Source organism: Tauraco erythrolophus, chromosome 6, assembly GCF_009769465.1.
Source record: "Tauraco erythrolophus isolate bTauEry1 chromosome 6, bTauEry1.pri, whole genome shotgun sequence".
Classification (NCBI taxonomy): Eukaryota; Metazoa; Chordata; class Aves; order Musophagiformes; family Musophagidae; genus Tauraco; species Tauraco erythrolophus.
Window position 1 is genome coordinate 70,539,993 of NC_141470.1, and position 139,628 is coordinate 70,679,620.

General features: G+C 55.2%; 4 protein-coding genes across 7 annotated transcripts; 1 reads left to right on the forward strand and 3 right to left on the reverse strand.

Annotated features, from left to right (window-relative positions):
- The first annotated feature begins 3,433 nt into the window (after positions 1–3,433).
- On the forward strand, positions 3,434–16,412 carry NID2 (nidogen 2). The gene is made up of 21 exons (XM_086613640.1): positions 3,434–3,622; positions 4,274–4,582; positions 7,311–7,543; positions 7,802–8,232; positions 8,797–8,946; positions 9,024–9,269; positions 9,539–9,739; positions 9,907–10,125; positions 10,477–10,620; positions 10,900–11,028; positions 11,120–11,263; positions 11,366–11,485; positions 11,574–11,816; positions 12,460–12,696; positions 12,876–13,097; positions 13,245–13,414; positions 14,029–14,158; positions 14,343–14,514; positions 15,047–15,204; positions 15,429–15,552; positions 16,262–16,412. Exons 1-21 carry the CDS (start codon positions 3,434–3,436, stop codon positions 16,410–16,412), a joined length of 4,122 nt encoding a protein of 1,373 aa, XP_086469766.1.
- Positions 16,413–17,249: 837 nt separating this feature from the next.
- RTRAF (RNA transcription, translation and transport factor) lies at positions 17,250–32,788 on the reverse strand. Of its 2 annotated transcripts, none has more exons than XM_086613689.1 (8): positions 32,694–32,788; positions 30,689–30,813; positions 28,825–28,924; positions 27,542–27,628; positions 25,725–25,813; positions 22,904–22,972; positions 19,308–19,356; positions 17,250–17,697 (listed from the first exon to the last, which is right to left on the reverse strand). In XM_086613689.1, exons 1-8 carry the CDS (start codon positions 32,752–32,754, stop codon positions 17,543–17,545), a joined length of 735 nt encoding a protein of 244 aa, XP_086469815.1. In that variant the 5' UTR covers positions 32,755–32,788; the 3' UTR covers positions 17,250–17,542. The 2 variants fall into 2 exon arrangements, with proteins under 2 accessions (XP_086469815.1, XP_086469816.1); XM_086613690.1 differs by lacking the exon at positions 32,694–32,788 and adding an exon at positions 31,822–32,036.
- Positions 32,789–38,900: 6,112 nt separating this feature from the next.
- Positions 38,901–39,941, reverse strand: GNG2 (G protein subunit gamma 2). Its single transcript, XM_009978217.2, has 2 exons — positions 39,855–39,941; positions 38,901–39,043 (listed from the first exon to the last, which is right to left on the reverse strand). The coding sequence occupies exons 1-2, from the start codon at positions 39,939–39,941 to the stop codon at positions 38,915–38,917; spliced, it is 216 nt and encodes a 71-aa protein (XP_009976519.1). The 3' UTR covers positions 38,901–38,914.
- A 28,867-nt stretch (positions 39,942–68,808) lies between these two features.
- FRMD6 (FERM domain containing 6) lies at positions 68,809–80,271 on the reverse strand. Of its 3 annotated transcripts, none has more exons than XM_086613386.1 (13): positions 80,173–80,271; positions 79,247–79,337; positions 78,904–78,983; positions 78,098–78,174; positions 77,242–77,428; positions 76,181–76,336; positions 74,392–74,457; positions 74,240–74,308; positions 73,519–73,693; positions 71,205–71,540; positions 70,834–70,959; positions 69,224–69,315; positions 68,809–69,093 (listed from the first exon to the last, which is right to left on the reverse strand). In XM_086613386.1, the coding sequence occupies exons 1-13, from the start codon at positions 80,269–80,271 to the stop codon at positions 68,809–68,811; spliced, it is 1,839 nt and encodes a 612-aa protein (XP_086469512.1). The 3 variants fall into 3 exon arrangements, with proteins under 3 accessions (XP_086469512.1, XP_086469511.1, XP_086469510.1); XM_086613385.1 differs by having other exon boundaries at positions 78,868–78,983; XM_086613384.1 differs by having other exon boundaries at positions 78,841–78,983.
- Between the last annotated feature and the right edge of the window lie 59,357 nt (positions 80,272–139,628).

Genomic DNA, 139,628 nt, shown 5'->3' on the forward strand with positions numbered 1-139,628 from the left:
GGCAAGGGGACAGCTAACAGGGTCTCTCATTCTTCTCCCTGGTTTCACAGACCCTCAGAGATCCCACTGTCAGATTTGGCTGAAATCAGCCAACAGATCCCAGTTATTAAGGATGGAGGGGAAATCCCATAGACATCTCTTTTTCTTAGGACATGAGGCCGAAGAACTTGTGCGTGCCAATTCAGGGAGCCGAGATGTGCGCAGCCCCTGCCCTGCGAGAGCCTGTTCCCACCAGAGCCAGAAGGATGTTTAGGGCACTGATTTGTTGCCCTTCCTGCCAAATAGCTCGACCTCGAGCAGGGCTGCTTTCCGATAACCAGGAGGAGAAATGCTCCGAGGGCATTATTACGGTGACCTACTAACCCACCTGGCAACGGGACGCGCTGACCGAGCCGGCCGATCCAGCCCCACACCACCCTGCTCCTGCATGAAACCCCAAAGCGCCGAACGGCTCCGGTGCATCCTACGAGCTCTTGCTTTCTGCTGCAGCCCCCAGCCCCACTCCGATCACTGGGAATCAAGTTTCCTTTCCTGGCCGCCCCGAGAGAGATGCACATTTCCTGCTGCTTCCCTTATCTCTGCTGACTGCAGCGGCTCAGCGATCCTGGGGAAGAGGCTGTCGGGATTTCCTGCCTGAAACAGCCATGGCGCCAGGGATTTGCCTGCCCTTCCTCCTCCTCGCTGGGAGCCCAGGGCGAAGGCAAGCCTTCAGCGGGGCAGGGGGTTGTGATCCCCCCCCAGGAGCCATGGGACAGGAGGGTGTTAGCCAGGCAGCAAGTGGTTTGTCCTTGTTTTCCAGGTTTAGCTAATGTCCCTGGTGGCGGAGGCTTCTGGGTCTGCCTGGATCCCTCCCCAGCCCTGTCCCGCAGAGCATCCTCCTCCTCCTCCAACTCCAGCACATCTGTTTCTGCACAAAACACCACCGAGTAAATGCCTATTGATTGTTTTTATGCCCAAGCTATGAGAAAAACTAACACCCCCCACCCCAGCCAAAGGCTCTGCTGAGGCACATGGAAGCGATTACAGGGATCAGTCCCTGCGGGCATCTCCTTGCCTGGCACATGGTGTGGGCGAGCATAGTCTGTGCCCGTCCCCATCCATATTCCTGTCCCCATCCTCATCCCCATCTTCATCCTCATCTCTGTTCCTATTCCTGTCCCCTTCCCTATACCCACTCCTGTCCCCATCCCAATCCCCTCCCCACCTCCACCCTTGTCTCCATCCCCATCCTCATTCTCATCCCTGTCCCCATCCCCACCCCTATCCCAATCCCCATCCTCACAGCTGGTGAGACTCCCAGCCGCTCCCACAGGGATGCCCACACCAGCAGGACTCAGCTTCTGGTGCCAGGACACAACTCCAGCTCTTCCCAACTGCTGCGTTTTGAAATGACTGGTGCCAGTTTTGCCAAGAGGATGGTAAAAAGCGTTTTTTATCCCCTTAAAGGTTGTGCACAAATCCTGGCAGCTGCCCCTTCCACATGGCAGAGGGTCCTCAGGGCCCGCAGAGCCTTTTTTTTTCCCCAGGCACGGGGCAGTGCTGGCTGGATCCAGCACGGAGAACTTGTGGGGTGAGCGGCTCCTCCCTTGAAAACCCAATTTAGTCCTTAAAAAAATATGTTAGAAGATTAAGTGTCTTAATGAGTTGCCTCAGGACAGCAGCTTGCAAATCATCCACTCCCGAAAATTGCCCCCCTGCAAGACATTTTGTAACTGTAATGTTCCTGTCCCACTGGGGCCGGCTGGGTTTGTATTTCTAATAGCCCATCCCCCTTCCCTTTCCCACCCCCTCTACCCATCGCCACCTCCCAGATGGCACCAAATGCCACTGTACCCCACGGGATGGCCAACCCAGCTGGGGGCTCACTGGGTGTGAGGGGCTGCCAGCCCCTCACCAGTGCCTGATTTCCCCATGGAGCCCTGGGGGTGTCTAAACTTTAAAGAAAAACCACTTTTTTTTGGCACAGGGAACTCCTCGAAGGCTGCGGATTGTGTCCAGCTGGCCTGAACCCCGCTCAGAGCCCTAATGGTTTTCCGTGGCCAGGCGAGGCGTCCCCTTTCCAAGGGCAGGAGCTGACCAGCCAACTGCAGCTGAGGGAGGTTGGAGCCTGTCCAGATGCAGCCCCCGCCGTCACGCTCGCCAGGACAACTTGTCCCCAGACCCGACACGGGTGGGAGCTGCTTTCCAGGATGTCGAGGCTATGGAAGCTCACACGCTGCCCGGGATGGAAGGGACAGGGTTCACAGGGACAAATCCTCATCATGGCAACAGGAACGGGGCAGAAAGGATCCAGCTGCTTCCCCTGCAAGAATTCCTGCCAGGAATGCCACAAATGTGTCTGATTTATTTCTCTCACCAGCCTATGGGGTTTGACACTTCTCTCCTTGTTATCTGGCATTCCTCAGGCATGTATACATTTTGGGACAGATGTGATACTAACGCTGGCCTGGAGCCAGGGAAGTGGGAAGCCCTCTCCGAAAATGGAGCCTGGATTTCCAGGAGCACCCGGTGAGCCCAGCTCCCTGGATTTGGAAGTCTCCATTCCTCCATCACTGTGGGTCCCCCAACCCAAAGCCAGGGAACCCCCCGAGCTCCCCATCCTCGAAGCCTTTCCCCCCCCCCCCAAGACCCCTCTGGATGGAGGTGGCAGAAGATGGATCTGAGAAAGGATCAACAGTGGCAACCCCGTGCCTGGGCTGCCGTTTGTGCGTGGGGACCCCACCGTGGGGACCCCACCGTGCTCCGCTCGCTGACCACTTGCTGGTTGAGCCACATGACATATTTTTGGCCGGGTGGCTGTTCCAGCTTCCCACCCCCCCTTCCCATTCCATCCTCCCCATTCCTGGTCCCCTGTGGATAAGGGCTCACGTTCCTGCCCGGCTCAAGGGAGCGGGAGTCGAGGGGAGCGGGTGGGGAGCGGCCGGGGCCTCTCGCCCACGCCCCAACCCCGGCTGGCTGCGGGCCCGGCTCCGGGGGCGTTGCAGCGAGGGGGGGTGGGAGGGGTGGGTGCGGGGCCCCGGGAAGCGGCGGGGCACGAAGGGGAGCGGGGGATGTCCGCTCTGCCCCCCCGCAGCAGCCCCGACGCTCCGGCCCCCCCGCGATGCCACCGTGGTACCCAGCCCGGGGGGGCGAGGGGGGGAGGGAGGGGCGGGTTTCATCCCGGGGTGGATTTTGGGGTGAGAGCCGATTGGTCAGCGCAGGGGTCGGGGGATCCAATAGCGGCGCGGCCTGGACCCGCCCCGCCAGCGGCGCGCCCCGTCCCGCCCCGCCGGCTCCGGTTCCCTCCGCCGGGCCGGGGTCGGGGCCGTCCCGTCGGGTCCGCTCCGCTCCGCTCCGCTCCTGCGCTCCGCTCCGCGCTCCCGGCTCCGCTTGTCCCCGCCGGGTCCGGGCGGCACCGTCGAGGGGAGGAAGGGTCCCGCGGGGCGGCGGCGGGATGCGGGCGGCGGCGGCGGTGCTGGCGGCGGTGCTGGCGGTGGGGGCAGCCCTGCCCCGCCGGGGGCTGCTGCCGCACGGCCCGGCCCGCGGCGATGCCCGGCTGCGGCCCGGCGACGACGAGAGCTCGCCCGGGGTGCCGCTGCGCCGAGCCCTGCGCCTCTACGGCCGCGCCGCCCGCCGCCTCTACGTGAGTCCCGGCTGGCCCCGGCCCTCCTCCCCTCAGGCCCCCCTCTTCCTCTCCATCATCTCCCTCTGTCCCTCCATCTTCCCATCCCTCCACCCTTCTGTCCGTCCCTCCTCGTCTCTCCATCTTCCCACCCTCCTCCTCTCCATCCCTCTGTCCCACCATCCCTCCCTCCTTCTGTCCTCCCTTCTCCCCATCTTTCCGTCCCTCCTCTCACTCACCTCCCGTCTCCCCAGCCACTCCCCTCGACGCCCATCTCCCCTCACCCCTTCTCCCCACCTCAGCCCTTCCGTCCGTGTCTTGGCTGCCTCCACCACCACCGCACGTGTCTTTTCTCCATCCGTTTTCCCCCTCCACCCCGCTCCTGCTGTCTCCTGCCCGGTGTCTCCGGCTGCGGAGGAACAAGAGGGCTTTCTCCTTTGCAGCTGTTCCCTCGCCAGCAGCGGCTGCAGCTGGGACGGCCCCTGAGCTGCAGCTCTCTGGGGGATGGAGAAGCCCGAGGTCTTTGTTTTCTCTCTGGCCGGATGAGGCCACGCGGTCTCAGGACTCTCAGCCCTGTGCCTGACTCCAGCAGGAAGGGGGGGACATGGCGGGGGAACCGGTGGTTGAGGCACCTCTGCAGCTCCTGAGCACCCTGCGCCGCTCTCCCTGCAGGTGGGGACCAACGGGGTCATCTCCACCCAGGATTTCCCCAGGGAGACCCAGTACGTGGATGACGATTTCCCCACAGACTTCCCTGTCATCGCTCCCTTCCTGGCCGACCTCGACACCTCCGGTGACAGAGGGAACATCTACTACCGGCAAGACGACTCTCCAAATGTGCTGGACCAGGCTGCGGGCTACGTCCAGGCTGGGTTCCCCCGTACCGCCGGCTCCTTCATGCCCACCAACGTGTTCATCACCACCTGGGAGGATGTGGGTGCCTACCAGGAGCTCTCACAGGACACCGAGCCCTCCAAGAAGGTGAGGCCGATGGGCCGAGGTTGGATGCCCATCCTACATGTTGTGGGAGGATGAGTCTTCCTTGTGTTGCACCCAGAACGCTCGGTCTCTTCTTTCTGGGCAGCTGGATGGTGGGTCCAGCCTTGGATGAGCGTTGGGGGTGATGTGGAGCTTCTCTGCTCAGAGCTATCGCGTTGGTGGGTCTGTTGGCTTTGCTGATGGGCAGAAGTTTAGAGGTTGCCTTCAACTCCATGGTTGGAGGTGCTCAGACTTTTCCCTGCTTTGCAGGCAACCTTTACAGTGCCGGTGGCTCCGGATTAGCAGGGAAGAGTTGGGCTGAGGGAAGCTGGGGGGAGCCATGGTCCAGGTCACCCATTGAACTCCAGACCTTTTGCCGGTGGCTTAGGGCTGATGCTTCCTTCTGCTCGCACACCGGCTGATGCTGCTGGCAAGGAACTGTCTTCGCAGTTCCCACCATGGGTTGATTTTGTGTCTGGAAAACAAGCTTGTAGGTGGTCCACTGCGTCAGGGAGGTGACCTATGCTCTCCACCCACGGGCTGATAAGGCTCCTGCATTGGGTGGACCTCCAGCACTGCCTGTCCCTGAAAACCCTGGATCTGCTGCTGGGGCACGAGCTGTCACGTTAGGCTGATGACGTGCCGAGGAGGTGACGGTGACGCTCTGCCAGCAGGATGGGCTTCTTGAAACGAGCTGAATATGAAGAGCTGGAAGAGGAAGACTCTCGTGATGAGCACCCAGAGTCGTGCGATGAGTGATGGGCACCCACTGCAGCGGCGTTGGCTGATCCCAAAGCCCATCAGCAGCCACTGGGTCCCCCTGGGCCACTGAGAGCCATCCCCGCCGGCCGTCCCCCCGCTCCGGGGCCCTTCGGAAGCGGGTTGCTGAGAGGGAAGCCAAGCAGGGGGAAGGAACGGAGGTTTGGAAGGCAACAACGCGCATTTTTTCCTCTAATTTAAAACTTGGGAAAGCAGCTGAAGAGATGCCATCAGGGGCCTCGCAGCGACCTCGCAGCCATCAAAACCACGGCCTCCTCTTCTCTCCCCAACTGTTTTGGGTTTTTTTTGGTGTTTTTATTTTTCCTCTCGAAGAAGTTGGAGCAGGTTTTAAACTGGCCGTGCTGGAAAACGAGCAGCTTCAGGGAACGTTTCATTCAAGACGTGCCGAAACGCAGCGTGTGCCCGAGCTGTGCTGAACTCCTCCCGTTAGCCAAAACTGCTGGGAAAAAAAACCCCAAACACCACTTTTTTTTTTCTTGCCGAACATGCCATGGGTTGAAACGCCACCCTCGCGCTGCTCGGAACAAGGATTTACCTTTCGGAGCCTTTACCCTCCGCTTTCGGAAAATCACGGCTCATCCTTTCTGAGCCTCGAAAGGAGAAATTGGGGTGAAAGTGGGGGGGTTAGAGGCAGAGCCCTGTCCCCTCCAGCTCCTTGGGGACACGCTCCGAGTCCCTGCAGTGACACTTTCCAGGGCTGTGGGGTGGGACAAGAGCTAACCTCGCTTCTGCGGGAGCGAAAAATTGCCCTTTGGGCTGGAATTTGCCCTTTGCAGCTCTTTACTGGGAGCAGCCGGGCACGAACTGGGCGCTGACCCCCCCCCCCCTCGCTCTGTGCCCTGCGTCCCGCACATGGGGGTCACCCACTCGCCGCCCACCCCCAGGCACAAGGAGTCCTGCAGCTGCCACTGCAATTCGGCTGCGTGGGGGGAGGAATCCGACCCCGCGGCGAGGGGGTTATTCTCCCCCCCCCCCCCGATTTTTTGGCCGCCTTCGCACGGGGTCTCTGAATGCCCGAGTGTGCCACGCGCACAACAAGGCTCTTTATATCCTGCTGGGAAGCCCTGCCATGCCCTGAGGGCCTTTCACCCCAAAACTGGGGACAGGCAGGGCTGGGGGGTTGGCACGGAGGGATCCCCCACCTCTCCTGCCCACTGCTCCGGGGGTGAAACTGGGAATGTGATAATTTTTCCTTCGCTTGGGTGCCATTCCTTTCTTGCTGCTGCTGCATGTTTATATTTATTTTTTTGGATGGTAGGACCTGTGCAGGGGGGAAAGTTGGCACAAGCGTTGCTTTCTCTGCATTCACGGTGATACGTGTGTGCGTGTGGATTCTCCGCTGGCTCGTAAAGCTTGTGCTGACTCTGCAGCTGGCCTGTTCGTGGGTTTTTGCTGCGGTCCCACTCGACAGCGCAGCCTCACTGAGGGCTGGCACGGCCCCAAGGCTCACAGGGCTGGCACAGCAGGCAGCCAGCACACCCATAGCGGGACGTACGGGCGTGGGGACGGCTCCCGGCAGCACGTGCGTGTTTTTTCCTGAGGAAACCAAGCTAAAATTGCTCTCAGGGGGAAGCAGGGACTGCAGGTTTTCCTCTGGTGCTGATGATGCACGGTCCAGGGCTGGCACCTCCCTGCATGGCAGCGCCAAGGGATGCCCCTGTACCGATGCAGCTGAGAGGGGGTGACCTGGCGGTGTCGTGGGCACCCACGGAGGATGCTGAGCATCTTTGCAGCACGTTGCGCTGGGGTTTGGCCATGCACAAGCGGCCCCTGCTCCTGCTCTTCCCAGAGATGTCTGCAGGCTGGTGGAGAGCTCATTTGGGGTGCTTACATCCACCGTGGGGTGCGTGGGGAGGCAACCATTGTGTCCCTGGTCCCCTTCCCTGTCTCAGCCCTCCGCTGGGGTCCTGCCCACCCATGATGCCCATCTGTCCCGCTCTCCCCTCGGCAGCTCAACACCTTCCAGGCGGTCATAGCCTACGATGACGAGGACACCTATGCCATCTTCCTCTACCCCGACGGCGGCCTCCAGTTCTTGGGGACGCGGCCCAAGGAGTCCTACAACGTCCAGCTGGAGCTGCCGGCCAGGGTGGGCTTCAGCTGGGGGGATGGCGATGACCCGAAGAGGGATGGGCTCTTCCACAGCCTGGCCAGCAGCGAGCAGGCGCTGCGGCACCTGGAGCGGTGCGTGGGGCTGGGGGCGGGCATGCTGGGCGGGCAGGGGGACTGGGGCCACCTTCTCCCAGTCCCTGGAGCCTTTTAAAGGCTGGAAGAAGGAGGGGAGCAAGGAGGGGGTGATGGGCTGCATCGGGGGGGGCTCAACCTTACGTGCACAGAAGCTTTTTGGGATTTGTGGGTCTGTGTTTGAGGTTCCGGGAGGGACTGGTACCTTTGGGGTGGGTTTCCCAGTTTGTCTGTGATGGATGTGCGTGTGTCCTGCAGGGAGAGCAACGCAGGGGTACCTGGCGTGTGGGTCTTCCATGTGGGCAGTGCTGCCCCCCTGGAGCACGTGGAGCCGGGGGGTGGCGGGGGAGCCGATCCTGGCGTACCACACAGCCCCGAGCATCGTGCCGCCGGTGCCGCCGACTATGCCCACGTGCTCTACCGCCACGCCGACCACGCATCCACGGAGCTGCCGGCGCAGCACGGCTCGAAGGCCACGTCACCTCATCCTGACCACGCACCCCGTGCCCCTGCGCTGCTGGGTGTCGGCCCCGAGGGGCTGCCCGCGTCCCCAGCACAGGACCGGAGCCGCCAGCGGCACCCCGATGGGGACGGTGGCAGCTGGCAGAGCTACGCTGCCAACCCCTCTTCCTACAGCTCCGGGCATCACGGTGTCGGCGTGGAGGAAGACGTGCATTTTAACCCGGATGGTGAGTGGCTGCAGCCCCTCCGGTGAGCAGACAGGGACGTTTCGTGGCGGGTGGCTGCCCAAAAAAAGGTCACTTCGTTGCAAGCTCATCTCTTCCCAAGCAGCCGGGGCTGGAGCTAATGTGGGCTGGCATCGCTCCTGCGAAGCCGCTGCTTTTCCAGCTCCTTCTCCCAGCCAAACCCTGGTGCCAAGGGGCTGCCAGAGCCATACGTCCCTGCCTGCCGGGTTTGCTCTGCCCCATGTTGCAAAGGAGGGGGACTCGGGGGACAGGCTGGGGAACTGCTGTGGCACGTGCCCAGGGCAGCAGAGCCCCGGCCCCAGCAGGCTGCGTCCCAAAAATACACAGGAACGTGATCCTCTGTCAGATCTGCCTGAAATGAGGCAACAGGTTTGGAACCCTCAGCCTCCCACGTCCATCTCAGGCAGCTTTCGTGGGAACCACCACTGCCAGCTGTCCCGGCTCCTAAGGGTGTTTTTAGGATTGGGGGGGGCAGGATGCCAATCCCTCCTTCCAACAAAGGGTGGATTTGTCACCGTGTCCCCAACCCTCTCCCCTTGGCCCCAGTATTCACCTACAGCGCGGCCGGCAAGGAGACGTGCGCCCAGCACCACGGGCGCTGCTCCCCGCACTCCTTCTGCACCGACTACGCCACCGGCTTCTGCTGCCACTGCCGGGCCAACTACTACGGCAACGGGCGGCAGTGCCTGCCCGAAGGTACGTGGGGTGGGCGGCGGGGACGGGCACCTCGTGCCTGGGCAGTCGCTGCCAGGGGTCCCCGTCTCCCCACCCAGGGGCCGTGCATCGCCTCAACGGGAAGGTGAGCGGGAGCCTGACGGTGGGACGGGCGTCCGTCCGCTTCCAGGACGTCGACCTGCACGCCTACATCGTGGGCAGCGACGGCCGAGCCTACGTGGCCATCAGCGGGGTACCCCAGCCCGCTGCCCGCGCCCTCCTGCCCCTCCTGCCCGTCGGCGGGCTCTTCGCCTGGCTCTTCGCCCTGGAGGAGCCCGGCTCCGAGAATGGCTTCAGCATCACCGGTGAGCGGGGATGCGGGATGTACCGCCTGGACCCGTTGCTGCGAGGGACGCGGCTCCTGGTGGGGTGGCCCAGCTCAGCTGCGGGGTGACGTGTGGCTCGGGGCCGGTGATGAGGGGTGCGGGTCGGGGTCCTCCGCTTGCCTGCCCAGGTTCAGCCGCTGCCACCTCCCTGCTGCGAGCCCTCCGGGTGTGCAGATGGAAGGGCGCTTTGGGGACACATCCCTAGAAATCCCACAACCTAATGCTGCCTGTTCCCGTTTCCTGCGCAGGTGCTGAATTCACCCAGAGCCTGGAGGTGACCTTCTACCCCGGGGAGCAGACGGTCCACGTCACTCAGACGGCCGAGGGCCTGGGACCGGACAACTACTTAAGCCTTAAGACCCACATCCAGGGCCAGGTGCCGTTTCTCCCGGAGAACGTCACCGTCCACATCGCTCCCTACAAGGAGCTCTACCACTACTCCAGCTCAGGTAGGAGACCGTGCTGGAGTTTGCTTTCTCACATGCCATCCCCGTGTGCCCCGCTCAGAGCAACCCAAAACCACCCCACCGCCCTTCCCGACATTGAAGTGTTGATGCCAAAGTCGCTTCTCCCCCATCCTGGATGTTTTTTTTTTGTTTTTCTTGCTGTCCCGCAGCTGTGACGTCCTCTGCCCAGCGGGAATACGTCGTGGCCGCGGGCACTGCCAACCAGACCCTGTCCTACCGCCTGCTCCAGAACATCACCTTTGCCGCCTGCCCGCATGCCCACCTGCCCACCCGCCAGCAGCTGAGTGTGCCACGCGCCTTCGCCCTCTACGACGGCCAGGAGCACGTCCTGCGCTATGCCCTCGCCGCCCGCATTGGCTCAGCACCAGGTGAGCTCCCGTGCCCACCCCAGGGTGTCCATCCCGGGATGCCAGTCCCCACCGGGGGGATGCTGCTGTCTCCTGCCTGCTCCCAAAGCTGCAGTGTGCTTGCTTGGCCCCAAAATAGCCAGAAGAGAGCGTTGTGGGTTTTTTTTTTTTTCCTAGCAGCTTGGGTTGAAGTGTTCTTGGCATGGCGGGGGGCACTGGGTGGCACAGCCGTGGGTCCCTGCATGGGACGAGGGTGCTGCCGTGCAGTGGGGTTGCCTATGTCAGATATAAGAGGGAATGGTTGTTCCCTGTGCCCCATTTCTCCCAGGCCTTCCCCCCCTGCCCTCCATTAACACACCCTGGTGCCCACAGACGATGCCGAGAATCCGCTGGTGCACCCGTGCCATGACAGCACGCACACGTGCGAGGCGACGGCGCGCTGCCAGCCCGGCGCAGGGATGGAGTACACGTGCGAGTGCACGGCCGGGTACCGCAGAGACGGACGGGGCTGCCAAGGTGAGCAGGGGCTGCGGGTGGGGGGCAGCTGGTGTTTGGGGTGCTGGGACATGCACCACGGGTGCAGGTGCTCTCAGAGCTGCACCAAGGACAGGAGTGAATCATGGGGGGAAACTGAGGCAGGGGGCTTGGGGCACCGGAAAGGGGCTCCAGGAGCGTTGCGGGGTCGGAGGACGTGACAGATGTGGGACGGGCAGCCTGGGGCAGGACATCCCCTCCCAGGCCAGGAGCAAACAGACCCCGAAAATGGGGGTGTCCGGTGTCTCCCCATTCCTCTAGAAGTGGACGAGTGTGCAGAGGGCCTGAGTCAGTGCGGCCCCTTCACCATCTGCCTGAACGAGCCGGGCAGCTACCGGTGTGAGTGCCGCAGCGGGTACCAGCCAGCGGAGGATGGGCAGGCGTGTGTGCGTAAGTGCCAGCCCCGCGGTTCGGGGTCCCCCACACCCCTGTACCCCACGGGGCTTGCCCCGGCCACCCACTCACCCCCCTGTCCCCGCAGCGCTGGCGCCGGCGAGCGACCCCTGCGAGGACGGCAGCCACCCCTGCGCGCCCGCGGACCGGGCACGCTGCCTGCCCCGTGCTGGTGGCCACCCTGCCTGCGAGTGCCTGCCCGGCTACACCGGCGACGGCATCGACTGCTCTGGTACGGGGGGCACGGGTGGGATCGCGGGGTGGCTGCTGGGGTGGCACCACACAGCCATCAGGGTGCCCTGCCCGGCTTGATCCCTGTCCTCCCCGTGTGCAGATGTGGATGAGTGCGCCGAAAACCCGTGTCACCCGGCTGCCACCTGCTACAACACGCTGGGCTCCTTCTCCTGCCAGTGCCAGCCCGGCTACGAGGGCGATGGCTTCCAGTGCACACACGGTAAGGTGCCCGCCTTGCCCCAGTGCCGGCACTGCTCGGAGCGGCTTCCCTTGTCCTCACGCTGCCGGTTTTTCGGTTCTCCTGGCAGCAGAAGGGAGCACGCAGCGGCTGACCCCCTGCCAGCATGAGCAGCTCTACCCACGGGAGGTGCCACCAGGACCCTCGCCCGTGGATGATGGGCATGTGCCCCAGTGTGATGAGGAGGGTCGGTACCGGCCCCTGCAGTGCCACAGCAGCACTGGGTACTGCTGGTGCGTGGACGCCGCGGGGCAGGAGATCGCCGGCACGCGGACGGCGCCAGGCAGCACGCCGCCTCGCTGCGGAAGCCCAGGTCAGTGCCACCCCGCAGCGCTCGAGGGGATGCGGGGACACGGTTGGGTCCTTTGGCGTCTCCCCATTGGCATCCCAATGGGATCGGCGGGCACCTGGCTGTTGGGGCAAAGCATCTCCCAGCGCCGCAGCACTGGAGGTGCCCTGGCTGGCTGCATCAGTTGTGCGGGGTGGCAGAGGGTGATGAGGGTGCTGGAGCAGGCAGAGCCCTGTCTGTTCCTGCCCATCCCACATGGCTGCAGCACTTTGGCCCTGGCCACCAGCAGAGTGGGGACATGGGGGCTGTGGTGGGCAGAGGGGACCCTCTGCCCAACTGCCCAGCTGAAGGCTTCACTGCGACAGCCTGGGTGCAGGGTGCTGCCAAGTGGGTGGTTGGGCACCTTGGCGGGGGCGGGTCCTGGATCTTTAGAGGACCCTGGTCCATGGGCTTATAGTGCCAGTGGCCATTGGGGCACCTCCTGGGTCATCTTGCGATGGAGGGGACAGCCGTGGGGTGTTGGAGGGGGAAGCTGAGTGGTGCCAGCAGAGCATCGCCCAGCACCCACAGCCCTGGGTGAAGCAGGGCCAAACTCAGGTGCCAGGTGGGTCCAGGGGAGCTGCGTGGCACCCCCTGAGCCTGGGGCGGGGGCGTTTGCTGCCAGCAGAATCCGTCCAGCAGCTGACCCCCTGCCAACACGAGCGGCTGTACCCGCGGGAGGTGCCACCGGGACCCTCGCCCGTGGGTGACGGGCACGTGCCCCAGTGTGACGAGGAGGGTCAGTACCGGCCTCTGCAGTGCCATGGCAGCACCGGGTACTGCTGGTGTGTGGACGCCACGGGGCAGGAGATCGCCGGCACGCGGACGGTGCCGGGCAGCACACCGCCACGCTGTGGGAGCCCAGGTCAGTGCCCGGGGGGGTCCAGGGGCTGCCATCCCCTCCCTGCAGCACCCCAGCACCCTTAGCACGGAGGGGCACCCAGCAAGGAGAGGGGACGCAGGGCTCTGGCAAAGCCCTGAGTCCCCCCAACCTTGCACGTGGGGTCCGTGCCAGAGGGGTGACTGTCACCCTCCCCGTGCCAGCGCCCACGGAGCGGCCCCGCAGCATGTGCGAGCGCTGGCGGCAGAGCCTGCTGGAGCACTACGGCGGCAGCCCCCGCCACGACCAGTACGTGCCACAGTGCGACGCCGGGGGGGACTTCACCCCGTTGCAGTGCCACGGGGACAGCGGGTACTGCTGGTGCGTGGACCAGAGCGGCAGGGAGATCCAGGGCACGCGCTCGGAGCCTGGCACCACCCCGCCGTGTAAGAGCTCAGCACCCCAAGCGTGACCCCCCCATCACCTAGCACAGCACGGGTGCCTGGTGCTGCATCCCGCTCGGGTGCGGAGCCGAGGTGCCGATGCTCCCCGAGCCACCTCTCTCCCTGTCCCCCACCCCGTTTATGTGCCAGGTCTCCCCAGCGTCGCACCGCCCAGCGTCCGGCCCTCGCCCCGGCCCGACGTGTCCCCGCCGGCCACGGGGACCTTCCTGCTCTACGCTCAGGGACAGCAGATCGGTTACCTCCCGCTCAACGGCACGCGGCTGCAGAAGGAGGCGGCGAAAACCCTGCTCTCCCTGCATGTACGGTATCGCCAGCGCCGGGCTCGGGGTGCAGGAATTAGGGACAGGTCGATGCTCCCTGGTCCACTCTTTGTCTGAGCTAGGATGGTTTGAGGGGGGGGGCATCTCTTGAAAGTTGATGTTGGCTTGTGCAGACTTGCTTTTTGCCTTCCTCGGACTCCTCTTGGAGCGTGGCCATGTGCATCTCCAGCCAGGCCAGACCGAGGGAGAGGAACGCCAAAAGCTGGGCCACGACCCTGCCTGCACCCCGGGGAACTCAAACACCATGCCAAGTATTCCCTTTCTCCATCCTGAAGGTCATTCCTCGGGCTGGCTTCACTGCTGGAGAAGTCTCTCCTTGAGCCGAAGGGTTTCAAACCCATCTGGACGTGGGTGTGTGCCGGTGACAGCTGGCCTGAAAAGCCTGTGCTGCAGGATTCAGCTGGGGTTGTGCAGTAGGAGCCCGTTGGTGTTGGGTTTTGCCAGGGAAAAGGGATTTGAGCGTCATTCTCCATTGCTGCATCTTGCGGAGTGCCCCAGGCAGCTCCCAGTGCCGGCTGGTGGGATCAGGATGCTCAGTGAGCCTCCTGGCCGTGGGCAGGATTTCACCCCGTGTCCCTCTCCAACCCTGGCAGGGCTCCATCGTGGTGGGGATCGACTACGACTGCCGGGAGAAGACAATCTATTGGACCGATGTGGCTGGCCGGACCATAAGCCGGGCAAGTCTGGAGGCAGGCGCTGAGCCAGAGACCGTCATCAACTCAGGTGCGCTCCCACCACCAGTGACATCTGCCCAAAGCCACATCAGCGGGTCCACGCCACTCCATGCCCAGGGCTGTCCTGCTTTGGGGTCCTCCATCCACCCTCCCATCCCTGGGCTTTGCGTCGAGGCACCGGGGTCCTGGAGCAGCATGTCCCCAGCTGCTGAGCACATCTGTCCCTCCGGCAGGGCTCATCAGCCCCGAGGGGCTGGCGGTGGACCACCTGCGCAGAGCCATGTTCTGGACCGACAGTGGCCTGGATAAGATCGAGCGAGCCCGGCTGGACGGCTCCGAGCGGCAGGTGCTCTTCGACACGGAGCTCGTCAACCCCCGCGCCATCGCGGTGGACCCCGTCCGAGGGTGAGCAGCCGCGTTCCCGGAGGGATTTGCACGCAGGGCTGTGTGAGTTGGGCACAGGTGGTGGTGCCAGAGCACCATCCTGACCCTGGGAGCAGCTCTCCTACGTCGCACATGCCGTAGGAGGGATTGGCTCTGTTCTCCACCGCCTCTTTTATTTAATAATTCAGGATTTGGCTAAACCTGCGGTTTCAGTGTCGGGATGTGCGTTATTTTTAAAAGCTTTGAAACACGCCTGGCGGTGGAAAACACTCGCTGTGCCTCCGGGGTGCTGTTGTGATACAAAATGTGCTACTCCTAAGACTCGCCCTCGTCTAGGAGCTGCAGTTTGGGTCGTAAACATGTTTGACATCATTCCCGGTTTCTTTTAGAGATTTTTTTCAAATCAAATGAAGATTTATTTCAGGCACCCTTGAGAAGGAAACCAGGCCTCTCTCCTGACAAGAGCCAGTAGTGAAGAGAAAGCCAATAATCTCCCGCCACTCCTCACTGCTGTGTGTCCCATTTGCTCATTGTATCATAATTGTTTCCCAAGCAACCTTTACTGGACGGACTGGAACCGCGAAGCGCCGAAAATCGAAACTTCCACCGTCAACGGAGCCAACAGGAGGGTCCTGGTGAACACGGACATCGGCTTGCCCAACGGCCTGACGTTTGACCCCTTCTCCAAGCTGCTCTGTTGGGCAGACGCAGGTGAGTTCACCAAGGACAGAGCAGATGCCAAGATGAGGGGAAAACCAGCTATATCCATCTACATCCCATCCTCTCTGCCCCTTCCGCTGTCCTGCCCCCAAGGACGTGGTGTGCTGGGGGACTCACAGCACAAGCCGCTTCTACAGCTGCTTCAAAAATTGGCAAAAAGGCCACGTTTGGTGAGGTTATTTTTGCAGCTTGCTGACTGGCTGGTGTTTAAACAGGAACGAAGCACCTGGAGTGCACGTTGCCCGACGGCACGGGCCGGCGCATCATACAGAACAACCTCAACTACCCCTTCAGCGTCGTTAGTTACGCCAACCACTTCTACCACACCGACTGGCGGCGGTAAGGAAAGAGCAGAGCCTTTGACTCCGCTGCTCACTGCTGGAGGGAGTCGTCCTGAGGAGCAGCTTGGAGCCAAAGGGGGAAAACCAAATGCTGTCCCCAGCCTGGCATCTCACCGGAGCGCTGGCACCGCACCGGAGCGCTCTCTTAGGTCTCCCACAGTGCCACGTTCAGCAACACCCGCTTGTAAATCTCAGTGCACAGTTGTTTAGACACAGCCCCAGCTTCCTGGGAGGGAGAGAAATAGATAGATACATAGAAATTTTGGGGTTTTTTTAAATAAAACTTGGCACAAGTTTCTGAATCTGGAGTAAATCAAGGGAAAGATTCTGTCCTCGGTCGTTCCCTCTCCCCCACCACCCCAGGCCCTCAGCATCGGGGACTCGCCTCTCTTCCCACTCCAGCTGGAAGCTCTCAGAACTTCCATCGAATCTTAGCAGAGTACAACAAACACTTAAGCTCTTGCCACCCTTGGAGGAGACTCTCCGGGAGACAATCTCTCCTTGGAAGGCTGTCTCTGTGGCTCTGCATCACCAGAAAGAAAGGCACTGACTGAGCTGGACGTGCACTGTACCGGGCAGGTTTCTTTCCACTTGTTCTGCAGGTGTTCAGCCTAAACTTTTTAGCTGTCTCTCTTAAATACGTGTAGTTGGGGGTGCAAAACGAGTTTCGTAGCTGAGTAAAGCACTTCTCTCCCTTTTATCACCAGGGACGGTGTGATAGCCATCAATAAAGAAACCGGCTCCTTTATCGATGAGTATCTTCCAGAGCAGCGATCACATCTCTATGGAATAACTGCAGTTTATCCCTACTGCCCTGGAGGTAAACCCCAAAATGTCTACCCCCTCCTGATTGTCTGATGGCTGCCGTGTGCTTGTCACACTCAGGAGACTCCCTTCTTTCTGCAGCGAGGAAATAGTAACTGCTATTTCGAGAAACAACTCTCTTTGCACCCAGAAGAACTTCAGACCCAGAAAACTGTCACTGCACACAACTACAGGGGAAACCCCTTAACCAAAGCCAACAGTGACCTACTTCCCTGCAAAAGATTAGCAAGTATTTTTTGAAGTTATACCTCAAGTCTTTACTACTGTATTTTTTTTAAAAAAAGTGAAAAAACATTGATATATTACAAAAAAAAGAATGGTCCTGTGAATCTTAGGCCGTTACTCTTAACTCTTGCTTATGCAAGCAAATTTAAAGTGTAGCTTTCTTATTAAAATGTTTTATTTTATTGGAAGAAGAATGGATTAATTTTTAATAGTTTCGACAATCTGACCAACAGGTCCTTTTATCAAAAAAAAAAAGTGTCTATGGGGAGCTTTGGATGCAGTATCTTGCTGGGTTTAAGTAATCCACAGCTCTGAAGGCAGAGACTGTGCGTGCTCCAACAGTGTGCAGAACAGTTACGCGATACGGCAAAGGCAGGGAAGTTTTTCCAGAAGACAATTCCCTATTTTCACCACTGCTTCGATGCATGTCTTTTAGTATTTATATTAGAAGAATATGCTAGGAGTGACCCGTTCATGCTTGTCAGTTCTTCTAAGTGCCTTCATAGACCTACCCCCGTGTAGACCCACACATGTTCAGAAATACCATTTATGTTGTACCGCTTCACTTTTTCTAGGTTACTTCAATAATTGAATAAAATGGTTGTTTTAAGTTTCCATCTGGATTTAGTATTTAAATATTTCAGTGTTCACATGGCAGGACGTCAGCAAAAGAGGAATCTCTCAACACAAAGCCAAACACAATGAAAAAGAAAGAGTCGTATTTGTCAACTCGGAGCTAATCGGAACAACTTGTCTGTTTTCTCCGACTTCATTTATTTAAAGAAAAATGATAATCCATTAGAAGTCAGAATTCAATTTCCTGTTTTCTTTCAAAACAGTAAAATAATACCCTTTCAAACCACATGCCGGAGTTGTGCAGAGCTGTACGTTGCTCCTAAGTGTACTAAGTGCACAAGAGACTAAAAGCTTTTATCCGTTCATCTCCCGACTTTCCCCAGTCTGTGGTCCGTCTTGGGATCAGCAATAATCGCCTGAACTGCTACAATCGCTTCGTTGATTTTCGTTTGCAGCTCTCTGAGCTCCTCTATATGCAGCAGTCGGAGAATCTGGGCAGCTTCGTTGAGAACAGCATCTGGGAGAGTTGCAGAAAGAGAGGTCACACGGCACGTTTTCAAGCGACACAAAGGTCTTCTGAAAGGCTTAAGCCAAGTTAATGCTCCTCGTTCCTGCTCGTGGTTTGCACACTCAAAATAGGAAACTACTTCCCCCGCTGCTCGAGAGGGACAGGGTGCTCTGCAAAACACCTCACTTGGCTTCCTGCAGCCCTCCTCCCAGTAAATCATTTTTTAAAAAGTTATTGATGACACTAAACTGGGAGGAGTGGCTGACACACCTGGAGGCTGTGCTGCCATTCAGAGACCTGGGCAGGCTGGACAGTTGGGTGGGGAGAAGTTTAATGAAATACAACAAGGGCAAGTGTAGAGTCTTGCACCTGGGTAAGAACAACCCCGTGTACCAGTACGAGCTGGGGACTGAACTGTTGGGGAGCAGCACAGGGGAAAGGGACCTGGAGGTCCTGGTGGACAGCAGGATGACCATGAGCCAGCAATGTGCCCTTGTGGCCAAGGCGGCCAATGGCATCCTGGGGTGTATTAGAAGGGGTGTGGTGAGTAGGTCGAGAAAGGTTCTCCTCCCCCTCTACTCTGCCCTGGTGAGGCCGCATCTGGAATATTGTGTCCAGTTCTGGGCCCCTCAGTTCAAGAGGGACAGGGAACTACTTGAGAGAGTCCAGCGCAGGGCCACAAAGATGATGAAGGGAGTGGAGCGTCTCCCTTATGAGGAAAGGCTGAGGGAGCTGGGTCTCTTTAGCTTGGAGAGGAGGCTGAGAGGGGACCTCATTAATGTTCATAAATATGGAAAGGGTGACTGTCATGAGGATGGAGCCAGGCTCTTCTCACTGGCATCCAATGATAGGACAAGGGGAAATGGAGATAAGCTGGAACATAGGAGGTTCTGCTTAAACATGAGGAAGAACTTCTTCCCAGTTAAGGGTAACAGAACACTGGAACAGGCTGCTCAGAGAGGTTGTGGAGTCTCCTTCTCTGGAGATGTTCCAAACCCGCCTGGACACATTCTTGTGTGATGTGATCTAGGTGGTCCTGCTCTGGCAGGGGGATTGGACTAGATGATCCTTTGAGGTCCTTTCCAATCCCTGACATTCTGTGATTCTGTAATCCGCAGCCAGGGCGGGTCAGCACGGAGCACTCCGAGTAGTAATTTAGGTGCACACGGGGCAAAAGCGAAGCCAGACTAGTGGTGTCCCAGGTCACCTGGCTATTCCTGACAAAATAATCTATCGGGTCACGCCAACTCGTGCTGCCTCCGATGAGATTTGAGGTAAATCATGCAGCTAAAACACGTGGAAGAAGCACAGCTGTCCTCTGCTGGTGGAAGGCAGGTTTACAGGACAGTTCCTGCCGCCTGCAAACGTGGCTGCCATTAAAAACTTATTTAAACATGACTCCGAAACAACATCTTCCACAGCTAAGATTAATGCTGTTCTGTTCCAAAACAAAACGCTCAGGAGTGCTCGTAAATAACGAGCTGGGAGGGAGCAATTCTTTCCACTAGAGGCTTTGTTACTGTACGCATTAGCTACGTGTTTGACAGTAACACGCCTTGTCAAAGGCAAACATCACTGTTTAAAAGTAACATTTTTAAAATGACAAAAGAACTGCTTACCTCCTGTGTCAAAACCAAGAATGTGCTTTTCTAAAGCAACAGGCAAACCCTTTGGGAGGAAAAAAAAAAGAAAAAGCTTGTTCAGATAGAATTAGAAATGTCATTTTGCATGTTTGGAAAATAAAATCGAGTACTACAGCAGGTAACTCTGGAGGAGAGGACACGACAGAGTTTTGCTCATATAAGATGTGTGACAACTTTGAAAAGTCATCACGCTTGACTACACACAAGTGTCTGTGTGTCCCGAAACGTCAAAGCCAGAGTATTAATAAAGAAAAATCTTTGTGCTTAATAATGTCCCTGCTTGTCAAGCGAACCCCATTGGATACACACCGCTCACGTCCGAGCCTTAAAAGGCTACAACAGTCCTGCAAGAGAACACCCCAGCCAGCAGCATCGCCACCCAGGCGAGCAAAAAGCGTGCACAAACCAGGCTGTCTCAGAAACCACTGCCTTTAAACAGCTGCCAGTTCTCAAAGTCCTGGCTGATGGGAAGGAAGAGCTGCACAAATTCTCTGCAAACAAGGCAGTTTCTCAAGCACTGAACTTGCAGCCTCCATCGACGCCCCCAGAAGCGTTTTCTCAAGTGTTAAGCTTAGGAATAAAGTGAAACGTTCGGTTTTCTAAACACTCGCTCTACTAAAACAGTGCAAGGAATTATTAACAGTCATTTATAAGCTTTGCTCTCTTCCCTTTACCCTCTCCAGCTGCAGGAGAGGCGTGCTAAACAGTCATTTGCCATGTTTCCACATACTCATAAAACAGATTTAAACGATGCAAATCTTGAATTTGCTTTTACTATCTCTGCAACTTTTTTCAACATTTGCCTTGCATGACAAAAGCACTCGAGTCCAATACCATTAGTTTCTACAATGAGGTTATAAAACTTCCAGTGAGGATTTCTTCTAAAGGCTTTTATACACATGCAAAAAGACTCTGAGTTTATCAAAACAACACAAAATAAATACAAAATGCTGACTGAAACTAACTCTAATAACCCGTTTTCAAGAAGTGGTTCTTTTCCATGGACTTTACAGTAAAACAGATGTTCAACGGCCATCTTAAAAATGCATCAGCATTGTTAAAATTTAAACAGCTTCTTGTTAAGGACGCCACTTTGAACAGATTCTAGCAATACCAGACTTCATATACACCCTTTTTAAGCAATCAGGTTTATACTTACGGCTACAAAGACCTCACTGTCACCCTTGTGCGTTTTCAGAGCTACACAAGCAGCAAACCACTGATTCAGCTGGTTCTTTGCAGATGGATTCCCCAGGGCCACTGCAGGCACCTTCAGAGGGTCTTTTGAGACACCCTGGTAGCAAAGCATTACTTCCCCTGCCTTCCTCCCACCACTCCGTACGTGAGCTGCCTTCTGGCTGGTGGAAGCTGCCTTTGACAGGCCTTTCCCAAGCGCCAGAGCCCGCAGCAGCGGTCTCATGGCAGGCTCTGCCTTGTAGTTGTAGCAGCAGTGGGTGGCTGCACAACAGGCACACACTCATTTATTTGCACAGCAGCATCAAACAGGGAGAGAAGTGATGAGCACCTTTAAATCTGTTACCGTTACTTCATTTCTCAGCCTCATTCTCTAAAAATTCCATTTAAAACCGCTGCACAAAACGCCTGCAACAGGTCTGACCACAGCAGCCATCTCCCCTGTAACTGGAAGTAAAACTGGATTACCTGGGAGTGGGAAGAAAAAACGTTTCCAGATTTCAGAGTAGGGGGAAAACGTACTTTGTTGCACTTTTTAACATGCCCCATGTACAGCCATTGGAAGCATCCGTAAAAGGATGACTGATCCTACCTAGGATACCCATCAGGCAAGGAAAGCCCAGGACAGCCTACGGGTTTGTTGGTATAAATCTGAATTTCATCTAGACACTGAGTACACTGAATTGCCAGTCATTCAAAATGTAATAATAATAATAATGATAATAGTACTAAAGTGTCATGTTCTACCTCGAAAGCTGCCCAGCTATCCCCTCTGCTTTTAAGATATTTTCTTCATTCATCTGGTATATTATGATGTTGGTGATTGCTGCTGGCACAAATAAAGCTGTTTTCCTGCCTCCAAACCTCTGCCTTTTCTCCACCTCACTTGAAATTCAGCATTCCTAATGACAGACATCACATTCAGTGACACAGTGACATCTCAACCTAAGACCTGACGATGCTTTGAGGACCTAGCAAACCTGAACAATTCTTTCTCATGAAAAAAAAAATTCACCATGCTTCAAAGAGGCTAGCTCTGCCAAACTCACAGCAAATCCTATCTGGACCCCTGCGTGGCAGCTGTGCAGCTATGCAAATGACAATTAAAAGCAGCTTTTTATTAATATTAGTTATAGAACCTAAAATGACTACAGCAGCCTCAGCTGCTTTCCTATTTTCCTGCTCTTTAACGGTTTTATGGATATAGAAGCCCAAAGCTTTGATTTATTGTTCCAGCGCCTCTGGCAACTACTGCACTGCAACTCAGAGCACCTGCAACTGCCACTTAGTGACCACCACAAGCAGTGTTATGGCAATAAAGGATCAACTGCTCTGAGCAGCTGCCAGAAAAGATGAAGGGACTTGTGCTCTTTGACTGGATCCAGTCTCTCTAGCAAGGGCGTGTAGCCATAGGACAAGGGGCAATGACTTTACACTGAAAGAGGGAAGATTTAGATTGGATATAAGGAAGAAATTTTTCACTCAGAGGGTGGTGAGGCACTGGAACAGGTTGCCCAGAGAAGCTGTGGATGCCCTATCCCTGGAAGTGTTCGAGGCCAGGTTGGATGAGGCTTTGGGCAACTTGGTCTAGTGGAAGGTGTCCCTGCCCACAGCAGGGGGGTTGGAACTAGATGATCTTTGAGGTCCCTTCCAACCCAAACCATTCTGTGATTCTATGATTCTATAACACTTCTGAACATACACCTGCAAGGCAAGAGAGGCTGCTTTCCCCAGCTGTGCCCAAGACCCAGTGCCAGCAGCTGCTGCGCCAAAGGCTGGAGAGAAGAGCTGGAGAACTGGGATGTTTAAGAAACGACAATCTGAAACACCACAGTCATCCCCTGGAACATCTTACAGACATCTTGTGGTTAGAAAAGAATTCTGCAAAATCTGAGGTTTCAGTGCAGAAGTTTCCTTCACCGTTTCTTTTTGGGGAAAGGGGAGAGGGAAGATGTCCAACATTCCATCCCTCAAACGTGCACGAGGTGTATGTCCGAAGCAGAACACTCCATACAAGGAACGTTTCAACCTGTTTATGCAGCTGATGCTGCCGATTCCAAGGAAAAGCCAGGTCATACGTTCCTTCTCATTTACTGTCAGGCCTGTTGCACTGAACCCTCCAGCAAACACAAAGACAGGAGAACGCCTATGTACATGACATATCATACAGGTATATATTTGTATTCAATAGAAAGAGTTTTTTATACTCTCCACAATCCTCCAGGTCTTTTAGAATCAGGATGGTGAAGACAAAGCAAGCTTCCACCCCCCTCCTAAGTGAAGTATTGGAACAGCAGGGTTTTGACTGAGATGGCAGACGTTTACGCCCACCTTCTTGACTCCATATGGAATAACGAACACCAGACGGAGATACAAACCTCCTTGGACTGACTGGCCTTCGCTATGGCATCCTGCGTCAAGCGCTCCTGAACCAAAATGCGAATTGCCTGGGAAAAACATGGAAAGGCGAGAGTAATTAATTAATGCGTGTCTCCGCGCGTCTCCCGGCAATTCCAAGGGAAAGGGAGCCAGCATTATAACCCAGCGTAACCTCAAACCCACAAGACTTCTTGGAAAACTTTTTCAGACCTTAAACCTTTTTGAATAGCAGCATTCTTTGCAGGTACTGCCTTACACAGGTGTAATCTCTAGGGCTGTGGGAAGGCAGCTTAATCAGAAGGGACAAGGACATTACGCTGTTAATTTCAGCCACCACTAGGCAAAGTGCTAAGAACAGTCGAGAAGGCTTGCCATTTCCAGAACGAGCCGATCCCAAAGCAGCAGGAGCATTTTTATTTTTCTGAGATCACACACCTGTAATGCTGCAGCAATACAACTTCTTCAGGACGGAAATCCTGCTACCGGCACCTTTTAGTAGGTGTTGAACCATCTTCCACACGCAGAGAAACCTGAAGCAAGGCTACCCACCAGATTTTTAAAAGACTGAGAGCAGAAAGTTATTATTTTTAGACAGGAACAAGAACAGCCTTGATTTTAACAATCCTGCTGCTCATCTGTTTTTACTGGCTCCAGTACATAGCATGAAACCGTATCGGAGCTATCAGCTACTGATACCTCCAGCTGTAAATGCCTCTAAAAATAACAGAAGGAATATCACGCAGCCAGGCTTCCACCAGAAAGAACTGGGTTTTTCAAACATATTCCTCAGACTTTCCCTGACGAGTAGCCAAATGCGACAGAAGCAGTCTTACTGCTTCATGTTTCTCCCCTAGGATTTCTCCTGGGTTTGGACATGATGAAAGTTGAGAGGCAATACTAGAAAGTTGCCACTGAATACTTCTAGAAATCTTTCTGACTGAAGGGAGCAGCCCAGACAAAAGTGATTTGATGAGGACTTCAAATTCCAGCACGAAACCAGACCTTGTGTAAGAGAATTTTGAGTGCCTTTTGCATCAGAAAAAGGACACCCAACTGTGTTACGCGGATGCTTTCTGATCCACTTGCCAGATTTAAATTAATAAAACAGGACTCCAAATATGTCTGCTCTCTCTGACCAAGGTCTGGCCAGACGTCTGTGGCACACTTGCATCCCTTGGCCTTCCCTAAGCATCCATTCCAGCGTGTCCAAGCCTGAATAGGGATCGTAACTTCTCTGCAGTGCACTGCAACCCTGCTTATTGCGGTGTGGAGTGAAAGAGTTTCACTGGCACGTTCCAGCACCACGAAACCCTGAGCATTGCTGGCCTTCACGTAGCACCAACTGCCCCTGCAGGAATCTGTTCTCAGTGGAACCCAAAGCAAGAAAATTCGGGCTGGTGGTTTTGTCTAACCACTTCGGTCTGAAAAAAGTGAGACTAGACATGCGGAAACAGCGACAAACGTAAATACATTTATGCACAAAACACGTTCTGCTTTCTTTTTGAGCTGCTAGTATCAAATTAGATGAATCCAGATAAAGTTTTTTAGCCTCAAGACAATCCTGTAAGACAACCTGAAGGAACTCGAAGGAACTCTGTCTAATAAGGGCTGAGCTCATGCTGCAGATCCTCAACATTGCCATTCACAGGGTCTCTCCCTCCCCCCCCAGTATCCCTTTTCACTGTTTTTTCTGGAGTTTGAGGTTGGTTTTTTTTTTTTTGTAGGGTGTGATATACAAGATCTCCACTGCTCTTTAAAGATCAGTGAAAAGTTCAAAGTCTGTTTTGGTAAGGCAAAGGAGGACACCATACTGCAGAGAATGAGAAAGTGGTTGATGGGACAACTGCAGGCTGTCATTTCCTTAAGAAACCACACGAGCAGGATAACACTGTTTAAACACACCTGTCATACACTTACACACACTACATAAACTCCAGTACCCACAGCATTCAGTGTCTCCAAAATAAATTTAGCAAATATTGCCACTTCTGTAAAGAATGGATCAACTTTTTTTTTTTTTTTTTTTTTTTTTTCCCCTCAGTGAAATGAGTTTATTTTGGTGCCAAACAAAACTAAGCTTATTTCCACATTATGACACGATCGGGTAGGAACTCAGGATAGCTACAGTCTCAGTAAATATAGCACTTTAAAAACACAGTACAGATTTGACCTGAAATTTACAGATCACTACAGAGTTCCACCACTAAGTCACAAATTTTCTCAAAGTCATAAAAAAAGATGCTTTAGAAAATTAATTAGCCTATTTACTGCATTTAAAAGCCATGATTGGTTGTCAAGGCTAAATTAAACTGACTTTACTAATGACAAGGAGTAAACAGTTCATGGGAGCAAAAGGAGGAGGAAGTAGCTTTGAACTGTGGCTCCTTCCCAGGCTGTTTGTTTTAAAACATCCTTCGCATCACTTAGCTTCTATGTTTTCAAGTTTCTCTTAACTTCTAGTACTGGAATACAATCTTCTTCCTTGGGTGTGTTCCTCAGCATTTCTGAGGTTCATTAAAAACACAAAGCAGTACTTCAGCTAACCTAGAGCACTTCAGATTCTGAACAGTCCTCAGTGTTGGAATTCCAGGAACTCAGCTACAGCTGAACTGTTTACCCAGATAATTATCCCTGCATTAATTGCCATGATTTATGTTCTGTGTTCTCATCTGCTTGAAAAGGCACACCCAGGACGAGTTTTACTTTCTGTTTTGCATGTATAAAGTCATAGTTATCAGTAACTCTGCACCACAAGCTACTACACACATACCAGCCACTGGGGAAAAGGAAGAAAGGAGGTCTGAAAACTGTGAAACTCACCTTAAGCATTACCAAGTAATCATCATGTCGCTGGATTTGAAGCAGATTAGCTAAAGCCATCACTCCAGCCTTGAAATCAGGATTATTCACTGTAAAAATAATGATCATCATCATTAAAAATATATGCTAGTTCAACTGGCTCCAAAAAGACAGAACTGGCTTCCTGACTCCACGGTATCGGACTGCTCTCAAGGATGGGCAAGGCCATGGATACACAGCAACACACAACTACTTAGTCTGGCTACAAGGCAATCAGAAGTGTGAGCCAGGCTTCACAACCAGGTTGCAGAACACCATCCAAGCAGAAGCAGCATTGTTTTCAACGCCAAATGCACTGTGTGTGTCCTACTGCGTGAAAAACCTGGGTTAAGTCTGGAAAAACGAAGCCAATTACATGAAGGTATGCTCTTTTCTAACAATTTCTATCACTGCAGAGCAGAACTGTGCCTGCTGGGTGAGGGCAGGACCAATTCCTAGCTGTCTTTTTGTAGAAGGAGCAATGAGAGAAGACTTGGAGTATTTAGGGCTAATTTCAGTCGCTGTTTTCCACCGCTCCCAGTTATTGTGAATGTGCCCAGCAGTCAAAAAAATTACAATGATTATGAGAGGTACAGCTGGGGAAGACCGAGCCAATATGTAATATGTGACAGTATTGAAGTAAACCATCTGCCATCATGTTTCCTTAGCTTTGGGGTTTTTTTAAGATAAGTTAGAGTCTGCAGTCAAAAGGTATTTTGCTATTTCACCCTAAGCCACAGTAGGATTCATGTTTTACAGAGCTCTCTGCAAAGCTGTTGAGGTAAATACCCCTCAGCTGCTTCCTCACTGCCTGTAAGAGCCCTCCCAACTTACTAACACCTGATCAAGTCTCTGTGCACCTCCTTCTGCTGGGTAAAGATTCTCCCCCCTCTGCCCTTCCCCTTTTTCCCAACAGGAATGACTCTGCAACAGCACACATCCAGGAACCTGCTGGAGCGGGTCCAGAGGAGGCCACGAAGATGATCCGAGGGCTGGAGCACCTCTGCTATGGAGATAGGCTGAGAAGAGTTGGGGCTGTTCAGCCTGGAGAAGAGAAGGCTCCAGGGTGATCTCACTGCAGCCTTCCAGTACCTAAAGGGGGCCTACAGGAAAGCTGGAGAGGGACTTTTTGCAAGGGCATGTAGTGACAGGACAAGGGGCAATGGATTTAAACTGAAAGAGGGCAGATTTCCAATAGATCTAAGGAAGAAATTTTTCACTCTGAGGGTGGTGAGGCACTGGACCAGGTTGCCCAGAGAAGCTGTGGCTGCCCCATCCCTGCAAGTGTTCAAGGCCAGGTTGGATGAGGCTTTGGGCAACCTGGTGTAGTGGAAGGTGGTGAGGCACTGGACCAGGTTGCCCAGAGAAGCTGTGGCTGCCCCATCCCTGCAAGTGTTCAAGGCCAGGTTGGATGAGGCTTTGGGCAACCTGGTGTAGTGGAAGGTGTCCCTGCCCATGGCAGGGGGGTTGGAACTGGATGATCTTTGAGGTCCCTTCCAACCCAAACCATTCTAGGATTCTATAACCTGGGAGTCACATGGAGAAGTGCCTCCTTGCTTTAGCAGGAATACAGGCAAGTGCAAATGACTCAAAGTAACTCTCAAAACACTTTTCACAGAGAGGAAGTTTGGGCCAGCAGTAAAAGAATATATAAACCCTGCGTTCCTAATGCTTTAGATGGGGCTTTAAAAAGTTATCTGTGTCAGCGTGATAACAACTTAAAACCTGAAGAACACCACACAGGCCATGGAACACACTCACATGTGATGCATCCACACAGTACGTTGTTGCACACTTACCATCCAAGTTAATCAGCGGTTCTGCATTTTTTACTGTATTGTCAGTATTTTTAGCACCGTCGGGGGTAGAATCCTTATACTTATCCGCTGTTAAATTAAGAAGCAAACACAAACACCATTAGAGCTAATGACAAACAGTTTAGAGCCAAGCTGTAGTTTGCAATAGCTGTATTTTTGGAATGTAGTAATTGCCCAAGAGCTTTCTGGGCTTATATGCTGATGTTTTGGAGCTCCCTACTAAGGTCCCCAAAGTCTGCCCTTCTAGTGAGCAACCCTAGCAGCTCCCATCTGCAGAGAGCTTATGTGCTATTCCAGGGCAGCACCAGAGCATGCTCCACACTTATGTAGGGCATTATGCTCTTGATTCAGGCTCTTCCTCCAGTCTTCATCCCAGACGGCTGAAAGAGCTGCACCTTACCGTTCTACTACTTTAAAAATCCACCAGTTCATTGGCCCTTTGCCTCCATCAGCAGCACATGTAGGGCTCAAGAACTACAGATCGAAGTTGGTTCTGATCAGCGAGGAAAACATTTCCAGTGAAGGCTTTGCTGCAGCATTCGTCTACAACCAGGGGTTTCTCAAGCCTTTTGAGGATGGAACCTTCTGGCTCCTCCATTTTCACGTACCCCTGAGTCACAGGCAGCTCACTTTCACCATCAAGAGGGACTGAGAACCATCTCTACAGATTCCAAGTATTTATATCCCATCTTTGTCTTGGGCAGAGCTCAGCCCTGAAGGAATTAAAGGTAATGGAAACCAGTACTTTGGCTATGACTATGTTTGCCACCAGTAATTACATTTGTATCTGCACTCTTGCTGTAAAGAAATGAAACTGCTGCTGACTGGTGAGATTTAACTCAACTTTTTCATAACCTTGCCCTAGTTCCCAAGGGTTGAGTATCTACTGCCCGTAAAACAAGGGTCTAAGAATAACTTACTGGAATAAATGTAGCACTAAAGAAAATGCATTTAATACACTTTAGAGTAAGTTCTCACACAGGCAATCCCACAGGGAGAAGGATATAAATATATACAACGGGGTTTGCTATAACCAGAAATAAAGTAATAAATGCCAGTATGGTACTGCACTGTCCCACAGGAGCTGAAAAGAAGCAGTTCACATCTGAATATGGTGCAAAACCAAGCAGATGAAATGGTATTTATATTTTTTAAGAAAACAATATGTACTTTTGACATGGTCTTAAATTGAAGAATACTTCATAAATTAAACAGAAAAGCACACTTCCCTGCCATTTTGAAATATTAACTAAATTCACTCATACCATTGTCTCCATACTCGAGCCTCACTGCTAAGCCGAGGAGCCAATCCACTGTTTCTTGTCGTTCTTGTATTTTGAAAGGACAGTTTACGTCTTTCATGTACTGAGGAACAGAAAGAGGAGAAAACAAATAGGTGTTATTGACCTGCATGAATCAGGTAGGAGCACAGAACTGTTTTGTAAACAGTCACTTTCCCACAGACCTCAGCTGGTGGAAGATAGTTATTAACAAGAAGCATCACAGTGGTATGTTCTGCTGTGGCATCTGATCCATCCGAGGCATTTTAGGACGCTCCAATCCACAGCTACCTTGAGGCTGCTGTTTTGTAAGGGCACCTGCTTTTTAATGAATGCTTTTCATAGAATCCCGGAATGGTTTGGGGTGGAAGGGACCTTCAAAGATCATCTAGTTCCAACCCCCCTGCCATGGGCAGGGACACCTTCCACTAGACCAGGTTGCTCAAAGCCTCATCCAACCTGGCCTTGAACACTTCCAGGGATGGGGCAGCCACAATTTGTGTTATTAATCGCCAGACTGCAACCAGAGAAACCACGGATACCCCTTTCTTTGCCAGATACCCCTTTCTTTGCCCTCTGTTCACTTAACACAATAAGTGGAAGCAACAGAAATGGGAAGGACAGAGAACAAATTGCAGCCTAAACTTCCAATCTAAAGCAGGAAGGAGGAATGATGCCAATTAAGGCTTTCACAACACCGCCTTTAAACCACCTGGGCTAAAATCAGAGGACTCTGAGGAACAGCAGAAGTAATTTTCCCTTTCTTAAGGATTGTGTACAACAGGAGAGGACAAAACATAGCTAAGATATCAGATATGATCTTCTGAAGCCAGAACACAGGACCCAGCCCAACCTGCTGCCAAAGCCCAGGACACAGTGACATTCTGCTGTGCCCCTTGGCTGGAGAGAGAGAGAGGAGACGTGCCACACGGCCTCTACACCTGCAGCACCAGCACAAGAGGGAAAGGCCACCAGGGACTGGAGAGCATGAGCAGGCAGGGCTCCCCTGGCAGGCACACAGAGAAGGACAGCCTGGCCAAGCCAAGAAAGACACCACTGATACCACAACAGTACCAGCAGCCAGTAATCCTAACATCACGTACATTTGTGTACGTGGTATTAGAACGCTTTAGGCTCCCAGCTGCAAAGCATGAGCACTGCAACTCCAGCCCTCCAGGGCAGTGAGCAAGGCAAGTGGTTCCAGGGGGTGCAAGGGAAGGGAGACAAATGAGCATTGAGCACTATGGAGCAGCATTTTCAGCTCTGCACAGGGCTGTCTGGAGAGAAAGGAAACGGGAATCAAGAGGGAAAGCTCAACAGCCCCGTGGTGACTCTAAACGCTCAAGCACACACATGAGATCACTCACAGAGCAATGGCTGCTTGCCACACTGCGTGCCAGCAGTGGAAAACCATCCATCTGAAACAACAAGAGGTGTGCAGACGAGCTGCAGCAGCTCCATTCCACACTCCTGCAAAGCCTGTGAGCGCGTTGGCCTAATCCGTTTGCCTTTTGTAAGTAAGAACCACTAAGGTAGAAAAAAACTGCTTATTTGTAGTTAATTTTCTTTCTGCATCAAGAGCTGAATCAAATCAGGCAAAACCAGATTAGGACAGATACCACCTATCACAAAAACACAGCTGAGTGAAAATTATGTACAAAAAGTTCTACCATCTTAATAACTCCTACAGTTTGGCCTCAATGATACATTTAAATTCCTAGAAACGTAAAAGTTCAGAGACAGGACAAACATTTGAAGCCATTTACATTCAAGAACTACAGCAGCTATTAATCGTCCTTGACACAAGACATATTCATAATTTAAAATTGTGTTTCAAACAACAAAATACCTTTTCAAATGATTTGGGCCAGTCATCACTGTGTATGTTTCTTAAATTCCCTCGGTCTTCAATCTTGTAATGTCTGATTTTCTGGTCTTCGAGCCAAACAATAAAATTTCTGAATTCTGTTTCATCTGTCAGGAGAAGTAAACAAAGCAAGAATTAACCAATACCTTAAGGGCAAAATTCCAATCCATACAAATACTGGTGCCCCCGAGTGTTTCCATATTTTACCATAAAGAAAGATGTATCTAATACTAAAATCATATATTCCAGGACAACCTCTGACCAAAACTCAACATCGAGTGTCTTCTGTTTTCCAAGTTACTTCAAACTGGCCATGGCTGACTGACTACACTAAAAGGCATCAGCCAACAGACTGTTTTTATTGGGAATATAGCTAAAACTTCAGTGAAAAAGAAAAGGTGAAACAATGATAGAGAAATTCAGTTCCTAACCCTGTTATCTGGACAAACATGTTACACGTAGCAGTAACCCCTGTCTCTTCCAAAGAGCAACATACGCAACTCGTGACTGCACAAAGATGCTTTTTTCCTTTACTGTTGACTCAACTTTTCCTGGTTGTTGACCCAACATCTCATTATTTGGGAGCTGGAATTCCACAATACAAAACCTGTGGTCCAAACACAGCTATTTGTACCGGAGGAAGCAGTTAGCCTGCACCTGCGCTTCAGTGACAGAATTCACTTTTGGACACAGCAGATCACAGCTCTAGGGTATCGCCAGCCCCTCAAAATCCAGCTGTGATATTTGGGCAGCAGGTGAGTTTTAATATGCTGAGTTAACAAGTTTAATACCCTCCTGCATCTCGGAATGTAGTAAGCACACCGTTTTTACCCATCAGAAATAAGAACAATATGCCCGTTTCTTGGAAGTATCTTCTAGTGCCCTACTTTTATTGAACGTAGAATCATAGAATCATCTGGTTGGAAGAGACCCTCAAGATCATCGAGTCCAACCATTCACCCTGCACTGTCAGGGTCCCTAAACCATGTTCCTCAACACCAAATCCACACGGTTTTTAAACACCTCCAGGGATGGGGATTCCACTACCCCCCCTGGGCAGCCTGTTCCAATACTTCACAACCCTCTCTGTAAAGAAATTCTTCCTGATATCCAACCTAAGTTTCCCCTGGGGTAACTTGAGGCCATTCCCTCTCGTCCTGTCATTCATAACGTGGGAGAAGAGACCGACCCCCATCTCCCTACAACTCCCTTTCAGGTAATTGTAGAGAGTGATGAGATCCCCCCTGAGCCTCCTCTTCTCCAGACTAAACAGTCCCAGCTCCCTCAGCTGCCCCTAAAACAGAGACATGGTCACAACACACACGAAGGAAAGCTTTCAGTGAGGCCTTTTAAAACTTCTACCCTGACAAAAATGAACATTTAAGCAAAAAAGGAACGCTAGCTATGAGGAACTTCAGACACAGCACAAAAGAAGACGCCGGTAGACAACACCTCTCAAAAGAGAGGCGAGTCTACCAGGGGCACTGAAGGAAAAACAACCCATTAAACAATGACCTGACGCTTAGGATTGATCAGGCTGGATAAATACATTCGTTACACGGGCCTTTCAAGCGAGATAAAAAGTTAATTGTCGCAAAAATCAAACATCAAAGCATAGATCCGCACCGGTGCTACTAGAAAAGAGCCACTGAAACCCAGCGAACCGCACACACAACCACTGCAACGCCCGGGGGGCCCGGTTTTCCCGGGAGAAACTCGGGATTTTCCTTAAATACCGTGCTGCAGCTGAAACCTTTGGGCCCAGCAGACCCTTCCGGCCTCAGCCCTCCTTCCTCGGCCTTCCCCCACCCGAGAGACACGGGGACATGGCGGGGGGCGAGGGCGGGAGGGTTCCGAGGCGCTGAGGCGACGGGATGGCGACGGGGAAGGTGGGGGGGGACGGTGCGTGAGGAGAGCGGCGGGAAGGCGGGAGGGGGGAAAGCCGCCGAGCAGCGGCCCCGCGGAGCCCCGCCGCAGCCTCCCTCACCCCTGCAGTTGAAGCCGGCGGGGTTGTGGTAGTCGAGCGCTGAGAGCTTGCGGCGGAACATGGCGCCGGTGCCGCCGGCGGCGCCTCCGCTGACGGCCGGGCCCCGCCGCTCAGGCCGTGCCGACGGGAAGAAACACCCCCTGCCCCGCTCTCGGCCCGCCCATTGGTCCGCGCGGGATGAGCGGCAGCCTCCGCTGCCAATCGGAGAGCGGAGGGGACTGCCGGGAAGGGAAGAGGCGCCTCATCCAGCTTGATTGACACGATGGCGGGCGGACAGCGGCGGGGGTGTAGGCCGCAGCGGGGAGCCCGCAGCCCTGGAGGGGGGGACGGTGGGGTAGCCCCACAGCGCTGTCCAGCCCCGGGGCTGCGTGTGGGGCTGGGGGGGGCAGGCCTCCCATGGCGCTCCACCGCCCCATGTGTGCCCCACCTCTGCCTTGGCACCACCTGAGGGGCAGAAAGGCCTTCGGGGGGGCAGAAAGGTCTTGGGGCAGAAAGGCCTGGGGGGGCAGAAAGGCCCTGGGGGGGCAGAAAGGTCTTGGGGGGGGGCAGAAAGGCCTTGAGGGGGGCAGAAGGGCCTTGGGGGGGCAGAAAAGCCTGGGGGGGGCAGAAGGGCCTTGAGGGGGCAGAGGGTGTTTGGGGGGGCAGAAAAGCCTGGGGGGGGCAGAAGGGCCTTGAGGGGGCAGAGGGTGTTTGGGGGGGCAGAAAGGCCTTGAGGGGTGCAGAAAGGTGCTGGGGGGGGGCAGAAAGGCCCTGAGGGGGCAGAAAGGCCTTGGGGGGGCCCAGCCTGGTGCCCCACACACTGGGACGGGATGGGCACCCCCAGCTCCTGGGGTCACTCCAGTGGCTCCTGGCGCTGAGGGCTGGCCCTGGGGCCCACTGGGTCCCCCCCAAAGCAGTGCCGTGGGGCATGGTGCCCCTGAGGGCATTTCTTGGTGGGGATCATCCCCGGCTGGGGCCGCAGCGAGGGCTTTGAGGAATGAGGGGTCCTGGGCTGGCACATCCTGGCCTTTTACAGTCTTCAATCTGCATGTGAATAATCGTGATTTCACACAGATCAGCCCCATCCCTTCCGTCGTACTCCTGGGAAGCAGCAAAGGGGTTTTGTGGGCAGGGACAGGCAGAGCCTGAGCCCCCCTCCTTTCTGTGCCACATCCAGCTCGTAATTAAACTCTTTTTTCCATGCGAATGCTGCTGCCATTCATCATCAGGTTCTTGCTCCCGGATATATTACGGTCATCTCTGAGGGGTTTATGGGTGGGAAAAGTTTCTGCTCCAGTGGTATCTTGCAAAAGGGCTCTGCGCGGTGCCAGCGGCAGCTGAAGGATGCCCGTTTAAGGGGTTTTTGGGTGGCTTTGCCTGGTGAAGGCGATGAGCCCGAGGATTGGCAGTGAGACCACCCCCGTTCTCCCTCCCGTTCCCTGGCTTGGGTGGCACTTTGCAGACGTGGTGCTGACAGCGCGACGAGCCGATGCAATATTCATCCTGACATTTCTCTCCGCGCCAGCCCTTCCCAGAGCTCCAGCTGGCAGCTGGCGCAGCCACCGACTGCGATGCTGCCATGGCGGGGTGGCACAGGGCTGAGCCAAACCCTGCCACGGCCGCCCCAAGCCACGGGGGGAACTGGGGCTGGGGGCTTCTGCTTCCCTCCCTCTTTAAGACCGTTCCTCTCCCATTCACCACATCTCCCTTTGGAGTGGTTTAGTCGAGGGCAGGGGCTCCTGGCGCGCCGCAGCCCTGCCTGCAGCGGGCACAGAGCCAGCTCTGCCTCCTTCGGCTTTCGCAGCCGGAGCCCACGAGCTCTGGAGCGTGCCGGCGACATGTGCGTGAGCGGTAAAGGCACAAAGATTCCAGCGTGGTTAAAAGCTCGGGACCGTCCCCGGGGTGCGCGGCCATGCGAGTGTCACGGGTTGTCCACCTTGGCAAGGGTGACCAGCGATGGAGGTAGTGAAACCACTGCGTGGGTGTGGGAGGATGAATACACGTGGTCCTGTGCCAGCAGCAGGATGGGGCTCTCCACCCTTCCTCCACCTTTCCTGCCTTCATCACCCTCAGGACAGCCCTTCCTAACCCATCTTGTTTCACCCTGGGTTTGGGGGTCTTCCCCTTCCCTGGTGGGTCCGACCTTTCCTGCAGCGACACGCTGCAGGTACCCCAGGGCAAAGGCATCCCCAGGAGCGGAGACGGGCGGCTGTGCTTCTCCTCTCCTCTTCCCAAATCTGATGAGCTCGCGTGTAACGAATGCAATTAGTGCAAATGGGTTTATGCTCATTAGTGAGGGCCAGTGTTGGGTGCACAGCAGTGCAACGTCTCCGCTTTCCCTGGGTGCTCCACACTTCCTCCGGCTCGGCGGATGCTGAGGGTTCACCGTTTGGGAGCTGAAGCTCGGGGAGATGAGGATGAAACAGAGCAAGCCTTGGAGATGGAGGAGAGCCAGCGGGATACGGCAACAGCTGAGCGTCGCCTGGCTTGGCACGCCGAGCAGGCGAGGCGTCGCGGGAGCGACAGGTGGCTCGCTCCGTCGCAGTGACATCCGTGTTTTTTCTTTTTAAGCCAGCCTGATGGGCGCAGCGGCGGATGGGGAGCTGGGAGTTGAGCCAGCTGGTGCAGGAAAGTCGGGGCACGCTCCTGCCGCCTGTCCGGGTGTGGGCAGCGTCTGCTGCTCGCCGGGATGCTCTTAACATGCCTGGAAAACCGAAATACCTACACGGTGCCCGCGCTGGACTCCGCAGTGATGGGTTTCGTTGCAAGACTCGTGCTGCCGCCTTGCTCCTGCCCCCAGAGATGCCCTGAGGATAACCAGCCTCAATCCACGGCCATCCGCTTAGCCGGGAAATCATTCTCCTGCAAGGCCCCTACGAAACCAGAGAGAAAATTTAGGGCATTTTAAATTTGGGAGGGCTTCTTTCTAGAAAGCACCAGGGAAGGTGGGTGCAGGGGGAGATAGAGGGAGATGTTTTGCTGCAACCTGGGCACACGCTGGGCATGGAGAGAGTCCTGCTGTCCTCCTGCCTCCTATCAGGGGGCGGCTCAGATCCTCAGAGTGTCCCCAAAACAGCTCCAAATGAGGCCATTCCTGCTCTGGGCTACGGGCTGGACCACAGCAGGCTGGATCCTGCGCAGGGGATGGCACCAGGGAGAGCCTGTACTCACTGCCAGGGATGGGAGAAGGAATGCATGGGGAGAAGGGATGGACATCAAAACTAGAGCTTTCATGTGTCTCTCAATTTCTGAGTCATGGTGATTTTGAGCAAGGAGCAATGTCCCACCCTGACCGAGCCTGATACCCCCCGGGTTGGCTCATCCTGCGGGGACAGAAAGCTGCGGTTCAGCAGGGGCTGAAACCAAAAGGCTTCTCTTTTCCTCGCCGATGGGTACCAAAGCTCCTGCCAAACCCCATGCCTCGGCAAGGAAACCCCCTGATCCCACTGGGAATGGGACCCAGCCATGCCCAAGGTGGGAACCCACCTCCCTAGGGGCTGGCGCGCACAGAGCATCGTCTCCAAAGGCTTGAAACAAATCCAAAATTTTATTTCCGACGAGTACACAGACCACGTGGGATGGGGATGCGCTACATCACAACGCCGACCTCCCCGCCCTGGCTTGCAGTGACAACCACCCCCCTCCCCAAAACCCTGGCAGCGGCAGGCTGGCACCGGAGGGACGGACTCACCCCCGCCACCACCAACCTTGGCAGAAAAAAAGAAAAAAGTCCAATTCCAGTACTCCAGATATTTTTTCTTTAAAAGCCTGGGGGTAGAGTTGAATGTCATTTGATACCACGCTGGAAATACGGCATCGGGATGGAGAGATGACTGGTATTTTTGTTGCAAGGCAGGGAAATGATCTTGGCAGGCGATCTCTACTTGGCTAACAAAGGTGTATCTGTGTAAATATAAATACTGGGGTGAAATGCCTGGCAGCACACCAATGTCAACACCACTACCGACATCAAATAAAGACCAGCAACGTAAAACACCTTCATTTAGTTTAGGCTAATTCAAAATTCCCCCCCCACCCTCGCTCCCTACTCTTCATGCAGCTTTATTTCTTCATTTATTTATTAAGAATTCGAGTTGTAAAATACGCAAGTCATTAAAAAAATTATTACAAACCACTTCACGACAGCACTCGAGAAGGGTTGGGGTGTGAGCCCCGGGTCAGAGTGGCTGCGCTTCGCTCTCCGTGACGGTAAATCAGCATTAAAAAGAAAAGACAATCCCGGGATGGGGTATTTACACATCTGCCTTGTAACACCACGAGTGAAACCAGCTGCAGAGCAAACTGCTTCTTCTCTCCTTTGTCCTAAAGCTGCGTGAGCTGGAGTAAAAAGATGGGAACGGTGGGTCTGGGGGCGGGGGGGCCGAAAGCCACCACAGGAGGGCTGGGACCATCTAGGCTACTCGGGTTGTATAAACGTTCCCAGATGCCAAAAGTTTTGAGTCCAGTGTAAGAACAACTGGTCTTCTCTGTAGAAGACTAGAAAAAGAGTATGAAAAGGTAGAAAAACCAAAATGCACTTGTTACGGGCTAGAAAGATTCACCAAAAGGTGCCTGAAGACTATTGCCCTCTTGAATCCTCAGGGATTTTTAAGCTGATACAGTTCAGCAGGGTCACTGCAGACCCCTGAAACCCCTATGTCACACCTGCCTCGTTTTGTACTCAAATCCCCAAGTCATGATTCCCAAAGTTTCCCAGGAGTGTAGATAAGCGGGGAAAGCCAGGAGGTGTTTAGCAGCGGAAAGGAGAGGCAAGTACCACGTCTGCAAAACCATTAACCCAAGGCAGAGCCAAAAAAAATGGCCCATGTCCCCCGAAAGGCTGACGACGGATGAACTGGACCTGGGAATAATTCCCCAGCCTGACGCGGAGCTCAGACTGCGTGTAAACAAGGGATCAGGCACCTCCGTGAAGGGGTGACCCCACGGCTCCCCGAGCTGCTCCCCTGACCCTGCCCATCGCGGCGGGGTGGAACAGGGGCAGAAGCATCCCATGGTGGGGCAGCATCCCACCACGAGGCAGCATCCCACCACAGGGCAGCATCCCATGGTGGGGCATTGTCCCACATGGGGCAGCATCCCACGGTGGGGCAGCATCCCATGATGGGGCAGCATCCCACGGTGGGGCAGCATCCCATGGTGGGGCAGCATCCCACTGCAGCCCCGAGGGCAGGAGATGCTGCCGGAAAGCCAAAAGAGCAGGACATGGACCAAGCGAGGAGGGCAGAGGCACAGAGGTGTAGGAGAAGTGGAAAGACCCGGAAAAAAGTGGTCGGCTTTGATTTTTTTTCGGATTTCTAGCTACCCCACGATGCCCAGGGTGGGGACCACCCCGAGCCCCCGCACTCGGGGGCTGGCACCTACCCTAAAGCAGGAGGTATTTCAGGCACGTCTAAGGCATCGCAGGAGTTGTCTTTGCTTTCAGAATGGCCTCAGTTTCCTCTCCCTACAGCTTCTCCCACCAGCACGTGGCGTCAAACAATAGAAAAGAAAAATCTGGAGCGGACGAACAGGGATAAACTCTCATGCACTACCACCGAACGTCGTCACGGGAGTATGAAGCATCAACCACGACACAGGATTCACTTTTACTTGCAGAGCCGAAGCTAACCACATACAAAATGTTAGAAGAAAGTGGAGGTCGCTAGAAACACGGAGCTGCCGGCGTCCTCGCTACCCTGCTGCGGGGCCGCTCAACCCCTGTGCTAGGCCACCGCCAGAAATTAAAAAGCACAAGACCAAACATTGAGTAACGTCATAGTCACCTAGCCTGTTGCTATATATCTGACAACTTAAATAAAAAATAATATTTTGGAAAGAATCCGACAGTATCATTCCAAAAATGTTATACACGTCCTTAGCAGTTACTTTGCTCAGCACAGCTCCGGTGCTTTAAATATGGAACAATCAAACAATTTTGTGAGCAGAAAAGTGACACAAATTTATTCTTTACACTTTTTTTGTTTGTTTTTTGTTTGTTTGTTTGTTTGTTTTTTTCTTTCTAGGCAACTCTACAGACTTCAGATCTTTTGCCTCGCAATGCAGATCATCTGATTCCCCCAAAGGTGGCCAGGTTCTTTAAACATGCACATCCCTGTAGCTTCCAGGCCTTGTATTTTACTTATTTTTGTTTAAATTCTGCAGACTAGCAGGTCGTCCCCATTCCTAAAAACTCTACATGAGTGTTCAGGGTGGCCTGAGTGCCGGTCAGGCTCCTCGAGGGTTTACAGGATCACGCAGAAGAACTTCTTCTCTCTAAAGGGGTTTTCTGAGGCCGGGACGGGGGTCAATAGAGGGTCCTCCTTGGCATGGGCTTCGCAGTACGCCATCAGGTCCGCTGCCGCTTTTGACACCTGGAACAGAAGGAGCCCGCGTTAGGGACGGGCTGTGCTGGGGATATCCCACCCCGAGAAGTCCCGGTGGTGGGGCTGGGCTGGCAGCGTCCCCAATCCAGCCTGGCCAACGACCCGACCGAGGGACCCTGGCAGCGGTTCCTGGCAGAGCTGGCTTTTCACCTCCGGGCTTAAGCTGCCAGAGCTCACCCTGGCCCCGAGAGGTGAGGTTTTACTTCCAAGCACCCAGCCATGCTTGCAGCCAGCAACCGGCCCCAGGACACCTCTCTCTCTCCAGGACCAGCTGATATCCAAATCCACCAGGCTGGAGAAGACAAATCCCCTGGCACCTCAAGCTTGAAGCCGAGGCGCTTTTGCGTGCCCAGAAGCAGCAATTCCAGCAGGGTGGAGCAGAAGCAGTCGGAGCGGAGGAAGCACCTCCCAGTGAGGATTGGGCTTTCCATAGGAAAGAGGCTTCAGGACAACGGTACTTCCAGAACTTCCCCTCCAACCTCAAGGCTGAGCACCGAGCGCTGCCCAAAGGACAGTTTTAACAGAAGCTGCAACAAACAGCCTGGGTTCAACCTGCTCAGGGAAGAGGCATCCTTCCCACCCGCCTGGCACGGCTCCACGTGATACTTCCAGCTGCCTTTTCCGGGCGAGCACCTCCCACCACGGCCATCGGTACCCCTTAGACGAGCATCCTCCATAGTCACCCCACCACCACCACCTCCTGGCTCCCACGACGTGCGTTTGGCGGCCGCTCAGCAGCAGCAGGCACCACCTTGTAGTGTCCCTGTGAGCCCACAGCCGCCCCCCCGAGCTGCCCTACCTTTATCCTGTCGATGTTGGCCTCCATCTTCAGCTGCTCCACCAGCTTGCGGGCTTGCGCGATGCTAGCGGTGTTGTTGCTAGCCATGGGCGGGCCAGGCGGGCTCTGCGGGTGGGCTGCGGGCACAAACACACGTGGGTGAAGCCCTGGGCTGGGCAGAGAGCTGCTCCCAGCGCTGAAATCCCCAAAACCATGGGCTGGGATCCCAGGCATGGAGCAGTTAGAGCCGTGTGAATGAGGGCTGGAGGATGGGAGATGCAGACCTGGGCATCCCAGCCAGCGTTTAACCCTGTGTTTACACAAGGGCAGCGAGCTGCAGCCTCTGTGGGCACTAAGGGTAGTGACTAGCTGCCAGTGGTACCCTCCTGTGCCCTCCCCGTCGTCACCAGAGCAGGGGATTCCCTATGAGCCATGCTTACAGGGCGCTGGGACCTTCTGGAGCAGCAGCAGGACCTCAGCTGAGCTGTGCTTGGGCTTTTGCTGTTACATGAAAAGCTGTGATGGCACCACGGCAAAGGAAATCAGAGAACAGGCTCCCCTCAAGCAGCCCCGTGCCGCCGTGCCAAGCTCATTCCCCTGCCCGGAGCCAGGCACATCATCCAGCCCTGCGCTGGGTGCCCAGCGTCCATCCGGTGTCCCTCAGCCTCCCTTTTTTTGTCCCTGCTGCCAACTTGAGCATTGAGATGTTAAACAGGATGCTGGAGTTTCCTGTTTCTCCAGATTTCTACCCCAGGCAGGCTTAAAGGGAGGGGGGACACACACTCATTAAGTCCACCCCGTCTCCATCACGGATGTTTTTCCGTTACCTTATAATAGCCGTGAGCTCCGGCAGTGGTGGCCAGAAACCCGGCGTTCAGCTCCGCTGGCAGCCGGCGCTTTTAGAAGCAGCGAGTGTTTTAGAGCTCCAAAACGGGGGTCTTTCGGGGACATCCTGCAACAGCGGGGTGCAGTGAGCCCCCACCAACCCCTCGGGCGATGGGACAAGGATGGCACAGCCCTAAAACGAGGGGCTCGTGGTGTTTTAGGGAGGACACCGGAAAGCTGTGGGTGCGTTCAGCCCAAGCCCATCTTGGGGGGATATAAGGCTGTTTGGACAGAGGCTCGTCCTGGGACCTACAGAAAAAAGCAACCTGGCACCGAGCAAGGTGCTCGTGATCGGAGGTGACCGGAAAGCGAGCCGTGCCGGGGTCAGCCGGGGTTTCGGGATGAGACCCCTCCCCAACCCCTCTCCTGCCCGGTGGGGAGCACGAGGAAGAGTTATTCTTTACCAGAAGCAGGTCTCGCCGGTGATTCGCACCTCTAGGAAAAGATCTGCTCCTCTTTGCCGTTCGTGACCTTTAAATAAAGAGAATATTAAAAAAAAAAAATGAAAGGAGACGAGTCCGGTTGGTGCGATGCCAGTCAGCGCAACGAGAACATTATTTACGGCTCCAGGAAACCCCGAGCCCTCGCAGACGCCGAGTCTGTGGGTTTCCTTCCGTATCCCCCCCCCAACCCTGTGTCCTCCAAGCACGGCCCCTGGCGACACTATTTTTCTGCATTCACCGAGGTTTTCAGCACAGGAAGTGGTTTTGAGTCAGCAGGCAACTACCCGAGGGCTGCTGGCAGCCAGGCTTTAGCCGTTCCCCAGGGAGAGGGACCACGGGATGCTCGGCGAGGGGGGGACGCTGAGCGTCGCGTGCGATTTCACCGTCTGGTGCACAGAGTACACGGCGGGGCGGGAAGAGCATCGCCCTGGGGACGGCTGCCAAAATCCTTCCCCCTTCGCCAGAGCGCCGGTCCCACCGAGCGTCCAGAGGCGATGGAGCGGCAGGCTGCCAGCGTGCCTCTCTCCTGCTTTTGCTTTCAGTTCTCCCTGCGAAGCCACCAAGCAGGTGCTGGTGCCAGGCTGGTGGGAAAGCCAGTGACCATGAAGGTTCACCAAGGTGTACATTGCCCAAGACACTGGTGCATGGTTTGGGTCCCACAGAGACTTTTCTGATGTGACCAATGTCGTTCTCAGTGATTTTGTGCCATTTCATGGAGGACCATGATCTGTTGCCACTCCGGTGGTGGGGAGTCACTTAGGGACTGAAGTTTAGTGTCATGGAAGGAGGTATGGGAGTGGGGAGGACTGCTGAGAGCTTCTGCACAGCTGCTACGGCCCGGATCTTTTAAAAAAAAAAATGTATTCAACCCTGCTACTGCCTTCCTGCAAGCACTAAGGTGGAAAAAAGCCCCACAAACAATGCCAGAGAATCACAGAATCAGACAATCATGGAATCATAGAATCATGGAATGGTTTGGGTTGGAAAGGACCTTCAAGATCATCTAGTTCCAACTCCCCTGCCATGGGCAGGGACACCCTCCACTACACCAGGTTGCTCGAAGCCTCATCCAACCTGGCCTTGAACACTTCCAGGGATGGGGCAGCCAAGATCGAGGCCCTGCTGGGACAGGGCAGGGGACATCTGCGTGAGCACCCCACCATGCATAGGGCTGCTGGGACAACGCTGGGGATCTGGGGGCAGCTCAGCCAGCTTGCGGAACCCTGGCATCCCCAGGAGCCAGCCACGCATCCTGGCCACGCTCAGCAGATACTTCATGGAGAAACTTGAACCAGGTTGGGGTCAGCAATGGTTTTACAGCATTTCCACGCTGTGAGCAACTGGGCATGCTTCCTTCAACACCAACAACGAAAAAACAGCAAAAGTGACAGTTGGAACTGAGCTCGTGAATATCTCCCACCAAAAAAAAACCCTGCAACAGCCCAGGCACTGCTCGGGCAGCAGCGAAGCCGTTCAACCGGGGCAACCACAAAAGCAGCTTTTTTTAATCCCAGTGAAAGGATACCCCACCATATCCCCAGAAGGGTGTGGGGCCACCAAAAGTGAACCCAAAAAAGCCTCCATGCCTTGTCATTTGGGTTTGATTGAAGCCAAGCCAAGCTGCTCGAGCATCCTCCTCTCTCTCAGCCCCTGGTTGCTCATCGCAACCAACCAAACCCACCCCAGTCGGTGCCGCTGCCCCACACTGCAGCGATACGGGTATTTCAGACTAGATCTAAGGACGAACTTTTTCACTCTGAGGGTGGTGAGGCACTGGACCAGGCTGCCCAGAGAAGTTGTGGATGAGCGATCCCTGGAAGTGTTCAAGGCCAGGTTGGATGAGGCTTTGAGCAACCTGGTGTAGTGGAGGGTGTCCCTGCCCATGGCAGGGGGGTTGGAACTGGATGATCTTTGAGATCCCTTCCAACCCAAACTATTCTGTGACTCAATGACGCTGTTCGGGGAAGCTGGGTATTCCCAGCATGGCGGGGTGATGGCACCCTTGGACACAGCGGGTTTGTACGGGGACCGAAGGGGCTCAGCAAGCACAAAAGGAACCATCATGCAGGAGGGACATGCGCCCGCGCCCACCCCATCGCTCCCATTTACCCATAGGTCCCATCTGGCTGGCAGAGCTTGGCTCCTGACCCTAACCATCAAAATCCCCACCTTAAAGCTAAAAATCACCACGCTTCCCAATATTTCCCAATCCCCCACCATTGTCACGGGGCTGTTCCTCCACCTGATGCTGTCGTGCTCAATTTTTGCCTGCGAAGAAAAGGGTTTAATGGCACTCATTGGGAAGACGGACGGTGTCGGATCACCCGCTGAATGGCACGTGTGCCTGGGTAAGAGGGTCCTTGCCTTGGACCCCCCAGGATGACGAGTAAGGATACTATTTTATTTTCATAGAATCATAGAATCATAGAATGGTTAGGGCTGGAAGGGACCTTCAAAGGTCATCTAGTCCAACCCCCCTGCAAGGAACAGGGATATCTCCAACTAGATCAGGTTGCTCAGGGCCTCGTCCAACCTGGCCTTGAACGTCTCCAGGGATGGAGCATCCACCACCTCTCTGGGCAACCTGTTCCAGTGTTCTACAACTCTCATGGTAAAAAATTTTTTCCTAATATCCAACCTGAATCTACCTCCCTCTATTTTAAAACCATTACCCCTTCATGCTAATGATGTTTAGCAGGTACAGTACATGGATACCGTCTCTTTTGGGCTCCGTACTGTAATTACAACTCAGGATCCATCTGGGTTGTTTTGATGCTTGTCTGAGGGGTCGCGGGTTATTTACTGCTCGTGGTGAGAGGTTCACTTGGTTTAAAAAGATGCCGAAGCGCTTGTGATAAATGTCTGGTCTCGGAAATTTTGCTGCGGATTTTTGCCAGCTGGTACCTGTGCTCCAAGAAAACACCTCATTTATTGTCATCTCTTTGCTTAATGAGGAGTGAGCAATAGTCAAATGATAATTTCTTCTTTCGCCAGCGGCACCCAGCCAAAATGGGCACCAAAAATTTGGATTTAGTTGAGCAAACGATGAGGTGCTGATCCAGCTGGGTCCGCTCTTGGTCTGCTCGCTCCGGCTTTGCCGAAATCTTCGGCTTTTACTCGTGACATGGAGCACCAAAACCCATCGTGTGAGCTGCCCACCGTCGCTGTTCCAGCACGTCCGTGGTGACCTGGGACTGCTCTTTAATTTGCTCTGCATTAAAAGTCACCGTTGCTTTGGGCCAGGGGACAACCCGTCCTCCTCCATCCCAGTAGGCGAATCACATCCACCTTGCTTTCTGCATACATTTCTCCCTCCCAGGACATTTATGGATCCTGCATCCCCTTTAAACATCCTTCCGATCCCAGGGACAGCATGGGCACTGCTCCAGTCCCCCCATCCCCAAACAAGCCGGCACGGAGACACTGACCCCCATCCCTCTGCCTGCACGCAGCCCAGCCCAGACTCGTTTAAAGTCAGCAGTAAATTAATTTGCCAAGTTGCCTGCTGCTCCCCATCCAGCCTGGCCAGCCACCGGCGCTGCCTCCTGGCACACCACCTCAACCGAGGAGTGATGGAAAATGCCCTGTACAACCCAAAAAAGCCACTGGGAAAGGAACACATCTCGACGCCGGAGCAATCCGGCCTTCCCACTGAGCTGCCATCCTGCTCCTCCCTCCCAACCTGGGGCTCGGGTATCCCGCGGCTGCCAACCCTGCTTGCAAGAGTAATTAGCCTTCGTTTGCCAGCTCCTCGTCAGCACAAGCTGCTGCCCGCTTTGCACAGAGCTGCAGAGCTGAACACTGGGCAGAGGGGTCCTCGGCCTCCATTGCCAGCCCCAAAACCACAAAATCTGAGCCCAAACTCCCCCCTTAGCTTATTTTCCCCTTTCCCTTCAGTTTTAGCTCAAGTTGCATTAAGGTGGAGATCGTAATTCTCCTAAATGTTTAAAAAAATGGCATTTTAAGGGTAATTATTTAGTCCAACTAACCTAAAACAGGTGGCTGTCATCACAGAAGGGGTATCTCCATCACCTTTCAGAGGCAGCGCTAACCCTGGCCGGGCCACTGGCATCCTTGCAAAGCATTGTCTTATATTCTTGAAGGTGCAAATGGGCATGAAATGAGGTTTTAGGGGGCCCAAACCAGCCTGGGCCTTTTGGTTTCTGTTCCACAAGGCACCTCCTGTGCCTCTGGGGTCCTGCAGCCTTTGCTCACCCAGCTGCGGTCCTCTCCGTTGTTAGATCTGTGGACCACATCCTCTCCTGTTGCGCAGTTTTCCAGACTTTTTTCACCTCCCGGCAAAAAAACCCAGACATTCTCCCCACACCTCCCAGCTGAACCGAAAGGAAAAGCGGTGGCTCCGCAGGAAAGAAACCGAAAGCGCTGACACATCTGCCAGGGCAAAACCTTGCCACTCCTCCACGTTATAGACTGAAAGTAGCTCCACGTGGCATCACCCACCACCCAGAATGGCTCCTTTTCAGAGTGAAAGCAGCAGCCTCCCTGTTTCTCAGTTTCAATTAAAAAAAAATCACCCTTTCCATCACTGATGCACCTGTATTTTCCACCCAGCTGGCAGCGAAGTGGGCAAACCCCGTTGGGGCAGTGAGATTTTTGGGGAGCACAGGGCTCAGGCTTGTTCCTACCACGCAGGCATCACCCAGGAATTTTTTTTGACCCAGAGAAGGTGCCAGGCTGAGTATCACAACAGAGGGATTTGTTCCAGCTACCATTGGTGCTGGGATCACTCCTGGCCCTGGCACATCCCAGCAGCTGAGGCCCAGCCCAGCTCGCTGCATGCCAGGGGCACGGCGCAGGACCAATGCAGTCCCCGCCGAGGCAAGTGGGTTCTCCTGCAAAATGCCTTTTCCTCCCCAAAATCCAGGTGTGACACGGCATCTAGAATGGATAACTGAGTGTACGGCCATGCCATCGCCCCCCCTTCCACCAGCACCTTGCACGGGGCAGGCTGGCTTTGCCAACCATCCTGGTTTTTAGCCATGGCTAAAAATAGGTGGCTCAGCTGAAAAAAGAATTACTAAATATATATATAAAAATATAAAAAATATTACAGACCAAAAAAAAACCAGCAAAAGGCTGCGTTGGCAGCGGGTGGGAGCCGGTGCCGTCGCGTTGATCTCGACAGCAGCCACAGCCCTGGCTGGGAAAGGAGCTTTAATACACCCAAATTACACGTGTTTCATTATTTCCTTGAGCAAAGAAAGCGTTACGAGCTAGATTTTGTGCCCATGGGCTCCCATCCCACCGCTTCGCTTTAATTCTCAGCGGTGGTTACAGCCACAGCTCCCAGCCCCCATCCACAGGGATTTTATTCCCTTTTCCAACGTCTGTTTTTCACGCCCCGCATCCAATACGGTGGTTAAATCACCGAAAAGCAGCTCGCAGGTTGGAGCCGTGCCGGCAAATAAATAAATAAATCAAAAGGCGCCCGAGTGGGGGGAAAAAAAAATGAGCCTGTTACCATGGAAACAGCTTCGTTATCACACCGGCATCCGATCCCTCCTGCCAAACAGGGGCGAGGTGGGATAGGTGCCCGTTTTGGCCCCGACGCTGGTGTTTTGCCCGTGTTGGCAGGTTTCGGTGCCTGGCCTCCCGCCGCCAAAGGAGGGACCCAATCTGTTGCCTGTCTTAGCCTTGTGCAGCCCTATCTGGTCATATTTCACCCCAAAAGCAGCGCCGGGGTCAGCATCAGCCCTGGCTCTGCCGGCAAATCTCGTTATCGAGGCAACGCACGGCACAGGGAGCGAGAGGGAGCCGCAGCAAAGGTTTTTCTCTTCCCTAATTTTGCTGGGGCATTAAATCAAGAGCTCAGCACCGGAGCTGGCTTTGCAGAGAGCCCGGCTCGCCGTGTCCCCTCCATCCACCTCGTGCTGCCGGAGCCGACCGCGACCGCAGCCTGCACCTCATTCACACCCGCAGTCGATGCTTTTCCATGAAGTTTGCAAGGAGAAAAGGTTTTAGCAACGTCCATCCCTTTGGAGAGCGGAGCGTGTCCCAGCACAGCTCGCCCGGGCTGAGGCTCCAGGAGAAACCTCCTTCCCAAAAGGCACATACCCAATGGACATGGAGAGAAGCCAGGGGGCAGCTGCAATGGAGCTGGGCAGCTCCGGCCCCACAGGGACGTTTGGGATCTGGCAGGAGTGTCCCTTTTGCCCGGAGAAGTCATCACACTGTGGGCATCACGCAAAAGTGAGAATCGGAGCTTTTTATTTTCTCACGGGCGGCATAACGGCTCAAAACAAAGGCAAACAGAAACCAGCCTCAACTTCCTTCTATTTTTTTCAGGGTTTTTTTTTTGGTTTTGTTTTTGTTATTTTTTTAAGACCCAGCCACCAGACAGCACAGCCTGGGACATCTGCTCCGGTCCCTCCTGCCACCGTTCGTAGGAAATGGTGACTCTCCAGCTGGGTACCACAGGGACGGAGCATGGACCTGCTCCAGGGTCGGCACAAGGCTCCGGCACCACGGGAATGCCGCTGGGGTTGCCGATCCCTGTGCTGACGTCAGGGGTTTAACAGCAGCATCGTTTCTCCAACAGACAAAGTTGGAGATTTCCAGCAAGACAAAAAGCTGTGTGAACCCCCCGCCTGCCCCAGGGCCTTCAGGGATGTACCCTGAAAAGGAAAAGCCGCCTCACTGTCATTTAGGGGGAAAAACCCTGGAAAAAGTGTTTGTTTTTAAGGCACAAGGGATAAAGCCAGCAGTGTGCGCAGGTCACGGGGAGGACGGATGCCTCAGGAGCTCGACCATATACTGGGCAATACGGATGCCCAAATCCATGGCCCAGAGGTCCAAGCAAGCAAAGTGGCCACTGAGTATCACCTCCTTCCCATGGCTTGACTTTTCATCCAGATTAAAAATCACAGACTCCTAGAATGGTTTGGGTTGGAAGGGACCTTCAAGACCATCCAGTTCCAACCCCCCTGCCATGGGCAGGGACACCTTCCACTACACCACGTTGCTCAAAGCCTCATCCAACCTGGCCTTGAACACTTCCAGGGATGGGGCAGCCACAGCTTCTCTGGGCAACCTGGTCCAGTGCCTCACTAGCCTCATTGTAAAAAATTTCTTCCTTAGATCTAATGGAAATCTGCCCTCTTTCAGTTTAAAGCCATCACCCTTTGTCCTGTCACTACATGCCCTTGTCCAAAGCCCCTCTCCAGCTTTCCTGTAGCCCCTTTAGGTACTGCAAGCTGCTGGAAGGTCTCCCCAGAGCCTTCTCTTCTCCAGGCTGAACAGCCCCAACTCTCTCAGCCTGTCTCCATAGCAGAGGTGCTCCAGCCCTCGGATCATCTTTGTGGCCTCCTCTGGACCCGCTCCAGCAGCTCCATGTCCTTCTTGTGTTGTGGACCCCAGAGCTGAATGCAGCACTGCAGGGGGGGTCTCACGAGAGCAGAACACCCATCATTTTACCAAGTCACCTCTGGCCGCCGGTCAGCCCCCCTCGTGCTCCCCGCACCCGCACGGGCTCCGGGTGACGTTTCCCGGGGACAAGCCGGGGCAGCCGGGCTGCTGCCTATCTGTCTGTGCGGGGCTACAGACAGAGAACGGCTTTGGCCATCACGTTTTGGTACGGCATGCCAGAAGGGACGGATCACGGCACGGATCACGGCACGTGTCATGTCACCCATTCCCTGCACAGCCTCGCAGGCTCTTCGCTCCTGCCGTCCCCCCCGGGGCTGAACAACGCCACTGCTGCACCCGAAAATGAAAACGATTTAAAAGTGGTTTTGTTTTGTTTTGTTTTTTCAGTTGGGTTTGTTTTTTTGATTTTTTTTTTTAATTTAACAAAACGGTGAAACGTACCCAGAGGCCAACGGGAGACTGAAGGCTGGCCGCGGTGCACGCGAGCGGCGGAGCGGGAACGCGCTGAGCCTCTGCCCCACGAATCCCCGGGGGGGGTTTGCTGTGAACCCCTCGCAGCAAAGGATGCAGCTGCTCCCGTTGCAGCTGCATGTGGCCTTCATCTACCCTGATTTGTAAAACCACGAATGCTCGCAGTTGCTTGCATTTTATTTTTTATGAAACTTGCCTCACAGGAGAACACGCAGCTTCGGAAATGCCCTAAAGCCACCAGCACACCCCGGAAAACCAGAGGTTTTCAGAAACACCCCATTAACTGTCTCCTGCAAAGTGGATACTGAGGGTGTCCCTGAATCCCCCGTCGGGCTGGGAGATGGAGACATCTCCACAATCTTTGAAGTCCCCCAGATAGACCAAAGTCCCCCGGATAGACTGAAGTCCCTCCAGCACGCAGATGGCCCAGTAAATGCAGAAAAAGGGAAGGAGGAGGGAATCGGGTGGAGAAGAGCAGCGCTGAGGAGGGACGTACAGACGGGGTCCTGCAGGTGTTTTTGGTGGAGGAGCTTGCGGGAGCGCCCCTACCATTGCCCACCAGTGCAGACCTCCCCTCCCCGGATGGATGGATGGATGAATGGACCAAATGAAAAATTCCTTTTGAAACCCCGATCACCTCTTTGCTACCAAAATCCACCCCATGGAACCCGTTTCCTACTGCTAAAGCAGCAGCAGGCTAGGTAGACACTTACTCCATGGGGCAGAAGTTTCTGCTGTAAAGGAGACTCTAGGTCTAGGAAACATGCACCATCTCCCAGCTGGCCAGAAAAGAGGAGAAACTCTCAAAAAAAGCTCTTTTGATCCCTATGGAGAGACTGCTAGAAAACCAAAACGGCCCTTTAATTAGAAGCATCATCACACCTATGATTTCTTGATTCCTTCACTTAGAATCCTAGAATTACAGAATGGTTTGGGTTGGAAGGGACCTCAAAGATCATCTAGTTCCAACCCCCCTGCCATGGGCAGGGACACCCTCCACTACACCAGGTTGCCCAAAGCCTCATTCAACCTGGCCTTGAACACTTCCAGGGATGAGGCAGCCACAACTTGTCTGAGCAACCTGTGCCAGTGCTTCACCACTCTCGGAGGGAATAATTTCTCCCTTAGATCTCATCTAAATCTCCCCTCTTTCAGTTTAAAGCCATCACCACGTGTCCTGTCACTACACACCCTTGTCCAAAGCCCCTCTCCACCTTTCTTGTAGCCCCTTTAGGTACTGGAAGGCTGCTGGAAGGTCTCCCCAGGAGCCTTCTCTTCTCCAGGCTGAACAGCCCCAACTCTCTCAGCCTGTCTTCCATAGAGAGGTGCTCCAGCCCTCGGATCATCTTTGTGACCTCCTCTGGACCTGCTCCAACAGCTCCATGTCCTTCTGATTCCTTCCCCAAAACCAACTCAAATGGACTCTGAGAGAAATTCTTTGAATACACCTTGCTCAGCAATCCCAGTTCCCTGTCCCCTTGTCCCAGGAAGAAAGAGAGATGGTTAAAGCTGTCGAGGAAGCAACGAGCTCCTATACCAGGAAAAGGAGTTCAACATCTGTTCGTACAGCTCTGAACTCCTGACCCTTAATTAAGGGAAGCAGCTAAGAGCTATTATTTCATGTTAATTACCTGATCCGTTCTTGGGTTTCAGCTTTTAACATCCTGCTCTTAAGTACTTGCCAGGGTCAAGACAAAGACCTTTAAGGGAAGGTGCGAAACGAGGTTCGACAGCGAAGGGAAGAAGAAAGGAGCGCCGCATTTCGCCCAGCGTCACGTCATCCCCCGATGAGTTCACCCGAACCAAACCTTCATTAGAATTTTATTTTAAGTAACACTCACACGAAGCCTAATAACTCTTTCCCGCCGCTGGGAATCATCCAACAAGTTACATCAGCCAAAAAAACAACCCCACTAACCATCCCATTAGTTTAAAGCCCCCCCCCCCCCCCAGGAATTACCTTAGACTGCTTTAATTAGGTACCCACTGCACAAAAGAATTAATTAATTAGTGATAAGCACCTGAACCACATTACTCATAAGGCCCCGTTTCAAACTTCAAATACAGCAAACAGGTCACAGCCTCCGTGCTGGAGTAGAGCAAAGCCCTGGTGATTCTCTTCCCATCACTGCCATCAAAGCAGCAAGGCTGGGAGCTTTATTATTATTATTATTATTATTATTATTATTTCCTTCTTGATCTCATTTTCAGGTTTTCCCCAGCATCCAGAGCTGGTGCCTTTAGAGCCACTCAAATAGTAGGTGATGGAGAGCCGGACACGATCCGGACATGGAGACCGGAGAGCTTTGTAATCCCTTTTCTGAGATTCGGCGCGCTTTAGGCAGGGGTTGTGGGGCAAAATTCTGTATTTTGGGGCTACGGTTATCCTGCAAAGGTTTCACTGCTGAGCTGTTGTGCTACAGCATCACTAAGGCACCCGAGGAATGAGTAAAGCGTTTGCTGGTGGCCGGACCCCAAGCTGCAGCTGGAGGATCAGCACCAAACGTGGGCGATTTTAGCAGCTTTCTGGGGAAATGGAAAAAAAAAAAAAAGAAAAAAGAGAAAAAAAAAAATCTCTCCTTGTGTTCTTCTGTATTTTCACAATCAATAGCTTTGAAAAGTGATTTATCGTGGCTTGCCCTGGCCCCAAAATTTCGTGGCCTGTGATTTCCCTGCTGGCAAACTTGGGGCTGCCAGGGGGGTTTCTCTGAGCTGACAGTAGGGCCACAGGCAGGGATGCAGGCAGGGATGCAGGCAGGAACACAGGCAGGGATGCAGGCAGGGATGCAGGCGGGGATGCAGGCGGGGATGCAGGCGGGGATGCAGGCGGGGATGCAGGCAGGGATGCAGGCAGGGATGCAGGCAGGGATACAGAGCCTTGGCATGCTGCAAACCAGGTTAGCCAGGGCTGGCTGGGGAGAAGTAGGTTGCTCCTCCGTCCTCAGTTGGTGAGCTGACCCATATTATCTCAATTAAATTTAACTTCCGTGGCCGCCACTGCCTCTTTTTTTATTTTTTTCTCCTGTAACCTAATGCATTTCGGTCTAAAGTAGGACCCGGTTAGGGGGGTGGTGAGTACACCTGGGTCCTTCCCGACACCACAAGGAGAGGAGGGCTTGGCCATGGGGGCAGAATTGGGGACAGGGCCATGGAGAGGGATCAAGAGATGGCCGTGGGCTCGGCAGCTTCCCCCGGCTCAGCCCTGACCCTCCTGTGTTCCTCCTGCCCATGACGCTCCAGCAAAACAGCAAAATGTGCTTTTCTCTCCCTCGGAGCCTTTCCCACGCTATTTCCCCAGCTCCATCTTCACCCCGTCTCCGGCGCGCTCACCGTGTGCTAACCTCTGCATATAACAATCGTGGTTTTTCCCACGGAGCCCAAAATCCCTGAACCAGCCCGTTTTCCCCTTAAAACGCAGGCAAAGCATCCCCGCCACGCTTCCCGCTGAGTCAACGGCCCCGCTTGTGCCACCGCCCGCTATTCCGGCTGTATCGTGACATGACACACGCTCGGCAAACACAGCGTCACGCCGACGGGAGGAGAAAGCCCGGTGGGTGGTTCTTACGCGTGCGATACCAAGCATCGCCAAAAAAAAAAAAAAAAAAAAAAAATAAAAAAAACGAAAGGAAAAAAAAGAAACATAAAGCGAAGAAACCGTGCAAACGCCGGATGAAGCAGCGCGAGACGGCGTCGCCCGCGCCGGCTCACCCTCCCGTCCCGTGCACCGATACCTCCCGTGCTGGAGATTGATCCATCCTGGCCGTGCCATGGGCCAAACGTGCTTCATTTCTATCCCCCCACATCCCCGCTCCCGGAGCTTTAATCCTTGTGCCAAACGAGCCGGAGCGTTCCGGACGCGTTGCTCCGCGTGCTGCTTTCCCCAGGGCGAGCGCCTTTCCCTGCCTACCTGGCCGCCGGGAAACCTCCGTGCGGGGCCGTATCCTCCCTTTTTATATTTTTCCCGGCGTAAACTCTGGAAATCTATGAGCCGCTCTTGGTGGGGCCGCGTTTCGGTTCCAGGTCGGCTGGAGGAGCCGCATCCATTCAAAGCCAGCCTAACTTTTCCAGCGGTTAACGGAAACACTTACCCAAGGCTTAGATTAGGCTTCGGGGAAAAAAAAATAAATAATGGGAAAAAAAAAAAAAAATCAGTGCCTCCCTTATTCGCTGCTTCTATCTCCCCGCAAGCCTGGCTGGCTGCATTAAAATCCTCTTTTTATTCCCCGCTGGCCGGGTATGGAGGGAGGGAGGAGGCCGGGTCCCCCCCGCCGGCGTTAGCGGAGGAGCGAGGGAAGCACCGGACATGGATGTAACATGGATATAACCCCCCCGGCGAGGCTGAGCAGCAATTCTATTAAATCAGCTGCTAAATAATGCAACGTCTTTTGATGGTACCGGCCCCGCCAGCGCCGCGCGAGCTCCACCGCGCCTCCGCGATATTAAAAATACAAGGGAGGAAGCGCAATCGGGTCGGCGTGACTTGAATAACTGAAGCTAAAGTCCTCCTGAAACGTTGTCCTCAGGGCAGAGCCACCAGACCATCGCCTCTTTGAAAAACGATGGACTCCACCAGACTTGGGCAACGTCCAACGCTTTCCCGTCCAAGGTGGGAGACCTCTGCTTGGGCGCTTTCCAGCGCAGGCAGAGCTGCTCCAGCAGCAGAAACAGTCCTGAAGACTAATTAGAAGAGGTCTGAAGAGGTTTACAGGTTGTGGATGGCTGATGACATCCCCCCTAAGGACTCCAAACCACTCTAGACCCATCAAGAAGGTAGGAAGTCCCTGAGAAGGCATGTAGAGAGGTGGAGAACACCCAGCCGCATGGAGAAGACCTGGCCACGTTTCTGCGTGACACCCTGGACCCACATGATGCCCATGGGGACAGCACTGATCTGCCCAAGGTGTTGGTCCTGCTCTGAGCAGGAGGTGAGACCAGAGACCTCCAGAGGCCCCCTCCAACCTAAATGAGTCAACTAGCACGCTGGTTCATTACTGAAATCTCTGTTCGCTCACTGGAAAGCCCCTGAGGGATCCAGAAAACAACATGAAAATGAAGGGGAGGTGGCACAAATCCTTGGGCAGCTCTCCACATGGCCACCAGCTCTCAGGACAAACACATCCAACCTGGCAAAAGCCAAAACTGCAGCTGGAGACTTCCATACACACCTTCTCAGCTACCAACTCAAGCCCCATGCATCTCAACTACACATTCTCAGGCTACCAACGTTATTCACCCTTTGGCCTGAACTTGATCTGCAAAACCAGCCAGCCTGCTCCTTTATCCCTACACAGGCTGTCATGGAGAGGTGACCATCTCCCCACGCTCTTCATCCAGCTCCTGCCAAAATGGGTCAAATTCAAGAGCTGATCCAAGCAAGAAAGAGCCCTTGGAGCCAACTCAACCACAATGCAAGTGAGAGAAAATTGCATGACGTGCCGAAGGAGCACCCTTCCGAGCAGGTAAGGAGGCCAAAACCCAACCGTGAGGACAAAAGCCAACCTCCTCGCATGTGGGGGGGCCATGGCTGAGGAAGTCTGCACTGTGCATCTGTGGTCAGATTTTTTCTGCACACCCTTTGGAACCTCAGGAAGGAGGATGCACCCTGCAAAGGATCTGCTGTCCTGCAGCAGCTCAGGGCTCATGAGAACCTCGCTGGAGGGTGGAGGAGAAGCACCAGCCTGAGACACCTCCCATGAGCGGCTGTGGTCAGAGCAGCAAACAGCACAGCTCTGCTGAAGAGAAACTTTACGGAGATCACGAGAAGTCTGGTTTTGTCAGATAAGAAGAAAGAACAGGAAATGTCACGAGGTTTACTACCAAGCAGCTGAAGATTGAGTCCGTTCACCTCGAGGGCGACTAATGAGCTTTGTGCAGCTCTCAGTGCATTCAGGCCACACTTCAGGGCTTCCCAAGGCTGCAGAGTGGGAAGACCCATGATAAACCCTCTCCTAACAGGTACCAGCTCTAGGGCTGTCCATGCCCCCATAATGCTTTAGAAAAATGGGCACCAAGAATTTCTCCTGTTGCTTTGGTCCTCAGGAGGCTCAGATCAAGGTCTTGATGTCTGTCCATCTGAGATGACCCTTTCAAGAGGCAAAAGACAGGGAGGATCTGGCAGGGGGGGTTGGGAGCAGCGACAGTGAGGAGATGGTGCCCCTGGGCTCCATGAGTGCACAGGGACCTCCAGGGACATTTAACCTTCCCCCAAAGCCACAAACCTCAACAAACTGGATGTGGCCTCTACATAAGGAGCCACTAACACCATATTGACCTGAGAAGATGTCTGCAGACACTGGGGACACACCAATCCCCATCAGAATGGTGCCTGCAGATGTGAAAGCAAAAGAAGCAACGGGGGAGAAGGTGGTCTCCTCAACTCATGCCCCATACATCTCCTGCCTCTTGGCATCCTTGCGTGCTTGGCCCAGGGCTCTCTGCAGGGCACACAGTCCCAACCCCATGAGCAAATTTACCTTCCTGCACCTGACACTTGCCTGCCCCTCCAAGGTCTGGTTGAGGAGAAACACATCGAAATGGAGAATAAACTCTTGTAAGGTTTAAATCTCTTGGGTTTTGATTAGATCTAGGGAAGAAATTTTTTACAATGAGGGTGGTGAGGCACTGAACCAGGTTGCCCAGAGAAGTTGTGGCTGCCCCATCCGTGGAAGTGTTCAAGGCCAGGTAAGATGAAGCTTTGAGCAACCTGGTGTAGTGGAGGGTGTCCCTGCCCATGGCTGTGGGGCTGGAACTAGACGATCTTGAAGGTCCCTTCAAACCCAAACGGTTCTATGATTCTATGATAAGGTGATTTCTGCCTTGAAACAACTCACGTGTCACCTTCCTCCTGCTCACGGCAGCATGGAGAGCAAGCTGGAACCCCAGCCTCCTACCCCAACTTGGCTGGCAATCACTTTCCTGCTCTTCTCAGCCCTCATGGGTGGTGAATAACTCACCATGAAGGGTCTGACGCAATCCAGCCCAGCCCCACGGTGAGGCTGAGGCCACGGCAGCCATGCCACAGCTGTTCGCTTTGGGCTCTGCCCTTTGGAAAACCCAAACCCACCCGATGCTGTCGAGGAAGGAAAGGGACAAGGCCAGAGCCCAAAGATCATCTTGTGGGTGCTCCTCACCTCAGCTCCACCCCAACCAGACATCATGGCTGTAAACATAATGAAGCCCTAAGGATGATGCCTGCTACACGCAGAGACACACTGGCACTGTCCTGGCATCCCCCAGTGACAGCGGGATTGTGAAGACACATTTCTCACACCCTTGTTGCATTTAAGATCCGTTCCCCGACTCCCAACGCTGACTTATCCTACCTCGCTCCCATCACGCACCTGCTCCAGAGCAGAACCAAAGACACCGAGATCAGAGAGGAATCCCATCAATACCGAGCATCTCACATCTGCCAGCAGCTGGCATTTTCTCACCCAGAATGGCCCAAAAAGCACAACTCCTCCAAACCCACGCTTAGCACAACACGCTCACTCTGCAAAGATCCACAGCTCCGGGGGTTTGAAGGTGACCGAAGCCTGAAGGGTCCCTTCAGCATTCCCCATAATGGGATCACATCTCAGAGCCACGGCTCTCGGACGTATGGCCGTGCTCCCCGCACCGTCCCGGAAGGATGTTTCAACGGGTTCAATGCTCTTAAACTTCACCCAGCTTCAGCTCCTGGTCTCTTCTCTGGGACACGGATCAGATGGAAGCAAGTAAGGGGGAAAACACGGCTCCTCCGCATCCTTGCGGACGCTGGCGCTGCCCCCAGGTCCCCAGGCTGAGGATAAACCCCCCAGAGCTGTAAGCGCACCGGTCCCACCATGCCCACTGCTTTTCCACGGCCACGAGGACTCGATGCCACGTTTCCTTGTTGGCAAATAAGCCAAGATTTTTATCTAAAAAAGCATTAGCAAACCCAGGCGTCAGCACGAATCCTGCCCCGTGCCAAGCCCAGGGCTGAAGCACCACTCAGACTTGGCATAAAAGCCCAAACCACTGGTGAAGCTCTCCCCAGTTCCCACCCCACAGTGGTTTCAGAGCCCCAATGAGATGCAGGGCCAGGGCACCCTCTTGGCCACCACACCAGGGATGCTCCAGGCACCCATCTGGCCGCAGGATCCCACCCTGGCTGTACTGTCAGGGCTGACACAGAGAGCGCTGAAATGACCTAATTATAATTAGCCCACAAACCCACCCCAGTCCTGCCACTATTTCCCCCGAGGTGCCAGTTGGGAGGTACTGGGAGGTTTCTTGGCGCCACCTTACTCCAGGCATCTTCCATAATTACATCTGTGTCTCTGTGCAGGGGCACTGACGGCGATACGGGGCACCGACGGTGGCATGGGGCACCGATGGCCCCGTGGTCCCCACTGCCACTGGCGACTCTGCCCACTGGGATGGCTCTGCCCGGTCGGAGGATGCTGTCGGCAGCAGGAACGATGCTGAGCAGTGCAGCATGGGGTAAAGCCAGCAACGTGGCGGAGTTTGCAGTGGGAATATCCCACGCTGTGCCAGGGATTTTTCCCCTTTGGCAGGATTGTGTGCGATCCAGGAGGGAGCGCTGATGCTCGGGATCCCTGAGGAGCTCCAAGGCTCAGGCAAAGCCGCTCCTTCCCACCCAAGTCACTCCCTTTTACAAACCTGGCTGCCCAGCCAGGACCTTCCCAGCGCGGAGAGCCGCTCGTAGGGATCACGGCAGGAGGGACAAAGCCACTTCCCTTCCCAAAGCCCTCGGGAGAGCAAGTGAGGGTGATAAACCTGTTAAACCAAGACACCAGCTCAGCTAAAGGAGCTTATCTGCTGCGGCAGTGCCTCTGCCCCGTGCCAGGTACCGCACTTGGGGTTCACATCAGCACCCCTGAGAACAACCGACCCCTCCTTGCATCTCAGCAGGCTTTTGGATGCAAGACAAAAGCATCACCCACCACCGGAGACCTCCCCGCCCTGCCGGTACCCACCGACCACAATCCAGCAACGCATGAACCTTCCCGTGGATAATTAGCCGGAGTTACGACGATGATGACGGACAACGGGGGAAGAAAACGGCTGCGTGCAAAGCCAGGGGAGGATGAGATAAGGTGAAAACTAGATGTGTGTGGTAGGATGGGCAGGTCGTGGTCAGCTGCTGCCCAGGAATCATGGCGGGTTCCCCAGCTGCATGCCAACAGCAAGGTGGGGATTTTTAAGGCTTGGCACGGTGCCTTTTCAGGGATTTTTTTTTTTTTTCCCACTGAGCACGTGAAAAATTGGGTTTGGTGTCTGAAGTCCATCACGCCCACACGAAATGCACGAGATGTAGGATTTTAGACTTCAACTTCGGCACAGCCACATCCTCGCCCAGCCCAGGGGCTGGCTGCATCCAGCTCCCGCTGCTCCCCAGCCCTCAAAGCGCTGGCGATGCGCTCGGACGGCGTCGATCGGAGACATCAGTCATTCATCCCTGGCCTGACCCAAAGCCCAGGCTCAACAGATGCCATCCCAGCAACTTCGGATGGCGTTTGGAGCAAACCCTGCTTCTCCGTGGAGCCAAATCCGTGTCCTCCCGACACTCCCTCACCGAGGAGCCACGCTGCATCCCAGCCCTGCCCTGCAGCATGGGGTAGCATCTCCCACTGCCTTTCATCCCAGCCCTCCTCCCGGCAGCCGCTGTGGCCACGCGATGCAGCTGAGCAAAAAAGCAGAGAGGGAGAAACGACGGGAAAAAGAGTCTGAAAAGCAAGAAAAATCGAAAACCCACCCTAAGCCCTTTGCTTGTTCTTCCCGCTTCTGTGCCGGCCGCGAACGCACATGGCCGCATCCCGCTCCCACATCCCGCTCCTGCATCCCGCTCCAGTCAAGCTGAGAAGCGATGCAACTCCTGACAAAAATAGTGCTTTTCCCGGGACAAACCTTTTATTCCCAACCCAAAGCAGGGTTATGGGCTGGCGCTGCAGCCCTGTGGTCCCCAGCGGCAGCACATGTGTCACAAGCGTGCCGGTCTCAAGCATCCCAGCACGCGGGATGGGGAGGCACAGCCACCCCTGGGTAGTGCCTTTGGGGGGCACGGGGGTCTGCGGTGCCCTGGCACTGGCTCATCAGCCCAAATTACTATGGTAACAGCCTGCGCCGGCGCCTGGCCGTCCTCCTTCAGTGACTCACTGGGTTTCAGAGGGAGAAGTGGTGCCTCAGATGCTGCCGGTTGGAGGCCAAAGTGCTGAAAGCTCAGCAGGAGCATCCACATCTGCGGGGTCGCCAGGTGGGAAGGCATTGCCCACCCTTGCCAAATTCGACTTTTTATGGCGTTTTTCTGCTTGCGGCCACCCTTGCACAGGGTGGTAAAGCAGCAGGTTGGCTTGGGGATTAATAATAAAAATTGAGCGTCGTCACCGGCTTGCAGCCATCCCACCCGTGGGAAGCCCATCGGGCACCCTGCTGCAATTGCCTTGATAACCCCTGTGCTGCAAGCGGGCCAAAATTTCTCCGGCAGAAAACGATGCGAGCGGCATGCGGTGCCAGCGGCAGCAAGCAGCAGCCCCTGCTCCCTCTTGCAAGCAAATGCAAGGCTGAAAAAGCCAGAAAAAAAACCCAAACTGGTGCCAAGCGAGCAGCACGGCCAGTGCCTGGTCTCGCAGGAGCTGGGGCAGGATGGCACTGAGCCACGTGCCCCTGTAGCCCACAGTACGGGGTGAGAAAAGCCACGTTATAACCCCGGGAGCACCTCAAAACATCCTCCTGGAGAAAGGCTTCGCCCCGGGGCTTTCCTGGCAATAATTAATTGAGTCATATTTCAATCCAGCCAGCGGCCGTATGGCAGAAAAGAGGATTAAAATCGCATGCTCCAGCTGCATTCAGGGAAATCCAGTTATAAGGAAAAATCCTCCGTGCCTGGCCCCAGCCTGCTGCCAGGGTACATGTTGCTGCCACCCGAACGGCCCCGGATCCTTTCCCTCCCATGTCCGGGGAGCACAGGCTTGCCGGAGGGGCGATGGTTATTTAGAAATTTGGGGGTCTGGAGGGAAAAAGGGAACAAAATGACACACGATGCCCTGCCCTGCGGACAGCAGGTACAGCAGTGGCAGAGGATACATGTCCCAGGTCACTACTCCTCGGAGTAACGCGGTTTAAGTTCATGAGTAACTCATTTGTAATGGGTGGGGAATCGCTGTGCTTCAAGATTTTCCTTAAATATAAATCCATTTTCATAGAACCCTAGAATGGTTTGGGTTGGAAGGGACCTTCGAGATCATCTAGTTCCAACCCCCCTGCCATGGGCAGGGACACCCTCCACTACACCAGGTTGCTCGAAGCCTCATTTTCCATGGAAGAGGCAAGAAGGTAGAAGTTTTTTTCCTGATTCCTCTCCCACTGGGGCAAGCGAGCCCTGGGCTGGGTTTCCCGGAGCACATCTTCCCGGCTGACAGGTGATTTTGCCAGGGTTACTCCACCCGAAGCGCTTGCACGGCAAACCACCGCTGGGAAAAATAAGGATTTCAATGGAAACGATGGGGAGAGGGCAGCGGGGATGGTGGGGTGTGGTGCCTGCATGGCTGTTACCCCAAATCCTTCCCCCTCCCCAAGCCAGGCTGGGGGCAGATCCATCCCAGCTGAGGTTGCTGCAGGGATTTGGGGTTGGGAAAGTCTCCCCCTTCCTTCCCAGGGAGGAAAAAAAAAAAAAAAAATAGCGAAAGAAAGAACACTACGTCTCATTCATCGGCGGAAAAAGCCCTTCCTGTGATGGCAAATCAGTTGATTAACTGGGATCAAACCCTCTAAATCCAACCTTTGCTGGGGAGGCTGAACTCTTTGTCCGAGGAACCTTCCCCCGGCCCCGGCAGCCGCCCGCCCCCGGCGGGACGGGGACCCCCGCCCCGCGCCCTCCCGCAGGTGCCACCGCCGCCGGGGCTGCGGGGTCCCCGTGGGGCGGGGGGCGATGCGGGGATTGGTACCCGGGGTGTGTGTGTGTGTTTTTGGGGGGATTTTCTGCCGATTTGGGCTTGCGGCTGAGCCGTTTTGGGGGCCCACGGGGGTCACCGGCAGCGGGCGGCCGGGATGGGGACCGCCCTACCCAGCTCCGCTGTGCCCAGTGCGGCCGGTCTCAGCCCTCCCAGTGCTCCCAGTGCCCCCAGCCCCGGCTCCCCCCGTGTGCCCGGCGGTACCTGGAGGCGGGCGGTGCTGCCCCGAGTCCCCGCGGGGCGGGCGGCGGCGGCGGGACGGCGGGACGGCGGGACGGAGGGATGGAGGCAGGGATGGAGGGATGGAGAGGGGGGACGGAGGGGGGGCTGCGGGCCGGAGGCAGGAGGAGGGTGGTCAGCAGCAGCCCCGAGCGGCGAGTCCCCACCCAGCTTTGTCTGCGCTCATCCCTCTGCCTACAGGAAGCGGCTCGGCCCCGACTTCCTCCTCCTCCTCCTCCTCCTCCTCCCGCTGCTCTTGCTCTCTCTTCTCTCCTCTCCCCTCCGATCGCCCGGGTTTTGCAGCTCGCTTTTCTCCAGACCCCGCTGGCCGCAGCCCCTCACCCTGCCTCAGTCCCTCTCCCGGTCTCTGCCTGTGCCCATGTCCTTGTCCTGGTCCCTTGCCCCGATCCCTGCCCCAGTCCCTTCCACTGTCCCTTGTCCCTGTCCCTCCCCACTTACCGCCCCAACCCTGCACCCCAAACGTGCCACATACCAACCCCACAACCCTCACACCCACACCCCCTTGCACCCATCCCACACCCTGGACCCCACAGCCCTCTGCACCCATACAGCTCTCTGCACCCCAAATCCCTGGGCAGCCACACCCCCCTGCACCCACCACACCCCTGCACCCCACACATACCCCCGCATCCCCTTGCACCCCATCACACCCCTGACAGCCCACGCCCCCGTCCCTCCACCCACAGCCCCACTGCACCCAGCCCTGCCCTCTCTTGCCCCCCTCCCCACCTCACAGCTTCAAACACCCCATGCCCACATCCCCTATTGTGCCCCCCTAAACCCTCCAGCTCTCACGCCTCTCGCCTGGTGTGGGATATCCTGACCAACACCGCCCCCCTGGCACCCCCAGCCCCCTCCCTGCCCGCTCTATGCTCCTGGCTATACCTTCAGCTCTGATTTTTGGGGGTCTCAACAGCCCCATGTTACACGTAGCCCTGGAGAGGGCTGGGGCTGGGAGCATGGCAGAGCTGGGGGGCAGCACGGCCCCCCAAAACAGGGCGCTGCAATCTGTGCCCATGCTTGCAGCAGCAGCAGCACTGCTGGGTCCCATGGGATGCAGGTCCCATGGGATACAGGTTCCCACGGCCGGTGGGCACGGGCACCCTGCGAAGGATGGCACTGGGAGCCCCCCAGGGCTGGCAGTGATGGGCAGGGAGGGCTGCGGGTGACCCCTTGGCTGGCCAAGGTCCGCAGGGCTCCTGGCAGGGAGGTGCTGGCTGCCATAAACCGGGTTTCCCCTCCCGTTTCCACAGCAACACTCGATGACCGATTTCCTTCCCTGCCCAGCAAGCTGGGTGCAGGAGCTCGGCCCTGGCACCTCACCCCAGCACCCACAGAGCCCACTCACAGCTTCCCCCGGGGTCCTGGCACCTGCCTCGGGCAGTATCCAGTGCGGGGTCCCCCCACCACATACACATTGAGCCACCAACCCCAACCACACTGCAGGGGACACACGATGCTGCCTTAAATCATAGAATCACAGAATGGTTTGGGTTGAAAGGGACCTTCAAGATCATCCATTTCCAACCCCCCTGCCATGGGCAGGGACACCCTCCACTACACCAGGTTGCTCAAAGCCTCATCCAACCTGGCCTTGAACACTTCCAGGGATGGGGCAGCCACAGCTTCTCTGGGCAACCTGTGCCAGTGCCTCACCACCCTCATTGTAAGATATTTCTTCCTTAGATCCAACCTAAATCTCCCCTCTTTCAGTTTAAAGCCATTGCCCCTTGTCCTATCACTACACGCCTTTGTCGAAAGCCCCTCTCCAGCTTTCCTGTAGCCCCTTTAGGTACTGGAAGGCTGCTGGAAGGTCTCCCCGGAACCTTCTCTTCTCCAGGCTGAACAGCCCCAACTCTCTCAGCCTGTCTCCATAGCAGAGGTGCTCCAGCTCTTGGATCATCTTCGTGGCCTCCTCTGGACCCGTTCCAACAGCTCCATGTCCTTCTTGTGTTGAGGATCCCAGAGGTGAAGGCAGCACTGCAGGGGGGGTCTCACGAGAGCAGAGCAGCGGGAAGGCTGCCAGCACCACGGAGCATCCCAGGGAAAAGGCCAGCGCGGGTGCGAGGCTGCCTGGGGACACACTGGGATGGGAACTGGAGGACCTTTTCCCCCTGGAGACCTTTTTTCCCTGGGGATCTCTCCTGCGGTGAGATGATGGAGCAATGGGAGGCCAAGCCATTAAACACCTTCAAACAGAGGGGGGGGTCATTTAGCAGTGTAGCTGGGGGTACTTGCCTTTGCTAAATATATCCTATGGGGAGGGGAGAGCCCCCTCCCTTTCCCACCCCGGGGCAGCAGGGCTGGCTCACTCCCCACACTCATGTCAAAAAAAAAAAACATTCAACATCTGGTTTTAGGAAAATTTCAGGGTTTTTTTATAGTCTGAGGATGGAATTCGGAGGCTATACTTAGTAGCAGACAATGCAGCCCCCCTCCCAGAAGCCACTCGCTCCCTTGTCCTCCTCCCTCCTGCGTGAGGCAATTAACTGCCCCCAAAAACGTCCGGTGTTGGCAGCAATCAGCCGTGAAGGCACTGAGACCCGCAGCCTCCCGCCGGTCAGCACCCGCCTTGCTGAGGCCAAGGGCTATTTTTGGAGGACAAAGGGAAATGGTTGGTAACATGCAATTATTTCCAGAGCCCGTAGAAAAGGCGCAGGATGCTCCCTGGCACCGCTCCGCCATGGATGCTGAGGGTGCCAGGAGAGGGGGGCAGCGGGGATCCCCCACACCAGAGATGCACAGCCCCACGTCTCCATCCCCGTCCCTCTGCCAGGGCAGCTGGAGGAGGGATGGGTGGCAAAGGCAGGCAGGCTTGGGTGCAGGTCCCAGCGATGGCCCAGGCTCCTGGGTGGTGGCCCCAATGGTCCCAGCATTAGTGCGGCACATGGTCGCATCCAGGCCCGCAGGATAGTGGTATGTGCTGGAAGGAACCACTCAGGGAGCTTTACTGATGCTGTTTTCCCTTGGGAGGAGCCCTGAGGAGAAGGACTTGGGAGTGCTGGTGGATGAGAAGCTCACCATGAGCCGGCAATGTGCGCTGGCAGCCCAGAAAGCCAACCGTGTCCTGGGCTGCATCCAAAGCAGCGTGGGCAGCAGGTCCAGGGAGGGGATTCTGCCCCTCTGCTCTTTTCTCCTGAGACCCCACCTGGAATACTGCGTTCAGCTCTGGAGTCCACAACACAAGAAGGACATGGAGCTGCTGGAGCGCGTCCAGAGGAGGCCACAAAGATGATCCGAGGGCTGGAGCACCTCTGTTGTGGAGACAGGCTGAGAGAGTTGGGGCTGTTCAGCCTGGAGAAGAGAGGGTTTCGGGAAGACCTTCCAGCAGCCTTCCAGTATCTAAAGGGGCTACAAGAAAGCTGGAGAGGGGCTTTGGACAAGGGTGTGTAGCGACAGGACACGGGGCGATGGCTTTAAACTGAAAAAGGGGAGATTTAGATGGGATCTGAGGAAGAAATATCTTACAATGAGGGTGGTGAGGCACTGGCACAGGTTGCCCAGAGAAGCTGTGGCTGCCCCATCCCTGGAAGTGTTCAAGGCCAGGTTGGATGAGGCTTTGAGCAACCTGGTGTAGTGGAAGGTGTCCCTGTCCATGGCAGGGGGGTTGGAACTAGATGATCTTTGAGGTCCATTCCAACCCAAACCATTCTGTGATTCTATGAACTTCATCTTCTGCAGGAAATTGGGATTTTGCTGCTAATAACGGCCAACTCATCACACCAGACCAAGCAGCCGGCCCTTATCCTCCCCCACCACTTGTGTCTCAGTACTTAAGAGTGGGTTGGGTGCGAGAGAATAAATACACAGAAGACCAAGAGCTGCTCAGGTGCCTGGGCAGGGGGACATGGGGACACAGAAAGGCTGTGGTTCTCAGTGCCTCACGCAGCAGCTTTCATCAGCTGGAGGAAGGAGGTGCCAGGCTCAGCAAACCTGGCAAAACCAAGCAGAAAAGAGCTGGCTAATTATGTACCCAGGAATTTAATTAGCACTAGGGGTGAGGGAGGCGGGAGGGTTGCCCTGGATGGGGCTGGGGACGGGGGGGGAGGCTGCAGCACAAACCCTCTATCAGCCACTGGAGAATCCACACGCTTCACCCGAAACCATCAACTGGGGAAAGCAGAATTGAAGAGCCGCCCCTGCCTACGTGCTGGCGGAGAGCGAGGCCTCGGGAAATCCCCAGTGGGTGCCTCGGGAGCGGAGGCGGCGGCTCCTCCAGTGTCCCCATGCTCGCTCGGCCCGACGCCGGATGCCGTCCTGGGCTCTCGGGCATGATCCTGCTCGGGGTCATGTCTTTAAGTAACACAGTGGAGGTCCCTCCTTTTGGGAAACCCACCCGGGCGCTGCTCCCAAATACCCATCCCACCCTCCCCGAGCTGAGCCGGCTCCAAGCAGAGGAGGGAGGAGGAAGGGGGATTGAAGGAGAGGAGCGTGGCAGAGAACGGCCTCGCTCATCACACTGGTGACCACTGCCTCTCCTGTGGCCAGTGGCCCGTGGGGGTGCAGGAGCCCTTCTTCTGGCCCCGGGCAGCGCTGACCTCCCCCACCCTTCTCACTGGGACTGCTGGGCCCAGCCAGCTCCATGACGGCAGCCACCCAGGGGCTCGACCCTTTACGCCAGAGCAGAGCCCACCGCATCGCCTCCAGCTCCAAACAGGTCAGGGACCCCCCCAAGCACCCCGCACGGGGCTCACCGGGGTGCACAGCCAGAGCCATCGGCATAGCCCGGCTGCAAGGAGAGCCAGCAGTCCCACCTGGAGCCCTCCCTGCCACCACCCCTCCCCGCACCCCCACTTATTTCGGGAGCTTAACCCCAGTGCCAGCTCCTGCAGGTCCCCCCATGCCTCCTCCCCACGCAGGAGCACTGGAATCAGGCACTGCTTTCCTAGAAATCACCAAAAACCAGGATTGAAAGGATCAGCCCATCCATGCCCCCCACCAAAGGCAGCAATTGCCATAACCCGTCCACCGGAGCCGGGTGACGCTGGAGCAGAGAGCAAATAAATGTAACACGTTCCTTCCATCCATCCCATTTCATCACTCACTTAAGCCCGGGACCGTTTTTAAGGAGCCGAAGGAACGCGAACAACTGTCACTTTATTGTCGTTTCCAGCCGTACCGCAAAAGGCACACAAAAAAACTTCCTTGGCACGAAAGAATCTCGCGGCGGGGTTTTCGTAGGGTCTTCCCTTGCGTTTTCCTTGAGTTTTTCTTTTGCAACACGGTCACCGGCGTCTCCCATCGCCCTTGATGGGAACATCCTTTCACAGAAAGGACAGTTTTGTTCGTGCAGATGGGCACGGGACTCCCCCCCCCCCCGGCCCCCTCCGCAATAAATGGCACCTCCGTGTCCCCCCCGCTCCCTGGCACAGCCCCACTGACCAGGTACCGGTGTCTCGCCCGGCTCCGCTCCCGCTTGCCCAGGGCTGAGCTCCATCGCAGCCCCTGGCATCACTCCAGCCCCAGTTGGCACAAGTCAGGTCGGGTTTGGCTGCTGGATAACGGGGTGGGGGGAGAAATGGAGGGGCCCTGCTCTAGCTGTGCCCCCCTCCCCGCTATCTGAACGACGTCGAGCGTTTCTTTACACAATTTATCCTCCTGCTCTCTCCAGCTACGTGTTTCTGCAAAGCCGTGGGTGAGGGTCCCGTGGAGGGGGTGCCAGCAGGGACCCCCCAGCTGGGCGCTGCGGCCCCGCTGCCTCGCAGGGGCTGGCGAAGGGGCAAAAAAAAAAAAGAGGCTGGGGATGAACTGAAGGGATTTTCCTGCCCGGAGCAGCCTGTGGGGTTCCAGCATGGCAGCGTTGCTGGTGCACCCACTGATCCCCACTGGCCATGAGTGGGGGTCTGCAGTGGGGCAAACCCCACCATCCCAGCCTGGGACATGGTGCCTGTAAGAGAGGCTTTTGGGGTGCTTGCTGGGGTGCCCCCAAAAGCAGAGTGGGGCACACAACCCCGCACTCCCGGGCACCATCCCTCTGCCTGCCCCGGGGGGCTTCAGGGGGGACGAGGAGAGGGACAACCAGTCTCCAGCTCACCCTGCCAGCATTTGGCTCTTGGGGGTATTTTCCCATCATATCCAACGTCGCCGGCTCTCGTGCCAGGTGGGATGAAGCTCTGGGTTTGGGACATGTCATGCCAGTGCCGCGGTCCCGCAGAGCCATGGCAGCACCCAACGCTCTCCCCTGCCGCAGTAACACCGAGGTTTTTTGCGTTGTGCCAATAGCTACGCTCCTTCTCTTTTGGTACCAACTCCCCCTTCTCGGCTCCCTCCCCCCAACATTTCTTAGAAAAATAAGATTGTGCTTATTTATAAAATAATAATAATTTGTTTTAAGAAAAGTTTCCAGTTAAAAAAAGGTGGTGTATCAAAATACGGCGCAACTTTGGCTGTCAAATGGCTAAACTCTAATTAAAAATATCGACTAAAAAGGCATTGTGCTGTGAGTATTAGCTGCTGTAATGCTTTACCCTCCGGTACCGATGGCAAATATCACACCTGGGCAGGTCAGCTTCCCTGGGACACCCTCAGAAGCTGCCCTTGGCTTTTTCCAGCACATCACCATCATCCTTTGGCAGAACTATTCCAAACTGTTAAGAGACTTACGAGACACATGAAAAGCCTTGGTAAAACACAACGGAGGCTGCGCCGGGAAGAGCCACAATTCCAACGCGGTTGCATACATATTCTTCTCGAGAGGAAAGTCTGTTTTGTCACCTTAGCGCTTAGAAAAAAATACACTTGTTTATAGGGTTCAGTAAAGAAGAGAGGCAGATCCTTTGTATAAAAGGTATTTTAGAGCGGAAGTAAAATGCAAATGGGTCTGTAGGATCCAGACATATATAAACATACGTACCTCGATATATTTATATATGTAATCTCTAGATACTCAAAGTTTGGGATGCAGTATTGCAGCATCCTTAGCGGTGACCTATTCTTTTCCATTCTCCTCTGCTTTTGGTTTGCTTGGGTGGGTCTTTTTGTCTCCCAAAAAAGAAAAAAAAAAAAAAAAAGAAAAAAACCAAGCTGCCAAGGGCTCCGAGAGCTCCCAGCCGCCTTGCTGGGACCGCTCTGGTGTCTTTTGGAAGACCGAGGCTGATGCTCTGCCCCAGCAGCTGCTGGCCGTGCCTTCCTCCACTGTCTGTCACCCATGTCCGGAGACCCCGGAGACCCCCAGCTCATTATTGCTTAATTCTCCCTTCCCATACTGGCCTTTAGGGTATTTACATTTCTTTGGCTTGACTCGAACTCAACGGTCTGGCACTTTTTCTCTGGCGCCAGCTGCCACCAAGCCACCGCCAGAGCTGCTGGCAGTGCTGAGGATGGGGACAAGGAGGAGCAGAGGCCACCTCGCCATGGGAAAACACGGATCGGCTTCTGCTAGATGAAACGAGTCGCGCTTCCCCCAGCCGAAACCAGCCAGCTTGCGTTTGGCACAAACTCATCCGGAGGAGAAAGGATGTCGGGGAACCGCCGGTGGGACTCCGCCGTGCCCGGGGGTCTCCATCCCACCCGCTGTCGGAAGCCATCCTCCGAGCGCAACGCTTTCCGCGGCCTCGGTTTGCGGGGAGCGGGACGGGGCGGGGAAAACAGGCGACGTCGACGGCATCCCCGTGGCGCTCAGACCACGAACTCGGGGACTTCGTCGTGGGTGAGATCCAAGGAGAAGTATTTGCTGGTTCTTTTGACGGGGAAGGTCTCCTGGATGTTGATGCACTGCTGGGCCAAGCAGCCGTTGCAGTAGAGCCCTTCCTCCTCCAGCCCGTGGGCACAGCCGAAGGTGTAGCTCTGCGCCGTGTCCTGGCAGAGGTTGGCCAACTGCAAGAAGTCCTTCTGGTAGAGCCGAATGTCATCCAGGCTCAGGCTGTGCCGATCCGTCGACGTCTTCGGTTTCCTGCACGTCGTCTGGGCAAAGCAGAGAGGTGGGGGCTCAGGAGCTGCCAGGGAGCCGAGGGGAGGGGAGGGTGAGGGAGAGCCCCACGCCCGGTGCCAGCAGGGTTTTGGGTTTCCCCAAAGCTCCGCCAACGCTCCGTACCTGGGGTAAGGAGTCGGTGCTCTGCCCCCGCAGCTTCACCACCGTCTCTGAGGAGCTGGAGGTGGAGGAGCTGATCTCCTTCACGATAAGCCCTGCGGGGGGGAGAGAGGAAGAGGAGGGCGGTGAAGGTTATTTCGAGGCTTCGCAGCTCTCTCGGGATCCCTGCCTGCTGCCCTTGGGGGTCTGCCCTTGCTTCAGGGTGAAGGCACCCTCTGTTCAACGGGGCCCCAATGGCTTTGCTTGCAACCAGTATTCCTACAAAGCATCCCAAATTTGCACTGGAACAGCAGCCCCAGGGAGCCTGGCACCACCAAGATCTTCCAGTGGACCCAGCGTGGAGCTGGCAATGCAGGTGGCTCTCTGGGTGCAGGCACAGCCTGGAGAAGCCAGGCTCACATGTGTGATAACAGGACCCGTGCTCATGGAAACAAGCGAGGGGTTGTCATGAAAACAAGAGCAGGGGCCAGCAACTGGGAACATCACTGAAACCACATCCGTTGCCTGTGGGAAACTCCTGCTGTCGTCCCCTGGTATCTACAAATAACCCCGTGTGCCTGGGCACAGCCCCCCGTGCTACAGGGCAGTGGCATGGAGCAACAGCCTGCTCCAAGGAAAACCTGCACCTTTCATAGAACCATAGAATGGTTCGAGTTGGAAGGGACCTTCAAGATCATCCAGTTCCAAACCCACTGCCAGGGACACCCTCCACTACACCAGGTTGCCCAAAGCCTCATCCAACCTGGCCTTGAACACTTCCAGGGATGGGACAGCCACAACTTCTCTGGGCAACCTGGTCCACTGCCTCACCACCCTCAATGTAAAAAATTTCTTCCTTATTTCCAATCTAAATCTCCCCTCTTTCAGTTTAAAGCCATCACCCCTTGTTCTGTCACTACACGCCCTTGCAAAAAGTCCCTCTCCAGCTTTCCTGTAGGCCCCCTTTAGGTACTGGAAGGCTGCTATAAGATCACCCCAGAGCCTTCTCTTCTCCAGGCTGAACAGCCCCAACTCTCTCAGCCTGTCTCCATAGCAGAGGTGCTCCAGCCCTCGGATCATCTTTGTGGCCTCCTCTGGACGCGCTCCAGCAGCTCCATGTCCTTCTGATGTTGGGGACCCCAGAGCTGAATGCAGCACTGCAGGGGGGGGTCTCATGAGATCAGAGCAGAGGGGCAGAATCCCCTCCCTGGACCTGCTGCCCACGCTGCTTTGGATGCAGCCCAGGACACGGTTGGCTTTCTGGGCTGCCAGCGCACGGTGCCGGCTCATGTTGAGCTTCTCATCAACCAGCACCCCCAAGTCCTTCTCCTCAGGGCTGCTCTCAATCCATTCTCCGCCCAGCCTGGACTTGTGCTTGGGATTGCCCCGACCCACGTGCTGGACCTTGCACTTGGCCTTGTTGAACTTCATGAGGTTCTCACAGGCCCACCTCTCCAGCCTGGGGAATTCCTTTTTACAGCTTCACCAAATTTACCCCATCCCTCCTTCGACCCACTGGGCAAATAGCTTTTCCCAGTGTCCCAAACGGACTCCCCGGGCTAGTTCCGCTCTGCCAAGCACCGATGGTGTGACTTGCACTGGGGAATTGGAAATAAAAGCAGGTGCCGCCTTACCCGAGTGCCCGTTGAACTTGCGCGACAGCAGCATGTCCTCCGTGATGTAGACACACATGTCGGGGCTCACCTCCATCTCGCCAGCCTGCTCCAGCTCCCGGGGGTCATCCACCAGCATCTCAATCTCTGCAGGCCAGGAGGAGGAGGTGGGGCGGGTCACTGACGTGCACCTTCAGAGCACCCTCCAACCCCAAGCACCCGGTGGGACACAAGCTGAAGAATCATAGAATCCTAGAATGGTTTGGGTTGGAAGAGGCCTTCCAGATCACCCAGTTCCAAGCCCCCTGCCATGGGCAGGGACATCCTCCACTACACCAGGTTGCTCAAAGCCTCATGCAAGAAGCTCGTATTTGGGACAGTTGGTGTCTCACCGTCATCCTGGGAGTCCTCCTCCAGCCGGTCCTTCCCACCGCTCTCCACTCCAGAGGTGTGGGAGCTGCCGTGGCTGGTCATGGAGCTGCAGGTCTTCAGTTTGCGGTGGGCTCCGGCGCCCGGGAAACCGTCCTCAGGCCCCATCTCCCGGGGTTTGGGGTCAGTCTCGATGCCGGAGGTGTGAGAGCTGCTGTGGCTGGCGGTGGAGTGCCGGGAGAGGCGCTTGTGCCGGATGCTGCCGGCGCTGCTGCCGCTGGCCCGCGAGCGCTTCTCCAGCTGCTCCATGTCCAGGTCGAGGGTGTCGCTGATGTAGGACTCGCGGTACTGCTTCTTCTCTGCGAGGCCAGCGGCACGCCGTCGGCACGCGGCAGCCTGCGCCCCAACCCCTTGGGAAGGGCATGGACTTCCCCAGCACCCAGCGGCACCCACGGGCACTGCTGTCACCCAAGCCCAGCCAGGTGGCACAGCAGGAGACAGCCCTGTCCCGGTGGCATTTGGGGATGGTGGGGTTGGGAGCCCTGGTGTGCTCTGTGCTGTCTCTCCAAAGGAGGAAGAGGAAGAAGAGGAGGAGGAAGAGGAAGAAGAGGAGGAGGAAGAGGAAGAAGGGAAGAAGGAAAAGGAGGAAGAAGAGTAGGATGAAGATGAGGAGAAGGAAGAAGATGAAGAAGAGGAAGAAGATGATGAGGAAGAAGATGATGAGAAAGAAGACGAAGAGGAGGAGGAAGAGGAGGAGGAAGAGGAGGAGGACAAGGAGGAGGATGAAGATGAGGAGAAGGAAGAAGATGAAGAAGAGGAAGAAGATGATGAGGAAGAAGATGATGAGAAAGAAGGTGATGAGGAAGAAGCCGAGGAGGACAAGGAGGAGGAAGAGGAGGAGGATAAGGAAGAGGAAGAAGAGGAAGAAGAGGAGAAAGAAGCAGAGGAGGAGGAGGAAGAGGAAGAAGAGGAGGAGGAAGAGGAAGAAGAGGAGGAGGAAGAGGAAGAAGGGAAGAAGGAAAAGGAGGAAGAAGAGTAGGATGAAGATGAGGAGAAGGAAGAAGATGAAGAAGAGGAAGAAGATGATGAGGAAGAAGATGATGAGAAAGAAGACGAAGAGGAGGAGGAAGAGGAGGAGGAAGAGGAGGAGGACAAGGAGGAGGATGAAGATGAGGAGAAGGAAGAAGATGAAGAAGAGGAAGAAGATGATGAGGAAGAAGATGATGAGAAAGAAGGTGATGAGGAAGAAGCCGAGGAGGACAAGGAGGAGGAAGAGGAGGAGGATAAGGAAGAGGAAGAAGAGGAAGAAGAGGAGAAAGAAGCAGAGGAGGAGGAGGAAGAGGAAGAAGAGGAGGAGGAAGAGGAAGAAGAGGAGGAGGAAGAGGAAGAAGGGAAGAAGGAAAAGGAGGAAGAAGAGTAGGATGAAGATGAGGAGAAGGAAGAAGATGAAGAAGAGGAAGAAGATGATGAGGAAGAAGATGATGAGAAAGAAGACGAAGAGGAGGAGGAAGAGGAGGAGGAAGAGGAGGAGGACAAGGAGGAGGATGAAGATGAGGAGAAGGAAGAAGATGAAGAAGAGGAAGAAGATGATGAGGAAGAAGATGATGAGAAAGAAGATGAGGAAGAGGAGGAGGAAGAGGAGGAGGAAGAGGAAGAGGAAGAGGAGGAGCAAGAGGAGGAGGACAAGGAGGAGCAAGAAAAAGAGGAAGAGGAGGTGAAAGAAGAAGAGGAGGAAGAGGAGGAGAAAGAAGCAGAGGAGGAAGAGGAGAAGGAGGAGGAAGAGGAGATGGAAGAGGAGAAGGAAGAAGAAGAAGAGAAGGAAGAGGAGGAAGAGGATTAGGAAGAAGAGGAGGATTAAGATGATGAGGAGGAAGAAGAGGAAGAAGAGAAGAACAGGAGAAAGAAGAGGAAGAAGAAGAGGGAGAAGAGGAGGAAGAATAGGAGGAAGAAGAGGAGGAAGAAGAAGAGGAAGAAGAGGAGGAGGAAGAAGAGGAGGAGGAAGAAGCGGAGGAGGAGGAGGAGAAGGAGGAAGAAGAAGAAGAGGACGAGGAGAAGGAGGGGAAAGAGGAAGAGTAGCAAGAGGAGGAAGAGGAAGAAGATCTTATGCTTGCACGAGGGCTTTCTGGGCTGGGAGACGGGACATGGGGCACTGGGAAGCACTGCAGGGAGCAGGGCCAGGGGCTGCTGACACACGGTCAAGGGGGTCATGGGCACAGCCACCCCCGACACGCTCCCAGCCACGGGGCCAGTGCAAGGACCAGGCGCTTGGGCAGGGAGAAAAGCCGGGTGGGAGCCCGGCACTGGTGGGAGTTGCCCTCTGGGGTTGGGGGCACCTACCCTCGTTCTCCTCCAGCTTGCGGACCTGGCGCAGGACGGGCTGCAGGTTCATGTAGAGCCGGTGGCTGCTGCTGAGCAGGTGCAGGAGGTGGCGGGAGCGCAGCGGGCAGCCCGTGTAGTAGATGAGCTTCCTGGCCGAGGGCAGCCCGTCTGGCAGGATCTCAAACTTCTTGCCCTGTGTGGGAGAGCAGGAATCACAGAATGGTTTGGGTTGGAAGGGACCTTCAAGATCAACCAGTTCCAACTCCTCTGCCATGGGCAGGGACACCTTCCACTAGATCGGGTTGCCCAAAGCCTCATCCAACCTGGCCCTGAACACTTCCAGGGATGGGGCAGCCACAGCTTCTCTGGGCAACCTGGTCCAATGCCTCACCATCCACAGAGGGAAGAATTCCTTCCTTATCTCTGATTGAAATCTCCAGCCTGTACTTGGGATTGCCCCGACCCACGTGCAGGACCTTGCACTTGGCCCTTTTGACCTTCACGAGGTTTGCACAGACCCACCTCTCCAGCCTGTCCAGGTCCCTCTGGATGACTTCCCTTCAGCAAGCCCAGAGAGAAAAACACTCTAACTCTCACCCAGCCCTGCTGCAGTCGACCCATCAACCCCCCAGAGCTTGTAATCACCCTGCCTGAGGTCTGCCCACCACTGCCCCGTGCCCAAATCAGCGCCCAGGGTGACACGGGCAGAGACACCCTGCCTGGGGACGGCAGCACTCACCACGAACACCAGCTTCCCCACGTTCGTCCAGGGGAAGTCGTAGAGCAGCTGCTTTTCTTCGTCCAAGTTCTGGAAAAAGAGAAGAGGCAGTGGAGCTGGGGCTGGAGCGGGGGGGCATGGACCCGGCCCCTCGCCCCAGCTCAGCCGCCTACCTGGAAGATCTGGATGCCCCGTGTCGTCAGCCCCAGCGTCAGGGAAGCCTCCACTTCCCTTTTGTCCTACGGGGGGAGAAATTTCCAGGGTTTTAAATACAGAATTTGCAACACAAAGTGGATAAATCTGCCCCCCACTGCCAGGTATCCTCCTCCGATCATCCCACCTCCCCGCACAGCAGCAACAGCCGCAGGCGGTAGGTGCCACGTTAATACAGTATCATTGAGGTTGGAAATGACCTTTAAGATCACCCAGTCCAACTGGTTAATTAATAATACTTATATTAATATATTAATGATAACGATACACACACACAGCACCCGGTTGCATCCTCTAACACCCTCCCTGGTACCTTCCCCCCCCTCATCGCCCAGAAACACCCCGGCTGAAGGGTCTGGAAAAGCAGCGTAACCTCAGAAAATGTGGCAGGACCTTCAGAAACAGAGCTGGGGCACTTGGATGCTTGAGCCCAACCTGCTCCTGCACCGGCAGCCCATGCTCTCCCGAAGCCTTCTCCTCGTTAACTCCAGGATGCTACAAAGTGGTATGCCAAGCACCAGGCCCAGCAAACCAACCGCTTCGTCCCCAGGAGAAATACCCAGCACATATTTTTTAGGGAGGGGATACTGAAAAGTAAGATCTCGGAAATCAAGCTGTGTGGTGTGGTGGACACGGTGGAGGGAAGGGATGCCATCCAGAGGGACCTGGACAGGCTGGAGAGGTGGGCCTGTGAGAACCTCATGAAGTTCAACAAGGCCAAGTGCAAGGTCCTGCACATGGGTCGGGGCAATACCAAGCACAAGTCCAGGCTGGGCGGAGAATGGATTGAGAGCAGCCCTGAGGAGAAGGACTCGGGGTGTTGGTTGATGAGAAGCTCAACATGAGCCAGCAATTTGTGCTGGCAGCCCAGAAAGCCAACCGTGTCCTGGGCTGCATCCAAAGCAGCGTGGGCAGCAGGTCCAGGGAGGGGATTCTGCCCCTCTGCTCTGCTCTCGTGAGACCCCCCTGCAGTGCTGTGTTCAGCTCTGGGGTCCCCAACATCAGAAGGACATGGAGCTGCTGGAGCGGGTCCAGAGGAGGCCACGAAGATGACCCGAGGGCTGGAGCACCTCTGCTATGGAGACAGGCTGAGGGAGTTGGGGCTGTTCAGCCTGGAGAAGAGAAGGCTCTCGGGAGACCTTCCAGCAGCCTTCCAGTACTTAAAGGGGCTACAGAAAAGCTGGAGAGGGGCTTTAGACAAGGGCGTGTAGTGACAGAACAAGGGGCAATGGCTTTAAACTGAAAGAGGGCAGATTTAGATGGGATCTAAGGAAGAAATTTTTTATATTGAGGGTGGTGAGGCACTGGCACAGGTTGCCCAGAGAAGCTGTGGCTGCCCCATCCCTGGAAGTGTTCAAGGCCAGGTTGAATGAGGCTTTGGGCAACCTGGTGTAGTGGAAGGTGTCCCTGCCCATGGCAGGGGGATTGGAACTGGATGATCTTTGAGGTCCCTTCCAACCCAAACCGTTCTGTGATTCTATGAAAACTCACAGCTGCCTCCCTGCACCCTGGCAAACCTCTCGCCTCTCTGTAACTCGCAGAAAATGGCAGGATTTATAAAAAAGCTCCATCTCCCTGTCTCTGGGAGCGAAGCTCTGCCCGCACGTCGCTCCGCTCCAGCCAGCACGTGCCCGTCCAAACACAGCTCTTCCCAAAATACCTTCAAAACCACTTGGCAGTCACTCCTTCCAATAAAAAGCAACTTCGAACGCGAAACCCAAGGCTGGGCTCGCGGCCGGGGCTGCTCACCTTGTACAACCTGTAGTAGTGCACGGCCACGTCGTCCAGCCGGACGGCCTCCTTGATGTACTTGAGGTGGGCTTCGGAGGCCGTCAGGGCAAACTGGTCTTTGTGCATGTTTGGGACGTGCTTCAGGATGTAATCCTTGCCCCTCTTCGCAACCACCTGTTTGGAGGAGAAGAGAAGCTCATCCAGGGCAGCTGGCTGCTCCGTGCGGGCTCGGAGTCGGCTGCCAACCCCAGCGCTCCTGGGCAGCGGTGATTCCAGGGGAAAGGGAAATCAGAGCGATACACTCCATATATGCAAGCGGGATTTCCCACTGGGAAGGGCACGTTTGCTCCGCACGCCCATCCCGGGGGGCTCACCCCACCAGTGGATGCCCATGCCAGGGCAGGGAGAGCTGCAGCGTGGGAGTCCCTGCGTGGCTGGGAAGAACACAGAGTGGGCAACGGTGCCCAGAACTTTTAGTAGTTGTCCCCTTGCCAACTGGCACCATGTTCTTGCTGCAGGGACGGTGCCCCTGCTGAAGGGGGGTCCCTGCCAAAGTGGGGGTCCCAGCTGGGATCTGCCTGTGCCATTACTGTGCCATATGGGACCGCTCCCTACTCCGCTCCTGCGCAAAGTCATCAGATCAGCATCACCCCGGCTCTGCCTGCCAGCCAGAGGTGACCTGGGGCTGGGTGTCACCCTGTACCCTGCCTCAGTTTCCCTCCAGGACTATCCCAGGAGCTGCCTACACCCGTGGCCACCACCACCAGCACAGAGGCCGCCAGCTCCCGAAGGGCTGCAGACCCCGAGCGGGTGCACGCGGTGACGGCGGGGTGACACCGCGATGGCACGCAGGGAAGCCCTCGCCAGCATCCCTGCGGAAAGCTCCGGCAGCGGCGTGGGGGCACCCCAGCCACCACCCTGACCCCAGCCCTCCCTGCCCGCAGCTATTTCCAGCCTCGCAGTTGTCGGAGGTTATTAATAACGAGGACTGAGCCAGGGACAGGGAGGCAGCAGCGACGCCGGACACCCGGGAAGCCTCGGAGCAGCCTCACGGGGGTTGGCATAAGTCGGGCACTTACCCAGGCAGGGAAATAAGCTTCGGGCTCGAAATATTTCCCGTAGTGCTTGTTGCGCTTGAAGTCGCCCAGGTCGGCTTGGAGGGCGAAGGCGGTGAGGAGGAAGTAAGCCTCCTCGCGCAGGACGCACTGCGAGTGCAGCACTTGCTTCCGCAGGTGCCAGTAGTAGTAGTAACGCGCCGTCCGGTCGCTGCGGGGGGAGTGGAGGGGAGAGGGGAGGAGAGGGCTGCAAGCGAGACACCCACCCACTCACCCACCCACCCACAACCGAGACCACGGGGTGGGAGACAGCTCCTGGCTGTCTCCCTGGCTAGGCGGGCGCAGGGCTGGGTGCCGGGGCCGTTTGCCACCTTCTCCCCGTGCCTTGCAGTAGGTGCCGTGAAACCCCAGCTGCTCCACTGAGTATTTCCAAGCCTCTCACCACCAGAATAACCCCCCCGAAAGCATTCCCATGGGTCTCCAGCTGCCACCGTGCCCCCACACACCCAAGACCCCGAAAATAATTTTTTTCCCCCTAAAATGGGACCTGAAGCTCCTACCCAGCCACAGGCACACGCATGAATTAATATCACGCGTGACATGGGTTGGGCTGTGATAAAACCCTAAACACCATGTCCCCAGTACCCCAAAAGGCTTCTTCCTTGGTGGCTGGGAGCAGCCCTGGCACACGGAGTGGCAGGGAGCAGCCGCTCAGCACCCACAAACACCCCCAGCTTTTGGGGTGCCGGCAGCGTCCCGAGGCTGCGCAGTCCCTGCCCGAGCCAGGGGCACCCTGGGGTGCTCCCCACCCGCCAGTCGTTCACCCCGGCCGAGCCCGGGTGGGTGCCCGGCACGGTGGGGCCAGGTTGGTGCACCCTACCTGATGAGCCTGCCATTCTCCACGTAGTACTGCACTCGGAAGTGGATGATCATCGGGGGGCCAAACTGGTCGATCCCCTGGAACGGAGGAAATATTCAGGAGCCCTGTGGAGATGCTGGCATCGTGCCCCAGCATCGCACCCTTGCCCCTCTCATCAGCTTGCCCAGGGCCAGGTCGGTCACAGCCACCCCCTTGTCCCTCTTGGGGCGACGAGTCCACTCGCTAATGCCAATGGTGTTTTTTTCCCAAATTAAGGGTTTAACTCCCATTTTTTCCCCCAGAATGCTGGAACACGGAGCGGATTCGGATTTCAAGATGCAGGTGGCTGGGTCCGAGGTCCCCAGGGGCTCCGCAGCCGCTCACCACTGCTGTCCCTCCCCACCCCATCGCCCCCCAGCCCCCAGCTCAGGAGCCTTCCCACCCCTTGGCACGGGGCGTTGGGATAATTAAAAGGTGCTTTGGGGCAGGGGGAAAAAACAAACACTCGGTTTTAGAAACTGGTAGCAGGGATGCCTTCCAAAAATCTGCTGGAATATAAGGAAAGGAGGGAGGAGGTGGGGTGGGGAGCGCGGAGGATGCGTCCCCAGCTGGGGCATGTGGTGGCATTCGGGGTGACGGCCACCGAACATCATCGGGGTTTTGTTTTGCACGCCCACCCCCCAACCCCACACTGGCTAAAGCCAAGTGCCCCCCCTTCCCTCCATCCCCACCCCTCGGCTGTGTTCCCATGTCCTGGAAGTGACCTGCGATGGGGACAGAGGTGGCCTTACTGCCGTCAGCTCTCCATGCAAGACCTCACCGCTGACCTTGCTGGCCTCCTTCTTCCATTCCTTGGGGCAGTACTTGTAGAGTTTCTGGGCCAGGTCCATGTACACGTGCTCATTGTCTGGAGGGGGGACGCACAGAGGTGGCATCAGCATTCCCTTCGTGTCCCCTGCATCCCACCCAAGCCCTGCCCCAGCTCCCCTGACCCACAGTGGCACAGGGTGGGGGTCCATAACCTCCTCGTCACCTAACAAGAGGCCACCCAAGGGCTGGGTAAATTTTCACCCACTTTTGGGCAACCACGGCACCGCGCCAAGCCGTGACGGCATCAGGCTGGACCAACCGTGGGCACTGAAGCCACAGTGTGAGCCCCCCCCGACTTACTCTGGATGACGCTGAGCCCGAAGAGATGACAGTCCTTCAGCCTCAGCAGGTCACACACCTGCACCAGTAACTCGTGGCACAAAATCTTCACCTGAAAAAAAAAAACAAACAAACCCCACATGTGCTGAGCGGGGCTGGTGGCATCGAACCCCCCACTGGGCAGGACCAGGGGGTGACTGCTGGGCTGCGGGTCTCCTTCTTCCACCCCAAAAGCAGGGTGCCAGGCTGGGGCGCAGCCCCACAGCTCCCCTGGGGATGGGATGTATGAGGGACCACGGGGCAGCTCAACATGCACGGGCAGTGGGGCAGACCTTGCTGTGACCAGCCCAGCGCCAGGAAGGTGGCTTTGGGGGCAGAAAACAGGATATTGGGTGGTGGGCAATGAAAAAAATCCAAAGTACAGGAATTTCACGTTAAATGCTATGCCTGAATGAGAGCCAGACCCCCCTCCTGCTTATTTACTGGGGTACACGTGGCTGAACAGCCATCCACAATGGATGCGTGGAGCGAGGATGGAAGGAGGAAGGACCACGGGATGGCATGTGGTGGGTCACTTGCCAAAAATCATAGAATCCTAGAATCCTGGAACGGTTTGGGTTGGAAGGGACCTCAAAGACCACCTAGTTCCAAACCCCCTGCCATGGGCAGGGACACCTTCCACTAGACCAGGTTGCCCAAAGCCTCATCCAACCTGGCCTTGAACACTTCCAGGGATAAATCAGGGCACTGCCAGCAGCACGTTGAGCCAAGAAGGAGCAGGAGAGTAAAAAGTTGCTGCAGCCTTCAGGGGGAACAACTTGAGCGTGTCTCTCCAGCAGAGCAGGAGCAAGCAGGCTCTGTGCTAAAACCGGAGCTGGCAAATGCACCCCAGGTGTGATGAGCACGTTGGTGCTCAGAGGGTTACCCCGGCCCTGGTGCCGCCTTACGTTGATGATGATGTTGAGGGAGTCGTCGTTGGGGAGGAAGATGCAAACGCTGCGGCGGTCCTGCATGACTCGGTTGTTGTGGAAGGTCAGTTTGTTCATCGTGGTCCGGGCTCGGGGCTCGGGGCGGGCGCTGGGCACCTCACCGGCGCGCCGGGGCGGCCTCGGTCCCCGTGGGCGCCATCCCTGTGGGTGAGAGTGGGGCTGAGCACAGCGCACGGCATCCCTGGCATCCCTCCCACCCACCACCACGGCCCCCAGAAGTGGGAGGTCCAGGGGACGCCCAGAAACCCCCCGCTCGCACCCCCCCTACATCCCGGCGCGCCAGTCGGGGCCGCGTGGGATGGCAGGCAAACCCCAAAAACCTGACCCAGCAGTTTTATCCTCCCGGCTCGGGCACAGAAAAAACCTCAGGAAAGGATTTTCTGGCATGATTTTAAAAAAAAAAATAAAAGTCCACATGCTGGGAACAATCCGGCTGTGCCGGGTTTTGCTGCCGGCAGCAGAAAGGCGAGGGGCCGGCATGGGGTCCCGCGGCAGGACCCCCCTGTCCCTTCCAGCATCATTCCCCCCCCCCCCCCAGCTTTTTCCAGGGGCTCAGTAAAACCAACCCGAGCGCTACGGGGTGATCTGCAGATGGGAATCACCATCTCTTGCTGTTTTCCAGCATCCACCTCAATCCGTACGGGGCTGGGCGGGTGAATCCTGCACAAACCCCAGCAAATCCTTATTTTTAAGGGTCAATATTTCTTAAGCGGTTTTTACCCCACAGCCATCCCCAGGAATGCAAAACGGACGCAGGACATGAGGAACGAGGATCTTCAAACTCTGAACCAGTTCGCCCTTTATCCTAACGCACAGATTTCCGCTGGCACGGAGCACAGTAGCGCGTCTCCCGCTTCACCAAATATTTGCTTTGGTCTAAACGAAAATGCCTTTGGCTTCCGAAACAGTTTAACTTGCGTATTTGTACAGCGGGGGAAAAAAGTGCCCCGAGGTGACTTTGTGGTAGGTAGTTCCCGGGGTTTTGCAGAAGTTGGGAAATCCAGAGGTGATGCTCTCGCCGTGCTGCTCGGGGTTTGCAGCATCAAGGCCCCGTGCAGCTGTGCAGCGTGGCTGGCATTGCATCCGTGCAGCGTGGCCATGCAGCGTGGCCGTGCATTGCATCCGTGCATCGTGGCCATGCATCAGGACTGTGCATTGCATCCGTGCATTGCGGCCATGCGTTGCATCTATGCACTGCATCCATGCATTGCGACAGCGCACCGCAGCCAGGCATTGCAGCTATGCATTGCATCTGTTCATCATGGCCATGCATCACAGCTGTGCCTCGCATCTGTGCATTGTGTATTTGCACTGCATCCTTGCATCGTGGCCATGCATTGCATCTGTGCATGCATTCATGCATTGTGGCTGTGCATTGTGCATTGCCATGCATTGCACCTGTGCACTGAGGCCATGCATTGTGGCCATGCATTGCATCTATGCATCACATCCGCGCATCACAGCCATGCATCACATCTGTGCATCACATCCATGCACCATGGCTATGCGTCGCAGCTGTGCATTGCATCCATGCATCACATCCATGCACCATGGCTATGCATCGCAGCTGTGCATTGCATCTGTGCATCGCATCTGTGCATCACAGCTATGCATCGCAGCTGTGCATTGCATCTGTGCATCGCATCTGTGCACCATGGCTATGCATCGCAGCTGTGCATTGCATCCGTGCATCACGGCTATGCATTGCAGCTGTGCATTGCATCCGTGCATCACGGCTATGCATTGCAGCTGTGCATTGCATCCGTGCATCACAGCTATGCATCGCAGCTGTGCATCCCATCCATTGCATCCGTGCATCACATCCGTGCATCACGGCTATGCATCGCAGCTGTGCATTGCATCCGTGCATCGCATTCGTGCATCATGGCCATGCATCACAGCTGTGCATCGTGTATTTGCATTGCATCTGTGCATCATGGCATCATGGCCACGCATTGCACCTGTGCATTGAGGCCGTGCATCGTAGCCATGCATCGCATCCGTATTTGCATTGCATCCATGCGTCGTGGCCATGCATTGCAGCTGTGCATTGAGGCGATGCATTGCAGCTGTGCCTTGCATCCATGCATCGTGTATTTGCACGGCACCCGTGCATCGTGGCTGTGCATCGCGGCCGTGCCCAGACATGATTGATCCCAACTGGGAACAAACAGCACAGCGGATGGGTTGGTTTCAAGGTTCATTAAAACTCGCAGCGGTGAACAAAACGAGGCTGAAGGTATTTGGCAAACGTCCTGGCCCCGGCCGGGCACCCAGCAGCTCTCGTGCACCGATGCAGGGCTGGGCGTGAAGCAACTCGCACGGGCCACGGCACGGAGGGCACCGCATCCCTGGCAAAGCAGCTGTGCCCCGGGGCACCTTCCGGCACACTCCACACCCCGCTCCCACCCAAAGCTCTCCTGCACCCCAACGGGGCACCAGAGTATCTTCCACAGGGCTCCAGCGGCTCAGAACTACAGCCACAGCCACGAACCACCCAATTTATCGGTAAAACCAGCACCAGGAGGTTATTCTCTGCTGCCAGCACCGCGGCATCAGTCCTGTAGCATCCCTGCCACCGGAATGGGCGCAGAGCAGCTGATGGGGAGCAGGGTCCCTCCTCCAGCACAGCCTCTGCACCAAGCCCTACTCGCAGCCGGATCCTGGAGGAAAACATCTTCTTAAGAGCACTTGGGAATGACACCGAGTCTCCAGGGCACTGGTGAAACCCCCGCTGTCCCAGCTCCTCACCTCGCTGCCTCGAAAATGCCTCTAAAAACCAGGCAGGGCTGGGTGCCAGGCCCTTCCATGTGCCCCAGGAGAGCTTCCCCGCGGCTCTCAGCATCCCGGGGCTCTCGGTCCCCACGCCGGTCGATATATTTACTCATCCTCCCACTGCCTGGCTCAGTCCTGGAGCGCCAGGGATTAACGCACACAAACTGGCGTCAGCGGAGCGCGGGCATCGTGCGACTCGGTGGGGACGGCAGCGCCGGAGCCAAGGAAAACATATCCCCCCGGCAGCAGCTCCGGGAGCAAGCCAGAACACCCGAGGGAAGACCATAAACCCACATATTTTGGGATTTGGATAGAAAACGCTCCGGTTCCGGCTGCTGAATGATAACATCCCATCAGACCATCACTTAAAACACTGCGGGGGGGGGTGGTCAGCAGCGTTGCGAGACACCCCCCCCCCCATACCAGCTCCAGGAGCTTCCAGGAGCTTCAAGCTGGGGCCGTGGCAGATTTCGGGAGCGGGCACAGACAGGCCTTCCCAGGGCGACGTGCCTCTGGCAGCCTCGGCTGGGTGCCGGCAAATTCTTTCCGAGCATCTGCTGCTCATTCCTACAATGTCGGCTTTGATTCCTCAGGACCCCGCGCCGCTGCCCTCGCCCAGTCGCTTCTGCTCCGGGATGTGAGCCACGAAGATGCCCTACTCTGGGCTGGATTTCCCTGGATTGCAGGGAAAAACACTCCCCCCCAACTCCGGAATGCTGTGCCAGGGAGGTGGCATGGGTCACCCCACAGCCTGAGTGGGAACCTCCGCTCCAAACAATTTTTGCAAGGGGTTTTCCATCCGGAGAGCAAAGCCAGCTGGAAAAAACACTGGGAACGAGGACTTGAGCACCAGGATATCCTGTCCTTCCAGCCACGTTTTCCCTGCTATAGGGAAAAGAGCATTAAAACTCCGTCAGAACGCACTGCAAACCCCTTACGTCCCTTGGAACTCCAGGGCTACGTGGAGAAAATTCCTCGATCCGCTGTGTTTTCCAGCCCAGGCTGCCAAAATACTGTCTCCCTCCCTGGTACCAATGCCACGGGATAAACCCCATCCGCAAAGCTCTGCTGTAAAGAAAACATCCCGCATTAAAACCTGCCGGCCGGCGCGGCTTGGGAAAGCAGCTCGCGCCGCCGCTGCTGACTCGGCGAGGGATTTGTTCCTGCAAACATGGCCCGGTTCAGACGGAGGTGCCGGAGCAGCGTGCCAGGCTCTCGTAGGAAATACAAATTTGGATGCAATTCCAAGGGTTGGCGATCGAACGTCGCTCGAATTTGCTGGCCGAGGTGGGTTTCCCTTCCTGAGCAGCGTGCCCAGCGGGGCTGGTTTGCCCGCACAGCGCTTCTCCCCCGGCTCCGTGTATTTAATCCCACGGTTCCGGGGCAGGTTTGTACCCCCCAGTACGCTGTCATGGCCCCGATTGCTCAACCCAGCCGCCAAACGGATCCAGTCCATTCCTCCATCACCCAAACTCACCCCTCCATTGCCAAAATATCCATTTATTACAAAATTCTGCCCTATCAGCCATCCAACCCATCGCCCGGCTCCTGTTCCAGCCCTCCCGAGCCACTCAAGGGGCAAGGGAAGGGCTTCGGCACGGGCCGTCCCGCAGCGAGCGGCAGCCCCGAGAGCCGAGCGGGATGGGAAGATGAATTCCCAGGGCAGGAATTTCTTGTTTTGAAGAGTCTGGAGGGGGTTTTACCCCACATCACAGGGCGCAGGTATGCGTTATGTTATTACAAGTTTTCAGACCGGCACTTAACGCAGCTTCTACCAACCCAAAAACTAGATTAATTCCTGCTCTGCGGTTGTCCCGTAATTAAAATCGTCTCCGATTCTCCATGAACTCAACAGTTTCCTCCTAACGAAGAGAGGCAGATGAAAGAGACCTTCACTGGGAAAAAGGACTCGGTTATAAATATTGCATTACTTCATCCACCACAAAAGCTATTTGGATGCTGGAAACTCAGCTTGGGCAGCCAGGGGCCAGCCCCACCAGCTGCCCCCGAGCACTGGAGGTGTCCAAAAACCTCTGGAAGAAAGTTTTCCCCCCGGAGCTCGCCTGTCTCCACCTCTGCAACACTCCTCCTCTTCCTCCTCCTTCTCTTCCTCCCCTTTGGCTGCTGGAATGGGACAACAGCTACAGGCAGAGTGGGCACTGGGGACACCCGGGGATGGCCGCAAAGGGCCGAGCCAAGCGCATCATCCCAAAAACGGGATAACGGCCCCTCTGCCCTCTCCTATTTGCGTCGCAGCTGGTGCTGAGGTCAAGCCCCTCCGGACATCACATCAGGGCACAGGGGAACACGGCTGAGCCCTGGCAGCTCGGGACACCTCTCCCCTCAGCCATCCTTCTGCCATGCACAGAGCCGAATCTGCCCTGGAAGCACAGATTTTTCTGCCCACCCGCGCCCCACGCACACATCACCCTCGGCCGCCCCAGGTCTCTCCATCCCCTCCCTTTGGTGCACTTGGAAAAAAAATAACCAAAGCTCTGCTGAGGGCGCAGACAGACGCGGATTCCGCTGGCTCGGGCTCCAGCGAGGGAGGGAGGGACGGCGCCTGCTCTTCCTCTTCCCTCTTCTGCTGTTGAACCAGCCCCTTCCATTTTATTTCCTTCCGGAAAAACTTTGCCCTGAGCCTTTGGGATTAGAGCAACAGCTGCCAAGAGGGTCCACTTGCATCAAGACCAGCATGGGGGGACCCCGCTTGGGTCCAGCACAGACGCCTGAAGGACACCCCACGTCCCGATGGGTGTGTGGCTCCGGACCCTGTTCCCGGGGCCTTTTTATGAACCATCCCCTGGCGTCGCCAGCAACAAGCCCAAACCCCCCAGTGCTCAGGTGCCGCTACCGGGACCATGGGCATCACTCCAAAGGATAGGCAGGGACACAAAGCAGCACCTTTACTTCCCGCTCCATGGGCAAGCTGCAGCCCACGCCACCCGCAGCATCCATAAATCCCTTGGGCCGTGGCTGTGGGCTCGGCTCCCTGGACCACAAAGGGCCAGTGTCACCATCCCGCATCCCCACGTCACATCAAGCACAGCCCGGAATTTCCAAACCATGGATGTCCCTGTTTTATAAAACCCCCTCAAGATGCTCCAGCCCTGGGCAAACCCTTTCTTGCCAGGGGGAAAGTGCTTTTGGGGAGCCCCATCCCTGTTGCCCCACTCCTGGGCATGCTCCCGTACCCAGCACCCAAACCCATCCCCGCTCCAGGAATCGCACATGGGGAGGGAAAAAACAAGGATGTGAAGGGCTCTGCGGGCAGTCGAGAGCCCAAAAACCAGATGTGTTTTATGCCAAAATGTGCCTTGAATACCCAGAGCCCGCTGCGGAACGCGGCGACCTCGCCTCCAGCTCCAGATCCGGCAAAACGAAGCCAAACCAAGCCTTTTTTTTTTTTTTTTTTTAAATCCTGGAGTGGGCAGAGGGGAATTTGTTCTTCCCCACAGCACCGCTCTGCAGTTCCCCAGCTGCGAGAGCTCCTCGGCCATGCCAGATCCTCCATAAACTTCCCTGCCCCAGCAGCCACCGGGACAAGCTGGCAATTTTTTTTTTAATTTTATTTTATTTTATTTGAAAAATATCCTAAGCTTGCTTTTCAGACAAGGGGAAAAAAAAAAAAAGCATAAAACTCAATTAACAAGCAGGCAGCTATTTTAACCACTGCCATCATTTGTGGACTCCATCTGGAGTCCAAAGGCTGCTTTTTTTTTTGCTTTTTTTTTTTTTTTGTAGCAGGAGGGAGCTGACATCATCTTAATTTGAAATTCACATTTATTTTTACATCTGGTCTGAATTAATCTTTTTCAGCGTACTGACTTTCATGTAATGGAATAATTGCTTACAGACTCTGCGTTTAAAGAGCCTGGATAAACCCAGTTTAAAAAAAGAAACCCCTTTACAAAAACGATAGTAAAAAGCCAGTACCTCGACCCAAATCCCAATACGCCTTTGGGACTGGGAGTCTGAAACGGAACAACATTGCTTTCAAGCAAGAGAGGTTGAATTAATCCATCCAAGGATCGGAGAGGACGAGCGAGCCCCATGGAAAAACCCCAACACGAACCAGCCCGGGAATCGGGCAGCGCAGCGAAGCTCCGGGTGCCCAGTTCCGCCAGCACCGCTGGAAAAGCAGAGTTTGGCTTAGAGGGAAAAACATCCTCCTGACCAGGGAGCAGAAAAAAAAGCTGATTGAGGACTGTGGGTTGACGGGGACGGACAGCGCTTTACTCCCACACGCGAGTCAAAGGACACGGGAACACCAAGTACGGTCCTGGGAAACCTCAGCTCCATCCTGGGAAACCCGATTTCCTTGCTGCCACGAGGGCACGATGTCAGCTCGAGCCCAGTTTTAAGAGCTGCGTGGGTTTCTCCTCGCCACAGCCAGAACCTGGTGGGGATTCCCGGTGGGAAACATGGAGAAGACCATTAGTGGCACTACCAGGCATCAGTCCCCACCCCAAGCCATGGCATCTCCATGGCTGACCTGTGGGTGGGGGCACCCATGGGTGAGTGGGGCCCATGGGAGAGAGGGTCCCATGGGTGACTGTGACCCAGAAAACAGGAGGATCCATGGATGAGAGGACCCATGGGTGAGGGGACCAACAGACGAGGGGACCCATAGGTGATGGGTCCCATGAGCGAGCACAACCCATGGGAACAGGGACTCATGGGTGAATGCAACCCATGGAAAAGAGGTCTAACAGACAAGAGGACCCATGGGTGAGGACTCACGGGTCCACTAGCAAGTGTGGCCCATGGACAAAGGGACTCACAAGCAAGGAGGTCCCACAGGTGATGGAACCCCTGGGTGAGTGTGACCCATGAGCAAGGGGGTCCCACCGGCGAGGGCACGTGTGGATGAGAGTGACCCAGGGGTGAGGGGTCCTGCAGGCAAAGGGATCCGTGGGTAAGTGTTGTGACCCATGGGCGAGCGTTATCCACAGGCGAGGGGACCCATGGGCAAGGTGACCCATGGGTGAGGGGACCCACTGGTGAGTGTGACCCATGGGTGAGAGGACCCACTGGAGAGTGTGACCTATGGGCGAGGGGACCCACTGGAGAGTGTGACCCATGGGCGAGGCGACCCACTGGTGAGTGTGACCCATGGGCGAGGGGACCCGTGGGCGAAGGGACCATATGGGCAAGCGTGACCCAGGGTCAAGAGGATCCGCGGGCGAGCGTGACCAAGGGGCAAGGGGACCTGTGGGTGAGGCGACCCACTGGCGAGTGTAACCCACGGCCGAGGGGACCCGTGGGCGAACTGTGGCCCACGGGTGAAGGGTCCCACCGACGAGGGGCCCGCGGGGGGCGGCGGCGGCGGGTCCGGCGGAGCAGCCCGGCCGCTGTTCGCCTTCACGTCCCCGCGGGCGGGCGGAGGAAATGACTCGCATTCCTGCAGCCGGAGCCTCTCGCACTTCTCCGCCACCAACTCATCCCCCCCAAAGCGCAACAAGCAGCCGCGCCGGCCCCACGCCACCCCACGCCGGGCCCACCCGCGCCAGCCCCCGGGGGGGCCGCGCCGCGCCGGGCCGGGCCGGACCGCACCGGGAGCGCGGCAGCTCCGCCGAGCCGGGCCGAGCCGAACCGGGCCGGGCCGGGCTAAACCGGGCCGGCAGCGCGGTGCGAGGCGCCGGGCGCGCACCTACCTGCGGCTCCGGGGACCGCGCTGCCTGCCGAGCCCCGCCGCGCCGAGCCGAGCCGAGCCGAGCCGCGCCGAGCCGAGCCGAGCCTAGCGGAGCCGTGCCCAGCCCAGCCCAGCCCAGCCCAGCCCGCCGCCCCCGCCCCTTCCCGGGCCGCACCGCCCCGAGCGGCACCGGCACCGCCTCCCGCCCGAGAGCGGACCCCGGGACAGCCGGGGAGGGGAGGGGGAACCGGGCAGCCCCCGGGAGGGGACTCGAGCAAACCCCGCTCCCGCCACCGGAAAGGGGATCCCAGCCTTTGCACCGGAGGGGACGCGGGAAATCGGGCGCCCCTCGCCCCCCGCCCCGGTCCCGAGGTGCCGTGTTCCCTTGAGGGGACGCGAACCTGCGCTGGGAGGGAGCGGAGCGACCCCGGGATGGGCGCACGGGCACTGTCCCTGGGGGACTAGAGCATTTCCCGGGGGTACCCAAGCCCCCTCAGGGAATATGCCCACCCAAACATGCCCGGGAGAGGAGCTGAGCATCCTCCTGCGGGGACCCGGGCATCTCCCGGGAAGGGGATTCACATGTCCCCCGTGGGGACCCACATGTCCCCCGTGGGGACCCGAGCACCCCTGGAGGGGGGACCCCAAGCACCCCTCACACGCAGCCCCGTATCCCCAGCCCTGGCATATTCGACCAGTACTCAGCAGTCGGGTTGAGGCAGGCGCAGAATTAGGGCCAAACCCTGTTCCCATTAAAACCTCCACTGATGTCCTGGCAGCTGGCTCACAGGTGAGTGGGACTCACTCGTGTGACAGCCAGCGTGGAACGGAGCTAACGCATGCACGGGGCTCCCCATAGGTGACCCAGGATGGGAATAGCAGCAGCAGCACCATAAATTAGCAGCAAAGCATCTCCAAGCCGTTCCTTCTTCAGAAGTGCCATCTGGTGAGATTGTTTTCGGAGTAGTTATTTATTCCTCACTTTTAAGTGTCTATAGGCATTTTTTGGGATGACCTGCGAGGCCGGCTCTGCCCCCGCAGTCTCTATGAAGCTCCGGGAGAAAACAGCCGCTTGTTCCCAGACCTAAATAAAGAGCAGCTCTGCTGCAAATACCCTGACACTCATTTCTGAAATCTGTTTGCAGCTCAACAGATCGTGCTGGGTAATTACATTACGTGAGTGCGCGGTACCGGCAGTGGGAATCCAACGCGCTGCTCTCCTCATGGAAAAAAACCAGCAGAGCTGGGGCTGGAAAACCCTTGGCTTGGGGCTCGCTCGCGTGCTCTTACCCATGCCATGTGAAATTCGGAGAGCGCTTTCACCTGGCAGCTCGCTCCCACTTGTGTCCTGCCGAGTTCCCGCAAAGCCACCCGTGCCGGATGCCACCGCAACTGGGGGCATGGGGAGCGTGGTGGCTGAGCAGGGACCACCACCCCAGCCACAAAGATCATTTTTCCCCCCCACATTCACTCTGGAAACAACCCTCCCACAGATAACACAGGGGATAGCAAGGTAGGGGCCAGGCGCTTGGCAGAGCTGCCATTCGGCTCACTTAATCTGACTCATAAAACATTTTAGGGATCAGGAAGGGCGCAAGCAGGACACGTCCCCATCGCTTTGTGGAGGATGAGTCGGTCACGCTGAGCATGTCCGGCATGGCCCCTGCCCCATTGCTCGCACCCCCCTTCCTCGCACGGCACAGAAATCCTGTAAGGCAGCGCCTGCCGTGCCGCAGAGGCTAAATAAAGCAGCAGGAAGAGCTCTTGGATACCAGCGAGGCGATATATAAACACGTACTGGGATGGCACACGCTAACGCTGTTCTATAGCCTAAGAGAGATGCCAGGTCCTGTATCGATGGGAGATGCTCTCGTGGCCGGAGCAGAGGCTCCGGGAAAAGTTGCGCTCGGTGTGAGCCCCCCCAGCCTCCGACGTGGGGAGAGCTCGGAAAGATGGATGTTAGCCAGCGTCCGGTCTGCCTCTCCTCTTTGTGAAAGGAAAAGCCCAAAGACGCCAGTGACATTTCTCTTTAACAATTCTGGAGTTGATCTTGCACAAAGTCCCAAGAAGCGGAAAAGCAGATGGAAAATGTAATAAATGGAACTTTGGTTGGGTTCGGGTTTTTTTTGGACCAGTTTTAACTGAGCTAATTGCATCGCTGGGTGTATCTCACCAAAAAAAAAAAAAAAAAAGGTGTTGTGGTTATGACTGAAAATACCATTGACATAAAATACACAGATTTTTCTCGCACTAGATACATTTCTATTAAGAGGACGGGAAATAGCAGCTGTTCGCTGCGATCCTGCATTATCACCAGCCGAGGATCTTCCATCCCGGCATTTCAATACCGGCATTGTTAGTGGCAGGGGCGGGCGTACAATCCTGTGAGCTCCCTTATCTCATACGCAGCTTCCCTATGATTTTGCTAACGGGATAAAAACTATACACAAAGCAACAGAGTAATGATCAAATCCAGCCGGGGCTCAGCACCCGCTCCCGTTCCCAGGGGCTGATGCTCTCACGGGGTCCGTTTGCAAATCCCACGGGGCTGTGCCCACCCAAAGTGCTGCTGTGGGTGCTCAGCATCCACCAGCCTGATTTTTAGGATGTCTTGCAAGGAAATTTTACCCCAGGCCAGCAGACCAGCGAGCCTTGTGGGGTGCATTTGGGGACAGGGATGTCACCGCTGTTCGATGACGCCTGGCTCAGCATCAGGGCCCTGGCTCTGGCTCCAGCTGAGGTTTAGAAATTCTTCCCTGAAGCAGATAGGAAAACAAATCCCAGCTACTGCGAAGGGGCTGTGCTCGGGCTCGAGATGGTTTCTCAGCCCATAAGGGGAAGAAAATAAATAAAGAAACCCCGGCGCAGAGCCACAACAGCCGGCGCGTTGCTATAAACTCCAGCGAGGAGCTGGACCTTGCTCTGTTTCTTGCATTTCACGGGGGATTTCCAAGGAAGCCCTTCCTCCCTCCCCATCCAGGCTGGGGCGGATGCGTCCCCCCCATCCCGTCATGGGAGCAACCAGAACAGAGGGTTCCAAGCTGCCTCCCAGGGTTTATGATTAAATACCTGGGCACACATCAGGACCCCTTCTCAGGGTTTTTGCCCAATGCTGCCCCACTTTGCTGTTTGTCAGGGGCAGCGACCCCCCACCAGCCCTGGCTCCATCCAGCCCAGTCCATCCCCGTTGAATAGCCAGCGAGCTGGGAAAGCTGGTACCCAGCATGCATGATCCAGCCCTGGTTGGTGCTGAGCATCCCCAGCCGGCCCCAGGGAAAGTGGGAGACTCCCAGGAGGGAGATGGCCCAAGGACACCCCATCTCAGTGCCCGGGAGCGGGATGACCCATGAGGCGTGCCAGTGGCACACAGCCATCATGCTGCAGCAGGAATGCCAGCAATGCAGAACCACCCCCGGCCATCCTGTGCACCAGGGACCTGGGGGATGCTGGCAGAGCGGGTGCTGCTGTTAGGTTTTGGTTTGAGGGGTGTTAGTGTATTTAACTGGAACCCCGAATCTCCCTCCCTATTTACTCTCCTATCCTCTCTCTTTGCCTGGAAAATGAGCAAGGATGAAAACAAAAAGAGGTTTCACGAGACCAAAGTCAAACGGGGCTGGAAACAGGGAAAAATGTTGGAAACATCAAGAAAATATAAGCATGCATCCCGACGGGGAGGCATCCCCCCCGCTTGCCGCTCGGCCAGCGCTGCTGATACGGTATATTGTGCTAATCTACCCCACAGTACTTCCAGCTGCCCAGAACCTGGGATCCTCTTTAATATCACATCGCAGCAGCCGGATTAGCAGAGTGATTAGGGCCCGTGAGATTCCTCGGGATGGCCGGATGGAAAGGTGGGATCACCTCCCGTCGCCAGATCCCCTGGCTCCTCGCCCCACATGGGACCCTGATCTGGGTTTTATTACCAAGATACTGATAAACCTGGGGCAAGATGGGCATGGACATGACACGGGGCAGGTCTGGCTTTGCTGCAGCCCCCCTGGCCCGTTGCACAGCCAAGCACTTGGCATTTCCGCAAATCTCCCATATAAAGCCCCCCATGCTCCCCACTCCCCCATCCATTCCATTTTCTGGGGCCCTAAAGGTGTTTTTTGGGGCTCTGGGCCTGGGGCGTATTCCCAGGGTTTGCTCTCAGCCTGCCTGAGCTGCTGGAAAGCCTGTGGAAATGTGGGATAAAGCAGGAAAGGCCGCGGCTGGCAGGGAGGAAAGATGGCAGAAGCGGGGGAATATTTTCAGCCCGTCTGTGTGGTTGCTCGCCGGTGTCCCCCCGAGCTCCGGAGCCTCCCCGCTGACTTCAGTCGCAGCTGATGGAAAGGCACCGAGCTCAGGGCTGCTCCTTTCCCCGCAAACCAGGAAAGAAACCCGCCCCCCAGGGGGGTGGCCAGCAGCCCCAACACTATGAGACATCAGAGAATCCACAGTGGTGGCGTGGGCTGGCAGGGAAAGCCCTCCGTGAGGTTCTCTGCTGAAGAAGAACGGCGATGGGTGTGATTCGGGTGGTGACAGTCACCGGTGACCCGGCTCCCTGCTCGGCGTTTGGATTATGAGCTCGCAGAAGCCGGTTATAACCTCTCCGTAGGGCGCACTCCGGGAACAGGGTTACAAAGCTGCACGTTTCCCTGCAAACCTGACCTGGGAGCGGAGGGAAGGGGAAAGCATCGCTCCGGGATAACCCTGGGATGAGGGGCCAGCGGCGAGCAGGGCTGGGCTCTCTCCATCCCTGTGCAAACCACAGCGACACCGGGAATGGATCGTGCACGAGGTGTCACGGACCAGCCTCCCGTTTGCACTGTGGGAACTGGAGATCTTCCAAAGCGCTTTCCTCTGCTGGAGCAACTCCGCTTGCAGCCTCGTGCCCGAAGCCGATGGTCAGATGAGGGTCTTGCCATAAATATATTGAAACCAGCCACAACTCCGGGGCAAGAGGACACAGATGGCCCCGTTGAATGGGGCAGTGCGAGCTCAGCATCACCTCTGTTCCCAGTGCCATGTCCCAGGGGTGCCCCAGAACGCTGGGATGTGCTTTTTTTTTTGCATGGCATGGTTTAAAACAACAGGGGCAGGCAGCTGGCTGCAAACCCCGCAGCTGGCTGCGGCTAGCACGGGTTGCAGGAGTCTGCTGCAAGGTGGATGCCGCTGTTTGTATCCCCGGGGAGGGTGGGCAGCCTGGGGTGCAGGTGGGCATCTCTTTGAAACAGGACTCTGGCCTTGTGCTTCATAAATATGTCGAGGTTGTTCAGCCTGCAGAAGAGAAGGCTCCAGGGAGACCTTCCAGCAGCCTTCCAGTACCTCAAGGGGCTACAAGAAAGCTGGAGAGGGGCTTTGGACAAGGGTGTGTAGTGATAGGACAAGGGGTGATGGCTTTAAACTGAAAGAGGGGAGATTTCCATTAGATCTAAGGAAGAAATTTTTTACAATGAGGGTGGTGAAGCACTGGCACAGGTTGCCCAGAGGAGTTGTGGCTGCCCCATTCCCGGAAGTGTAGTGGAGGGTGTCCCTGCCCATGGCAGGGGGTTGGAACTAGATTATCTGGAAGGTCCCTTCCATCCCAAACCATTCTGTGATTCTGCGACTGCAGCAGGGAAAAGCCAGCCCGAGCCACCCCTCCACCCCCCGCCACTTCTGCCAGCCCCAGGGACAAAGCATCGCGGGGAGCCCAAGGCAGCGAGGAGCTTGGCCGTGGCCCGATGTATCCGTCAACCATCTATCAATGATTTACCGCCACTGTGAAGTGCTGGTTGTGCTGCCGGGGCTTCCCAGTGGCCCCAGCCAAGGTCGGCGCTCGGCTCGGCGGTGGGGGTGGACAGATGGACGCCAAGGGCGAGAGGGGCCGGGAGCCTGCAGGGTGCTGGTGGGCACAAGGCAGGGGCAAAGCCAAGGCCCCTTGCATCCCATCATGTGTGATGGGCTCATCCCAAGCATCCCTCCTCCTGCCGGGGACATCCACCTAACCCCTCTCCTGCACCCTGAGGGGTTATGGGGCCACCACTCCCCACCGGGGTCACCGACACAGTGGCCATTGCAGCCTAAAACCTCCCCTGCGAGCACTGGTGGCCACAAGACGCTGGGCTGTTGGGGCCAGGCCATCCCGGGCACCTCACACGAAAGATTCCAAAGGTGCCGGCGGTGCAGGGCAGGATTTGGGCGATTGCTCTGCTTTTTGAAGCAGCCGCGGCATCCTTTAAACACCCGGGCAAATGCAAATTGATTTTTACAAAATGGACGGAGCAAATATCCATGAGGATCCATAGCTCGGCTCATATTGATCTGACAGGCTCCCACAAATAACTTGTTAATCCCTTTGTATTTAATTAACGGTGCGCAGGACCCAGCCTGCTGCAGCCGAGCTCCCTGGGCACATTGCTGGGGTCCTGCAGCCCCCTTCCATCCCACCCCTCCCCACATCCCAAGGAGACCTCCCTGTGCTCCATTAGCCAAAAAAGCCATTTCATAGATTCATAGATTCATAGATTTCTAGGTTGGAAAAGACCTTAGAGATCATCGAGTCCAACCATCCCTAATCCCCATTAAACCATATCCTCAAGTAGCTCATCCACCCTATTCTTAAACACATCCAGGGATGGGGACTCAACCACTTCCCTGGGCAGCCTATTCCAGTGGCTGACAACCCTTTCAGAGAAGAAATACTTCCTAACATCCAACCTGAATCTCCCCTGACTAAGCTTATGCCCATTTCCTCTTGTTCTATCTCCCATCACTAATGTAAAGAGCCCTTCCCCTAACTCCCCACCATCTTTTCTCAAGTATTTATAGGCCGTAATCAGGTCTCCCCTCAGCCTCCTCTTCTCCAGGCTAAACAGCCCCAACTCCCTCAGCCGCTCCTCATAAGTTTTATTTTCCAGCCCCTTGACCAGTTTAGTCGCCCTTCTTTGGACTCGCTCCAGGAGCTCAATATCTCTCTTAAAGCGAGGGGCCCAAAACTGGACACAATATTCCAGGTGCGGCCTCACCAGTGCCGAGTACAGGGGCAGGATCTCTTCCCTGCTCCTGCTGGTCACACTATTCTTGATACATGCCAGTATCCCATTGGCCTTTTTGGCCACCTGGGCACGCTGCTGGCTCATATCAAGCCGGTAGTCAACCAAGACCCCCAGGTCCTTCTCCACCAGGCAGCTCTCCAGCCACTCTTCCCCGAGCCTATAGCGATGCTTGGGGTTTTTATACCCCAAGTGAAGGACTCTGCACTTGGCCTTATTAAAGCTCATGCCATTGGCCTCAGCCCAACGATCCAGTCTGTTCAAATCCCTCTGAAGGGCCTCCCTACCCTCGAGCAGATCGACACAGCCTCCCAGCTTGGTGTCGTCCGCAAATTTACTGAGGGTACATTCAATCCCCTCATCCAGGTCATCATTTCGGAGGCTGCGGGGTGTACCAGCTCAGAAGCAGTCACGGATTTTGGCCGAGCTGTTTGCACTCCATGTCGGTTCCCCCAGACATCTCACCGGAGCCGTGTCACCACCAAGTGCACCAGCACCCATGGAGGAGGGTGGAGGCGGAGTGGGAGCCCTGATTCTGGGATTCTGGCCCCCCCCACACCTAGAAAAGGCTTGAAAGACTTTAGGCACCAATTGCAAATACCTCACCTCTCTTGCAGCAGATGCTTAATTTATCTATTAATTTACTTATTTAGCTGTGAATTAGTATTGGAGACGCGAGAGTGTCCTTGTAAACTGACAACAAAGGAGCAAATGCACTGGGGGGGTTGCAAATCTGGGGGGTGTTATTTCAGTGCATTAGCCTGGGTCACTCCGTTTGCAGGGAATGCATATGTGCACATACATATATATGTAGGCACACAGCTCTGCACAGCCCAGGAACGCCGCACTCCCCAAGTGCCTGCAGCTGCCACCTCCCCTGCCAGCGCCCGCACCCCCCTGTTGTGCAGGCAGCTCATCCCAGCGTGCCCGGATCCATGCGTCTCCCCGCATGCAACTCCGAATTCATTGCATGAAGAAAAGAACATTTGAAACAGTGGGTCAGGTGCAGGCACAGCCCTGTGCCAAAATGATTGACCCCAACTTGCCGCTCTGCCCCAAAGAGTATGTACCCCTTGGGAAGCCAGTGAAGCCCCCCGAGCGAGGCATGGGCAGGTAGGGCTCAGGCAGAGCATCACCTGATTTAAACTTGCTGGAAAATGTAGCCCTGAAACGACATCATCTCCCCTCGCGTCTGGGATGTGTGGGGGTATCCAGAGGGGTCAGGGGACACCTAGGTGGAGTTAGGGGACACCTAGGCTGGGTCAAGCTCCCCAACATCAGAAGGACATGGAGCTGTTGGAGCGAGTCCAGAGGAGGCCACAAAGATGATCCGAGGGCTGGAGCACCTCTGCTATGGAGACAGGCTGAGAGAGTTGGGGCTGTTCAGCCTGGAGAAGAGAAGGCTCCGGGGTGATCTTATAGCAGCCTGCCAGTACCTAAAGGGGCTACAACAGAGCTGGAGAGGGGCTTTGAACAAGGGTGTGTAGTGATAGGACAGGGGTGATGGCTTTAAACTGAAAGAGGGGAGATTTCGATTAGATCTAAGGAAGAAATCCTTCACTCTGAGGGTGGTGAGGCACTGGAACAGGTTGCCCAGAGAAGTTGTGGCTGTCCCATCCCTGGAAGTGTTCAAGACCAGGTTGGATGAGGCTTTGGGCAACCTGGTGTAGTGGAGGGTGTCCCTGCCCATGGCAGGGGGGTTGGAACTGGATGATCTTTGAGATCCCTTCCAACCCAAACCATTCTATGATTCTATGATGTGCCGGGGACTGGCCTGCTTGGGGAGGATCAGATGTTTTCCATCCCAGATTCCTCCAGCATTGGCTGACGTGGACATGGCCCCCGGGGTGAACGCAGTGCCCAGGTCACCCAACTTTGGGTGCTGTGGGTGCCCTGGCATCCCATGGATGGAGGAGCGGACCCAGAGCTGACCCCAACCCAGGGTCCTACATCTCCAGGAGGGATTTCCTCTGCTTTCAGACCCCTGACAACCCCCTCCCTCCTTCCCTGGGGTCCCCGGTCACCCCAGGGCTGATCCCACCCCAACACCGGGTGCTGCACCCCTCGCCTATGTGCCCAGCGGAGAGGATATTGGCACGGCAGCACCCGTGACCTGTGACCCCATCATCAGAACCCCAATCTGCTCTCCCACATGCTCACATTTTCATGATGCCCTAGAAGTCCCCGGGAGGTTTCGGGGGTGCCGCACGCAGCTGAGTTCCCACCACAAACACCCCGTGGCAGCGGCGGGATCTGGCACCGCGCCGCTGGCCCGAGCTCTCTCCGCTTTGCAAACCCAAGCTGTTTACGAGCTATATGAGCACGACAAAGCCAAAGCAGCTGTGGCTACCACCCCCTTTATGTGCCTTTTTTATTTTTTTTCCCCTCCCTCCTCTGAATTTTTATGATCCTGATATAAAGCCCTGGGAAACACAGGTCTGGAGTCGAGTGCTGGCACCCATTAAGGCAGGGGCATGAAACGCAGTGCCCTGACTCTCATCCACTCCAGGAGCTGGAGGCGGGGGGGGGGGGATTCCTGCGGATCCCAGTGAGCCTCCGTATCCCAGGGCACTTATTTCCAATGAATTTTTCTTTTTTTTTTAAAAAAAAAGAAAATACTAAAATTGTAGTACCGGGAAGCCAGTGATGGGCAGCGTGGGAGAAATCCCAAGTGTTTCTCGTTCATCCCCACCCCAGCTCGCGTTTGCACAGCCATGCCCCATGCCAAAATTTCTTTGCCCGAGGTCTTACACCAACAAAGGCGAAGGGGTGACGGATGATGCGGGCATCCCAGGAAAGGACTGGGAAATAGGGCTGTCACCCTCACTGAGACTCTGCTTCCAGCACTGTTGCCAGCTCTGAATCCTTTGTCAGCAAGTGCTGACTTGGTGCACTTGCTGACAAAGGAAAAATTCGTGTATTTTTACTCTTTTTGGCTTTTTGGAGAAGCGCTCTCAGCTTCGGAGATGCGAGCTGGGTGTTGATATTAGGGCATCACCATATCCCGGGGGCCAGGGCCACCCTCGGGGAGTGACTGCAGGAGGGGGTCTGCTCCCACCGAGCACCCAGGGGCCACAGCCTGGCAGAGGAAAGCATGCTGGAATATACATTTTCTCAAAGTATCCTGGAAAACCAGGATTAAGCTGATTTCCCCACCCTGTCCTTCACACCCCAAAGCTGCTGTTCACTCCCCCAGCACTGCTTGACCCTGGGGCTGGGCTGGCTGCGAGAGGCACCGTGGGGACCTGGGCACCCCAGCTGGGACACTGGCTCTGCCCCAGCACCTGCCTTCTTGCACCTATGAAATTTTGGAGCTTTTCTAACTCAGGCTCCTAAAATCTGCTGGGAATGGAAAAATCTGGAAGCCCCGGATTTGGCCCAACACCCTGGTCACCCCTGGCATCGGGCAGCGATGCTGGTGGAGCTGGGAGCCTCGTCCCTGTGAAGGGCTAGGAGCTTCTGCCACGTTACATGGAGCAGCATCTTCTTTGGGCTAGGGTTTAAGCTGGCCCTTGCTGGCTTAATTGGGCAGTCATTGATTCTGGCAGCGGGATCCAGCAGGGTCCAGTTCCCCTCCACATCGTTGCTGGGACAGACCCTCCTCCCCAGCTCAGCGCGGGGCTGCAGGACAACTGTCCGGGTCGCAGCTCCTCTCCACATCCCTGCCTTCCCCATCCTTTTCCATGATTAACCTTGACGAAGGGAAGGACTTGGGCTGTGGGAGCAGGGCACGAAGACTTTGATCAGCAGGACGGGGTGCTCCGGTGAATCCGGGGGTGCCTGGAGCCACCCTGACACCAGCTGCTCTGGCTCGCCACCCACAAACCTAAAAGCCCCCCAAAAATAAAACTAAAAAATCCGAAAGCCTGAAATTACATGCTCCATATGTAAGGAAACAGCAGCAGCGGCATCCCCTGGAGCAGCCCGGAGCCCCCGTGCCTGGCACAGGCTGCATCCCCCGGGCTGTGCCGGCTCTGCCGGGGTGGCTGTTCCCGGGGCCAAGGCTGGTGCTGCCTCTCCCCGCCACCCCCTTGCCCGACCAGCCGGGTCGGTGGGGACCCATCGGTGCCAGGAGGCTGCGGGTGTCCCCGGCGGGGGCTGGCCAGGCTCCACCAGCTCCATCAGAGCCCCCATGCCAGCTTCCAGGTTTCAAGAAGAGCCTTTTTGTGACAGTATCGGTGCGGGGGGCTGGGGCAGGAGCATCCCTCCCACCGTGGGACCCCCTTAACCCCAACGGGGATTTTTCCCTTCTTACAGCATGGCCAAGCAGCACTATGTGCCTTGGCTGGGATTTTCTCAGCTCTCCAGGGGTATGGGATGCTGCTGCATCACAGCTGGTGATCCCAGGAGGTAATCAGATAAACAAGGCAGAGAAAATAATACTGGTGGTATATTTTTCTAAGGATAAATCCCTATTTTCCAGGGATAACCAGGCCACTTTCCAAGGCAGGAAAGGCCATTTCCATTTCTCCACCACCGAGCTCAGCAAACCACCCTACCCATGGAGCAGGATCGGATGCTTTATCACATTCACCCAGTTTGTGTTTACGACAGGGCTGGATCTTAAGCTGTTGTATGGAAAACACCAGGTCTGCCCTGCTTTGCGTCGGGCTTCCCACCCAGCCTAAGCCGATACCGCACCTCCTCCTGCCCCTCGCCACCGCACACGTGATGGAGACATACGTTCACCCACGGGCATCCCAGCAACACCGGGAAAGGACAACACACCTGTGGGACCAGCGGCATCCCATCCCGGCACTGCCCCGTGGGAAGCTTCCCGTAGCAGTGCCAGGCCAGCTGGGGTGGGGTGAGCGTGGAGGAGACATTTAATTACCCAGCGCCGGGTGTTTTTCCAGTTGCAGAGGGCTGGTTGCATTCACTCTATCTGTACTGGGTGCCATTAGTCCTGTTTGACAACTAATTGGCAATTAATAATATCTTTGCGTTATGCAAACGGGTTACAAACCTTCCGCAGATCCAATTTTTTTTTTTTTTAATGCTTTTGCATTTGCTTCTAAGTACAGTGGTGGTTGGAGGGGCTTGGATTAGATTTTTTTTTCCTATGAGCTAGAAAGGTGGGTGTCTGGGGATGCAGAAGCAGGTAATGGAACCCAGGGAATGGCTGGCATGGGAGTTTCCAGGGCTGACCCAGCGCCGGGTACCAGCTGCGAGGCAGGGCTGAGCCCGCTGCCCGGCTGATGAAAGGCCACCAGGACCCATCCGTCTGCCCGTGCAGGCAGCCGAGACGTGCCGGGCTGGCCTCGTCACTACCCGGAATGCTTTAGGTGGCACGTCGGAGTAGGACAGAGCATTAAAAATAGCCTCAGATACCAACGGCTTAGCGCGATCGAAAAAGAGCTTGCAGGCAGCGTGCAGCCAGCTGAGCTTTGCTGATGGTAATCGGGGAGGAGATGACTGCAAACAGCCCCAGGTGAGAAGATCGGGGCGGCCAGGAGCGAGCTGGGACTTTCCACGGGCAGGCAGCCAGCGCCATCCCTTTTATCTGCTGTCGGGAGCCTTTGGTTCCTTGGGCGCAGGCTGCCCGGCTGCCCCTCGCCCGGTGGGTGCTGTGCCCGATGTGCCTTGTCACCGTATGGGGACAAGCACCCCTTGTGCGTGGGAAGGGGCTGGCAGCGAAGTTCAGCTGCCCCGGAGCATCTCCTACCTGCTCCCCTCTGCGAGACGTTGGGGAGAAGGTGGGCAACCAGCACGCGGTCAGCCTGGTGTCCTCCAGTGGCTTTGGAAATGCTGCACAGGGTTTTTTTTGGGAAGGGTAGGAAGCACGGCGTCATTTATTTTGGTTTCTATTTTCCAGGTGCTTTAATGGGGAGCATTGTGCAGGGTGGTCCTTTCCCCCCCATCCTCAAAGTCCTGTTCCAGCGGGACCAGCTGTGGCATCGGAGATCCCCTGGGCTTGCAGTGAGTAAAAGCCACGGCAGTAATGACCCCTGCTCAGCAATGCTCAGCCATTTACCTGCTTTAAATTATTATTTAAATAATAATAATAATAATTAAATTATTATTAAGCTGAGGTGCTCTTTCGTAGCACGGGCTGCCTTTTTATGCTCCAAGTCAAGCTCCCGCATTGCCATTCCCTTTAATTTTGGGGGGAGCGGGTAGCTGGCATTAGCCCTGCTAAGGCTGCTGGCTGCCCAGCAAGTCTTGCTCAGGGCTAAGAGAGGCATCTTTAAGAAAGATAAGCAAGATAAAGAAAGTAAACAACCCCCCCAAAAAAGAAGAGACATGCCGAGGGCAGCATGAACACCCACACTTTTGTCTCCCTGACTCCGAGGCTGGTTTTGCAATCAGATCTCCCGGCACACAAACTTAACAAAAGAACACGGAAAACCAGCAAAGGCCCCATTTTTCCCCAGTCTGGGCAATTCCCAGCGATAGGTTTGCAAACCCAGCGACCAGGAAAATGTAAGTCACACGTAAAATCGGCTGCAGGATGCTGCCAAGTGCTGAGGGAGTTCTTTTTGCAGGAGGGGGAAAGATATTTGGGGAAAAAAAAGCAAAGGTACTTTTTTCCCTGCCTCTTCCCAAATGCTTTGCCTTACACTGAGCAGACCCTCCTCAGGGGAACACTCGCCAAACACTTTGCTTCCCAGGCGACACAGGAACTTCTTAAAAAAAAAATAAATCTGTGTTCCTTTGATAAATCGTTTGCATTCAAGGTAATTAAACTTTAATCAGCAGAACCAAAGAAATTGGGATTTTTTCCAGCAGAGACGAGCTAGAGATGGAGCCGACTATCTGTCAGACCTAACTTGGCCCATTAAAACTGCCCAACTCCTGCAGGTCTCTCCTTCCTTCTCGTAGTGTGAAACGAGATGAGGAAGAATGAAGGGCAGCAGGAAAATCCATGCGTTTTCCAAGCAAAGTGACATTGCTGAGTTCATGGGGATAAAAATTACCTGCTTGCTCCTATCTGCTTTCTTATGCCTCAGTTGCAAACCCTCGGTGCTGGAAAAAATCCTCCCCACCCAGGCGGGGAAGCCGAGGCGCAGGTAACCTGCTTATTAGCTGAGCAGAGGAGCCAGAGAGCAGGCATGACTGTGGGCAGGCAGGAGTGTGGGCAGGAGGCTGCTCCCTTTCCCCATCCCCTTCTGCTTCCCCTTCCCTATCTCCATTCCCCATCCCCTTCCCTGTCTTCATTCCCCATCCCCATCCCTATTCTTTTCCAGTCCCTGTCCCTATCCCCGTCCCTTTTCCTGTCCCTATCCCCATCCCCTTCCCCTTCCCTTTCCCCATTCTCATCCCTATCCCTGTCCCCATCCACATGCCCATCCCCATCCACATGCCCATCCCATCCCTATTCCTGTTCCTGTCCCCATCCCCATGCCCATCTCCATCCCCACCTGCAGCCCCATCCCCACGGGAATAGACCCTCTACTCCAGCAGCCAGAGTGAGATTACAGTTGTTTTTAGCCAGTCCTGGGTTTTATGAGGTTTTTAGCCAAAGCCCAGGTTTTGGTGGGGAGGACGAGGCTGGCCGATGTGCCGGGCACCTGCCCTGTGGGATCCAGCCTATGGGTGACAGCCCTGCTCAGCCACTTCCCCAGGGATAAACCCCCCTGAAAGCAGAGAAGAGAGTGGAAACGGAGTGAAACCAGCCCTGGGGACAAGCTGCTTGCAAAGCCCCTGAGCACTCCTCCCCTTCCCTGCAATCCTTCACACACATCTGTCTCCACTAATAACTCATCGGGATGCCAAAATAACAGCCCTCACCCGCACCCTTCCTGCGGTGCGGGGCACGCCGGCTCCTTGCCAGCATCCTTGTGCTGGAAAACAGGGATGCTGAGAAGGGCCAGAAGTCGATGGCCAGAAAAGCAAGTTAAAACCCGACATTGTTGGATTTCTTTGAAGGGCCAAATGCAGGATGCGGTGAGGGAAGGACTGGCAGAGACCCTGGCAGCTCCTGCTGGTGTCCCTACAGCCCAAGGGTGATGTAGTGATAGGACAAGGAGCGATGGCTTTAAACTTTAAACCTTTATTTAAATTAGATCTAAGGAAGAAATTGTTTATAATGAGGGTGGTGAGGCACTGGCACAAGTTGCCCAGAGAAGTTGTGGCTGCCCCATCCCTGGCAGTGTTCAATGCCAGGTTGGATGAGGCTTTGAGCAACCTGGTGTAGTGGAGGGTGTCCCTGCCCATGGCAGGGGAGTTGGAACTGGATGATCTTGAAGGTCCCTTCCAACCCAAACCATTCTATGATTCTCCAATGCTTTTGGGAGGGAGTGCTGGGGGTGCTTAAGGGGCGGAGGTCCCTGAAGCAGGGGGGTTCACTTCTCCTCTTTGCTCTGCGAGGGGCAGGCAAGAGGGGGGAGAGGGCTCCATGCGTAGGGGAGGAAAGACAGGAGGAGGAAATGAAAACTAATTAACTAATAAAAGAGCTGGGTTGGCTCGGGTCAGAGGGAGAGCAATCCGGAGGGCTGACTCACCCTGACTCAGTCTGCAAAGAGTGGGCTGAGATCTGGTGCGGGTGCATCTCCTGCCCCAGCCATGCGACCCGGCTGCAGGCACCGACCCCGGAGCTGCCGTGGCCCCAGTGGCCCCGCGGGGACCCGCTTTGCCCGGGCACCCCTCTCTTTGTGGGAAAGAAATCACTTTCTCAAGGGAAATGAAGCCAGGTTCACCGGCAGGAGTGAGCAGCTGGGATGGAGTTGAGACTTTCGGATGCAGCTCCCTGTCTCCCTGTTTTCACCTGAAAACTGGGCAAGTGCAGAGTAGGTGGGAAATCCCCCTCAGCACAGCCAAAGCCACCGCAGCTGTGGGAGAGGATGTTACCACCAGCGCAGTGATTCCCCTCTACTCTGCTCTCGTGAGACCTCCCCTGCAGTGCTGCGTTCAGCACTGGGGCTGGAAACATCAGAAGGACATGGAACTGTTGGAACGGGTCCAGAGGAGGCCATGAAGATGATCCAAGGGCTGGAGCACCTCTGCTATGGAGACAGGCTGAGAGAGTTGGGGCTGTTCAGCCTGGAGAAGAGAAGGCTCCAGGGAGACCTTCCAGGAGCCTTCCAGTACCTAAAGGGGCTACAAGAAAGGTGGAGAGGGGCTTTGGACAAGGGTGTGTAGTGACAGGACAAAGGGTGGTGGCTTTAAAATGAAAGAGGGGAAATTTCGATTAGATTTAAGGAAGAAATTTTTTACACTGAGGGTGGTGAGGCACTGGCACAAGTTGCCCAGAGAAGTTGTGGCTGCCCCATCCCTGGAAGTGTCCAAGGCCAGGTTGGATGTGGCTTTGGGCAACCTGGTGTAGTGGAGGGTGTCCCTGCCCATGGCAGGGGGGTTGGAACTGGATGATCTTGAAGGTCCCTTCCAATCCAAACTGTTCCGTGATTCTCTGGTTCTAACCCCAAGCCAGCAAGCAGGTCCAGAGCCAGCGCGATGACCAAAGGGATGGCTTTGAAGGGATGGATTGAACCCTGCCCACCCTACCGAGCCGGGACCCCAAGAAGGAAGGCAGTGCCGGCACTGCCAGCCGTGCTGCCCGGCATGTCGGTGCACGCCGGAGGGGAGGTGCTGCCTTCCCCTCCGCTCCTGCGCTCCCTGGCTTCGCCTCGTTCCTACCCGATGACTGGGTGCGATTGCTTCACCCCACAGGCTCTGGCTGTGGGGCCAAGGTCCGCCTCGACACCCATTCCCTGCTCCCGGGGGTGCTGCCCGATGCAGGAGCCGGGGGGTGCTGCTATTTGGGTGCGTGGCAAGGAGAGGGGTGCAGGTTTAGACGTGGTTGAGAGCATCACCCGGGGCGGGGGAGTGCCACTTCTCTGCACCCCCATTTCTGAGGGGCTGTGCCGGAGGTTTCGGAGGAGACAGGGCTCCTTGGGGTAGGGGGCAGAGCTCCCACCTCCCCACTCTGACCCGCTGGGCACCGGGCTTAGCTGACACCACACGGTTTGGGACGGCGGAGCTGGGTGAGAGGAGTCCCACCTCCTGCTCAGGCACGAAGGGAAAGAGAGAGAGAAAGAAAAAGTTGTGCAGTCAAGTTGTTTTTTTCCCCACTCCCGGAGGCTTTGGCACGAACTAACTTTCTTTTTTTTTATTATTATTTTTTTAATTTGTTCTTGCTCTCTTTTTTTTTTTTTTTAAATATTTTCAACCAATGTGTTACTGAAGTCTCTCGCCTCCTGACAAAACCCGGGCTCCCTGCCAGCACATACTTCTGATAATTCATCCATTATTAAATGAAATCAAAGATACGAGTTAAAAAAAAAAAAAAAAAAAAGACACGGAGCTGTTTGCATCCAAGAGAGGTTGCTTACAGCGGGGCTGGGAGTTTCTTTAACTGCAAAAGCATCTCCCCAAGGATAACCCACCCAAAACCGCTCGCCCTGCTCCTCAAACTGCAAACATCTCCAGGGGGCCGTGCCAAAACCTGGGCACCCTACGGCATTTTCCTGCCTGGATAAAGGTGATTCCCTTTAGCGATATCGCCTTCGGGTGATAAAAGCCCAAACTTGGGTGGGCGCTGGTGGGATATGACCTCTCCCTGCCAGCGGGGAGAGCCTGGAACCCATGGGGAGATCCTGGAACCCATGGCCAGAGACAGCCCGACTGGATGAGCCGGTCCTCTCCAAACTGGAGAGGGAGAGGAAAATGGGATGGGGAGGGAGGGGCACAGCAATTACAGCCTTTTCGCTTTAATAACCCTCGCCGCTTCCCCCAGTCCGTATTTACATCCTTCTCGGCGCAGAAGTAGTAATTAAAGTCTCTCCACTCGGGTCTAAACACTGGCAGACCCTCCTGTTATTAAAAGCAGAGTGGCAAAGCTGGAAATAAACCTGATTTTTATGGTTAGGGAGCCTCAAATCCCTCTCTCTAAGCTGGCTGATCTGGGGGGGGAACACAGGATTTAGGGCCATGCTCTGCCAGGGCATCGATAATGCTGCATTCATCACCGTGGGATGCCGGGGATGGAAAAGCGCTTGGAAAACAGCTCCGTGCCACTGGTCCCTTCTCACTCCATTTTTCAGCTGTTTCCACCATCTGTCATGGAGCAAATGGGTCCGTGGGCACCAGCTAACGGGCAGAGCCGCGGTGGTGCCAGGAGTGGTTTGTGCCGTACTGGAGCAGCTCAGTTTTAAAGAAGCGATCAAAAAAATTTGGGGAAATTAATTATTCACTAAGACTGCTAATTAAGCTGATTTCCTCTGCGAGGGCATGGAAGAAAATGAGCTGGAGAAGCTCTTAATTGTTTAAAAAGAGCCGTCCTACAGGCGTTCCTCCTGAGCTGCTCTGCCCGCTGAGAGTGCCTGGCCCTGTGTTTCACCGGGTTCGGAGGAGTTTGCCAGTGTCAGTGCCAGGCTCGTGCCTTGCTCACCGGGTTCGGAGGAGTTTGCCAGTGTCAGTGCCAGGCTCGTGCCTTGCAGATGCTTTCAAAGAAGCAAAGGTCAGCAGAGATCCATAAAGTGCTCCTAAACCCTCATCCTCAAACTGGGTGACCCTGTGCACCCAGTGCCACGCTCCCCAGGGAGCAAGCAGGGGCTGTGGGAAGCTTTGTGGGGACCCTGGGTGAAACCAGTCCAGAAGAAATAGCACCTCCTTCACACAGGATCATTTCCAGATGGCCCAAGAGCTTGAGGAAGACCTCATCCTACTCTAAGTCCAGTGCAATGTGTCACTGGCTCCTGAGAAGCCACAAGCAGAGAGTGGGTCAGGTCTGCACTGTGGGCATCCCCAGTGGCCACCACCAGATTGCCATGGGGTGCCTATCCTGTCCATGTAAACCCTCTACCCAGGAGAGCAGGGTCCCTGCGGGGTGGCCAGGAGGAACCCCCCCATTGCCACCAGGCTTTCGAGGAGGGATTGAAGCCACAATGGTGCAGTCAGCAAAACACCCAGGTCTGCCCATTGCCGTGGCCAGAAGGAAGTCCGAGCATCAGCTCTCCGTGTCACAATGGTTAGGGCAATCCAGAGGTGATGCCTGCCAAAAACACCTGAGCCACAGCTGCCGTATGCATCAAAAAACCCAACCAGGCAGCTTAACAGCCCAGCAATCTGCAACCCCAGTCCAATTCCCAGGTTACGGCGCACGAGTGAGCTGTTGGTCGCAGTCGGCACTGGGGACCCACCATTGCTCCTACCTTGGCTGTAAGGCCAAGCACTGCACCCGCTGCCCCAGAGCACCCTCTGGCAGCCCCCACGCCCTCCACCCAGCTTCCCACGGCAAGGAGCGGTCCTGCTGCCCGTGCCGTACCTTGGCCTCCCACTCCCACCGCCATTGTGTTCCAGTCCCCCTTCACCGGGACTTTCCCTCCTTGTCCTGTAGGGGTTGATGGAGACTGAACGCTCCAGGATCTCACGTGGTGGAGAACAAAAGGAGTTATTTTAAAACAAATGGATTTGTCTCCAAGGTGCCTTGCCAAGAACAGACCTCGGTTCTCCCATGGAAATCAGCCCCGTGCAAACGTGGTGGGCTTGTGGCCAGGGAGCATACGTCCTCCGCACCAGCCCTTCGCCCTCCAGCAGCTGCCAGGACGGGAGAAACGTGAGGCTTGGCACAGGCAACCGCCGGAGACGGTGCAAACAAAACCGAGGGAAAACTGAGCAGTTCCAGCCAAATGGCATCGTGCTGCGAGCTCGGGGGTTTTCCCGAGACAGCACCATCCTCCACAAGCATCCCCGGGGACCCGCGCCGTTCCCGGCACAGCTCTTGTGCCAAAACTCCACGATAAAGGAAAACGCAGCTCCAAAGAGCACGGCTGCCAACGCTTGGCCAACCGTGTCCTCACCAGGAGAAGACAAAGCTTGATAACACCACAGTTGCCCTGAGATCCTCTGCTGAGTTCCCAGCAGCCAGAAAGCATTCACAACCATTTGCTGGCCACAAGTAACACATGGATAGGCCCTTCTCGGTCAACGCCGCAGCCCCATGGCTAAGATGGCCACTCCAGCAGCCGGTCACCATCTGCACTACCTTTCCTTTCCCTTCCGCAGCCCGACGCCATTAAAAATAGGCACTCATTTTCCTACCTGGTGCTGGGAACATCTACGAGTCAGGTTCCTCCAGCAGCTCCATGGTGAGCTCGAGGGTATCTCAGCAGAGCTGGAAGATAAAGCCACCAAGAGAAAAGCTCAATGTCCCTGCAGAGGTGGGACGCTTCAAGGCAGGTTCCTCCTGTGTGGCCGGTTGGATCCCATCTCACGGGAGCCGTTGGGACCGTGGAGCTCTCCACGTCCTCCTGAGCTGGTGAGGCACCAGGATCCCTGGGAATTGTGCTCCGCTTGGAGGGACCTACCCTTTTTTGACTGGTGTCCAACCCTAAAGCGCATGTTCTTACCTGCTCGGTGGAAGACGGGGGAAGGCTCGAGCACCTTTCTGAGAAACACATGGATCTCAGCGGGGTGTGGATCTCGCCTGGTTCCTCCTTCTCTTCAGCCAGACGATGGTTAGGAAAAAAAGGGGGTGCAAAGCTGCAGGAAGCTGGAGGAAAAAGTCCGGTGGTGTGAACGCTCCCCACAGCCGGTGTCTACACAGCTCTGCCGGTTGGTTAACAGTGGAGCTCTGATCAACAGGTACATTGATGTCAAGCTGGGACTTGTCTCCTCGGTGAGGAAAGGGAACAGCAGAGATTACTAAGCAATGCAGGAATGTGGTTTGTTTAATATGAGCCATCAACACAGAAGAGTAAAATAATGACAGATGTGTAATCACATTTCCTGAGTCTAAAACCATGAGATAGAGAATTTAAACACCACTTTTCCCAAGATCAAGAAGAGGAGCCGTTTGGCTGAGAACTCATTTGGTTACTAATTTCCGTGGCATTAAATCAGCTGTTTCCCGAATCTCTTGACATACTTTGCCGAAGCGCTCCAAGGATGGGGCTGCTCCCCGGCTCTCTTTGATGTGAGAGTAAGCAGGGCGAGAAGATGCTTTGGAAACACGGATACGCCGGCTGACCGAGCTGGCCCGGATCAGAGGTTCCTGAGCGTTGCTTAATTGATTTATTTTAATGAAAGATGGAGAGATAAATTTCACATGGCTTTTTACTGGGGGGAGCGGCCAGTGGTGGGAGAGAGAAATCAGGATCTGGGTTAAGCCAGCCCTTTGAGGGCAGGCAGAGGGGAAAATGGAGACCTTTCCCCAGGAAAGCCTTGGCAATCATGGAAAACCAGGGTTGATGTCTCCTACAAGGCTGGTCTGCAGAGAGCGTGTGGCCGAGGGACACCAGATCCAAAGCCCACTGGGACCAGGGGAAGAAATTGCAGTTCAGCCTCGGTCTTTGCCTCCGGCCGCGGCAGTTCTCCGAAGGTCACGGGTGCAGGACCCGGAGGGGAACGGTTACGTGCCGTCCCTGTGCTGCAGATGGTGGGGAAAGGCTGGGAGGGAACAGCGTCATTGGCTTGTCGGCTGTTTTTATTTGTCTCTTAAGATCAAAAGTGGGAAAAGCACCAAGCCAAGTGGGGAAGGTGCTGCCGAGCGCAGGAGCCAGCCATAAAGGCTCTCCGATCTCCCTCTTTTCTGGATTTAGGAAGCATGTTGTTTTCCACTGTCTGAATTATCGGCCCTTCCTCTACTTCCCCTCCCTGGCTTTGCAAGACCTGTGGTCCCCCTTTCCTTCACTCGTGTGCATCCATGGGATTTCTCAGGTGGCCTCAGATAGTTGCAGAAACAGTGCTGGAGTGAAAGAGCCCCCGTCATATCCCATCCTCCTGCCCCATCGTTGCAGCGAAGGGCAGGAAAGCAAGGTTCTGCAGACCCCGCAGCAGGTTGTGTGGAGAAATGCTGTGGGGAAAGCCTCCCCTAGCATGGTGGTGGCCACAGAGACATCACTAGACCAGCCTGAGATGCTGGGGAGGACACCATCAACATTAGATCTTGGTCAGGTGTATTTTTCATGTCCAGGAATGGGCCTGGGGTGCATGGTGAGCCAGGGGCAGAGTAGAGCAGCACCTCTTGATCTTGGACCCTCCAAATTCAGCTTCATCTTTTGGATACTCACATCTCCCCAGGGACCGTATCTGCAGGGAACTCAGCCTGGTACCAGTGAGGTTTGCAGCTGGCCCCCACACCAGCATCTCTAAGTCTGAAAGAAGCTCCTGGACACTCATCCAGAGAGCCTGGAGAGTATCAAGAGAGCGGCTAAGCCTTGGTAGCCTTACGCCCTTTGTGAGCTCCTCTCTGGTCCCCCCAGGAGCTTGGTGGGGTGTCCAATCCTGCCTGTTCTCTGTTCCAGGGGAGCAGTACCCAGATGGGCAGGGAATTTGCATGGCACATCCCCAGCCCAGAGACACTGCGGCTGCCAGACACCAGCAGAGATGTCCAAAGCCAGGGGATTTTGGGAGCTGGAGAAGCCGAAAAGGAGATATCCAAGGGTGCAGGACCACTCTCCCTGCTCATGGGAGACCTTGCATGGCTGCAGCATGCTGGGGCCACTGCACCATGCAGAGAAAACTCATTTTATTAAACAAGTTTATTTAGTTATTTTGTATTTGACATCATGTCCCCGTGTTGGACACTCTGACCTCCTCCCTGCTTACTGCCGGAGGAGCTCTGCTGACCATACAGCCGATGTCCTTACAGACCAGTGATGCCATCAGCTCACACCTCCCTGGCATGAGCCTGGAAATGGTCCTTATTTCCAGTTAATTGAACAAACAATGGTTCCTCCCCCAAAGGCACCTAAAGGAGCAGCATCCCGTATCCGTGACCACGTCGGGGCCTTCCTCCCTGACATTATCTGAGCGCATGAAGCTGCTGTCTCCTGCCATGGGAAAGGCAGCTCCATCCCCTAAACGGCCTTTAATTAGTCTGACCGTCTGCCAACAGCTATTCTGGTGACACCCATGCTCCGATTAAGTCTTGGTTTCACCCCAAATTGTGCAGAACCCAGGCACGGCTTGTCCCTGGCTGGCGATGTGGAGAAACGCCCGAGGTGGTGCTGGCAGAGCTGGAAGGCCACATTCAGCCTGGGGAATTCGGGGAGAAATCCCCGCCTCGGCCATCTCTGGGGTGGTATCTCTGACCGCTGCACAGGATGCAAAGGGATAATTTGGGATATAGGCTAAAAACGGCCCATGGAGTGAATTTGGGAGCCTGTGGAGGCGTTCATGGAACAGCCATGGGAAGCAGAGCAACCTGCCAGCCCTGCCTGCACGGAGCAGCTCGCCCCGTGCCCGGGGCACAGATAGGTTCTCGGGTGCGTCTCGCAGCCCCGTGGCTTCCGTTCAGGGCTGCAATTTCGTCGCCGCTTAATTCCTTAAGAGTCACCTTGGGTGGGATGCAGACATCGGCTGCGAGCTGGGCTGAATCACACCCTCCCAGCCGGTCCTTCTCTGCACAGGGAGTCTAGACGGCTGGATGATGTGGAGACATCTCCGCTCCAAGATACCTGCATGAGGTCTGGGGTGCTCCCCACATCAAAGGGCCCCTCAGCTACTTAAGTGAGGTTATAATTAAGCCACCCCGGAGGCAAGAGGGAGAGTTTCTCCCAGTACTGGCTGATCTCCCTCCGTGGCTCCATCACCTGGGGTGGTGTCCTCTGCCACCATCCCAGGGGGGGTTTTACAGACGTAGCAGGGACTCCTGTCTCACGGCTCGCAGGGTTCCTGCCTGCTTCGTGCTGAGCTCGGTCTAAAAACCAGAGAGCCAAACCCTCCTTTGCAGGCAGGTCACGCTCCACTCCCAGCTTCTCGGCTCCCTTGCACGCAGGGAAGGGAGCCTGGAGTGGGGATGGGGACGCAGATGCATCAGGAGCTCCTTATACCTGTTTTGCTGCCAAATTGCCCCAAAAGCCAAGGGACAGCCTGGGCAGCCATGAGCCCTGGGAAGGGCTGTCCTGAAGGGCAGAAGGAAGCTGAAACCCACGAAATCCTTGCAAATACCACTGCAGCCCGCCAGCGACTCGCACCGCGAGTGACCAAGCGTTTTGCAACACAGCAGGTTGCAATTTGGACTTCAGAGAAAGCCCAGGAAAGCAGCCGTTTAATTAACCAGAGGAACCTGCTTCGTGTCACTCCTTGATGTAAAGTGCTTTGGAGCCTCATCTTTAACTACACAAAGAGCTCCAAGAAACCCAACGCCTTGCAAGTGGGAGATGCTGGATAGTGTTTTCCCCTTTTAGTGGAGTTTTGTCCAGCTGGACCGTTTGAAAGAGCCAAGTGGTGACCACAAAAAAAGAGAAAATCAGCTCAAGCAAGAAGGACATAAGCCCTGATAGGCTGGGAAAGAGGAGCCAACCACTGATCCTACCTGCCAGCTCCAGGAGAGCCAGGTGTAATGTTGCCTTAACAAAAGCAGGGACACGCTCCTCAATCCATCGTTAAAACGTTCAGCTCTATAGAGCATCAATAAAGCCCACATTAAAGGATTAAGAACTAGCCAGGAGATCCCAGCAGGCAGTTGTCCACCAAAAAAGCCTCCATGAAGTGGAGAGATGCTCTGGGTGGGGGTTTCACTGGGCCAGGCTCCGAGCCAGCTGCTCGTCAGCCTTTTCACTCGTAATCCAGCGGTCGCTGCAAAATCACGGCTAGGGAACTGTGCGTGGCACATCCACACCTGTGGGAGGATTTGTTTGGGTTTTTTTTTTTTTTGTAGGGAGTGTAAAAATAATACAAATTTAAAGAAAATAATAGATTAAAAGGGGGACCTCTCATCCATCCAGCTGGCTGTTGAGATGAATAACCCCCCAAAAGGGCGTTATTTAGTAGGGTGATATTCCTACATACACACACAGTGACTCGTTGAGCCTTAAGCAACGTGTCCAGCATCACCCCAGGAAGCTGGAAGTCAAATCCAGTGGTCCCTGCACGTCCTCCCAGCACAGCCCTCCTGCCTCAGGGATAACAACCTCTCCGCCAAGACGATGCCCATTCCATACGTAGAGCTGGCTGCTCGGGCTGTAATTAGTCTCCACGCAGGGAAAAACCCCTGTTATTGACCATCCCTCCCCAAGCAGACATGCTGAGATGCACCAGGCAGACTCTTTCTGCAGAGCAATTGAAGCCGTCCCGCTGTCCCTGCGCAGTCCTGATGGCTTCACGGCCATCTTCCAACACTGGAACAGGTTGCCCAGAGAGGTGGTGGATGCTCCATCCCTGGAGACTTTCAAGGCCGGGTTGGACGAAGCCCTGAGCAATCTGATCTAGTTGGAGATATCTCTGTTCCTTGCAGGGGGGTTGGACTAGATGACCTTTGAAGGTCCCTTCCAGCCCTAACCATTCTATGATTCTATATTCTATGATCTTCTCTTCCACCACGTCATTCCCTTTCTGCGTTGCCTTGGAATTGGCTTTCCATTTTCCAAGAGAACAGTTCTTGCTTTGTTGTTTCTTTTTCCTATCAGCTGTTAAATGCAAAGTCTGTTGCGAAGGCAATTTGGGTGCACGCTCACAGCTACGCGACGGCCTCATTTCCCAACAGGGGCAACTGGGGAAGGCTTACTTGGGAAGCATACTGGGATAAAAAAAGAACACCCCTTTTAAATGTGGAAACCTTGCTTAAAGCTGCGTAAGGGTTTAAGGTTAGTAATATGCAAGGAGCGAGCCAATGCAAAATGACTTTTATGATTCACCCCGTCTCCAACCTGGTGTAGAAGTCGTTGCAGACTTGACTCAGAGGATCAACGACGTTGAGATGAGAGGGACAATGCGGACGTAAAGATAATATGAGGTGCAGTGGCATGGTTTTATGGGATAATTTAAATTACCCCCCGCCCAGACAGAGTTCACCCATGGTTTGCTGCGTTCATCCCATGGCCTACAGCCATGGTGAAGGGGATGGGCTGGAGAGGAGGACAAGAGCCGGTGATCAACATGTCCCTTATCGAGGAGAACAAGGGACCAAGGGGTGACCAGGAGCGTGGCTGGTATGATGCTCTGCTTACAGAGCCATCCCCCTTCCTCCCACGGCTTTCGTGGATTTGCTCCTCATAGAGCAACACCGGTTTGAATTTGGAGCAAGAGAAATTACCCAACGTCATTGCCCTGAGCAGTTCCAGGGCAGTGGGTAAACGCAGGAACTTGCCAGTGCTGCAGCTGATTTGCAGATTATTTATTTGCTTATTAGATGACATTTGGCTAATAGCTTATGTGATACTCCATAGTACGAGCTAATAAATCCTCCCTGGAGACCCACCAGCATCTTGCTTGATGGCCAGCTTGAAGACATCCCTAATTAAACCTGTTTTGCCTTCCTAATAGAGCCCTAGAAGTCAGCCAGCAGAGCAAGAGGCGTTTACCTGGCTGCCACCCTTTGATGACAGGAGTGGAGGTGAGGAGGAGGAGGAGGCTGGCCTGCCCAATGCCGTGTGCCACGCGCCTCGTCACAGCCCTGACCTGCCAAGACCTCCTGCAGTGCTTAAGCTCAGGTCAGCATGGACAGGTGTGCTGCGTGACTGTGGACATGTGTCCTTCAATCACAGAATCCTAGAATGGTTTGGGTTGGAAGAGACCTTCAAGATCATCCAGTTCCAACCCCCCTGCCATGGGCAGGGACACCTTTCACTACACCAGGTTGCCCAAAGCCTCATCCAACCTGGCCTTGAACACTTCCAGGATGGGGCAGCCGCAACTTCTCTGGGCAACCTGTGCCAGTGCCTCACCACCCTCATTGTAAAAAATTTCTTCCTTAGATCTAACGGAAATCTCCCCTCTTTCAGTTTAAAGCCATTGCCCCTTGTCCTATCACTACACACCCTTGTCCAAAGTCCCTCTCCAGCTTTCTTGCAGCCCCTTTAGGTACTGGAAGGCTGCTGGAAGGTCTCCCTGGAGTCTTCTCTTCTCCAGGCTGAACAGCCCCAACTCTCTCAGCCTGTCTCCACAGCAGAGGTGCTCCAGCCCTTGGATCATCTTTGTGGCCTCCTCTGGACTCGCTCCAACAGCTCCATGTCCTTCTGATGCTGGGGACCCCAGAGCTGAACACAGCACTGCAGGGGGTCTCACGAAAGCAGAGTAGAGGGGCAGAATCCCCTCCCTCGACCTGCTGCCCACGCTGCTTTGGATGCAGCCCAGGACACAGTTGGTTTTCAGGGCTGCCAGCGCACATTCCCAGCTCATGTTGAGCTTCTCATCAACCAGCACTCCCAGGTCCTTCTCCTCAGGGCTGCTCTCAATCCATTTTCTACTCAGCCTGTACTTGTGCTTGGTATTGCCCTGACCCACGTGCAGGACCTTGCACTCAGCCTTGTTGAACTTCACGAGCTTCACACAGGCCACCTCTCGAGCCTGTCAAGGTCCCTCACATTGCCTGTCCCAATACCGACCCCTGAGGAATACCACTTGTCGCTGGTCTCCACTCAGACACCAGCCATCAATAGCTGCTCCTCTCCCACCACCTCTTCTCGCATGGGATGGGGCAGTTGGGAGCAGGTGGAAGGGGCTGTGGGAGCCTCGTGCACAGGGTCCCTGTGGTATTTTCCCAGGGGAAATGCTTTGTGTCTGCTCTGTAGGGACGCTTCAGCTTCTGCTTGCCTCTGAGCCTCAAGAGCTGGACTGATGGAGCAACCATCTCCTGGCTGCCCAGGAAGATCTGCCCACCTCTGATGCGTTGGGCACCCTCTTCCCGTCCCAGCTTCGCCCGAATTACAGCACCACCCGATGAGGTCTTCTCCAAGGAACCCTTGACCCTCTCAAAACCCTACTCTTCCCATCCCACTAAGACTTGCCCTTTGTCTCCTCTTGCCCCATCGAGGCGCTCAGCCCTCTGCCATGAGGAACATCTCCTCCCGACACAGCTCAGGCATCGCAAAAATGTGCCCCAGCTGGCTGGGGCTGAGCGAGGAGCACACCGCGGGCAGGCATCCCGAATCCGCCTCTTCTCTTGGCCGTCCCACCATCTCTCCCCTCTTCCTCGCCTGCCTCTTCCTCGCTCCTCTCCCCCGCCTGTGAAAACAAGAAGTCTTTGTCTGCTTTCCCCGTTCAGAGGAGCACGAACGGCCTGAACTTTCCCTGAGTGAGTTTTTCCCCGCCAGCAGCACTCCGTGCTGTGCCGATGCCAGGTATTAACTAAGAGGATGACTCAACAAACCGGTTCAGACCATGCAAGAACAACCCTTCACTTTTCTTCCAAGACTCCGGCTCAGCCCAGCACAGGCTGTTCTGAAGCATCAGAAAAAGTTAGTTAACTTGAAATATGACTTTTTAAACGGTTTATTACATCTCCCCTCTTTCGAGTTGCAGCTGGTATGGGAGGATGATGGAAATGCAATCACGGAGATCATTCCGAGGTAGTTTTTCCCTATTTTTTTCTGTTTGGTTTCAAGGTTTCCCTGTGAGATCTTGGCACAGAGAGATGTATGACATGGCACGTAACACGAGAAGTGGCACGTGCCACGGGATGGAGATGAAGGACTTTGGGAAGGGCAAGCTCCCTGGGTTGCATATTTCCAGGAGATCAGCAGAGACTCCTGAGCTCCCTGGCAGCCTCGGCGGGATGGCTCTTGCTTGTGATGGGACAAAGGCATGTGGCATGGAGGGACACATCCTCCTCACAGAGGGTCAGTGGCTCTAGCTGTGATGGGGAGCAGAGGTAGCATGGAAGGTTGCAGCTTGGGGAAGCCGGAACAGTGAAATGGGCTGAAAAAGGCAGTAGTTAAAAAGAAAAAAAGCAAACTGGAGAAGACTACAAAATGCCAAGCAGCATGTGATCTGGGAAACACAGCTGGGCAGCACCGTGCTGAAGGCTGGAGCTGCTCTTTGGGGTTGAAGCTGCCATTTCCATGGAAAGCATCATTAACGCCATGGTTTTCTCTTCTACTCCAGAGCTGCTCTCGATCCCGAGAGCCCCGGTGCTGCCAGGAACCCCTTGGTAACAACCCGCACTGCTTGGGGTTGCACCAGCAGCCCTGGTTGATGGGGACATCACAGGAGGTGGAGGGGCAGCCTCCCATTTTCGTATTTCACCCTCTTCTCTGGCTGGTGGTGGGATCTGCGCTGGCCTCAGAGCTGCTGGCATCCTCGCTCCCGTGGGAACTGCTCCGTGCATCCCGGCTGAGCCATGTCAGCCTCTGGCTGCTGACGGCCCTGCAACGTCCAGTCACTGCAGGGTGATAAAGTGTCCAGAAGACATCTCCTCCCTTTGCTTTCTTGTGGACGACATGGACAAGGAGGCAAGACAGGAGCACAGCGTGCGAAGCAGCAGTGCCAAAGTGTGGAGTAGAAAAGCCTCCCTGGGTCTGGGAGCATGAAGGGAGGACAAGGGGTTGATTTGTGCATGCCAACACACTGGAGGCTTGTCCTGCCTGTGGCTCACCAGCATTTGGAGAGAAGGAGGACAGGAGGTCTTTAATGGCAACGGGACATCTATGCCCAGCTCCACCAGGAGAAATCCTGCAGTGAACTGGGACTGTCCCAGCAGAGAACGGAGCAAGATCAGTTCAGGAGGATCATGCCAGACCGGGCAACTCAGGGAGAACAACTTCAAAGTGATGCGGAGGTGGGAAACCAGCTCTCCCTGAGCCTGCAACAGGCTCCAGATCGAAAAGGTGCCTAGAGAGGGGCTCAGAAAACTGCATCCCTGTGGCCAAGCTGAGAGTGAGGAGTACACGGCCACAAGCATGGCTGCCTGTTGGGATGTCCCCAGCCCCAGAAGTGCCCAAGCATCCCATTGCCGTTAGCCCACCGGCAGTCTGCGCTCCTCACCACCCAGCCTATCTCCATTCAGCCAACAGATGGGCTGGGAATTGTCTGCCCTGTATTATTCCACGGGAATGGGCAATTTCTTCCTAGTGTTACCTGAGCCATTGCAATATCAGCATGATGGCTTTGTTTTTCTCTCCAACACCTGCCAAGCATGGAGCAGGCTCACCCTGCCTCCCTCGGGGACCATCCGGAGTGATGGCTTCACACCAGGAGCCCTCACTGCGGGCACAGCCACAGGGCAGAAACCTGCTTTTGACTCGGGAAGGAAAATCAAGGTATTGCTTTCAATTCCAAAAAAAACCCACCGGGCTTCCCAGCAAGTTGACCCACAACTGAACATACAATATCTCCATCATGGGAAGCATGTCATGGTCATGGACATTGCTGAAGCACTGGGCAGCGGGGCCAGGGCACAACGGATGCTTGGCAAGAGGGATGTGCAGTGGAAAGGCACTTCGTGTCCCAAGCAGAGCAGGGGACCAGGGATGAGCTGTGGGTTTGCCCTGGGAAGGGGCTGGGGTGCAGCAGAGCTCTCCAGGGGAGCGGAGCGGGACCAGGGCAAGTGGGAAGGTTTCCCAGTGAAGAAATGTTTCATTTGGATGTTTTTCTACACGAAGCTTTCTGCTTCCAAACAACCAGCGCTTTCTGCTCAGCCGCTGACCTCAGTGGGAAGAAAAATTGCTGCACAAAAGGGACAGCGAGCCTGACGCCAGAAGCATAAACTCGGCGCTGGTCCCACGAGAAGTTCTGGGTGGATCCAGACAAGGCATTTTTCAGAGCTTTTGTGAAAAACAGTGAAATAAAAAGCCCTCAGAAATCTGATTTTTTTGAGAACTCTGAAGCATGCTTGGTTTAGACCCCCTATACCAGCACCTTCCCAGTTTTCTGGTTCAGCCCCTCCACCAAATGCATCCATATCTACCCCGTTACCTCGTCTGCTCTGAGATCCTTTGCTCGTTCATGTTAACAGAAAAACATCACCCCCATTAATAAACCCTGCCAGAGCCACTGAAACCCTGAGCGCCTCCTCAACCCTCCTCTTTCCACATTATTGCCTCCTTTACTCGGCTGTGGAGATTGTTGCAATTTATATTCCTGTTTTTACTAATTGCAGAGAGCTCATTCACCTGTTCTGCACAAAGCACTGGCCGTTTGGCCCCTCTGCCCATGCATTCTTTGGGAAGCCACGTACCTGTTGGACACACACAGATGAAGGACCCCGATGGATCTTAATTACATTAAAAATAAATGTGCTGCCCAGGGGAGCAATAGCGTTTTGGCGACTGCTGATGGGCCTTCCCAATAAGACCTTCTCCAGAAGGAGATGTTTTCCTGAAGATGCTTCACTATTTTGATCCCTGAGCGGTCGGTTTGGGGTGAATTGCCACGTTCTGCTCTCCAGGGAAGGCCACCATGGAACACATTGGTGGTGGGAGAGACCCCAGACATGGTGGCTGTGAGCAGGTTTCCCATTATGACAGCCAACAAAACCGAGCCTGGCAAGCTGCACACTCAAAATGTCTCAAAGAGAGTTCTGGACTAGCTAAAAAGTCCTATTTCTTCATGATCTAAATAAAAATTTGTCTGGCTTTGTTTTTTTTCAAGGCAGGGCAATTATTTCACTCCAGCACTTTGCTCAATTAATTTTAAAATATGCTTAATAGGACAAAGGAGAGGAGATGAAACCTGCTCCCAAATTTTCCATAGTGTTGGGCCTGTGCCAAAATACATCTGTGCCAAGCCACCCATGGGATTTGCTTCCCAATCCCAGGCTGGGAGTTTTCCAAGGGATGCACGGGCGAGGAAACCCAGACTGGGAAGACTGGTGGGATTTCGGGGTAGCTGCAGGATTAGCCCATCAGGTCATCTGGAGGCTGCTTTTGGGGGGTTTAACTGCTGGTTTGGGGGTTCAGTTGCAGCATCCATCATTCTGGATACTCCAGCGAGCATCCCTCATTGGAGCTCAGTGCTTGGCATGGCTGAGATCTCCGACCTCCTTCCAAGCACTTTCCTGGAGTCCCCAAATTGGCATCTAACAGCGTCACTGCTCACGCTGGCATTCCGTTTGAAGGTCCAGATATGGCAGCCAGGGATGCACTTCATCACTTTAATTTGTGAGGCTTTGCACGACCCTGTGAAGGTCTAAATCGCTGCACCCCCCCCACTAGGTATCGATGCCATTACTTGAAGGAGTTAAAAATAGAGCTCTCTAAGGCTCTTTGATGACAAGAAGTAAAGGAAAGCCTTGGCAGGGTTGAGTGCTGTTCTGCACCCATGAACCCATGTGTCCCTCCAGCAAGAAATGATCTCGTTACGGTCTCCCCTAACAACCAATCTCCCAGGAGCCAGCCACGCTGCCCCAGAGCCCAGAGGTAACATGCAGGATGTGTTGTTCAGCCTTAATCCACCAGCAAAACACTTTTTGTTCATAAAACGTCAAGAGGCAGCTGGACCTCAGGCGATGCAAGAGGGAGAAGGTGAAGCTCCTGCACCCACTCAGGCTGCCTCAAACCATCACGGCCTCCCTGGGCTGGGAGCAGGGTGACGGGCATGCACAAGAGCAGCATCCAGGCACTTTGTGAGCCTGGCTGTTTTCTCCGTCCCAGCAGCATCCCATGGTGATGGGCTGCATGGCCCGATGGTGCGGAGAGCGCAAAATTACTCCCTTTGGCATGATTGGGGTTGCAAGCTGCTGTCTTTGGTTCTCCTGTAAAATTGCCATTGGGGACATCAAGGGATGCTCTTGCCTTCAGGAAGCACTGCTGGGCTGCATCAGTCGTGCCGGGTGGCACCTGCTTGGACTTTATTCCTGACTCCAGCTGCTAAATCCCAGACTCCCATCCCGGGCTGGGAAAGCAAGAACAGAAATGGGTGTCTGCAGGCAGCAGCTTTGGGGCTGGCTCTTGAAGTATCAGCTCGACCATGTGCTCAGATAAATCCTGGCTGGGTCTTCAAATTTGCACTTCAGTCACCCACACCCACCCAGCCCCTTCAGCCACCTGCCCCACTGAAATCCAGGCTCAGGACCCCAAATGACCAAGAGCTTCTCCATTTCCCAGTGTTATTTGTGGAGCTGAGGAACCAGCGCCAGCTTTTTGTCTGGAAGAACACTCTAGGAGAGGAAAAGACACTGGGAAAAGCATCACTTGCAAGAGAGGGTTTGCTTGGGTCGGCATCTAGTAGGAGTCCATCTAGCTGAGCATCATTTGCTTGGATGAGCTGTTGAAGACAGAGGGGTTTTCTCCATCCCTTGGATGCTTTTCTGTAGGGGGTTCGGAGCAGCTGCCTACCAGGATTGCTAGAAGCGTGCTCCACGTCGGCAAACTTGTTTCAAAAGCGTTTTGAAATTTCCCATGAAACAGATTTCCAAAGAGGAACTGGACTTTGGGATGGATCTGGACCTTTTATTCCAGCTCTGATTAAAAACGATAACCCGCCTTGTCGTGGAGAGGAAAGTTCGTCTCTAAAGGAAAAGCCAAAACGTGCCCTTGCGAGGAGGGTCAGCCATGTTCCAGCAAAACACCTCGGTCTCGATAAAACCATTGTTTTCTGCCAGGAAAATGACTTTATAATAAAATACCAGCCCCTGGGAGATGTGATGTGGCAGAAATCATCAATCACAACCATGCCAAGGAGGAGTTGCCGACTATCCGGTACCAGGACCTCGCTGCTCCAAAGGCGTGCTGGCAGATTACCCCAATTCCCCAAAGTTTACCTTGGCTCCAGAAGACCCTTCCAAGCAGTTCATGTGTTTCTGAGCTGACATTTAAAATGTTGGGAGGTTCTGGCTGGCTCCAGACTTCTTCTCTAATTACGTTCCAGTGAGTTGCTTGTCATGAACTCGTTAATAGCCTGATCCAGTGTGGGCAGATCACAAGAGTCATATTTCGTCCACAAACACTTGTGTTTTGGACCTCCTCCTTATTGGAGACTTACCCCAGGAGGCCTTTGAACAAGAGGGACTTTTTCCAGTTTTCAAGACTTGCAATGACTTCATCGTATTTTCTCAGTGCAGATCAGAAGTTTAATGGCAAAAAAAAAGTATTAATCCAAAAATTAGGCTTGCAGGGAATGTGCAAAAGCAGTGATCTGGGAAAAACAAGGTACAAGAAGACATGAGAATATCAGTTCAATGCCACAAGCATAAAAAAAACCCCAACTCACAAACAAAACAAAAAACCCAGAAAATGTGAAGAATTCCCACTGCTATTCACAGGAAATTTGTTATGCTTTTTTTTTTTTTCTTTTTGAGACTAATATTTTGATTTTAGAACCTCTGCCATGAGAACAAGTCAGTCTGCTCCATGCCCAAGAGCAACCAGCCAGGCTTTGGATGTGCTCCCTTTGAATGAACCGGTGACCGGGTTTTGGGAGCTGCAGAGAAACTCCCTTGGCTCTGCTTGGCTCCCCCCACCCATGGGTGCAAGGCAGGAGAGGAGCTGCAACGCGATGAGGTTTGTACCTTCAGTGTGGTGTGATGCATCCAGGTGGTGATTTGGGCTGAAAACTCAGGATTTGCATAGTTTGCTGGCAACGTGCAGAAACGATGGCCCGCCTCGGACCAGCGCGTGGGGCTTTCATCCCAGCTATCAGCAAAGTGGGGTTTAACGATGCTGTTGCTTCTGCTCAGGCTGGAGACTACTCAAATGGCCTCAGAAGGCCATCAGAAATCAACGGGGGCTGGGCAATGCTAAGCTCAGCCCAGGAAGGAGTTGCCTTGCGGCTCCCTCTTAATTACGATGCTCCTGAGCGACAGCAGAGTAGGAGCAAGGACTGCTTTTCTCTCCCCAATCATCTCTGTGCCATCTATCTCCCAACAGTTCATTTTAATTATGCAATTACAGCGCATACAAAGCTTTCTGTGAGCTTTAGTGGATAATTAAAACAGATGGTGAGCTTAATGGGACCAACTCCTTTTTCTTCTTTTAATTAATGTGTTAACAGTTTATGGGCCAGCCTGTGGAAATCTGTTATCCAGCAGCTCTGTGGGTCTACAAGCCCTCCTTGTGTACACAGCCTTGCCACATGCATAGATACACGTGCATGGACATGCTGTCCCGAACATGGTGGTGGTCTTCACGCACCTGATGTGTCACCTCCACGATGTTGTGTACCTCACGGGTAAGACACAAGCACCCTCGAGGCGATGGTGGATGGATGCAGGTCCTCCAGGCATGCACTGATCTCTTGAAGGACCAGGACACCCAAGAAGAAGATGTTCATCTTGAACCTCTGCTGGAAGCGATGGGGGAGGAAGAGGAGTATGCAGGCATGGGTCGGGCACATAGATGAGTCCCAGGGCACAATCCCCTCCATCTCCAACCTGTGGTCAGAAAGGGGGATGCAAAACACTCTTGGGGTCAAGGTGTGGGGACCAGCAGTGGTTGGGGAGCAGCAAAGGGGCTCAGCAAGCTGGTAATGAGGGGCAGCCCTCCGAGGTGGGAGGGGATGAGGGAGGACCGGTTTTGCCAGAGGCTGAAGCAACACATCAGAATCCTCATACCGTTTCATGACATATGGCCGACAGCAGCTTCCGAAGTGACACCAGGCGCTTTTGGCACATGGTGTGGGTCTTCTGAGGCCAAGCAAAGCTGCAGATCTCATGTTTCCTGGAGGAACTACCCCACTGGCAAGCACCAGGCATCGGGATGGACATGTAGCAGAGTAGGAGCAGAAGGGACCCCAAAGCTGGAGAAGAGAAGCTTAGGGACAGGCAGGGCAGGGTGGCACAGTGCGGGGAAGGCAAGGAGAACAGGGCAAGGAAGATATTCTAGCAGCCTTCCAGTACCTAAAGGGGCTACAGGAAAGCTAGAGAGGGACTTTGGACAAGGGCATGTAGTGACAGGACAAGGGGCAATGGATTTAAACTGAAAGACAGTGGATTTAGATTAGATCTAAGGAAGAAACTCTTCACTCTAAGGGTGGTGAAGCACTGGAACAGGTTTCCCAGAGAAGTTGTGGCTGCCCCATCCCTGGAGATGTTCAAGGCCAGGCTGGATGAGGCTTTGAACAACCTGGTGTAGCGGAGGGTGTCCCTGCCCATGGCAGAGGGGTGGGAACTAGGTGATCTTGAAGGTGCCTTCCAACCCAAACCATTCTACGATCATGATGCTGGAGGCAGTAGCATCATAGCCCTCGGGGCTGATGGAGAGATGGTGTCACGGTGTCCTCTGCTTGCCTTCGGTCCCTGGTGGGGTGGCTGATGTCGGGGAATGATGGCTAAACGTGTCCAGGCCTCTCTTCCTGCACATGGACGAAATTAGTTTGTTTTCTTCCAGAAGACAAAAAAAAAAAAAAAGAAAAAAAAAAGCAAAGCAAACACCTCGGCCTTTGTTGGGGCAGACAAGGGCCGCAGCCTGCTCAGATGGAATTTATTTTGTGCTCAGTAATTCAATCCATTCGGGCTCAGGATGTGGCCGGGAGAGCTGAGCCAAAAAATGCAAGTTTAAAGCAACTAAATTTTATGCTGTGTATACAGTTAAGTTTGGGTCTGGCTGAGACAAGCAGTTTCCATGGTTTTCTGCAATTTCTGTTGTAGCAACAAGCTCCTTGTGCAATGGAAGGGCCGGGAAGCGTGTGGTCCTCCGGCGAGCCCCGGCTGGAGAGGGGCACGGGGGGAGCGTGGCCGGGGCACGGAGCTCATCGCAAGGTGGTTAATACTGGCCCAGCTGTGTGACCCTCGCTGGGGACGGCATGCTTGGCACGGGTGAGCACATCCCTGTGGTTTGGCCCGCAAAGGGTTGGATGGTTTCCTCCAAGTCCATTTTCCCAAACTCCAAACCCCTCCAAGCGCCGTGCAGAGCTGCTCCCGGTGCCGGGACGTGGCTGCGGAGCCGCGGCGCTTTTCCTCGCCGAGGTGTCCCTCTCCCTGCCGCGGATGCTTTTCGATGTCGCTCTAAAGCGAGGGCTGGAAAAGCTGAGCAATGCCGACCCGGAGCCCAGCAGCTGGGCGGCAGATGTGCGGAGAAGCCCACGCCAGCCCGCAGCCCCGATGCGCGTCCCCGTCCCCTCCGGCCTCATCTGCCCTCTGCACGTGGGGACGTACCCTGGGACGGGGCTCATCCTTAATTTCACGCAGCGCCTCGCACCTCTGCGTCCCTCCAGGAGGCTGCGGAGCCACTTTGCATTCCAGTCTGCGATAAAAACCATCAGATCCAAACCAGACCAAACCCCAGTGCTCTCGGAAATAACACACATCAGTTTTTTCCCTTGACTGGGGAATTTTTTTTCTAGCCTTCCAGCTTGCTCGGAATAGCCGTGCTCATCCTCCGGCCGTGTTTCTGGGAGCAAGAGTTTCATGTGCTGCCTGGTGGGTGAGAGACGACCCCTTCCCCACCAGCTGGGAGGGCATCAGGGCTTGGGCAAACCAAACCTCTGCAGGGAGGTTTTTTTGTTAAATGGCATCAAGTGGCCCTTTTTGCTTGGGGATCGTTCCCACGAAACCGCTGTTCTTTCAAGAAACTGATCCCAGTGGCCCAACGGAGCCCAAGGCACAGCCAGTGCCTTGGCCGTGATTTATCCTCGATCCAACGGTGGGCTGGTTGGGATTCCCCTCCAGTTACACCCTGTGCCTTGTTTGTTACCGAAACCAGGGCCAGTTTACAAAAAATTATCAGTTCATCAGGCTAGCTGCTTCTGTGACATGCCTGCCAGCAACCCCCAGGCTCGGAAGCAGCTCTCCAAAGACTTGCTTCTCAGGCTTTGCACTTTTGACTGCACAACAGTGCGTGGTCTTGCTGAAGTTCATCCTCCTGGCCCGTCCTGTCCCGCTGTCAACAACTCGTAAAAGCCATTCAGCAACGGATTCTTCGTTTTACATGTCCAGCTCAAGGGCTTCCTGATGGGGCTTCTGTCAATTTAGCAGCCCAGTGGATTTCTATCCCATGAACTTCTCCAGTACCCTCTTGAACCCATGTAACTGTTGGCATCCTCAGCATCCCATGGTGGGGAGCTCAGCAAGTAAAATACGTGTGGTTTGGGGACCCACCTTCTTCTGGGTGCTGTGAACAGGGCTCCTGCTGGCATTGTCTGATGCCCACCTGATCCTGTGTCGGCAGAGACCGGGCACAGCCTGTCCTTCCCGAGACCACTGACATTTCACAGCCTGCTGTTGACTTATTTTGCAGCCTTGAGGCACCTCGGACAAACAGAGGGCTCCTTCAGAAATCATAGAATCCTGGAATGGTTTGTGTTGAAAGGGACCTCAAAGATCATCTAGTTCCAACCCCCCTGCCATGGGCAGGGACACCCTCCACTACACCAAGTTGCTCAACACCTCATTCAACCTGCCTTGAACACTTCCAGGGATGGGGCAGCCACAACTTCTCTGGGCAACCTGTTCCAGTGCCTCACCACCCTCAGAGCGAAAAATTTCTTCCTTCTATCTAATCAAAATCTCCCCTCTTTCAGTTTAAATCCATTGCACTGACATGGCAGTGCCACCTCCCTTCGCCACAGGACCCCCTCACCTCCTTTGGAGCAGGGACCATGTGCCAGGTGCTGCACAAAGACAAAGGGATGGAGGACTCCGAGTCTTTGGGAGGGTGGGTAGCAGGGGACAGGGCTGCCTGGGGGCTCTCTTTTATCCTTAAATTGGGCACGAGAGCGAGGAGGAAGGAGAAGGGAGAGGGAGGAGGAGGAAGAGGGGAGCAGAAGGTGGTGGTAGAAGAGCTGGAAGGGAGCTGCAAACCCCCACCGAGCACCAGCGTCTTCTGCCAGCCAGGGGGGTGTCTCTGAGCCCCCCACCCAGCCACGGCATGTGAAACCCGTATGTGCAGGGAGGGAAATGCCCCCAGCACTGCCCAAGCCTGGGGGTGTCACAGTGGGGCAGGGGGGGGGTTCCTGAACTCCAGGAGGCCACCATGGCACAGGTGGGCTGGAGGGGTCCACCTGTGCAAACAGAGCATCGCGCACCCTGGGTGCATCCCGCTGATCCTCAGATAAACTCAAATCAAGGAGGGGTTCAGCAGCCAGCCCCCTGCCACCGTACACCGCTCCCATCAGTGTGGGGCAAACATGGAGGGAGAAGCTGGAAAAAAAACTCCGTGGCCCCTCACCGCCGCCTCCAGCCCACGGCCGCGGCGGAGGGCGTCTCTGCGGGCACGCGTGGGAAGCGGCTCAGCCGGCTCTGCCTGTCCCTGCCCTCCCGCACCTCGCCTGTCCCGGCAGCCGCTCCACCCCGGAGCTGACGTTCCCCGGCCCCACGGCGCTGGAGAGGGTTTAGTCATCTGGCTTGCACACGCCTGCAGACCCGCTCCATGGAGGACATCTCCTCCATAGGGTCTTGTCCGAGCTCCTGGTCCCTGCTCGGATAAGCCCACTAGGAGGGCTTATCCTCAAAGCCATCCTTGATGCCAGGGTCCCCCAAAACATGTTTTAGGTGTTCCCCAGCTCCACGCTGACCAGCCCTGCAGAAGTGCTGTGGGAAAGGAGTTTCTGCAAAGTTTTCCGTGATGAATCATGATTTGCTCGGAGCGACCAAAATGCGTCGTTATTTGCCCAATTAATTCTCTGCTGGTGGCTCGTGCACCCTTAGAGAGTCTGGTCAAGGTGAAGGCTGCAGCAAGGAGGGAAAGCTGGAGCACGTGCCCCGCTCCTGCCTGTTCAACAGTTCCTCAAGGATATTTTGGCTTATTTATTGACTTTACTACTGCAGTCATTTTTGGAGAAAAACAAAAAGCAGGACGAGGCTACCACGGACACCCTCACTACGGGGTTTGTGCGTTGGATGGGTGCAGAACCCAGCTAAGGGCTGGGGCTGTGGTGGCCCATGGTTTGCTGTCACTCTACAGCTGCCACCACTGCAGAGGGCTGTCACCAGCTCCTGTGCCAGCCCCTTCTCGCAGCCTTGCCGGTGAGCTGGAAATAACGGGACAGCAGCTGAGGACATGGGGATGGTCTGCTGTGATTCATAACACCCTATTTTGCTCACTGGAAGGGCAAACATCTCCTCAAAGCTAGTCTGACCCAAAAGCCATGGATGTCCTGGAGCAGAACCAGTCCTTCTCTTTGTGATGTCCCTCTTCAGGGGGGTTGAACCACCCAAACTCTCTTGCACATCAAGGTGTAAGGTTCTTGGTGCTGGGGCTGAGCCACGTGGAGTGAGTTCTTCCTCACACCTTCTCAGGCTTCACCTTTGGTAATGATTTAATAACAATTTGCATTCACTCCGTGGGAGCTGTGGAGCAATAATTGCCCGGTTCCTTTATCAAAAACCACATCTGGCCGGGAAAGCTCAGCACGGCTGCAGCTTTGATCTCAGCTCCCCGCGTGCGCCAAGGCTGGGTCACGCTTCCCCGTCATGCCATGGAGCACCTGTGATCACTCCTCAGTCAGCCACCATCTTTTCCCAAATCATTGTCCAGGAGGGACATTGCCACTTCCACAAGATGATGGTGCCACGGCTGTTTCCCGCAGCCAGGCTGCTCTGGCTCCTCCACGATGAGCAGGTATGGCTGAAGAGGGTGTCTACAAGGGGGAAAAAAATAAACCTAAGATCCCACAGGGTTCCTTTCTCCTCCTCCTGGACCATTGAGCCTTCATCTTGAGATGAGCGGTTACTCAGAAAGCGCAAACCTGTCTTCCAGACCTCGGCAGATCTGTTATTCCAGTAAATGAGTTTTTAAACAAGGATGAGAAAAACAAACAAAACCAAAGCCCAGCCCTCCAGCCTGTAATAGGAAGAAGGAAAACAGCCACTCACAGTGGCCAGTGGCCACCACGCCAGGAACCCTCGAGCCCACACCCAGTGCTGTGGGGCACTCCAGCTCTCCCAGAAGCCTCACTACCATGGGACCCCATTCCAAAACGCACAGACACCGGGAGCAGGGCTCTGCTTGCCCCATGCCCAGTGGTCTATGGGGCTGGCACGGAGTGAGCAGGTGGCTCAGGTCAAGCCCTGGTTCGGCAGCGGGATGGGTGCATCCTCCATGGGAGAGGGTGAAGGAAGAGGGACCTTCTCGGCAGAGATGGTTTCCAAAGAGATCAACTCAATCAAACCGCCGCTGCCATCCCAGTCTGAGCCAAATCCAACAGCTGCCTTGGGCTAAACCAGAAAGTTTATCTTCACCTTCCCCAAGAGCATCCCACCCCTTAGGAGACAGGCATTTGCCCATGGGGGCAGATGGCCAGGGGTCTTCACTGGCCCCACGGCCCCGGGACAGACCTGTTGTCCTCCGCACGCAGCTTTTCTCTGGTCACAGCAGCCGACGCAGTGTGAGGTCGGGATGCACTGTGGGACTCCAGGAGTTGGGAAGCTACAGAGAAATCTTCTGGCAGCCCCCCGAGGAGGGAGCGAGGAGAAGCATGGCTGCAGAGGTGGGATGTGCAGACAAGGAGCACGCAGGATCCCACCTGACCCCTCTGAGGAGCGATGCGCTTATTAAAATAATCCCTTCAAAGAGACTGGGGAGGGGAGATCACTGAAGTATTGATGAGCCAAGCTGGCACGGGGATTGATCTCAGCACATTTGTGAGTTTTATTAATGACTTCAGAGAGGGCATGCGGCACACTGGCACCACCGCACGCTGGCACGTCTTCCCCCCCACCAGCCGCCCCGTGTCGGGCTGGGAGAGCTCCTGCTTCCCAGCCATCGTCTGTGCCCATCTGAGGATGATGAGTTCCCCTTGTCTGACCCGAGGCTGGTATGTCCCTCGCTCCACCGAAGGGCTGATCATCTCCCAGAACCAGTGGAGACAGCTCTGCCATGCTGCGGAGCTCATGCTGAGCCCTGGCATGCGGATTCCCGGATCCGTCCGCGTCCCTGTTTACACCCTGGGGTCTTCCTCCTGCTATTCACAAACCCCTTGGAAACAAGTTGTTTTGCTGCTAAATCTCCATCTCTCCACCATCGGGTCTCTCCTTTTTGGGAGGATTTGTGCTCCCGCACACCGCTCCTCCCCATGGCTGAGCTCCCCCAGAGCAGAGGCAAAAGCAAAGGGGCTGAGCCCCCCACCCCAGTTCTTCTGTGAACCCCACTGTGGAAGAGGGGTTTGGGGCTTTCCAGCCATCCAGCTCTGCCTCTCCAAGACCCCGAGACATGTCTTGTGCTCTTAGGGCCTTGAGAACAGACAAACCCAAGAAATCAGGGCAGGTTTTGATGCTGCAGATAAATATCTGCTCGATTTTTTTTCAAAACCTTGAACAAGATTTCAGCTCTGCCTTCTCTGGGCTTTTTCACGTCCCCATTTTTGCCTCCCCTCTCCTCCCAGCCCAGCTCAACTTTTGCTCCTGCGGAGCATCTCAGCACGGATGAGGGGCTCTGGTGGCTCCTACCCTGGAGCAGCTCCACTCCTGCTCGGCTGCCCTCCGTGCTTCTCACCCCGATACAGATCGAAGGATTTTCAAAACTCTGCTGCGAGACTTGCTGTGTCTTGTTTCCAGACTGGCTTGGCTCTGCGTTCCTCCCTGGGCTTTGCAGGTGAACCATCAGATGGCTATCAAGGAGGGCTTACAATGCCTCCAGCCCCTGCAGCAGATAAGCCGGGGCCTGGTGGGGCGAGCGGTGCCGAGCCCCGCACCTCCTGGGCAGGAGCTTGAAACATCTGAGATGTGGCACGTCAGAAGAGCCATGGGTCCCTGGGCAAGGTCTGCGGGCTCAGAAAGGACACCGGCCACCCCCTAAGATGATGTGCAGGACCTGCTCCAGCACCAGTGGATGTTCCTCACCGTCTCCTCACTGGAGTCACTAAAACTTCATCTCGTGTAAAGAATTCATCCTTGCAAAACACCAGGAAGGCCAAACTGTCCTGTTGTGCCCATTCGATGGGAAGAGAGAGAACGGCTGAATGAATCCCCCAGGAATCCGCAGTGGGATCTGCCCTCCCTCTGCTCCTGCCCTAACCATCGACTCCACTTCCTCAAAGCAAAGACTTCCCAGATCCATAGGATCTCCCCATCCCACACATCTGGGAGTACAAGGAGGCAAAGAGAACTGAAGGAAAGAAAAACATCCCACTTGTTTTCAGGATCACTTCAAAGACTGGATTGTCCTTTTCTCCTCCCTTTTTTCTCAAAGCCACATCTCCATCCCACTTGGTTCCTTTGGAGCAAAGCTCTGCTGGCAAAGCCATGCACCTGCACCTCCGCCATAGGACACACCATGTCTCCCCCAGCCCAGGAGCCTCCCAGTTACCAGAGCACTCAGTCTCTGTTCAGGTCTTTACTCAACCTCTGACCTCCACGCTTGTAAATCCTGGAAACGCACGTGGTGAGCAGCTGGACTGCTGTCATCTCTCCAGCTGCCACTGCCCGCCAGCCCCAAGGCAACATTGCCTATGGAGAAAGAGAATTTATAGGGCCAAAGCTCTTTCCTCCCACGTCTCCACTCTTCTGGAGGTTACACTGAGCTGTGCTGGTGTGGCGGTCAGCCCCAGCCAGCCCAGGAGCTGGAGAGCATCCCAAAATAGCATCCCCCACCCACAGTGCACATCACTCTCCAACTGGAAATAGAGGGGTACTGAGTCTGGGGCTGAGTGGGATGGGCGGCTCCTTCCCCTCTTCTTCCCCATTTATCCGTCATTTCCAAGACGGGGCTGGTAGCCGTCCCTTCCAGCTAATTATCTCTAGACTTCAAAAAATGGCCCAGAAAGCCTGGCAACGCCAAACTCATGGGTGAGGAGCCTGCAGTAGCTGGCCTGGCTGCAGCAGACTGAACGTTGCCCCAGGAGACCATGCCTCTCGTGCCGGACACCCCAGCTTAGCACTGCGTTTTTAAGTAAAACGCTGTTTTAATCTCATCCAGCTTCCAAGGGAGATGGTGATGTATCACCCATAGCTCAGATCATGGCCATGATCCATCAGCTAAAGCAGAGGGTTACGTTTCCAGACACGTTCAACCGCTCTCCTCTCCTCTCCCCATGCCATGACTCTTCTCCTGGGCCATATTCGAACCCCCCATCCCTGAGGCCATAAATTATACAGGGACACCCAAGCCAGGATCAGAGACTCGGAGCAGGATTTGCAATTCAGAGCAGCCCCAAGACTCAATGAGACATCTCAGAGCGGCAAATGGGAGAGGGCAAAATCTCGGATGCGGCCAGTCAGCACCAAAAATATAAACACCCTCAGGTGCTCAATCGATTGGATGCAGAGCAGTGAGCACCCTGTCAGAGCCCTGGCCAACCGCATGACCCTGGCCATTCCCACAGGGCATCCCACTCATCCCCATGGGGGATGCAGGTGTCCAATGGGATCCTGCAGAGCTGGGTGGGATGCACGAGGGTGAGGTACCTTCTCTGAGATCAAGCTCCAGCCCGCTTGAGCAATCCCATGGGATGGCTGGAGGGTTTGGGTGGGTTTGGGGAGTCAGAGGCAGCAGCACTTACAAGCTGGAAAACCTTCCTGATAAAACCAGGCTCCAGAAGCTCTGTCTGATGGTGTGTTTTGAGGTTTGCTGATGGAGAGATGGTTCAGACACAGTCTGCAGGTACCTGGATGAATTCATTTCAGGTGCTTCCTCAGCCTGGAAGAAAATTATTAGATCATAGAATGGTTTGGGTTGGAAGGGACCTCAAAGATCACCTAGTTCCAAACACCCTGCCATGGGCAGGGACACCTTCCACTACACCAGGTGCTCAAAGCCTCATCCAACCTGGCCTTGAACACCTCCAGGGCAACAGTGAGCAGATGACACAGGACGAGTTAACTTGGGAGATAAAGGGGTGAGCTCTAACGAGGTGAGAAGGAGGTCAGAAGTACTGACCACCTCAAGGGTGAGGGAAAGGATCAACAGACCCACCAGTGAGAGATCTGAGGCAGGTTTTTAGCCAAATACTGGCAGCAACAGTCACAGCTTATGCTCCCCAGAGCCGTACGAGCAGCAAAAAGCTGGTCCTGAGCTGAAAACACAAACAGGCAAGAAGAGACAAAGGAGGCTCCAAAGCCCAGGATCTGTGAGGGGTTTGGGTGGGGATTTTTGTAAGGCAGACGAAGAAAAAAAAAAAACCTCAATCACAGTAGAGAAGTCTACCCCCATCAACACTTTCTTGCCCTACTACGGCGACACGTCGTACCACGGGGCAGCCCCCCGATGCCGAGTGGCTCGCAGAGGTGCTGGTGTCACCATCTGTTTGGACAGCCACAGAGCTCAGCAGAGCACCAGCTCTGAAGCCACGTAGGTGACCTGAAAAAGCGGCTAACTGCTGGTCCTGGGGAGCTTCAGAGGAGGCAGCAGATGCTGAACCTTCCTGTGTGATAAATATTTCAGGAGAGCCTCGATTTTCCTCTGTAGGTGCCTCTCCACAACTCGGGAGAGGGGACGCAGAGTGAAATAGTCCACGTGTGGTTCGGCAATGGCCAAGGCACAGAGATAAATTGTGGAATTTGCTGGGCAGGATACCATGGAGAGCAAAAACCTTCATAAACACAAAAGGGGAAAAGAGAGGTTCACAAACGATGGCTCTACCAGGAGGCTTTAAGCATGGGGTTCCCAGCGCAGCTTCTCCAGCCCAGGATATCCTGACACCACAGACCCCATCCATGACCAGGCTGTGACTGTGGGGCTCCGACAGCCGTTTGCTGCATCCCTAGTGCCAGGGAGACCATGCCCACCTACGGGGGCTTTTTATCAGATGCAGGACATGGTTAGCCTTGAACAAAACCCCGGCTCGGTTGGTGACGATGCTCCAAGGAAGACAAAAAATTGGGGAATGAGGTTGGGATGCGTCGATGTGCAGCTGTCCTGAGAAGAAAGGGACAACAGCAGTTGTCTCCATCCCGGCAGCAAAGCGGTGCCCATTAGCTCCCAGACCAGCCCAAGATGGTCTTGAGTAGCATCACCTGAAGGAAAATGCTCAGATGATCTTGTCACAGCAGCAGACTAGACCTTTCTTTTCAGCAAGATCTGCTTTCAACTGTCCTTCCAGGCAGAGGAAAATGCTCCTGGTACCTGCTCAGAGGGGCTAGGAAACATTTTGGGTCACCCGGTCTCCTGCCAGCCTTCGTGAGGAACAGGATCACCGATCCAGGTCTGCACTGAAGATGCTCATCCCTGTACAAATACAGAAAAGACACCCGAGAGATTTCAGCAGGAGACACGATCGTGCCAGACGCTTAGAAAAAGCCCTAGAAATCCAGGCGTGTTGATGTTTTGGCTGACACTGTCAGCCGGGCAAAAGCTTTCCAGCGAAGGAGCGACGGCAGCGGAGCCAAGGCTTGACGCAGGAGTGGAAATGAAAGCTGCCCGGCTGCCCGCTCTGCCAACCTGCTGCCAAGATTTTCAGGCCAGGAGGGATTTTTCTTCTCCATCGGAGCCAAGTGATCGTGATGTTGCGTTGATAAAGAGGGTTTGATCCAACGGCCACGCACAAAGGTGGCAAAAGCCGGATTCGATGACTCCGCAGCACCCATCCCAACAGCGTGCACCAAGGGGTGTCCAGCGCGGGGGGAAATTCGGGTCCGACACTGACAGTCGTTGCTCCGTGACATTTATGAGGCCTGTTAATGCTACACACTACGAACAGGTCTCTTGTTGGAGAAGGTGACAAAACAAAGCCTTACGGGATGAGAGGCAGAGGGCAACGAGGTCAGTTGGTTCAACAGTCTCTTTCCAAAACAAGGAAATCTCCAAACGTGGTCACTTTGGTCCAACAAATTAAAAAAATAAACAATTCAGCACTAGTCTGTTTGAAATGTACATGTTAGTGCTGATGGTGTTAATGACAAATGTAATTATTCAAAAGCTCCTGTGTGTGTCAGGGTAGTGAAAACGGCAGATGTTGGCCACCCTCTGAGGATTCTTCTGCCATTAAATCAATTTAAAGTTCCCATGTCAATGTATCACAATTAATGACGTGCTTTTAGGCAGAGATTACTGGAAGAGGGTCTCTGATTTGTGTTGCACGGGTCTGGCTAAAGGATTGTCCCATCTCCAGTGCCTGAACCAGGAGGGTGATGCAGAGCACAGGCAGGGACCAGGGTATTGGGGGGCGGATTCTGCTCCACTTTTGCCTTGAGAGTTCTGAAAGTTCTGAAAAAGTTCTGAAAGTTCTGAAAGTGCTCCTGGGCGCACAAACAGGTCACTGAGCATCTCTTATGCACAGCAGGAATGGAATGGAATGGAGTGGAATGGACTGTTTCAGTTGGAAAGGACCCACAGCCATTATCTAGTCCAACTGCTGGACCACTTAGGGCTGACCAAAAGTTAAAGCAAATTATTGAGAACATTGTCCAAATGCCTTTTAAACACAGACAAGGCTTGGGGCACCTACAGCCTCTCTAGGAAGCCTGTTCTTCCTGCACACACACTACTACAGCAGAAGTATAGTCATTCCTGTCCAGAAAAAAGTCCATTCCTGATGCACTTCAGACCCATGTCATGCACTTTGGAGTTTTTGTTGTTTTTTTTTTTCCCCATTTCTGCCGTGTTTTTTTTAAAAAAAAAAACCCAAAAACCAACTAATTTGGAAAGTAAATAAAAACAAGAAAATGCTGACAAGTGTCCCACTGCAATTGAGTGAGAACACAGAGCTCAGCTCTATGGATTCCCAGAAATACAGTCCAGATGTGGCTCTCCATGGTGGTGCAGCCAAGCCACAGCCACCAAAATGACTATCTCTGCCACTGGGAAACTTCCCCAGTGCCCCTTCCAGCCACGCACTGTGACAGACGGTGCCTCAAACAAAAACCGGCCAAAGACTTGGGAAAACACAGGGTTGGCAGCAGAGCCTGGAGGGGCCCTCCCCATCCCTAACGTTGAAAGTCTGCAGCAGGGATATTGGGAGCAAACTCATTCGATTCAGATAGGACAAGGGGCAATGGATTTAAACTGAAAGAGGGGAGATTTCGGACTAGATCTAAGGAAGAACTTCTTCCCTCTGAGGGTGGTGAGGCACTGGCACAGGTTGCCCAGAGAAGTTGTGGCTGCCTCATCCCTGGAAGTGTTCAAGGCCAGGTTGGATGAGGCTTTGGGCAACCTGGTGTAGTGGAAGGTGTCCCTGCCCATGGCAGGGGGGTTGGAACTGGATGATCTTGAAGGTCTCTTCCAACCCAAACCATTCTGTGATTTCTAATTTGGGCACCCACTCTGCTTCACCTTCCCTGACAGGTAAGGGGACGCCTGTTTTATTTCCAAACTTTAAATGACCTCTTTCTCCTTGAAGACCTGCAGCTCTTGGCTCAGTATACTGACATTCCCAAAGAAAGAGTGAGGTCTGCGAGTAAACCAGTCTCTCTCGCAGCCAAATCCCTTCCCTGCAATGCTGCATGGAGTTCCCAGCGCCTCTTTCTATGCTTTTCGTTCAAGTAAAACCTCCTGCCGCTGTTATTCCTCTGGCTGGGAAGGGCTCTTCTAACCAGGAGACTTATTCCCTGTACAGCAGAGAAGATTTACTCCCCATACTCGGCAAGAGAGATTATCTCCAGTTGCCATTATTCCCTTATCAATAATTCACCGTGCAGCCGCGCTCAGCATCGCGCCTGGGCTGCCTGCGCCGTTTCCAAGCTCGGTACGGACGGAAAGAGCAGCCGTGAGTAATCACATCTCCTCTGATATTGCTTGTGCTCTCAGCGAAGCAGAACGAGTAACTCATACTGCAAATGAGTCATGTCCCCTGGAAGCTTCTCATTTTAGCATCCCGTCGAGGAGAGCAGCTTTGCAGAAGCACCTGCTCGAGACTGCAAGCCCTTGGCTTCTAAATAAATAAATAAAGGGGAGATAATTAAACTCCGTATTTCAATCTTATAGGAGTTCATATTAAAGGGACTCCTTCTCCTTCCAGAAAATCCAATACAATCAAATGATTAAAACAGAGAAGCAGACAGAACACCAAGGAGGAGAGGCCAGACAAGCCGCTGTGAATACAGATTGCGCTCTGAAGTCTTCATCAAGACTCAGCCACTCCCTCCTTAGGAGAACGAGCTCGTTGCCTGTTCCCGTTTATCTCGCACAGAATAAGGACTGTGATCTGCAAAGCTCAGGATTAAACCAGCCTAATTTCTTAGCAAGAGCCCATTTGACTCACTTATCCCAGACACACACACAATACACGGGCACAAGCACCTCATTCCCCACTAAAGAGATGATCATCAGCGTACGTGATCCCACCCCGGCACACGAGTCCCCCATTAGAACCTAACCATTAGAGTGATTGATGGCTCCAAAGATGCACAAGTGTCCTTTGTGACTAAATTAGGCACCGGGTGAGAGATGAAAGATGATCTACCCTTTCCCAGTTGTCACCAGGAAGCTCCACAACCACAGCTTGGATGAACCTTCTCGGATGTCCGAGACATCTGTGCAGTCATTGACTAAACCTTTAATCTTGCAGGCTGGCTCTTCTCCAAAACACCCTGCCAGAGAGCCACACCAAACAGCAGTCGAGCGCTTCTCGATCCAGCCAGGTGGATCTGTCTCCCGTGGATTTATTGGCACGTCTCTTCCCAGGAGATGTGCCTCCCGTTCCTCTATTTACCTGTGTATTTCAACACGCTGCTTCAGAAATCCTTTCATGAAAGCGTGGGGAGCATCTCTCTGTGGGACAGCAGGATGCTCTCCGGGGTGGTCTGAGCAAGGCAGAGGGCAAAAAATACACTTATGGCCGTTTGGAGAAGACTTCTTGAGGGCAAATTCCCTGTTGCATAGCCAGTGCCACCAGCACACATGGGTAAAGCTGAAAATACAAGAAACAAAAGGTTGGCTTTTTGACCCTCCAGGCTTATGGATCTGCTGTGGAACATCTCTGACAGCAGTGTGTGACCCCGTCTGCAGCAGCCACAAGAACCTGGGAAGATCTGCCAAGATCAGCCCTGGGGACGGCGTGGCCATTGTCAGAGACAAGTCCCTGGTTAGAGACATCAGACCTTTGGAGCCAGGCTTTTCTCCTTCAGAGAATGACCGGGGCCAGAGTCCCGTGGGGGCTCTTGGGCAACAGCAAAGCAAAGGCTCTGCGCCTCCAGGCCTGCGGATAACCTGTAATTGTGCAAAGCTGGGGCTGCTGCCTGTGCGAGCCCGCACGCAGCCGTGGGCACCAAGACTATTAGTCTGTGCCTGGACACCTTCCTATGACTTCTAGTTGGGTGAAATTAAATGGAGAAGAAATTCCCCTGGGAAGGGAGCAGTCACCAGGCTATAGACCTCCCATGGAGCAACCCTGCCAGGGCTGGGTGTCTGGGGGAGCTGCTGGGCCGGACCCTGCGCGCTCTGCCATAGAGGAAGGCAGAGGTTTGGGCAAGTGGGCTCTTCATGGGCACCATTGCCCCAGGCTTTGCAACAGCCTGAGGAGCAGAAGACCAGAGCACAGAGGAGACCTTTGTTCGCCCACCAGCCAGGGACGAGGCACCGAGTCCTCACCAACGTCACCATGAGGGTGCCATAGGAAGGCAGGACAGGAGATGATCTTACCGTCGGACTTGGTGATCTTAAAGGTCTTTTCCAACCTAAATGATCCTATGGGATGCCAAGGGCTTACAGCAGTCCCTGGTGACAGCTCCCTCCTGGTGCTCTGGTGGCTCTTCACGTCCTCGGCGTGTGTTCTATGCTCCAGGCAGCCTACAGCACAGGAAGGGAAGGTGCCTGCCAGACAGCTGGCCACAGAAGCTTTGCTTCAGTCTCCATTTATCCAGCTACTCGGACACGGTAAGACAAGCTAATATAGAAGGAGATGCTGCGGTACCTAACACGCTGCAGAAGATGACAGTAGTTCCAAACTAATGGACAAGGCTAAAGACAGTGTGACCAATGTGATGAATCAGAGCTGTGCAGCTTCAGAGGAAAAGAGGAGTGGAGGAAAAAAATTAAAATCAAGGCTTATGGCTTTCAGCCCCAGGACTCGCAGGAAAGGCAGTGTCCTTCTCGGGAAGGCTGAGCCCCTGGTGCTCCCTCCTTGCAGCTCCACCGGGCAGATAAGACCTCCAAGGTGCACAGGTCTCCCCTGCCCATGGAGCCCTGTCCCCATGTCCTCAGCTACTCACACCATCCCTGCGGTGCCTCTGACCTGCCAAGCGGTTTCCTTCAAGGGGTCGACGAGCTGATGCCTCATCTCACCATCCATGCTCAGACCTACAAGTGGCAGAAGGGATGACTGAAGCCGGGCTGTTAAAAAGCCTCCCTGCAGACTCCCTCCCTCTAGAGGGGATGGAGAAAGAGCACAGGGTCCTGTTCCCTCAAGACTCCAGAGTCCCTGTGGAGAAGTCAAACAGGGTCATTTCCACCATGCCCATCGTCACTGGCAAAGCCAGCACCTGTGTCAGGTCTCCATAAAGCAGCATCTCTTTGGCCCTTGGGTGCAGGGCAGGAGGAGATGTGAGGTGAGAGATGGAAGCGGAAGGGCAAATAGCATTTGCCAACCTTCGAGCCAGAGAGAATACAAACCAGCACGTGGCATCAAGGGCTAGAGCACCCACAAGGTGCCAGCTCCATCCTTTGCCAAGAGCCTGCAGTAAACCCCAGCAGAGCTCCGTGCAG

Excerpts from the sequence above, each read along its gene's own strand:
- NID2 (XM_086613640.1), top strand. The coding sequence starts at position 3,434 with ATGCGGGCGGCGGCGGCGGTGCTGGCGGCGGTGCTGGCGGTGGGGGCA. Across the intron at positions 7,544-7,801 it reads GCGCTGCGGCACCTGGAGCG|GGAGAGCAACGCAGGGGTAC; the intron begins GTGCGTGGGGCT and ends TGTGTCCTGCAG. Across the intron at positions 10,621-10,899 it reads AGACGGACGGGGCTGCCAAG|AAGTGGACGAGTGTGCAGAG; the intron begins GTGAGCAGGGGC and ends CCATTCCTCTAG.
- GNG2 (XM_009978217.2), bottom strand. The coding sequence starts at position 39,941 with ATGGCTAGCAACAACACCGCTAGCATCGCGCAAGCCCGCAAGCTGGTG. Across the intron at positions 39,044-39,854 it reads CCAACATCGACAGGATAAAG|GTGTCAAAAGCGGCAGCGGA; the intron begins GTAGGGCAGCTC and ends CTTCTGTTCCAG.
- RTRAF (XM_086613689.1), bottom strand. The coding sequence starts at position 32,754 with ATGTTCCGCCGCAAGCTCTCAGCGCTCGACTACCACAACCCCGCCGGC. Across the intron at positions 28,925-30,688 it reads GGCCCAAATCATTTGAAAAG|TACATGAAAGACGTAAACTG; the intron begins GTATTTTGTTGT and ends TCTGTTCCTCAG. Across the intron at positions 27,629-28,824 it reads GCTCGAGTATGGAGACAATG|CGGATAAGTATAAGGATTCT; the intron begins GTATGAGTGAAT and ends TTAATTTAACAG.
- FRMD6 (XM_086613384.1), bottom strand. The coding sequence starts at position 80,271 with ATGAACAAACTGACCTTCCACAACAACCGAGTCATGCAGGACCGCCGC. Across the intron at positions 76,337-77,241 it reads AAGCTTATTTCCCTGCCTGG|GTGGTTGCGAAGAGGGGCAA; the intron begins GTAAGTGCCCGA and ends TCCTCCAAACAG. Across the intron at positions 70,960-71,204 it reads GGAGGACTCCCAGGATGACG|AGATTGAGATGCTGGTGGAT; the intron begins GTGAGACACCAA and ends CCTGGCCTGCAG.